Source organism: Oncorhynchus nerka, linkage group LG6 (assembly GCF_034236695.1).
Source record: "Oncorhynchus nerka isolate Pitt River linkage group LG6, Oner_Uvic_2.0, whole genome shotgun sequence".
Taxonomy (NCBI): Eukaryota; Metazoa; Chordata; class Actinopteri; order Salmoniformes; family Salmonidae; genus Oncorhynchus; species Oncorhynchus nerka.
The window spans coordinates 73913429-74044901 of NC_088401.1; the positions used below are offsets into that span (position 1 = coordinate 73913429).

General features: G+C 47.2%; 2 protein-coding genes and 1 long non-coding RNA gene across 4 annotated transcripts; all 3 read left to right on the forward strand.

Moving 5' to 3' along the window:
* Nucleotides 1–25965: 25965 nt before the first annotated feature.
* On the forward strand, nt 25966–27653 carry LOC115126293 (uncharacterized). The gene is made up of 3 exons (XR_010464026.1): nt 25966–26046; nt 26271–26416; nt 26908–27653. It is a non-coding gene; the product is annotated as an uncharacterized LOC115126293 (long non-coding RNA).
* Nucleotides 27654–31044: 3391 nt separating this feature from the next.
* On the forward strand, nt 31045–85174 carry LOC115130961 (cytoplasmic FMR1-interacting protein 2). Its single transcript, XM_065019864.1, has 30 exons — nt 31045–31213; nt 45948–46097; nt 46207–46296; nt 46988–47065; nt 53713–53814; nt 53979–54160; nt 54599–54695; nt 55000–55128; nt 68503–68607; nt 68807–68895; nt 69332–69569; nt 69733–69885; nt 71134–71273; nt 71615–71762; nt 71948–72101; nt 74597–74753; nt 74930–75026; nt 75136–75212; nt 75304–75412; nt 76587–76706; nt 77104–77303; nt 77482–77569; nt 77675–77818; nt 77956–78046; nt 78779–78909; nt 82374–82446; nt 82589–82683; nt 82941–83179; nt 83394–83541; nt 83980–85174. Exons 2-30 carry the CDS (start codon nt 45981–45983, stop codon nt 84145–84147), a joined length of 3759 nt encoding a protein of 1252 aa, XP_064875936.1. The 5' UTR covers nt 31045–31213; nt 45948–45980; the 3' UTR covers nt 84148–85174.
* A 1249-nt stretch (nt 85175–86423) lies between these two features.
* On the forward strand, nt 86424–101388 carry LOC115130960 (hyaluronan mediated motility receptor-like). Of its 2 annotated transcripts, none has more exons than XM_029662562.2 (19): nt 86424–86539; nt 86971–87075; nt 87223–87308; nt 91415–91492; nt 91806–91994; nt 92387–92473; nt 92784–92895; nt 93054–93119; nt 93212–93285; nt 94900–94973; nt 95175–95542; nt 95727–95863; nt 95987–96222; nt 97596–97712; nt 97917–98114; nt 98280–99446; nt 99868–99934; nt 100118–100294; nt 100524–101388. In XM_029662562.2, the coding sequence occupies exons 1-19, from the start codon at nt 86494–86496 to the stop codon at nt 100680–100682; spliced, it is 3543 nt and encodes a 1180-aa protein (XP_029518422.1). In that variant the 5' UTR covers nt 86424–86493; the 3' UTR covers nt 100683–101388. The 2 variants fall into 2 exon arrangements, with proteins under 2 accessions (XP_029518422.1, XP_029518424.1); XM_029662564.2 differs by having other exon boundaries at nt 100452–100616.
* Nucleotides 101389–131473: the final 30085 nt, after the last annotated feature.

Genomic DNA, 131473 nt, shown 5'->3' on the forward strand with positions numbered 1-131473 from the left:
GGGAGGGTTGTGTAGTGTGACAGTGGGAGGGAGGGTTGTGTAGTATGACGGTGGGAGGGAGGGTTGTGTAGTATGACGGTGGGAGGGAGGGTTGTGTAGTGTGACGGTGGGAGGGAGGGTTGTGTAGTGTGACAGTGGGAGGAGGGTTGTGTAGTGTGACAGTGGGAGGGAGGGTTGTGTAGTGTGACAGTGGGAGGGAGGGTTGTGTAGTGTGACAGTGGGAGGGAGGGTTGTGTAGTGTGACAGTGGGAGGGAGGGTTGTGTAGTGTGACAGTGGGAGGGAGGGTTGTGTAGTGTGACGGTGGGAGGGAGGGTTGTGTAGTGTGACGGTGGGAGGGAGGGTTGTGTAGTGTGACAGTGGGAGGGAGGGTTGTGTAGTGTGACAGTGGGAGGGAGGGTTGTGTAGTGTGACAGTGGGAGGGAGGGTTGTGTAGTGTGACAGTAGGAGGAGGGGTTTGTGTAGTGTGACAGTTTGAGGGTTGTGTAGTGTGACAGTGGGTGGGGAGGGTTGTGTAGTGTGACAGTGGGAGGGAGGGTTGTGTAGTATGACGGTGGGAGGGAGGGTTGTGTAGTGTGACAGTTTGAGGGAGGGTTGTGTAGTGTGACAGTGGGAGGGAGGGTTGTGTAGTGTGACGGTGGGAGGGAGGGTTGTGTAGTGTGACGGTGGGAGGGAGGTTGTGTAGTGTGACAGTGGGAGGGAGGGTTGTGTAGTGTGACAGTTTGAGGGTTGTGTAGTGTGACAGTTTGAGGGAGGGTTGTGTAGTATGACAGTGGGAGGGAGGGTTGTGTAGTGTGACAGTGGAAGGGTTGTATAGTGTGACAGTGGGAGGGAGGGTTGTGTAGTGTGACAGTGGGAGGGAGGGTTGTGTAGTGTGACAGTGGGAGGGGAGGGTTGTGTAGTGTGACAGTGGGAGGGGAGGTTGTGTAGTGTGACAGTTTGAGGGTTGTGTAGTGTGACAGTGGAAGGGTTGTATAGTGTGACAGTGGGAGGGAGGTTGTGTAGTGTGACAGTGGGAGGGAGGGTTGTGTAGTATGACGGTGGGAGGGAGGGTTGTGTAGTGTGACGGTGGGAGGGAGGGTTGTGTAGTGTGACAGTGGGAGGGAGGGTTGTGTAGTGTGACAGTGGGAGGGGAGGGTTGTGTAGTGTGACAGTGGGAGGGAGGGTTGTGTAGTGTGACAGTGGGAGGGAGGGTTGTGTAGTGTGACAGTGGGAGGGAGGGTTGTGTAGTGTGACGGTGGGAGGGAGAGGTTGTGTAGTGTGACGGTGGGAGGGAGGGTTGTGTAGTATGACGGTGGGAGGGAGGGTTGTGTAGTGTGACGGTGGGAGGGAGGGTTGTGTAGTGTGACGGTGGGAGGGAGGGTTGTGTAGTGTGACAGTGGGAGGGAGGGTTGTGTAGTGTGACAGTGGGAGGGAGGGTTGTGTAGTGTGACGGTGGGAGGGAGGGTTGTGTAGTGTGACGGTGGGAGGGAGGGTTGGGAGGTGGGAGGGAGTTGTGACGGTGGGAGTGTGTGTGACGGTGGGAGGGAGGGTTGTGTAGTGTGACGGTGGGAGGGAGGGTTGTGTAGTGTGACGGTGGGAGGGAGGGTTGTGTAGTGTGACGGTGGGAGGGAGGGTTGTGTAGTGTGACGGTGGGAGGGAGGGTTGTGTAGTATGACGGTGGGAGGGAGGGTTGTGTAGTGTGACGGTGGGAGGGAGGGTTGTGTAGTGTGACAGTGGGAGGGAGGGTTGTGTAGTGTGACGGTGGGAGGGAGGGTTGTGTAGTGTGACGGTGGGAGGGAGGGTTGTGTAGTGTGACAGTGGGAGGGAGGGTTGTGTAGTGTGACAGTGGGAGGGAGGGTTGTGTAGTGTGACAGTGGGAGGGAGGGTTGTGTAGTGTGAGAGTGGGAGGGAGGGTTGTGTAGTGTGACAGTGGGAGGGAGGGTTGTGTAGTATGACGGTGGGAGGGAGGGTTGTGTAGTGTGACAGTGGGAGGGGAGGGTTGTGTAGTGTGACAGTGGGAGGGAGGGTTGTGTAGTGTGACAGTGGGTGGGGAGGGTTGTGTAGTGTGACGGTGGGAGGGAGGGTTGTGTAGTATGACGGTGGGAGGGAGGGTTGTGTAGTGTGACAGTGGGAGGGGAGGGTTGTTGTGTAGTGTGACAGTGGGAGGGGGAGGGTTGTGTAGTGTGACAGTTTGAGGGAGGGTTGTGTAGTGTGACAGTTTGAGGGAGGGTTGTGTAGTGTGACAGTGGGAGGGAGGGTTGTGTAGTGTGACGGTGGGAGGGAGGGTTGTGTAGTGTGACGGTGGGAGGGAGGGTTGTGTAGTGTGACAGTGGGAGGGAGGGTTGTGTAGTGTGACAGTTTGAGGGTTGTGTAGTGTGACAGTTTGAGGGAGGTTGTGTAGTATGACAGTGGGAGGGAGGGTTGTGTAGTGTGACAGTGGGAGGAGGGTTGTGTAGTGTGACAGTGGGAGGGAGGATTGTGTAGTGTGACAGTGGGAGGGAGGGTTGTGTAGTGTGACAGTGGGTGGGAGGGTTGTGTAGTGTGACGGTGGGAGGGAGGGTTGTGTAGTATGACGGTGGGAGGGAGGGTTGTGTAGTGTGACAGTGGGAGGGAGGGTTGTGTAGTGTGACAGTGGGAGGGGAGGGTTGTGTGTGACAGTTTGAGGGAGGGTTGTGTAGTGGGACAGTTTGAGGGAGGGTTGTGTAGTGTGACAGTGGGAGGGAGGGTTGTGTAGTGTGACGGTGGGAGGGAGGGGTTGTGTAGTGTGACGGTGGGAATGAGGGTTGTGTAGTGTGACAGTGGAGGGAGGGTTGTGGTGACAGTTTGAGGGTTGTGTAGTGTGACAGTTTGAGGGAGGGTTGTGTAGTATGACAGTGGGAGGGAGGGTTGTGTAGTGTGACAGTGGGAGGGGAGGGTTGTGTAGTGTGACAGTGGGAGGGAGGGGTTGTGTAGTGTGACAGTGGGAGGGAGGGTTGTGTAGTGTGACAGTGGGAGGGAGGGTTGTGTAGTGTGACAGTTTGAGGTTGTGTAGTGTGACAGTGGAAGGGTTGTATAGTGTGACAGTGGGAGGGAGGGTTGTGTAGTGTGACAGTGGGAGGGAGGGTTGTGTAGTGTGACAGTGGGAGGGAGGGTTGTGTAGTGTGACAGTGGGAGGGAGGGTTGTGTAGTGTGACAGTGGGAGGGAGGGTTGTGTAGTGTGACGGTGGGAGGGGGAGGGTTGTGTAGTGTGACAGTGGGAGGGAGGGTTGTGTAGTGTGACGGTGGGAGGGAGGGTTGTGTAGTGTGACAGTGGGAGGGAGGGTTGTGTAGTGTGACAGTGGGAGGGAGGGTTGTGTAGTGTGACGGTGGGAGGGGAGGGTTGTGTAGTGTGACAGTGGGACGGGAGGGTTGTGTAGTGTGACGAAAGTGTGGGAGGGAGGGTTGTGTAGTGTGACAGTGGGAGGGAGGGTTGTGTAGTGTGACAGTGGGAGGGGTGGGAGGGAGGGTTGTGTAGTGTGACAGTGGGAGGGAGGGTTGTGTAGTGTGACAGTGGGAGGGAGGGTTGTGTAGTGTGACAGTGGGAGGGAGGGGTTGTGTAGTGTGACAGTGGGAGGGAGGTTGTGTAGTGTGACAGTGGAGGAGGTTGTGTAGTGTGACGGTGGGAGGGAGGGTTGTGTAGTGTGACGGTGGGAGGGGAGGGTTGTGTAGTGTGACAGTGGGAGGGAGGGTTGTGTGTGACAGTAGTGTGACAGTTTGGAGGAGGGTTGTGTAGTGTGACAGTGGGAGGGAGGGTTGTGTAGTGTGACAGTGGGAGGGGGTTGTGTAGTGTGACAGTGGGAGGGAGGGTTGTGTAGTGTGACAGTGGGAGGGAGGGAGGGTGTAGTGTTTGAGGGCCAGTGTTGTGTAGTGTGACAGTGAGGGAGGGTTGTGTAGTGTGACAGTGGAGGGAGGGTTGTGTAGTGTGACAGTGGGAGGGTTGTGTAGTGTGACAGTGGGAGGGAGGGTGTGGTGTGACAGTGGGAGGGAGGGTTGTGTGTAGTGTGACAGTGGGAGGGAGGGTTGTGTAGTGTGACAGTGGGAGGGAGGGGGTTGTGTAGTGTGACAGTGGGAGGAGGGTTGTGTAGTGTGACAGTGGAGGAGGGTTGTGTAGTGTGACAGTGGGAGGGAGGGTTGTGTAGTGTGACAGTGGGAGGGAGGGTTGTGTAGTGTGACGGTGGGAGGGAGGGTTGTGTAGTGTGACAGTGGGAGGGAGGGTTGTGTAGTGTGACAGTGGGAGGGAGGGTTGTGTAGTGTGACAGTGGGAGGGAGGGTTGTGTAGTGTGACAGTTTGGGAGGGAGGGTTGTGTAGTGTGACAGTGGGAGGGAGGGTTGTGTAGTGTGACAGTGGGAGGGAGGGTTGTGTAGTGTGACAGTGGGAGGGAGGGTTGTGTAGTGTGACAGGTGGGAGGGAGGGTTGTGTAGTGTGACAGTGGGAGGGAGGGTTGTGTAGTGTGACAGTGGGAGGGAGGGTTGTGTAGTGTGACGGTGGGAGGGAGGGTTGTGTAGTGTGACAGTGGGAGGGAGGGTTGTGTAGTGTGACAGTTTGGAGGTTGTGTAGTGTGACAGGGAGGGAGGGTTGTGTAGTGTGACGTGGGAGGGAGGGTTGTGTAGTGTGACAGTGGGAGGGAGGGTTGTGTAGTGTGACAGTGGGAGGGAGGGTTGTGTAGTGTGACAGTGGGAGGGAGGGTTGTGTAGTGAGGGTGACAGTGGGAGGGAGGGTTGTGTAGTGACAGTGGGGAGGGAGGGTTGTGTAGTGTGACAGTGGGAGGAGGGTTGTGTAGTGTGACAGTGGGAGGGAGGGTTGTGTAGTGTGAGTGGGAGGGAGGGGTGACGTGGGAGGGAGGGTTGTGTAGTGTGACAGTGGGAGGGAGGGTTGTGTAGTGTGACAGTGGAGAGGAGGGTTGTGTAGTGTGACAGTGGGAGGGAGGGTTGTGTAGTGTGACGGTGGGAGGGAGGGTTGTGTAGTGACAGTGGGAGGGAGGGTTGTGTAGTGTGACAGTGGGACAGTGGGAGGGTTGGTTGTGTAGTGTGACAGTGGGAGGGAGGGTTGTGTAGTGTGACAGTGGGAGGGAGGGTTGTGTAGTGTGACAGTGGGAGGGAGGGTTGTGTAGTGTGACAGTGGGTGGGAGGAGGGTTGTGTAGTGTGACAGTGGGAGGGAGGGTTGTGTAGTGTGACAGTGGGAGGGGAGGGTTGTGTGTGACAGTGGGAGGGAGGGTTGTGTAGTGGGAGGTGGGAGGGAGGGTTGTGTAGTGTGACAGTGGGAGGGAGGGTTGTGTAGTGTGTGTGACAGTGGGAGGGAGGGTTGTGTAGTGTGACAGTTTGAGGGAGGGTTGTGTAGTGTGACAGTTTGGGAGGGAGGGTTGTGTAGTGTGACAGTGGGAGGGAGGGTTGTGTAGTGTGACGGTGGGAGGGAGGGTTGTGTAGTGTGACGGTGGGAGGGAGGGTTGTGTAGTGTGACAGTGGGAGGGAGGGTTGTGTAGTGTGACAGTTTGAGGGTTGTGTAGTGTGACAGTTTGAGGGAGGGTTGTGTAGTATGACAGTGGGAGGGAGGGTTGTGTAGTGTGACAGTGGGAGGGGAGGGTTGTGTAGTGTGACAGTGGGAGGGAGGGTTGTGTAGTGTGACAGTGGGAGGGAGGGTTGTGTAGTGTGACAGTGGGTGGGGAGGGTTGTGTAGTGTGACGGTGGGAGGGAGGGTTGTGTAGTATGACGGTGGGAGGGAGGGTTGTGTAGTGTGACAGTGGGAGGGGAGGGTTGTGTAGTGTGACAGTGGGGGGAGGTTGTGTAGTGTGACAGTTTGAGGGAGGGTTGTGTAGTGTGACAGTTTGAGGGAGGGCTGTGTAGTGTGACAGTGGGAGGGAGGGTTGTGTAGTGTGACGGTGGGAGGGAGGGTTGTGTAGTGTGACGGTGGGAATGAGGGTTGTGTAGTGTGACAGTGGGAGGGAGGGTTGTGTAGTGTGACAGTTTGAGGGTTGTGTAGTGTGACAGTTTGAGGGAGGGTTGTGTAGTATGACAGTGGGAGGGAGGTTGTGTAGTGTGACAGTGGAAGGGTTGTATAGTGTGACAGTGGGAGGGGAGGGTTGTGTAGTGTGACAGTGGGAGGGAGGGTTGTGTAGTGTGACAGTGGGAGGGAGGGTTGTGTAGTGTGACAGTGGGAGGGAGGGTTGTGTAGTGTGACAGTTTGGGGAGGGCTGTGTAGTGTGACAGTGGAAGGTTGTATAGTGTGACAGTGGGAGGGAGGGGTTGTGTAGTGTGACAGTGGGAGGGAGGGTTGTGTAGTGTGACAGGTGGGAGGGAGGGTTGTGTAGTGTGACAGTGGGAGGGAGGGTGACAGTGGGAGGGAGGGTTGTGTAGTGTGACAGTGGGAGGGAGGGTTGTGTAGTGTGGACAGTGGAGGGAGGGTTGTGTAGTGTGACGGTGGGAGGGAGGGTTGTGTAGTGTGACGGTGGGAGGGAGGGTTGTGTAGTGTGACGGTGGGAGGGAGGGTTGTGTAGTGTGACAGTGGGAGGGAGGGTTGTGTAGTGTGACAGTGGGAGGAGGTTGTGTAGTAGACAGTGGGAGGAGGGTTGTGTAGTGTGACAGTTTGAGGGGGTTGGAGGGAGTGGGAGGGAGGGTGTGTAGTGTGACGGTGGGAGGGAGGGTTGTGTAGTGTGACAGTGGAGGGAGGGTTGTGTAGTGTGACAGTGGGAGGGAGGGTTGTGTAGTGTGACAGTGGGAGGAGGGTTGTGTAGTGGTTGTGTAGTATGACGGTGGGAGGGAGGGTTGTGTAGTGTGACGGTGGGAGGGAGGGTTGTGTAGTGTGACAGTGGGAGGGAGGGTTGTGTAGTGTGACAGTGGGAGGGAGGGTTGTGTAGTGTGACGGTGGGAGGGAGGGTTGTGTAGTGTGACGGTGGGGGAGGGGTTGTGGTGTGACGGTGGGAGGGAGGGTTGTGTAGTATGACGGTGGGAGGGAGGGTTGTGTAGTGTGACAGTTGGAGGGAGGGTTGTGTAGTGTGACAGTGGGAGGGAGGGTTGTGTAGTGTGACAGTGGGAGGGAGGGTTGTGTAGTGTGACGGTGGGAGGGAGGGTTGTGTAGTGTGACGGTGGGAGGGAGGGTTGTGTAGACGGTGGGAGGGAGGGTTGTGTAGTGTGACGGTGGAGGGAGGGTTGTGTAGTGTGACAGTGGGAGGGAGGGTGTAGTGTGACGGTGGGAGGGAGGGTTGTGTGTGACGGTGGGAGGGAGGGTTGTGTAGTGTGACAGTGGGAGGGAGGGTTGTGTAGTGTGACGGTGGGAGGGAGGGTTGTGTAGTGTGACGTGGGAGGGAGGGTTGTGTAGTGTGACAGTGGGAGGGAGGGACAGTTTGTGTAGTGTGACAGTGGGAGGGAGGGGTTGTGTAGTGTGACAGTGGGAGGGAGGTTGTGTAGTGGGAGGGGAGGGAGGGCTGTGTAGTGTGACGGTGGGAGGGAGGGTGGTGTAGTGTGACAGTGGAGGAGGGTTGTGTAGTGTGACAGTGGGAGGGAGGGTTGTGTAGTGTGACAGTGGGTGGGGAGGGTTGTGTAGTGTGACGGTGGGAGGGAGGGTTGTGTAGTATGACGGTGGGAGGGAGGGGTTGTGTAGGACAGTGGGAGGGGAGGGTTGTGTAGTGTGACAGTGGGAGGGAGGGTTGTGTAGTGTGACAGTTTGAGGGAGGGTTGTGTAGTGTGACAGTTTGAGGGAGGGTTGTGTAGTGTGACAGTGGGAGGGAGGGTTGTGTAGTGTGACAGGTGGGAGGGAGGGTTGTGTAGTGTGACGGTGGGAGGGAGGGTTGTGTAGTGTGACAGTGGGAGGGAGGGTTGTGTAGGACAGTTTGAGGGTTGTGTAGTGTGACAGTTTGAGGGAGGGTTGTGTAGTATGACAGTGGGAGGGAGGGTTGTGTAGTGTGACAGTGGGAGGGGAGGGTTGTGTAGTGTGACAGTGGGAGGGAGGATTGTGTAGTGTGACAGTGGGAGGGAGGGTTGTGTAGTGTGACAGTGGGAGGGAGGGTTGTGTAGTGTGACGGTGGGAGGGAGGTTGTGTAGTATGACGGTGGGAGGGAGGGTTGTGTAGTGTGACAGTGGGAGGGGAGGGTTGTGTAGTGTGACAGTGGGAGGGGAGGGTTGTGTAGTGTGACAGTTTGAGGGAGGGTTGTGTAGTGTGACAGTTTGAGGGAGGGTTGTGTAGTGTGACAGTGGGAGGGAGGGTTGTGTAGTGTGACGGTGGGAGGGAGGGTTGTGTAGTGTGACAGGAATGAGGGGAGACAGTGGGAGGGAGGGTTGTGTAGTGTGTTTGAGGGTTGTGTAGTGTGACAGTTTGAGGAGGTTGTGTAGTATGACAGTGGGAGGGAGGGTTGTGTAGTGTGACAGTGGAAGGGTTGTATAGTGTGACAGTGGGAGGGAGGGTTGTGTAGTGTGACAGTGGGAGGAGGGTTGTGTAGTGTGACAGTGGGGGAGGGTTGTGTAGTGTGACAGTGGGAGGGGAGGGTTGTGTAGTGTGACAGTTTGGGAGGGTTGTGTAGTGTGACAGTGGAAGGGTTGTATAGTGTGACAGTGGGAGGAGGGTTGTGTAGTGTGACAGTGGGAGGGAGGGTTGTGTAGTATGACGGTGGGAGGAGGGTTGTGTAGTGTGACAGTGGGAGGGAGGGGAGGGTTGTGTAGTGTGACGGTGGGAGGGAGGGTTGTGTAGTGTGACGGTGGGAGGGAGGGTTGTGTAGTGTGACGGTGGGAGGGAGGGTTGTGTAGTGTGACGGTGGGAGGGAGGGTTGTGTAGTGTGACGGTGGGAGGGAGGGTTGTGTAGTATGACGGTGGGAGGGAGGGTTGTGTAGTGTGACAGTGGGAGGGAGGGTTGTGTAGTGTGACAGTGGGAGGGAGGGGTTGTGTAGTGTGAAAGTGGGAGGGGAGGGTTGTGTAGTGTGACAGTGGGAGGGAGGGTTGTGTAGTGTGACAGTGGGAGGGAGGGTTGTGTAGTGTGACAGTGGGAGGGAGGGTTGTGTAGTGATGACGGTGGGAGGGAGGGTTGTGTAGTGTGACAGTTGGAGGGAGGGTTGTGTAGTGTGACAGTGGGAGGGAGGGTTGTGTAGTGTGACAGTGGGAGGGTTGTGGATGACGGTGGGAGGGAGGGTTGTGTAGTGTGACGGTGGGAGGGAGGGTTGTGTAGTGTGACGGTGGGAGGGAGGGTTGTGTAGTGTGACAGTGGGAGGGAGGGTTGTGTAGTGGGTGGGAGGGAGGGTTGTGTAGTGTGACGGTGGGAGGGAGGGTTGTGTAGTGTGACGGTGGGAGGGAGGGTTGTGTAGTGTGACGGTGGGAGGGAGGGTTGTGTAGTATGACGGTGGGAGGGAGGGTTGTGTAGTGTGACAGTTGGAGGGAGGGTTGTGTAGTGTGACAGTGGGAGGGAGGGTTGTGTAGTGTGACAGTGGGAGGGTTGTGTAGTGTGACGGTGGGAGGGAGGTTGTGTAGTGTGACAGTGGGAGGGAGGGTTGTGTAGTGTGACGGTGGGAGGGAGGGTTGTGTAGTGTGACGGTGGGAGGGAGGGTTGTGTAGTGTGACGGTGGGAGGGAGGGTTGTGTAGTGTGACGGTGGGAGGGAGGGTTGTGTAGTGTGACGGTGGGAGGGAGGGTTGTGTAGTGTGACGGTGGGAGGGAGGGTTGTGTAGTGTGACAGTGGGAGGGAGGTGTTGTGTGGAGGGAGGGTTGTGTAGTGTGACGGTGGGAGGGAGGGTTGTGTAGTGTGACGGTGGGAGGGAGGGTTGTGTAGTGTGACAGTGGGAGGGAGGGTTGTGTAGTGTGACAGTGGGAGGGAGGGTTGTGTAGTGTGACAGTGGGAGGGAGGGTTGTGTAGTGCTGACGGTGGGAGGGAGGGTTGTGTAGTGTGACAGTGGGAGGGGAGGGTTGTGTAGTGTGACAGTGGGGGAGGGTTGTGTAGTGTGACAGTGGGTGGGGAGGGTTGTGTAGTGTGACGGTGGGAGGGAGGGTTGTGTAGTATGACGGTGGGAGGGAGGGTTGTGTAGTGTGACAGTGGGAGGGAGGGGTTGTGTAGTGTGACAGTGGGAGGAGGGTTGTGTAATGTGACAGTTTGAGGGAGGGTTGTGTAGTGTGACAGTTTGAGGAGGGTTGTGTAGTGTGACAGTGGGAGGGAGGGTTGTGTAGTGTGACGGTGGGAGGGAGGGTTGTGTAGTGTGACGGTGGGAGGGAGGGTTGTGTAGTGTGACAGTGGGAGGGAGGTTGTGTAGTGTGACAGTTTGAGGGTTGTGTAGTGTGACAGTTTGAGGGAGGGTTGTGTAGTATGACAGTGGGAGGGAGGGTTGTGTAGTGTGACAGTGGAAGGGTTGTATAGTGTGACAGTGGGAGGGAGGGTTGTGTAGTGTGACAGTGGGAGGGAGGGTTGTGTAGTGTGACAGTGGGAGGGAGGGTTGTGTAGTGTGACAGTGGGAGGAGGGTTGTGTAGTGTGACAGTTTGAGGGGGTTGTGTAGTGTGACAGTGGAAGGGTTGTATAGTGTGACAGTGGGAGGAAGGGTTGTGTAGTATGACGGTGGGAGGGAGGGTTGTGTAGTGTGACAGTGGAGGGAGGGTTGTGTAGTGTGACAGTGGGAGGGAGGGTTGTGTAGTGTGACAGTGGGAGGGAGGGTTGTGTAGTGTGACGGTGGGAGGGAGGGTTGTGTAGTGGGAGGGAGGGTGACAGTGGGAGGGAGGGTTGTGTAGTGTGACGGTGGGAGAGGAGGGTTGTGTAGTGTGACGGTGGGAGGGAGGGTTAGTGTGACGGTGGGAGGGAGGTGTGGAGTGTGACGGTGGGAGGGAGGGTTGTGTAGTGTGACGGTGGGAGGGAGGGTTGTGTAGTGTGACAGTGGGAGGGAGGGTTGTGTAGTGTGACGGTGGGAGGGAGGGTTGTGTAGTGTGGCAGTGGGAGGGAGGGTTGTGTAGTATGACGGTGGGAGGGAGGGTTGTGTAGTGTGACAGTGGGAGGGAGGGTTGTGTAGTGTGACAGTGGGAGGGAGGGCTGTGTAGTGTGACAGTGGGAGGGTTGTGTAGTGTGACAGTTGGGAGGGAGGGTTGTGTAGTGTGACAGTGGGAGGGAGGGTTGTGTAGTGTGACAGTGGGAGGGAGGGCTGTGTAGTGTGACGGTGGGAGGGAGGGTTGTGTAGTGTGACAGTGGGAGGAGGGTTGTGTAGTATGACAGTGGGAGGGAGGGCTGTGTAGTGTGACAGTGGGAGGGAGGGTTGTGTAGTATGACAGGTGGGAGGGAGGGTTGTGTAGTGTGACAGGGAGGGAGGGTTGTGTAGTATGACGGTGGGAGGGGAGGGTTGGGTAGTGTGACAGTGGAGGGAGGGTTGTGTAGTATGACGGTGGGAGGGAGGGTTGTGTAGTGTGACGGTGGGAGGGAGGGTTGTGTAGTGTGACGGTGGGAGGGAGGGTTGTGTAGTGTGACAGTGGGAGGGAGGGTTGTGTAGTGTGACGGGGGAGGGAGGGTTGTGTAGTGTGACGGTGGGAGGGAGGGTTGTGTAGTGTGACGGTGGGAGGGAGGGGTTGTGTAGTGTGACGGTGGGAGGGAGGGTTGTGTAGTATGACAGTGGGAGGGAGGGTTGTGTAGTGTGACAGTGGGAGGGAGGGTTGTGTAGTGTGACAGTGGAGGGAGGGTTGTGTAGTGTGACAGTGGGAGGGTTGTGTAGTATGACGGTGGGAGGGAGGGTTGTGTAGTGTGACGGTGGGAGGGAGGGTTGTGTAGTGTGACGGTGGGAGGGAGGGTTGTGTAGTGTGACAGTGGGAGGGAGGGTTGTGTAGTGTGACGGTGGGAGGGAGGGTTGTGTAGTGTGACAATGGGAGGGAGGGTTGTGTAGTGTGACGGTGGGAGGGAGGGTTGTGTAGTGTGACGGTGGGAGGGGAGGGTTGTGTAGTGTGACAGTGGGAGGGAGGGTTGTGTAGTGTGACGGTGGGAGGGAGGGTTGTGTAGTGTGACGGTGGGAGGGAGGGTTGTGTAGTGTGACGGTGGGAGGGAGGGTTGTGTAGTGTGACAGTGGGAGGGAGGGTTGTGTAGTGTGACAGTGGGAGGAGGGTTGTGTAGTGTGACAGTGGGAGGGAGGGTTGTGTAGTGTGACGGTGGGAGGGAGGGTTGTGTAGTGTGGGACAGTTGGAGGGAGGGTTGTGTAGTGTGACAGTGGGAGGGAGGGTTGTGTAGTGTGACAGTGGGAGGGAGGGTTGTGTAGTGTGACAGTGGAGGAGGGTTGTGTAGTGTGACGGTGGGAGGAGGGTTGTGTAGTGTGACGGTGGGAGGGAGGGTTGTGTAGTGTAACAGTGGGAGGGAGGGTTGTGTAGTATGACAGTGGAGGGAGGGTTATGTAAGTGTGACAGTGGGAGGGAGGGTTGTGTAGTGTGACAGTGGGAGGGAGGGTTGTGTAGTGTGACAGGGGAGGGAGGGTTGTGTAGTGTGACAGTGGGAGGGAGGGTGGGAGGGAGGGTGTGTAGTGTGACGGTGGGAGGGAGGGTTGTGTAGTGTGACAGTGGGAGGGAGGGTTGTGACAGTAGGAGAGGAGGTTGTGACAGTGGGAGGGAGGGTTGTGTAGTGTGACAGTGGGAGGGAGGGTTGTGTAGTATGACGGTGGGAGGGAGGGTTGTGTAGTGTGACAGTGGGAGGAGGGGGTTGTGTAGTGTGACAGTGGGAGGGAGGGTTGTGTAGTGTGACAGTGGAGGGAGGGTTGTGTAGTGTGACGGTGGGAGGGAGGGTTGTGTAGTATGACGGTGGGAGGGAGGGTTGTGTAGTGTGACAGTGGGAGGGGAGGGTTGTGTAGTGTGACAGTGGGAGGGGAGGGTTGTGTAATGTGACAGTTTGAGGGAGGGTTGTGTAGTGTGACAGTTTGAGGGAGGGTTGTGTAGTGTGACAGTGGGAGGGAGGGTTGTGTAGTGTGACGGTGGGAGGGAGGGTTGTGTAGTATGACGGTGGGAGGGAGGGTTGTGTAGTGTGACAGTTGGAGGAGGGCTGTGTAGTGTGACAGTGGGAGGGAGGGTTGTGTAGTGTGACAGTGGGAGGGTTGTGTAGTATGACGGTGGGAGGGAGGGTTGTGTAGTGTGACAGTGGGAGGGAGGGTTGTGTAGTGTGACAGTGGGAGGGAGGGTTGTGTAGTGTGACAGTGGGAGGAGGGTTGTGTAGTGTGACAGTGGGAGGGAGGGTTGTGTAGTATGACAGTGGGAGGAGGGTTGTGTAGTGTGACAGTGGGAGGAGGGTTGTGTAGTATGAACGGTGGGAGGGAGGGTTGTGTAGTGTGACAGTGGGAGGGAGGGTTGTGTAGTGTGACAGTGGGAGGGAGGGTTGTGTAGTGTGACAGTGGGAGGGAGGGTTGTGTAGTATGACGGTGGGAGGGAGGGTTGTGTAGTGTGACAGTGGGAGGAGGGTTGTGTAGTGTGACAGTGGGAGGGAGGGTTGTGTGTGTGACAGTGGGAGGGAGGGTTGTGTAGTGTGACGGTGGGAGGGAGGGTTGTGTAGTGTGACGGTGGGAGGAGGGTTGTGTAGTGTGACAGTGGGAGGGAGGTTGTGTAGTGTGACGGTGGGAGGGAGGGTTGTGTAAATATGACGGTGGGAGGGAGGGCTGTGTAGTGTGACAGTGGGAGGGAGGGTTGTGTAGTGTGACAGTGGGAGGGAGGGTTGTGTAGTGACAGTGGAGGGTTGGTAAATGACGGTGGGGGAGGGTTGTGTAGTGTGGACAATGGGAGGGAGGGTTGTGTAGTGTGACAGTGGGAGGGAGGGTTGTGTAGTGTGACAGTGGAGGGAGGGTTGTGTAGTGTGACAGTGGGAGGGAGGGTTGTGTAGTGTGACGGTGGGAGGGAGGGTTGTGTAGTGTGGGAGGGGGTTGTGTAGGAGTGGGAGGGGGTTGTGTAGTGTGACAGTGGGAGGGAGGGTTGTGTAGTATGACGGTGGGAGGAGGGTTGTGTAGTGTGACGGTGGGAGGGAGGGTTGTGTAGTGTGACGGTGGGAGGGAGGGTTGTGTAGTGTGACAGTGGGAGGGAGGGTTGTGTAGTGTGACAGTGGGAGGGAGGGTTGTGTAGTGTGACAGTGGGGAGGGAGGGTTGTGTAGTGTGACAGTGGGAGGGAGGGTTGTGTAGTATGACAGGTGGGAGGGAGGGTTGTGTAGTGTGACAGTGGGAGGGGAGGGTTGTGTAGTGTGACAGTGGGAGGAGGGTTGTGTAGTGTGACAGTGGGTGGGGGAGGGTTGTGAAGTGTGACGGTGGGAGGGAGGGTTGTGTAGTATGACGGTGGGAGGGAGGGTTGTGTAGTGTGACAGTGGGAGGGAGGGTTGTGTAGTGTGACAGTGGGAGGGGAGGGTTGTGTAATGTGACAGTTTGAGGGAGGGTTGTGTAGTGTGACAGTTTGAGGGAGGGTTGTGTAGTGTGACAGTGGGAGGGAGGGTTGTGTAGTGTGACGGTGGGAGGAGGGGTTGTGTAGTGTGACGGTGGGAGGGAGGGTTGTGTAGTGTGACAGTGGGAGGGAGGGTTGTGTAGTGTGACAGTTTGAGGGTTGTGTAGTGTGACAGTTTGAGGGAGGGTTGTGTAGTATGACAGTGGGAGGGAGGGTTGTGTAGTGTGACAGTGGAAGGGTTGTATAGTGTGACAGTGGGAGGGAGGTTGTGTAGTGTGACAGTGGGAGGGAGGGTTGTGTAGTGTGACAGTGGGAGGGAGGGTTGTGTAGTGTGACAGTGGGAGGGAGGGTTGTGTAGTGTGACAGTTTGAGGGTTGTGTAGTGTGACAGTGGAAGGTTGTATAGTGTGACAGTGGGAGGGAGGGTTGTGTAGTGTGACAGTGGGAGGGAGGGTTGTGTAGTATGACGGTGGGAGGGAGGGTTGTGTAGTGTGACAGTGGGAGGGAGGGTTGTGTAGTGTGACAGTGGGAGAGGAGGGTTGTGTGTGTGACGGTGGGAGGGAGGGTTGTGTAGTGTGACGGTGGGAGGGAGGGTTGTGTAGTGTGACGGTGGGAGGGAGGGTTGTGTAGTGTGACGGTGGGAGGGAGGTTGTGTAGTGTGACGGTGGGAGGGAGGGTTGTGTAGTATGACGGTGGGAGGGAGGGTTGTGTAGTATGACGGTGGGAGGGAGGGTTGTGTAGTGTGACGGTGGGAGGGAGGGTTGTGTAGTGTGACGGTGGGAGGGAGGGTTGTGTAAATGTGACAGTGGGAGGGAGGGTTGTGTAGTGTGACAGTGGGAGGGAGGGTTGTGTAGTGTGACGGTGGGAGGGAGGGTTGTGTAGTGTGACGGTGGGAGGGAGGGTTGTGTAGTGTGACAGTGGGAGGGAGGGTTGTGTAGTGTGACAGTGGGAGGAGGGTTGTGTAGTATGACGGTGGGAGGGAGGGTTGTGTAGTGTGACAGTGGGAGGAGGGTTGTGTAGTGTGACAGTGGGAGGGAGGGTTGTGTAGTGTGACAGTGGGTGGGGAGGGTTGTGAAGTGTGACGGTGGGAGGGAGGGTTGTGTAGTATGACGGTGGGAGGGAGGGTTGTGTAGTGTGACAGTGGGAGGGGAGGGTTGTGTAGTGTGACAGTGGGAGGGGAGGGTGTAATGTGACAGTTTGAGGGAGGGTTGTGTAGTGTGACAGTTTGAGGGAGGGTTGTGTAGTGTGACAGTGGGAGGGAGGGTTGTGTAGTGTGACGGTGGGAGGGAGGGTTGTGTAGTAGTATGACGGTGGGAGGGAGGGTTGTGTAGTGTGACAGTTGGAGGGAGGGTTGTGTAGTGTGACAGTGGGAGGGTTGTGTAGTGTGACAGTGGGGAGGGTTGTGTAGTATGACAGTGGGAGGGAGGGTTGTGTAGTGTGACAGTGGGAGGGAGGGTTGTGTAGTGTGACAGTGGGAGGGAGGGTTGTGTAGTGTGACAGTGGGAGGGAGGGTTGTGTAGTGTGACAGTGGGAGGGAGGGTTGTGTAGTGTGACAGTGGGAGGAGGGTTGTGTAGTGTGACAGTGGGAGGGAGGGTTGTGTAGTATGACGGTGGGAGGGAGGGTTGTGTAGTGTGACAGTGGGAGGAGGTTGTGTAGTAACAATGGGAGGAGGGTTGGGTAGTGTGACAGTGGGAGGGAGGGTTGTGTAGTATGACGGTGGGAGGGAGGGTTGTGTAGTGTGACGGTGGGAGGGAGGGTTGTGTAGTGTGACGGTGGGAGGGAGGGTTGTGTAGTGTGACAGTGGGAGGGGAGGGTTGTGTAGTGTGACGGTGGGAGGGAGGGTTGTGTAGTGTGACGGTGGGAGGGAGGGTTGTGTAGTGTGACGGTGGGAGGGAGGGTTGTGTAGTGTGACGGTGGGAGGGAGGGTTGTGTAGTATGACGGTGGGAGGGAGGGTTGTGTAGTGTGACAGTTGGAGGGAGGGTTGTGTAGTGTGACAGTGGGAGGGAGGGTTGTGTAGTGTGACAGTGGGAGGGTGTAGTATGACGGTGGGAGGGAGGGTGTGTAGTGTGACAGTGGGAGGGAGGGTTGTGTAGTGTGACAGTGGGAGGGAGGGTTGTGTAGTGTGACAGTGGGAGGAGGGTTGTGTAGTGTGACGGTGGGAGGGAGGGTTGTGTAGTGTGACGGTGGGAGGGAGGGTTGTGTAGTGTGACGGTGGGAGGGAGGGTTGTGTAGTGTGACGGTGGGAGGAGGGTTGTGTAGTGTGACAGTGGGAGGGAGGGTTGTGTAGTATGACAGTGGGAGGGAGGGTTGTGTAGTGTGACAGTGGAGGGAGGGTTGTGTAGTGTGACAGTGGGAGGGGAGGGTTGTGTAGTGTGACAGTGGGAGGGAGGGTTGTGTAGTGTGACAGTGGGAGGGAGGGTTGTGTAGTGTGACAGTGGGAGGGAGGGTTGTGTAGTGTGACAGTGGGAGGGAGGGTTGTGTAGTATGACGGTGGGAGGGAGGGTTGTGTAGTGTGACAGTGGGAGGGAGGGTTGTGTAGTGTGACAGTGGGAGGGAGGGTTGTGTAGTGTGACAGTGGGTGGGAGGGTTGTGAAGTGTGACAGTGGGAGGGAGGGTTGTGTAGTATGACAGTGGGAGGGAGGGTTGTGTAGTGTGACAGTGGGAGGGAGGGTTGTGTAGTGTGACAGTGGGAGGGAGGGTTGTGTAATGTGACAGGTTGAGGGTTGTAGTGTGACAGTTTGAGGGAGGGTTGTGTAGTGTGACAGTGGGAGGGAGGGTTGTGTAGTGTGACAGTGGGAGGGAGGGCTGTAGTGTGACAGTGGGAGGGAGGGTTGTGTAGTGTGACAGTGGGAGGAGGTTGTGTAGTGTGACAGTTGTTGTAGTGTGACAGTTTGAGGGAGGTTGTGTAGTATGACAGTGGGAGGGAGGGTTGTGTAGTGTGACAGTGGAAGGGTTGTATAGTGTGACAGTGGGAGGGAGGGTTGTGTAGTGTGACAGTGGGAGGGAGGGTTGTGTAGTGTGACAGTGGGAGGAGGGTTGTGTAGTGTGACAGTGGGAGGGAGGGTTGTGTAGTGTGACAGTTTGAGGGTTGTGTAGTGTGACAGTGGAAGGGTTGTATAGTGTGACAGTGGGAGGGAGGGTTGTGTAGTGTGACAGTGGGAGGGAGGGTTGTGTAGTATGACGGTGGGAGGGAGGGTTGTGTAGTGTGACAGTGGGAGGGAGGGTTGTGTAGTGTGACAGTGGGAGGGAGGGTTGTGTAGTGTGGTGGGAGGGAGGGTTGTGTAGTGTGACGGTGGGAGGGAGGGTTGTGTAGTGTGACGGTGGGAGGGAGGGTTGTGTAGTGTGACGGTGGGAGGGAGGGTTGTGTAGTGTGACGGTGGGAGGGAGGGTTGTGTAGTGTGACGGTGGGAGGAGGGTTGTGTGTATGACGTGTGGGAGGGGGGAGGTTGAGGGGAGGGGGTTGTGTAGTGTGACAGTGGGAGGGAGGGTTGTGTAGTGTGACAGTGGGAGGGAGGGTTGTGTAGTGTGACAGTGGGAGGGAGGGTTGTGTAGTGTGACGGTGGGGAGGGAGGGTTGTGTAGTGTGACAATGGGAGGGAGGGTTGTGTAGTGTGACAGTGGGAGGGAGGGTTGTGTAGTGTGACAGTTGGAGGGAGGGTTGTGTAGTGTGACAGTGGGAGGGAGGGTTGTGTAGTGTGACAGTGGGAGGGTTGTGTAGTATGACGGTGGGAGGGAGGGTTGTGTAGTGTGACAGTGGGAGGGAGGGTTGTGTAGTGTGACAGTGGGAGGGAGGGTTGTGTAGTGTGACAGTGGGAGGGAGGGTTGTGTAGTGTGACAGTGGGAGGGAGGGTTGTGTAGTATGACGGTGGGAGGGAGGGTTGTGTAGTGTGACAGTGGGAGGGAGGGTTGTGTAGTGACGGTGGGGAGGGAGGGTTGTGTAGTGTGACAGTGGGAGGGAGGGGTTGTGTAGTATGACGGTGGGAGGGAGGGTTGTGTAGTGTGACAGTGGGAGGGAGGGTTGTGTAGTGTGACAGTGGGAGGGAGGGTTGTGTAGTATGACGGTGGGAGGGAGGGTTGTGTAGTGTGACAGTGGGAGGGAGGGTTGTGTAGTGTGACAGTGGGAGGGAGGGTTGTGTAGTGTGACAGTGGGAGGGAGGGTTGTGTAGTGTGACAGTGGGAGGGAGGGTTGTGTAGTATGACGGTGGAGGGAGGGTTGTGTAGTGTGACAGTGGGAGGGAGGGTTGTGTAGTGTGACAGTGGGAGGGAGGGTTGTGTAGTGTGACAGTGGGTGGGGAGGGTTGTGTAGTGTGACGGTGGGAGGGAGGGTTGTGTAGTATGACGGTGGGAGGGAGGGTTGTGTAGTGTGACAGTGGGAGGGGAGGGTTGTGTAGTGTGACAGTGGGAGGGAGGGTTGTGTAATGTGACAGTTTGAGGGAGGGTTGTGTAGTGTGACAGTTTGAGGGAGGTTGTGTAGTGTGACAGTGGGAGGGAGGGTTGTGTAGTGTGACGGTGGGAGGGAGGGTTGTGTAGTGTGACGGTGGGAGGGAGGGTTGTGTAGTGTGACAGTGGGAGGGAGGGTTGTGTAGTGTGACAGTTTGAGGGTTGTGTAGTGTGACAGTTTGAGGGAGGGTTGTGTAGTATGACAGTGGGAGGGAGGGTTGTGTAGTGTGACAGTGGAAGGGTTGTATAGTGTGACAGTGGGAGGGAGGGTTGTGTAGTGTGACAGTGGAGGGAGGGTTGTGTAGTGTGACAGTGGGAGGGAGGGTTGTGTAGTGTGACAGTGGGAGGGAGGGTTGTGTAGTGTGACAGTTTGAGGGTTGTGTAGTGTGACAGTGGAAGGGTTGTATAGTGTGACAGTGGGAGGGAGGGTTGTGTAGTGTGACAGTGGGAGGGAGGGTTGTGTAGTATGACGGTGGGAGGGAGGGTTGTGTAGTGTGACAGTGGGAGGGAGGGTTGTGTAGTGTGACAGTGGGAGGGGAGGGTTGTGTAGTGTGACGGTGGGAGGGAGGGTTGTGTAGTGTGACGGTGGGAGGGAGGGTTGTGTAGTGTGACGGTGGGAGGGAGGGTTGTGTAGTGTGACGGTGGGAGGGAGGGTTGTGTAGTATGACGGTGGGAGGGAGGGTTGTGTAGTGTGACGGTGGGAGGGAGGGTTGTGTAGTGTGACGGTGGGAGGGAGGGTTGTGTAGTGTGACAGTGGGAGGGAGGGTTGTGTAGTGTGACAGTGGGAGGGAGGGTTGTGTAGTGTGACAGTGGGAGGGAGGGTTGTGTAGTGTGACGGTGGGAGGGAGGGTTGTGTAGTGTGACAGTGGGAGGGAGGGTTGTGTAGTATGACGGTGGGAGGGAGGGTTGTGTAGTGTGACGGTGGGAGGGAGGGTTGTGTAGTGTGACGGTGGGAGGGGAGGGTTGTGTAGTGTGACAGTGGGAGGGAGGGTTGTGTAGTGTGACAGTGGGAGGGAGGGTTGTGTAGTGTGACAGTGGGAGGGAGGGTTGTGTAGTGTGACAGTGGGAGGGAGGGTTGTGTAGTATGACGGTGGGAGGGAGGGTTGTGTAGTGTGACAGTGGGAGGAGGGTTGTGTAGTGTGACAGTGGGAGGGAGGGTTGTGTAGTGTGACAGTGGGTGGGGAGGGTTGTGTAGTGTGACGGTGGGAGGGAGGGTTGTGTAGTATGACGGTGGGAGGGAGGGTTGTGTAGTGTGACAGTGGGAGGGGAGGGTTGTGTAGTGTGACAGTGGGAGGGGAGGGTTGTGTAATGTGACAGTTTGAGGGAGGGTTGTGTAGTGTGACAGTTTGAGGGAGGGTTGTGTAGTGTGACAGTGGGAGGGAGGGTTGTGTAGTGTGACGGTGGGAGGGAGGGTTGTGTAGTGTGACGGTGGGAGGGAGGGTTGTGTAGTGTGACAGTGGGAGGGAGGGTTGTGTAGTGTGACAGTTTGAGGGTTGTGTAGTGTGACAGTTTGAGGGAGGGTTGTGTAGTATGACAGTGGGAGGGAGGGTTGTGTAGTGTGACAGTGGAAGGGTTGTATAGTGTGACAGTGGGAGGGAGGGTTGTGTAGTGTGACAGTGGGAGGGAGGGTTGTGTAGTGTGACAGTGGGAGGGGAGGGTTGTGTAGTGTGACAGTGGGAGGGAGGGGTTGTGTAGTGTGACAGTTTGAGGGTTGTGTAGTGTGACAGTGGAAGGGTTGTATAGTGTGACAGTGGGAGGGAGGGTTGTGTAGTGTGACAGTGGGAGGGAGGGTTGTGTAGTATGACGGTGGGAGGGAGGGTTGTGTAGTGTGACAGTGGGAGGGAGGGTTGTGTAGTGTGACAGTGGGAGTTGTGGTGTGACGGTGGGAGGGTTGTGTAGTGTGACGGTGGGAGGGAGGGTTGTGTAGTGTGACGGTGGGAGGGAGGGTTGTGTAGTGTGACGGTGGGAGGGAGGGTTGTGTAGTGTGACGGTGGGAGGGAGGGTTGTGTAGTGTGACGGTGGGAGGGAGGGTTGTGTAGTGTGACGGTGGGAGGGAGGGTTGTGTAGTGTGACAGTGGGAGGGAGGGTTGTGTAGTGTGACAGTGGGAGGGAGGGTTGTGTAATGTGACAGTTTGAGGGAGGGTTGTGTAGTGTGACAGTTTGAGGGAGGGTTGTGTAGTGTGACAGTGGGAGGGAGGGTTGTGTAGTGTGACGGTGGGAGGGAGGGTTGTGTAGTGTGACGGTGGGAGGGAGGGTTGTGTAGTATGACGGTGGGAGGGAGGGTTGTGTAGTGTGACAGTTGGAGGGAGGGTTGTGTAGTGTGACAGTGGGAGGGAGGGTTGTGTAGTGTGACAGTGGGAGGGTTGTGTAGTATGACGGTGGGAGGGGGTTGTGTAGTGTGACAGTGGGAGGGAGGGTTGTGTAGTGTGACAGTGGGAGGGAGGGTTGTGTAGTGTGACAGTGGGAGGGAGGGTTGTGTAGTGTGACAGTGGGAGGGGAGGGTTGTGTAGTATGACGGTGGGAGGGAGGGTTGTGTAGTGTGACAGTGGGAGGGAGGGTTGTGTAGTGTGACGGTGGGAGGGAGGGAGTGTGACAGTGGGAGGGAGGGTTGTGTAGTATGACGGTGGGAGGGAGGGTTGGGTAGTGTGACAGTGGGAGGGAGGGTTGTGTAGTGTGACAGTGGGAGGGTTGTGTAGTATGACGGTGGGAGGGAGGGTTGTGTAGTGTGACGGTGGGAGGGAGGGTTGTGTAGTGTGACGGTGGGAGGGAGGGTTGTGTAGTGTGACAGTGGGAGGGAGGGTTGTGTAGTGTGACGGTGGGAGGGAGGGTTGTGTAGTGTGACGGTGGGAGGGAGGGTTGTGTAGTGTGACGGTGGGAGGGAGGGTTGTGTAGTGTGACGGTGGGAGGGAGGGTTGTGTAGTGTGACGGTGGGAGGGAGGGTTGTGTAGTGTGACAGTTTGAGGGTTGTGTAGTGTGACAGTTTGAGGGAGGGTTGTGTAGTATGACAGTGGGAGGGAGGGTTGTGTAGTGTGACAGTGGAAGGGTTGTATAGTGTGACAGTGGGAGGGAGGGTTGTGTAGTGTGACAGTGGGAGGGAGGGTTGTGTAGTGTGACAGTGGGAGGGAGGGTTGTGTAGTGTGACAGTGGGAGGAGGGTTGTGTAGTGTGACAGTTTGAGGGTTGTGTAGTGTGACAGTGGAAGGGTTGTATAGTGTGACAGTGGGAGGGAGGGTTGTGTAGTGTGACAGTGGGAGGGAGGGTTGTGTAGTATGACGGTGGGAGGGAGGGTTGTGTAGTGTGACAGTGGGAGGGAGGGTTGTGTAGTGTGACAGTGGGAGGGAGGGTTGTGTAGTGTGACGGTGGGAGGGAGGGTTGTGTAGTGTGACGGTGGGAGGGAGGGTTGTGTAGTGTGACGGTGGGAGGGAGGGTTGTGTAGTGTGACGGTGGGAGGGAGGGTTGTGTAGTGTGACGGTGGGAGGGAGGGTTGTGTAGTGTGACGGTGGGAGGGAGGGTTGTGTAGTGTGACGGTGGGAGGGAGGGTTGTGTAGTATGACGGTGGGAGGGAGGGTTGTGTAGTGTGACGGTGGGAGGGAGGGGTTGTGTAGTGTGACGGTGGGAGGGAGGGTTGTGTAGTGTGACAGTGGGAGGGAGGGTTGTGTAGTGTGACAGTGGGAGGGAGGGTTGTGTAGTGTGACGGTGGGAGGGAGGGTTGTGTAGTGTGACGGTGGGAGGGAGGGTTGTGTAGTATGACGGTGGGAGGGAGGGTTGTGTAGTGTGACAGTTGGAGGGAGGGTTGTGTAGTGTGACAGTGGGAGGGAGGGTTGTGTAGTGTGACAGTGGGAGGGTTGTGTAGTATGACGGTGGGAGGGAGGGTTGTGTAGTGTGACAGTGGGAGGGAGGGTTGTGTAGTGTGACAGTGGGAGGGAGGGTTGTGTAGTGTGACGGTGGGAGGGAGGGTTGTGTAGTGTGACAGTGGGAGGGGAGGGGTTGTGTAGTATGACGGTGGGAGGGGAGGGTTGTGTAGTGTGACAGTGGGAGGGAGGGTTGTGTAGTATGACGGTGGGAGGAGGGTTGTGTAGTGTGACAGTGGGAGGGAGGGTTGTGTAGTATGACGGTGGGAGGGAGGGTTGGGTAGTGTGACAGTGGGAGGGAGGGTTGTGTAGTGTGACAGTGGGAGGGTTGTGTAGTATGACGGTGGGAGGGAGGGTTGTGTAGTGTGACGGTGGGAGGGAGGGTTGTGTAGTGTGACGGTGGGAGGGAGGGTTGTGTAGTGTGACAGTGGGAGGGAGGGTTGTGTAGTGTGACGGTGGGAGGGAGGGTTGTGTAGTGTGACGGTGGGAGGGAGGGTTGTGTAGTGTGACGGTGGGAGGGAGGGTTGTGTAGTGTGACGGTGGGAGGGAGGGTTGTGTAGTGTGACGGTGGGAGGGAGGGTTGTGTAGTGTGACAGTTGGAGGGAGGGTTGTGTAGTGTGACAGTGGGAGGGAGGGGGTTGTGTAGTGTGACAGTGGGAGGGTTGTGTAGTATGACGGTGGGAGGGAGGGTTGTGTAGTGTGACGGTGGGAGGGAGGGTTGTGTAGTGTGACGGTGGGAGGGAGGGTTGTGTAGTGTGACAGTGGGAGGGAGGGTTGTGTAGTGTGACGGTGGGAGAGGAGGGTTGTGTAGTGTGACGGTGGGAGGGAGGGTTGTGTAGTGTGACGGTGGGAGGGAGGGTTGTGTAGTGTGACGGTGGGAGGGAGGGTTGTGTAGTGTGACGGTGGGAGGGGAGGGTTGTGTAGTATGACGGTGGGAGGGAGGGTTGTGTAGTGTGACGGTGGGAGGGAGGGTTGTGTAGTGTGACGGTGGGAGGGAGGGTTGTGTAGTGTGACGGTGGGAGGGAGGGTTGTGTAGTGTGACAGTGGGAGGGAGGGTTGTGTAGTGTGACAGTGGGAGGGAGGGTTGTGTAGTGTGACAGTGGGAGGGAGGGTTGTGTAGTATGACGGTGGGAGGGAGGGTTGTGTAGTGTGACAGTGGGAGGGGAGGGTTGTGTAGTGTGACAGTGGGAGGGAGGGTTGTGTAGTGTGACAGTGGGTGGGGAGGGTTGTGTAGTGTGACGGTGGGAGGGAGGGTTGTGTAGTATGACGGTGGGAGGGAGGGTTGTGTAGTGTGACAGTGGGAGGGGAGGGTTGTGTAGTGTGACAGTGGGAGGGAGGGTTGTGTAATGTGACAGTTTGAGGGAGGGTTGTGTAGTGTGACAGTTTGAGGGAGGGTTGTGTAGTGTGACAGTGGGAGGGAGGGTTGTGTAGTGTGACGGTGGGAGGGAGGGTTGTGTAGTGTGACGGTGGGAGGGAGGGTTGTGTAGTGTGACAGTGGGAGGGAGGGTTGTGTAGTGTGACAGTTTGAGGGTTGTGTAGTGTGACAGTTTGAGGGAGGGTTGTGTAGTATGACAGTGGGAGGGAGGGTTGTGTAGTGTGACAGTGGAAGGGTTGTATAGTGTGACAGTGGGAGGGAGGGTTGTGTAGTGTGACAGTGGGAGGGAGGGTTGTGTAGTGTGACAGTGGGAGGGGAGGGTTGTGTAGTGTGACAGTGGGAGGGGAGGGTTGTGTAGTGTGACAGTTTGAGGGTTGTGTAGTGTGACAGTGGAAGGGTTGTATAGTGTGACAGTGGGAGGGAGGGTTGTGTAGTGTGACAGTGGGAGGGAGGGTTGTGTAGTATGACGGTGGGAGGGAGGGTTGTGTAGTGTGACAGTGGGAGGGAGGGTTGTGTAGTGTGACAGTGGGAGGGAGGGTTGTGTAGTGTGACGGTGGGAGGGAGGGTTGTGTAGTGTGACGGTGGGAGGGAGGGTTGTGTAGTGTGACGGTGGGAGGGAGGGTTGTGTAGTGTGACGGTGGGAGGGAGGGTTGTGTAGTGTGACGGTGGGAGGGAGGGTTGTGTAGTGTGACGGTGGGAGGGAGGGTTGTGTAGTGTGACGGTGGGAGGGAGGGTTGTGTAGTATGACGGTGGGAGGGAGGGTTGTGTAGTGTGACGGTGGGAGGGAGGGTTGTGTAGTGTGACAGTGGGAGGGAGGGTTGTGTAGTGTGACAGTGGGAGGAGGGTTGTGTAGTGTGACAGTGGGAGGGAGGGTTGTGTAGTGTGACGGTGGGAGGGAGGGTTGTGTAGTGTGACGGTGGGAGGGAGGGTTGTGTAGTATGACGGTGGGAGGGAGGTTGTGTAGTGTGACAGTTGGAGGGAGGGTTGTGTAGTGTGACAGTGGGAGGGAGGGTTGTGTAGTGTGACAGTGGGAGGGTTGTGTAGTATGACGGTGGGAGGGAGGGTTGTGTAGTGTGACAGTGGGAGGGAGGGTTGTGTAGTGTGACAGTGGGAGGGAGGGGTTGTGTAGTGTGACGGTGGGAGGGAGGGTTGTGTAGTGTGACAGTGGGAGGGAGGGTTGTGTAGTATGACGGTGGGAGGGAGGGTTGTGTAGTGTGACAGTGGGAGGGAGGGTTGTGTAGTATGACGGTGGGAGGGAGGGTTGTGTAGTGTGACAGTGGGAGGGAGGGTTGTGTAGTATGACGGTGGGAGGGGAGGGTTGTGTAGTGTGACAGTGGGAGGGAGGGTTGTGTAGTATGACGGTGGGAGGGAGGGTTGTGTAGTGTGACAGTGGGAGGGAGGGTTGTGTAGTATGACAGTGGGAGGGAGGGTTGTGTAGTGTGACAGTGGGAGGGAGGGTTGTGTAGTGTGACAGTGGGAGGGAGGGTTGTGTAGTGTGACAGTGGGAGGGAGGGTTGTGTAGTGTGACAGTGGGAGGGTTGTGTAGTGTGACAGTGGGAGGGAGGGTTGTGTAGTATGACGGTGGGAGGGAGGGTTGTGTAGTATGACGGTGGGAGGGAGGGTTGTGTAGTATGACGGTGGGAGGGAGGGTTGTGTAGTATGACGGTGGGAGGGAGGGTTGTGTAGTATGACAGTGGGAGGGAGGGTTGTGTAGTGTGACAGTGGGAGGGAGGGTTGTGTAGTATGACGGTGGGAGGGTAGAGTGGGTGTTGTCTATTACAAGCTCTTCTCCTTTGGGGAGTTTCACTGTGTTATCATGTCAAGCCTTATTCCCATAAATTGAGATTGTAAAGGCAATTTCCACATCACTCAAGTATGGTATGACATACAACAAATTCAACCTAATGGACTCAACAGACACAATTATGATTCATCCTACTGAAATAAAATGTTGTGTTTGTTTGTGCAGGGTAAGGAAGGAGCTTTTGTGGTGCGAGACTCCAGGCATGCAGGCGTCTACACTGTGTCTGTCTTCACTAAAGCCCCAGGGTAACTACTGCCTGTTTCAGCCATGGCACTCAGCTTCAATGACAGTCAGTTAAAGGGGCAATCAGTGATTGGTATTGGGACATCCCTAGCTCTGTCTATGAATTTGAAAGTGGTTACATGTCTCCAGCCCCATCCCTCAGCTTTTTACCAAAACAGTGGTGGGTTGTCTGTTTGTTTGAACTGCATATATATGGCATAGTTACATGATGATGAATCATGTTCAGATCCAACGGGCAGAAGAACCCGCGGGTGAAGCGCTACCAGATCAGACAGTCAGAGGCAGAGGAGACGTCCACGTTTTACCTGGCAGAGAAATACCTGTTCAGCACCATTCCTGAGCTCATCCAGTACCACCAACACAACGCTGCAGGTATTTACGTTATCAGTGGCTCACCTGAGCTACGTAATACATCTGTTTACAGCCAGGCCAGTGTGACCTATTTGGACATGCACCACAAAACTGTGTTTGTTAGTCCGTTGAGATATAGGCATCTTCAGGGGTCATGTAAGGTTTCACCAGCACACGTGGATCTCCCACAGTAGAGAGGGAGATGGGAGAGGAGCGTTAATGTAATTTGAAATGGTTCTATACGTTCTATGGTCCCGATGTTCTTCCCTTAGTATAGCGTGGAATCGTTTCCTTGCATCAACATTCTACAGAGGAAACTGCCTGTAAAACAATAGTTCATGAGTTCTATTGTTGAGGCAGAATAGCCTAATCCTTCTACATTATCTAACTCCCAGTATATGCAAATATAGTTTCATCTTGACATTCAACCTGTGTGTGTGTGTGTGTGTGTGTGTGTGTGTGTGTGTGTGTGTGTGTGTGTGTGTGTGTGTGCATATGTGTATTCTCTGCAGGTCTGATCACACGACTGAGGCATCCTTTCTCTCAGGGTAGAGAGAGCTCTCAGAGCCCTGCGGAACTCTCAGAAGGTCAGAGGTTGACCTGCTGCTTCTGTCTCCAGGCAGCCAGCAGCAATTTTGTTTGGTTATTGATTATGGAAGGTATCATAGAGATAGTTAGAGGACTCATTTTTGCATCTGTGCCATTATAGTGTCTGTTACAGCATGGGCAGATGAGTCCTCTAACAATCTCTATGGAAGTTTCCTAATCCTGAATTACATGACAATTCTAAAGATCAAACACAAAGCAGATAACACACCAGACGCTTATATGTTATAGATAAGTTACTGTGTAATAAAGATATGCTTAAACAACGCATATGCATGATCGTGAGAATTGGCATGTGTTTTGCTATTCTAAAAGCATTAGGACTGTGATGACATAAGTGGTGATGTAAGGTAGACTTGTGTGATGAGGTACCCAGGTGTAGCAGCCCCAGCTGTTACCAATAGGCAGGCAGCTCCACCACACCCTGAAAACGTCCAGGCAGGAGGGACTACCTGGAGGAGAATGTGGCAGGCAACCACAGTGTACCATGTTGTGTTCAGCCTTGATGTATTTTCCAATAATTGCATTAGTATGTCATTATTACCTCTGCACTCTCTCTCCCCCTTCCCCTCTTTCCTTCCTCCCTCTCCCCCTCCCTCTCTCTCCCCCTCGCCCCTCCCTCCTTCTCCCCCTCCCTCTCTCTTCCCCTAAACCCTCCCTCCCTCCCTCTCCCATCTCCCCCTCTCTCCCTCCTCCCTCTCCCCCTCCCTCTCCCCCCTCTCTCTCTGGTCTTCTCCTGAGGTCATCAAGTACTGCAAGTTCAGCAGCAAGTCTGACGTCTGGTCCTTTGGTAGGTTTATTCATCCTCTCTGAGACCGTCTGGTCCTTTGGTAGGTTTATTCATCCTCTCTGAGACCGTCTGGTCCTTTGGTAGGTTTATTCATCCTCTCTGAGAGAGTCTGGTCCTTTGGTAGGTTTATTCATCCTCTCTGAGACCGTCTGGTCCTTTGGTAGGTTTATTCATCCTCTCTGAGACCGTCTGGTCCTTTGGTAGGTTTATTCATCCTCTCTGAGACCGTCTGGTCCTTTGGTAGGTTTATTCATCCTCTCTGAGACCGTCTGGTCCTTTGGTAGGTTTATTAATCTTCTCTGAGAGAGTCTGGTCCTTTGGTAGGTTTATTTGTTTCTCTGTGAGACTGTTGTCAGACACTGAGCTTCTTCAAATTCTAAACCGTTATCATATTAGAGGTATGATGAATGAATGTTGAATCTCCTCTCCTCCCCTTCTCCCCACTCCTTTTCTCCTGCCCTCCCCTTCTCCCCACTCCTCTCTCCTCCCCTCCTCCTCCCCTCTACTCCCCTTCTCGCCTCTCCTCTCCTCCAGGTGTGTTTATGTGGGAGGTGTATACTGAGGGGCGTCTGCCCTAATGAGAACCGGTCTAATCTTGAGGTGGTGGAGGCCCTGAATGCAGGTCTGAGGCTGCTAAAACCCAGACAGGCCCCAGAGGCTGTGCACCTCCTCATGGAGTGGTGCTGGAAGGAGGGGGGTGGGAAGGACCTACCTGTTTCACACCTGTAGCTTACTGACTCACCTGTACTGTTAGTGTAGTGCGGGTGGGTGTAGTGTAGGTGGGTGTAGTTGGGTGGGTGTGTGTGGGTTGGTGTAGTGTGGGTGGGTGTGGTTGTAGTGTGGGTGGGTGGGTGGTTGTAGTGTGGGTGTGTGTAGTGTGGGTGTAGTTGGGTGGGCTTAGTTGGGTGAGTGTGGGTGTAGTTGGGAGGGTGAGTGTAGTTGAGTGTAGGTGTAGTTGGGGGTGTGTAGTTGGGGGGGTTTGTACCCCTTGGGGTCCGCAGGACCGAGTTTGGGAAATATTGCAGTAGACAGACTCACCTTTAACTTAGTGATTCAGCTTGGTAGGTTGGTTCACCTGTACCTTACTGATTCAGCTTGGTAGGTTGGTTCACCTGTACCTTACTGATTCAGCTTGGTAGGTTGGTTCACCTGTACCTTACTGATTCAGCTTGGTAGGTTGGTTCACCTGTACCTTACTGATTCAGCTTGGTAGGTTGGTTCACCTGTACCTTACTGATTCAGCTTGGTAGGTTGGTTCACCTGTACCTTACTGATTCAGCTTGGTAGGTTGGTTCACCTGTACCTTACTGATTCAGCTTGGTAGGTTGGTTCACCTGTACCTTACTGATTCAGCTTGGTAGGTTGGTTCACCTGTACCTTACTGATTCAGCTTGGTAAGTTGGCTCACCTGCACCTTACTGATTCAGCTTGGTAGGTTGGTTCACCTGTACCTTACTGATTCAGCTTGGTAGGTTGGTTCACCTGTACCTTACTGATTCAGCTTGGTAGGTTGGTTCACCTGCACCTTACTAATTCAGCTTGGTAGGTTGGTTCACCTGTACCTTACTGATTCAGCTTGGTAGGTTGGTTCACCTGTACCTTACTGATTCAGCTTGGTAGGTTGATTCACCTGTACCTTACTGATGCAGCTTGGTAGGTTGGTTCACCTGCACCTTACTGATTCAGCTTGGTAGGTTGGTTCACCTGTACCTTACTGATTCAGCTTGGTAGGTTGGTTCACCTGCACCTTACTGATTCAGCTTGGTAGGTTGGTTCACCTGTACCTCACTGATTCAGCTTGGTAAGTTGGCTCACCTGCACCTTACATAATGTCTTGTGATTGATCTGTCTTTTCCTGTGTAGAAACCAGACGACCGTCCTTCCTTTGCTCTCCTGCTGCACGAGCTGGCCTTGCTCTCAGACCTCTGAGCCTGAACAAACAAGCTTTTCAGCCGAACCTGGTGTGCAAACCAGCTATCCGCGGTGAATCATGCCAGAATAATTTTGCTCAACCAAACTGAAGATACTGTATGAAATATACTTAGCTAGCTGTGTTTATGTTATTGATTAATTTCCTTCAAGTTTCTATTTATTTTGTAGCAAATCAAATTTTTATAAAATGTAGAAATCTACCTCTCTTGTGTCTTGATACATTTTTTCTGTCTATTGTGTTAATTAGTTGTTTCATAAGCTTACTTTAGTTAGATTTTACTGTCTGTCGCTCAAAGTCTGACCATCAGAGGGCACCCACAACCCATTTACCCATGATGTCATAATGCAGGCTATTCCCATCATCTACAGACTTTCTTATGTACTAGGATCTCTGTATAGCAGGCTACTGCAGTCCTAATGCCAAATAACCACAATGCATAATACTCATTACAGTTCACTTGTCTATACAGTAACTGTAGTAGTCTAACTGTATGTGGTTTTAACGTATCCAGTGTTCTCACGCAGACACACAAACACACTGCCCTGATAAAGTATGAACTGAGTCTGGGGGTTCCAGACAGCCCTACAAGCCTGCTCTTGTTGCTGTGACAACGAGGTCTGACTGGGTACAAGAACTGGCATAGTAATACCCTGTCAGGCAGAAAGTATACATAGAATTACAAGTATGATCTCTGTGGGAGTATGGATGTATCTAGATGAATATAATAGATAAATAGAGATATATCGACATATACAGGAGTAGATAGATATAGATAACTCCATACAGTAGGGTACCTATGCAGTTTTAGGGCTATTCCATTAAATTTCTATACAATCCATTGTAAGGTGGCTGAATGAAATACTAAAAATATTTAGTTTTCTTCTAAAAACACCTGTGCCTCTATGGCATACTAGGCCTATACAGTTATGTCAAGGACTGGACGCTGTATCCTGTGTAGTTGATGTGATCAAAGTTCAGTTTGACACCATCTGTCCTGGAAACCGGGTCATTGACTTGCCTGTGCTGTGCATGGTAAGTAAGTCATATCCTGCAATATCCAATCAAATTGAAATGGGGAAGAATGTGAAGCACGTTTCAATGTTGTCCTAATGGCTATGATATCATTTCACGGGGAATAGTTTGTAGAGAATAGCGATAGATAGGTGACATTGCAAATACATTGTTTCATTTTGACGATACAATAGCCTCATCGCAAGGTAGAGTGTTGGTCTGTGCAACAACATTGGCCATATTCAGCACCACAGTTCCATCCTCCTGCCTGTGTGTGAGTTACTGTCTCTTTAAGGAAATGCACTTGCAGCCATTTTCTGCTCTTTGTGTGGGGTGGATTATAACGGATAGGCGCTGAGAGAATCGAGATCATCAGTCGGAGAAAAGGCCAGAAAAAACGTCAGTAAAACACTGGATTTTCGTCGCGGAGTTAGACATTGTCCGCCCAAATTTTCCTGGACGGACATGCAAGTTGCAGGTAAGTGCAAAATGTAACGGAATATGCTGCCAGCACACGGCAAATATGTGCGGGTAGCCTGCGCTCGCTTCTCGACGGGAGGCTGCGATGGATGTTGAGAACCTGCGGTGTGTTTCCCCTCTCTTGCATGGTGCACCATCATTTTACCATTGGAAGCTATTAATGTCTTTTTATTTTTTACATTGAAAACAAACGCATCGGATTCGATCATTCATTTTGGCGACCGTTTGCCTCTTCACTTATTCCGTGATGTGAATGAACCCCCCCGTTATTTCAGGCAGTGTATTGATAGCGTCATACTACGAGAGATGGGTGGGGTGGCAGAGGCTATAAGAAAAAATGAGTTTTCTTAATTTTTACATGAAAATACTACGGGAGATATGAATATCACACACTACATTTGATTGTCTTAATAAAACATACAACATGTATACAATTGTTATTTTATAGGTAAATGTTCCAATAGATATATTGGCTACAGCTAGTGGAGGTTAGCTATTTAACGTGTGCTCTACCCGTAGACTAAATTCCTTATAGTTTAGATTTTTTTTAATCATACACTGAACAAAACTGTCAACGCAATATGTAAAGTGCTGGTCCCATGAGCTGAAATAAAAGATCCCAGAAATGTACCATATACACAAAAAGCTTATTTCTCTCAGATTTTGTGCACACATTTTTTACATCTCTGTTAGTGATCATTTTATCCTTTGTCAATATAATCCATCCACCTGACAGGTGTGGCACATCAAGAAGCTGATTAAACAGCATGATCATTACACAGGTGCACCTTGTGCTGGGGACAAATAAAGGCCACTAAAATGTAATGTTTTGTCACACAACGCAATGCCACAGATGTCTCAAGTTTTGAGGGAGCATGCAATTGGCTGCTGCAGGAATGTCCACCAGAGCTGTTGCCAGAGAATGTAATGATAATTTGTCTATCATAAACCACCTCCAACATCGTTTTAAAGAGGGGGGTAATAAAGCCCTTTTGTGGGGAAAACCTCATTCTGATTGGCTGGGCCTGGCTCCCAAGTGGGTTGCCTACACCCTCCCAGGCCCACCCATGGCTGTGCCCCTGCCCAGTCATGTGAAATGTATTTCTATTGACTGACTTCCTTATGTGAACTGTAACTCAGCATAGTATTTGAAATTGTTGCACGTTGCGTTTTTACATTTTTGTTCAGTATATTTTCTAATAGGACTTTTAAGTGGGCTATCAGCAATTTGTTACAATGTTTTCATTAAGCATCACCTCATTGACAAAAGGCAGGTTTACAATGTAGACAAATGTTCATTGTACGACGCGTCCTTCCAACCCAGGCCCATGATGCTGTTCTAGCCAAATGCACGGATGGCAGGTTCACCGTCTTCCATTATGTAGCCTATCGATTCTCTAACCTCAAATTAATGTTTTTTCCCCCACCTCTCAAGTAATTAATAACCATTTTACTAGTACAGTTGATTTTCTTGTGTCAAACATGCAGAACATATTTTTTATGTAACATACATACCTCTCCCCATCTTCTTCACAACAACTTTGTCATTATGACTTGACCATGGTAAATGACCATCCAATGTTATACCTAGAAGTTTAGCTCAACTTTATCAATGGTCACACCCTTTATGTACAATTCCAGTTTAGGTCTTAGAGAATGTTTAGAACCAAATACAATGCATTTAGTTTTAAATGTATTTAATACCAGTTTATTATTAATCACCTTTGAATACTGACTGTAACTCCTTATTTACAATTTCAGTGAGCTCACTGGCTTTGGGTGCTGACATGTAGAATATGGGTTGATCCATGTACATAGCCATTCTACCTTTGTGTAAGACCAGTAGCAAATCAAATAGCTAAGAGTAACGGCCCAAGGCAACTGCCCTGAGGGACACCGCACTGTACATATGTGACACATTTCAGGAAACTAGGCATATGTTGTGGGTCACTACTTCACAGGAGAACCGTTCACATAAACTTTTTAAAATCAAAATGTGTTTTTTGGCAGAAATGCCTTCTCGAACATGTGAACTTTCATGTGCCTTAATACCAAACTTGTATGCCATCTGTAAATACAAATTGCGAGCCTAGTTGGTTTAGCCACATAAAAGTTAGCAACCTTCCCGCTAGCCATGATTGGCTGAGATAATGAGTGGGCTGGACATGCCGAGAGATGAGTTTGGATTGGTCTGCCATATAGCATGGTTCTGTCTATTTGAGCTGGTCAGTATGTTTAGGTAATCCTGTCTAACGTGGCTTTTAAAATGTTTGTTTTTTATGTATATCTTTTTTTACACGTATCGCATAGTAAAACTGCCTAAGTGTTTCTCTCCACTTTCTGGAGGACCGAATATTGAAGTCAGTGGAATTTGAGTATGGTAGCTAAGGAGATGGATGGTCTCCGGATTACATCTTCGAACTTAGGACAACCATGGCATCCAACAGGAGACACATCCATCCATGAATGATAGTCTCGCTAGCTACATTTTCAGATAATACATGTTTCAAAATTTGACAGAAAGTGGTTTCATTTCCAGTTAGTGTACTATTAGCTAGCTAACATTAGCTTTCTGGCTCGCTAGCTGACTCTATGTGTATTATCTTATTATTCGTATCTCAGAGCCATTTGCTTTGCTAGCTATAGACTGTTAGCTAGCTAACATTGAATCCAGTTGGTTAGCTACCTGCAGATTCATGCAGGCTAGTAACTCCATGAGTTGGGATTATGGTTCATTGTTAACCATTTTGTATGCGTTTTTAAATTCAGTCTGGTCATCTACTCTGATTTCACTCTCCGCTGAGTGTGAGTGTGCCAGAGCGCAGAATAACTGATGAATATGGCCGGTGTCAGTAAACGTCGGCAAAAAAGCATCATTAAATTGTTGCCAGCAGCACATTTACAGTCAACAACGCTCTGGATAACATCAAAATAGCCTAACCAGCTCTGCTAGGGTGAGTAAAATGGTCAGAGTGAGGTGTTCTCTCATTTGTCTGGAAGTAGCTAACAACCTAGCCAACGTTACCTTGGTGCTTGACTGCCGTTGAGAGGTCAGAACGTTCGGATCAACCCTACTCATCGGCCAAAGCGCACTGAACACTCCGAGAGCGAAACGCTCTGAATTTACAAACGGACAATCTGACAGCACAGTTGCAGTTACCAACACTCTGGATAACATAACAGCCTAACCAGCTCTGATAGGGCGAGTAATGTTCCATGAGCAGTTCTCTCATTTGTCTGGAAGTAGCTAGTTAGCTTGGGTGCTTGACTGCTGTTGTTACTACAGAACACTCGAATCAAACCTTCAAGAGATGGGTGGGGCTAAAGCTTAAGAGTGTGTGAACGATGCTGAATGGGTGCAGACAAGGAAGGGCTCTCCAGTAGTGGTACCAAAACATTCAACGGCCATTTTCTCAAAAGTGAGTTTACAAGTTTATCAACTTTCCTAGCAGAATTATTTTCCCATTGTTCCTTAATTGTAGTGTATGATATACCATTTTGTAGCTTTGAGTCTCTACTTTTATCTAATGTAAAAAACACTATTTAAAATGTTGCTATTGGATAAATAACATTCCAACCATGTGATAACAATGTATGATCAATAACATCAAAGACTGCACTGAAATCTGACAATACAGCTCCAACTGTCATCTTATTATCTATTTCTTTTAACCAATCATCTGTCATCTGAGTCAGTACAGTACAAGTTGAGTGCCCTTCTCTATATTATGTGCATGCTGAAAGTCTGCAGTTCATTTGTACTCTGAAAAATAGCATTGTATTTGGTCAAACACAATCCTCTCCATCAGTTTACTAAGAACAAGCAGCAAACTGATTGGGAGGCTGTTAGAGCAAGCAACGTGTGCTTTACTATTTTTAGGCAGTGGAATTACTTTAGCTTCCTTCTACGCCTGTGGGGGGGACACACTTATTTTGTATCACATTAGGCCCAACCTTTGGCACTTTGGGTTTCCTTGTTATTGCCAAAATGCTGTCATCTTTGCATTTTAGATTGTAAATAGTGTTCACACATTCAGTTACATGATCATTTTCTGTCCTTCATTAAAAAATTCCTTATTGCTGGGAGCCAAATTCTTCACCCACAGTCACTCTAGTAATCCTCAAATACTTTAAGTACTTGATAGTTAAATGCTTTGTCCGGCACACTGAGAAGATCCTACATTCGTCCTAATTTCTCTTAACTGTTTGGCTAGAAATTAGACTGGGTTTGGTTGAATGCGGAAGACACATTTCAGTTTAACGCGTGACAAGGTATCCCTTTCCCCTTATGGTCACTACAGCCAATGGAAACTGATATTGCTTTGGATTAAAGCAATGCAGCTTTAGTGAAGATATGATCAATGCAAGTAGATGTGACAAATCCAACACTATTGGTAAAAAATATACCTTTCTGTTATCACACACATTATCAAGCATTGCACACTTATTATCTAAATACTGACTGTTTGCACTGACTGCTGTTAGCACATAGAAGCACTGTTAGCACTTAGAAGCTCTGTTAGCACATAGAAGCACTGTTAGCACTTAGAAGCTCTGTTAGCACATAGAAGCACTGTTAGCACTTAGAAGCTCTGTTAGCACATAGAAGCACTGTTAGCACTTAGAAGCTCTGTTAGCACTTAGAAGCTCTGTTAGCACATAGAAGCACTGTTAGCACATAGAAGCACTGTTAGCACATAGAAGCACTGTTAGCACATAGAAGCACTGTTAGCACTTAGAATCTCTGTTAGCACATAGAATCTCTGTTAGCACATAGAAGCACTGTTAGCGCTTAGAAGCACTGTTAGCACTTAGAAGCTCTGTTAGCACTTAGAAGCTCTGTTAGCACATAGAAGCACTGTTAGCACATAGAAGCACTGTTAGCACTTAGAAGCACTGTTAGCACATACTAGCACATAGAATCACTGTTAGCACATAGAAGCACTGTTAGCACATAGAATCACTGTTAGCACATAGAAGCACTGTTAGCACATAGAAGCACTGTTAGCACTTGTTGGCCTATAGCAGCACCCCAAAGAGGAGGTTTAGACGAGTCAGGTGAACTTGCAACCACAACACTTCAAAACATTGTTTTACGTTACAGCCTAATTCTAAAACTGATAAATAAAAAACATCAGCAATCTACACAAAAGACCCCATAATGACAAAGCGAAAACAGTTTTTGTATTAATTTTAGCAAATTTATTTAAAATAAAAACAGATACATTATTTACATTGGTGTTCAGATCCTTTGCTATGAGACTCAAAATTGAGCTCAGGTGCATTTTGTTTCCATTTATCATCTTTGAGATGTTTCAACAACTTGATTGGAGTCCACCTGTGGTAAATTAAATTGATTTGGAAATTATTTGGAAAGGCACATGCCTGTAAGGTCCCACAGTTGACAGTGCATGTAAGAACAAAAACCAAGCCATGAGGTTGAAGGAATTGATCGTAGAGATCCGAGACAGGATTGTGTCGAGGTAGAGACCTGGGGAAGGGAACCTAAACATTTCTGCAGCATTGAAGGTCCCCAAGAAAATTGGAACCACCAGGACTCTTCCTTGAGCTGACCTCCCGGCCAAACTGAGAAATTGGGGGAGAAGGATCTCTCTGTACTTTGCTCCGTTCATCTTTCCTTCAATCATGACTAGTCTCTCAGTCCCTACCGCTAAAAAACATCACCACAGCATGATGCTGCTACCACCATGCTTCACCATAGGGATGGTGCCAGGTTTCCTCCAGACGTGACGCTTGACATTCATGCCAAAGAGTTCAATCTTAGTTTTATCAGACCAGAGAATCTTGTTTCTCATCGTCTGAGAGTCTTTAGGTGCCTTTTGATCAACTCCAAACGGACTGTCATGTGCCTTTTACTGAGGAGTGGCTTCCATCTGGCCACTCTACCATATAGGCCTGATTGGTGGAGTGCTGCAGAGATGGTTGTCCTTCTGGAAGGTTCTCCCATCCCCGCCGAGGAACTCTGGAGCTCTGTCAGAGTGACCATCACCTCCGTGACCAAGGCCTTCTCCCCCGATTGCTCAGTTTGGCTTGGCGGCCAGCTCTAGGAAGATTCTGGGTGTTTCCAAACTTCTTCCATTTAAGAATGATGGAGGCCACTGTGTTCTCGGGGACCTTCAATGCCGCAGACATGTTTTGGTACCCTTCCCCAGATCTGTCCTTCGACAGAATCCTGTCTCTGAGCTCTACGGACAATTTATTTGACCTCATAATGCTTGTTTTTTTGCTCTGACATACTGTCAACTGTGGGACCTTATATAGACCGGTGTGTGCCTTTCTAAATCATGTCTAATCCATTGAATTTACCACAGTTGGACACCAACCAAGTTGTAGAAACATCTCAAGGATGATTGATGGAAACAGGATGCACCTGAGCTCAATTTCTAGTCTCATAGCAAAGAGTCTGAATACTTATGTAAATAAGCTATTTCTGATCTTTATTTTTAATACATTTGCAAACATTTCTAAAAACCTGTTTTCGTTTTCTCATTATGAGGTATTGTGTGTAGATTGATAAGGACATTTTTTTCATTTAATCCATTTTAGAATAAGGCTGTAACGTAACAAAATGTGGAAAAACGGAAGGGGTCTGAATACTTTCAGAATGCGCTGTATATTAATATGGGCTAGCCCTTTCCTTGGTAGCTAATTGGAGATGGACAGAATGTGTGTGTGTGTGTGTGTGTGTGTGTGTGATGTTGGGCTGAAGCTACTGAAAGATGAAGGAATGTGTTCGTATTTCATTAACCAATTGTGTGGGTAGCCATTACACTGGCTGACATCATCATTGTGTTAATATAGATGCTATCTGACCCCCTGTTTCCAGTCCTATTGGTTTATTCCCTCTCAATTCTTGAACGATTAAGTGATAAACTGAGCACCGATTCATTGGTGATTGCATGGCCAGTTATCAATAACCACAACCTTGAATCCCAACCACAGATGGTAGTCTACACACTACACTACCACTACCTTGAGTTTATTGAAGCCCGAGGAAAGGGACCTACTAGGCAACATTCCTTGGCCCTCTCTTTTCTCTGAATCTGTCACTAGGTTGGGTCATGTGACCTCCCAAATTATTTTGCTCAGGAATATTTGTGAGGTGTGTATTGTTATTAGTTGGTTGGAATGTAGATTTGTGACATCATGAGGGAGTTACTGTTGTAGTGCGAGGATGGTTGTGTGCCCCCCACACACACACAGTCCAAACCATCATCTCTCCCTGAATATGAATTCCTTTGTCTGTGTTCCACTATGTCACTCATAAACTGTGTGTGTGTGTGTGTGTGCGCGTGTGCCTCGTGCGCTCAGTATGAGGCGAGGATGGTAGAAAATTCTGAGAATGCCCCGAGGGAAACCCATTGAGTTGTGTGACCTGGACGTGACACACTTTCTCTCTCTCTCCTTTCTTTCTTGCTATCACACTTCCTTTTTGCCTCTCAAATGTGCTTTATTTGCATGATATCTAAACTTGACTCTCAACCGCAGTCATAAATGCATATCACAAAGGAATACAAATAAATGAATGCCCACATCTCTCTACTCTCACTGCTCTCCTTGACCAGGGGTGTCAAACTCATTCCATGAATGAGCTAGTGTCTGCAGGTTTTTCGTTATTCCTTTCAATTAAGACCTAGACCTAAACCAGGTGAGGGGAGTTCTTTACTATTTAGTAACCTTAATTCATCAATTAATGTCAAGTGAGGAGCGAAAACTCGCAGACAGTCCACCCTCTGTGGAATGAGTTTGACACGTGCCTTAGACTAGCTTCTCATCCTGTATAGGGTTGGAGATGATGATAAGGAATTGCTTGGATAGAGATATCTATCTCACTCCTCCTCCTACACTCAGCCCCCTCCTCCCCCATCCTCTATCTACAGTCACTCCTCTTCCTACACTCAGCCCCCTCCTCCCCCATCCTCCATCTACAGTCACTCCTCCTCCTACACTCAGCCCCCTCCTTCCCCATCCTCCATCTAGTCACTCCTCCTCCTATACTCAGCCCCCTCCTCCCCCATCCTCTGTCTACAGTCACTCCTCCTATACTCAGCCCCTCCTCCCCCATCCTCTGTCTACCCAGCCCCTCTCCTCCTCTGTCTACAGTCACTCCTCCTACACCCAGCCCCTCTCCTCCTCCGTCTAGTCACTCCTCATCCTACACTCAGTCCCCCTCCTCCTCCATCTACAGTCACCATTCCTCCATCTACAGTCACTCCTCCTCCGTCTACAGTCACTCCTCCTACACTCAGTCCCCCTCCTCCGTCTAGTCACTCCTCCTCCTATACTCAGCCCCTCTCCTCCCCTCCTCCTCCGTCTACAGTCACTCCTACTCCTACACTCAGTCCCCCTCCTCCTCCGTCTAGTCACTCCTCCTACACTCCCCCTCCTCCCGTCTACAGTCACACCTGCTCCTACACTCAGTCCCCTTCCTCCCTTCCCACTCCCCTCCTCCTCTGTCTAGTCACTCCTCCTCCTACACTCAGTCACCCTCCTCCCCCACCTACTCTTATTTTTCCCCCACTCCCACTACATGACACAGATTGCCAATCTGTGAGTAATTGAGATTTCCACATAATCTATCAATTAGGACTGACCTCAATTATTCGACTTGTCGTTAGGCTGTTGGTCGACCAAGATTTTTTTAGTTGAGCAGTAGCATATATACAGTACCAGTCAAAATTTGGACATACCTACTCATTCAAGGGTTTTTCTTTATTTTTACTATTTTCTACATGTAGAATAATAGTGAAGATCATCAAAAACATTAAATAACAACATATGGAATCATGTAGTAACCATAAAATTGTTAAACAAATCAAAATATATTTTATATTTGAGATTCTTCAAAGTAACCACCCTTTGCCTTGATGACAGCTTTGCACACTCTTGGCATTCTCTCAACCAGCTTTTTGAGGTAGTCACCTGGAATGCATTTCATTTAACAGGTGCGCCTTGTTAAAGTTAATTTGTGGAATTTCTTTCCTTAATACGTTTGAGCCAATCAGTTGTGTTGTGACAAGATAGTAGAGGTCGACCGATTTAATCGGAATGGCCGATTTAATTAGGGCCGATTTCAAGTTTTCATAACAATCGGAAATCGGTATTTTTGGACACAGATTATTTTAATTACATGTTTTATTATTATTTATTTTTTAACACCTTAACTGCTTTGTTCAGGGGCAGAATGACAGATTTTTACCTTGTCAGCTCGGGGATTCGTTTTTGCAACCTGGTTACTATTCCAACGCTCTAACCGTCTACCTTACATTGTACTCCACGAGGAGCCTGCGTGGCAGGCTGACTACCTGTTACGCGACGGCAGCAAGAAGCCAAGGTAAGTTGCTAGTTCGCATTAAACGTATCTTATAAAAAACAATCAATCTTAACGTAATCACTAGTTAACTACACATGGTTGATGATATTACTAGTTTATCTAGCGTGTCCTGCGTTGCATATAATCGATGCAGTGCCTGTCAATTTCTCATCGAATCACAGCCTACTTCGCTAAACGGGTTGATTTAAAACGGGTGATGATTTAGTACTGTCGTTGCACCAAACCTAACCATAAACATCAATACCTTTTTTTAAAAATCAATACACAAGTGTGTGTATATATATATATATTTTTTTTTTTACCCCCTTTTTCTCCCCAATTTCGTGGTATCCAATTGTTGGTAGCTACTATCTTGTCTCATCGCTACAACTCCTATACGGGCTCGGGAGAGACGAAGGTCGAAGGTCATGCGTCCTCCGATACACAACCCAAGCCGCACTGCTTCTTAACACAGCGGGCATCCAACCTGGAAGCCAGCCGCACCAATATGTCGGAGGAAACACCGTGCACCTGGTGACCTTGGTTAGCGTGCACTGCGCCCGGCCCGCCACAGGAGTCGCTGGTGCGCGATGAGACAAGGATATCCCTACCGGCCAAACCCTCCCTAACCCGGACGACGCTAGGCCAATTGTGCGTCGCTCCACGGACCTCCCGGTTGCGACAGAGCCTGGGCGCAGAGTCTCTGGTGGCACAGATAGCGCTGCGATGCAGTGCCCTTAGCCACTGCGCCACCCGGGAGGCCCCAGTATATATTTAGTTAATATTGCCTGCTAACATGAATTTCTTATAATTAGGGAAATTGTGTCACTTCTCTTGCGTTCCGTGCAAGCAGTCAGGGTATATGCAGCAGTTTGGGCCACCTGGCTCGTTGCGAACTGTGTGAAGTCCATTTATTCCTAACAAAGACCGTAATTAATTTGCCAGAATTGCACATAATTATGACATAACATTGAAGGTTGTACAATGTAACAGCAATATTGAGACTTACGGATGCCATCCGTTAGATAAAATACGGAACGGTTCCGTATTTCACTGAAAGAATAAACTTTTTGATGTCGAAATGATAGTTTCCGGATTCGACCATATTAATGACCAAAGGCTCATATTTCTGTGTGTTATTATGTTATAATTAAGTCTATGATTTGATAAAGCAGTCTGACTGAGAGGTGGTAGGCAGCAGCAGGCTCGTAAGCATTCATTCAAACAGCACTTTCATGCGTTTGCCAGCAGCTCTTCGCTGTGCTTCAAGCATTGAGCTGTTTATCACTTCAAGCCTATCAACTGCCAAGATTAGGCTGGTGTAACCAATGTCAAATGGCTAGCTAGTTACCGGGGTGCGCGCTAATAGCGTTTCAATCGGTGACGTCACTCACTCGGAGACTTGGAGTAGTTGTTCCCCTTGCTCTGCATGGGTAACGCTGCTTCAAGTGTGGCTGTTGTCGTTGTGTGGCTGGTTCGAGCCCAGGTAGGGGCGAGGAGAGGCACGGAAGCTATACAGTTACACTGGCAATACTAAAGTGCCTATAAGAACATCCAATAGTCAAAGGTATTTGAAATATAAATGGTATAGAGAGAAATAGTCCTATAATTCCTATAATAACTACAACCTAAAACTTCTTACCTGGGAATATTGAGGAATCATGTTAAAAGGAACCACCAACTTTCATATGTTCTCATGTTCTGAGCAAGGAACTTAAACGTTAGCTTTCTTACATAGCACATATTGCACTTTTACTTTCTTCTCCAACACTTTGTTTTTGCATTATTTAGACCAAATTGAACATGTTTCATTATTTATTTGAGGCTAAATTGATTTTGATGTATTCTATTAAGTTAAAATAGGTGTTCATTCAGAATTGTTGTAATTGTCATTATTATTATTTTTATAATAACAAAAATAAAAAAAATTGGCCGATTTATTCGGTATCGGCTTTTTTGGTCCTCCAATAATCGGTATCGGTATCAGCATTGAAAAATCATAATCGGTCGACCTCTACAAGATAGGTGTGGTTTACGGAAGATAGCCCTATTTGGTAATAGACCAAGTCCATATTATGGCATGAACAACTCAAATAAGCAAAGAGAAACATCAGTCCATCATTACTTTAAGACATGAAGGTCAGTCAATCCGGATAATTTCGATAACTTTGAAAGTTTCTTCAAGTGCAGTCTCAAAAACCATCAAGCACTATGATGAAACTGGCTCTCATGAGGACCGCCACAGGAAAGGAAGACCCAGAGTTACCTCTGCAGAGGATTAAGTCATTAGAGTTACCAGCCTCAGAAATTGCAGCCCAAATAAATGCTTCACAGAGTTCAAGTAACACACATCTCAAAATCAACTGTTCAGAAGAGAATCGCTGCAAAGAAAGCAATACTAAAGGACACCAATAAGAAGAAGAGAGTAATGGACTCTAGACGGGTGGAAATCTGTCTTTTGGTCTGATGAGTACAAATGTGATATTTTTGGTTCCAACCACCGTGTCTTTGTGAGATGCAGAGTAGGTGAACGGATGATCTCCTTATGTGTGGTTCCCACCGTGAAGCATGGAGGATGAGGTGTGATGGTATAGAGGTGCTTTGCTGGTGACACTGTCGATGATTTATTTAGAATTCAAGGCACACTTAACCAGCATGGTTTGCGCTTAGTGGGACTATCATTTGTTTTTCAACAGGACAATGACCCAACACACCTCCAGGCTGTGTAAGGGCTATTTGACCAAAAAAAGAGAGTGATGGAGTGCTGCATCAGATGACCTGACCTACACAATTACCTGACCTCAACCCAATTGAGATGGTTTGGGAGGAGTTGAGTCAAGGAAAAGCAACCAAAAAGTGCTCAGCATATGTGGGAACTCCTCCAAGACTGTTGGAAAATAATTATAGGCGAAGCTGGTTGAGAATGCCAAGAGTATTCAAATATGTTAAGGCAAAGGGTGACTACTTTGAAGAATCTCAAATATATTTGATTTGTTTAACACTTTTTTGTTTTCTACATAATTCCTTAAGTTTTTTAAAATTTTAGTTTTGATGTCTTCACTATTATTCTACAATGTAGAAAATAGTAAAAATAAAGAAAAACCCTTGAATGAGTAGGTGTGTCCAAACTTTTGACTGGTACTTTATATATATATATATATATATATATATATATATATATATTTATATATAGTTTTATGGCACACGAGGCACCAATGTGTTGGAGGATACAGCGTTCAACTGGGGACCGGGGTCAGCCCTTAGGCACCCAGCCAAACCCTCCCCTAACCTGGATAATGATGTGCCAATTGTGCGCCGTCCTATGGGACTCCGGGAATGAACCCGGATCTGTAGTAATGCCTCTAGCACTGCGATGCAGTGCCTTAGACTGCTGCGCCACTCGGGAGGCTCTATGGAATATTTTTATAACCCTCAGAAAACTGGACACATTAATGTTATTGTAACGTCCCATGAAACGTATCTAGAACATTTTAATATTGTATTTTCTGATAACATGGCAACTATGGTTTGGTGGAACGTTGATGTAATATTCTCCCTCAGAAGATTCTGAGAACATTGTAACCACGTTCTAGAGAAGTTCGGCATGACACTAACTTTAACACAAACATGCTAAAAAATGTTCTCAGAAGGTTTTTGCTAACATAGAACGTTCTCTTCACTAACAGAAAACGTGACACTCAAACATTACGGGTAACATTACAAAAACGTTCTCTCCCTAGAATTGTTAGCTGGGCTCTTCCCTCCTCAACCCCCTTTGTCTCCCTTACTGCTCCTTCTTCTGGCTGGAGGAAATTAAGACGATTTTTATCAGGCTTGTCAATCAGGTCAGACTTAAACACACTCCTGAGAGGCACATGATGTAGAGGCTAAGCCCCGGGCCAGACACAGTGTGTCGTCCAAAATGGCACCCTATTTCCTATATAGTGCACTAATGTAGGGAATAGGGTGGCATTTGGGACATAGACACACTGTTCCTGCTCAGACCCAGACTGGCTGTAAGGATCTATGGTCTTCTTGACAATCTAGGTATACAAGGCTTCTGTGTGCAAGAGCGCAATAGTGTAGTCGATTGATTGATGTGCCTTTCAGCAGTGCTGTTTGGTAAGCTATAGGTGGGCCTTTCAGTAGTGCTGTTTGGTAAGCTATAGGTGGGCCTTTCAGTAGTGCTGTTTGGTAAGCTATAGGTGGGCCTTTCAGTAGTGCTGTTTGGTAAGCTATAGGTGGGCCTTTCAGTAGTGCTGTTTGGTAAGCTATAGGTGGGCCTTTCAGTAGTGCTGTTTGGTAAGCTATAGGTGGGCCTTTCAGTAGTGCTGTTTGGTAAGCTATAGGTGGGCCTTTCAGTAGTGCTGTTTGGTAAGCTATAGGTGGGCCTTTCAGTAGTGCTGTTTGGTAAGCTATAGGTGGGCCTTTCAGCAGTGCTGTTTGGTAAGCTATAGGTGGGCCTTTCAGCAGTGCTGTTTGGTAAGCTATAGGTGGGCCTTTCAGCAGTGCTGTTTGGTAAGCTATAGGTGGGCCTTTCAGCAGTGCTGTTTGGTAAGCTATAGGTGGGCCTTTCAGCAGTGCTGTTTGGTAAGCTATAGGTGGGCCTTTCAGCAGTGCTGTTTGGTAAGCTATAGGTGGGCCTTTCAGCAGTGCTGTTTGGTAAGCTATAGGTGGGCCTTTCAGCAGTGCTGTTTGGTAAGCTATAGGTGGGCCTTTCAGCAGTGCTGTTTGGTAAGCTATAGGTGGGCCTTTCAGCACCATTTTTGTCAATCTTCAATCAAGTGTTAATGACCTACCTGTCTGCATGTGAATTAGCCTACTCAGCAGTTTGATTTCAGTGCAGAGCAGACAGAACATGTATACCATCATGTATACCAGTGTGCTACGTAACATTCAGCAGTATCATGTCTGAACGACAATTAAACACAGGCAATTTACTGCTCCTCCTCGCTCTCTCTCGCTCTCTCGCGCTCTCGCTCTCTCGCTCTCTCGCTCTCAAGAATGACAGCGTTGTCTAGCATTACAACATGTCTTGTTCTCACTATTGTCTTTTCATGGTGTCACAAAGGCTGTTTGTCTGATGACATTTATCTGCCAGTTGTAAAAGGGAAACATGCCATGCCCAGTGCCCACACTGTGTGGAGAGACAGGGAAGCACACACACAGACGTACAGATTGTAGACAGACAGATAGACAGACAGGTGCACAGACAGACATATGTGCTGTAGCAAGTGGTTCCTAAAGAGGAAATGAGAGTGAATACCAGCCAATGTATGACAGTTCTCCTGGTGGAAGGAATCTATATTGGTTTAGATTGGGATTTGTCCTCTTTTTTTTCCTTTTCTTTTACTGAGAGTTTGTGGTTTGCTTCTCTCTCTGTCTCGCTCTCTGTCAGACTGGCCGGTTGTGTGAGTGACCTCTTGTAGCCATGACGACCCACGTGACCCTGGAGGATGCTCTGTCTAATGTGGATCTGTTGGAGGAGCTGCCCCTCCCTGACCAGCAGCCCTGCATCGAACCTCCACCTTCATCCATCATGTACCAGGTACACACACACACACACACACACACACACACACACACACACACACACACCTGAGATTTCTAATTAATTGCAAGAGTATTAAACTCTCTCTCTTTCTTGTTCTCTCTAGGCTAACTTCGACACAAACTTTGAGGACAGGAATGCGTTTGTGACGGGGATAGCTCGCTATATCGAGCAGGCTACTGTCCACTCTAGCATGGTGAGGAAGCAACCTGGAGGGATTGGTTTGGAACGGGTATTGGAGTTGGGCCTCTGTGCTTTGTGGATACTTTAGTTTTTCAATGGGAACAGTTAGGGAATGGTTCTCAGATCCTTTTCATCATTATTCTCAACTCTTGGCTAACACACACAAATTCACACATTCACACACCCACCACAAAAGAGCCTTGTGTTTGGGTGTTTTATTGTCATTTCTGCACTAAGGGTTTGGCCTTGTTAGCGGTTTCTGTTGACACGCACACACACTCACACACACACACACATACATACACACTGAGGGATGAATCAGGCAGTCACTAGGCTAGACCTCTTCCTGAATGTAATGAATAGGGAGTGTGATTTGACTGACAGAAGAGGAAACTGTCTCTTAAATAAACTTTTAAATCAGGAAGTTCCATTCAGATAAATGATCTATTTTCCAACAGAGACCTGAGGTTACTCATTTGTCTAGAGAAGTGTATTTCACACTAGAGAATATTCACCGTAGTGAATATGCAAATGTGAGGAGATATTAAACAGAAAGCATTTTATAACAGACTATTTTAATAACAATTTTATGTTTGAAACATACTTGTGAAGATTAATCAAGAAAATCTGCATCCGTTTTGGTGCATCCATCATAGGATGGTCTGTGTATGTCTAATGCGTATAACCCTGTTCTCTCTCGCCAGAATGAGATGCTGGAGGAGGGCCATGAGTACGCTGTCATGCTCTACACCTGGAGAAGCTGCTCAAGAGCTATACCACAGGTAACGTTCTCTCTCGCTCTTTCTCTCTCTGCTCACTTTCACACAATCACAAGATAGTGAAAGCATAAACAAATAAAAGGTACTCTGCAATAGGTATCCCAAAGAGAATGCTAACGAGCCAACGTTTTATAGTCTCTGACATAAACTATTTGCAGATCAGATATCCCAGCTCATAAAAGTATACTAGTAACTAAAAAATGCTACTCAGTTTGCTGAACACACAAATCAAATATAAGACAGCAAGGCCCTTGATCCAGAAGGGGATTCTCTGCTGTTAGCAAGCGATGCTTGATTTTGGAAGAAGCTAACCTCTTAGCTACTAAATTAGCAAACTAAATGCACAACTACAGAGTATTTAGCATATTTTAGGCTGTTAACTTAATAGTTATAAGATTTCTAGCTGGCAAACATTTAGTTGTGAATTCCATACTATAGCTAGATTACCATGGCGTGTGCTGCACAACATTGAGTGACTCAAAAGGCTCTGGTCTCTCATGGTTGTGTGCTTGTAAACTAACACCACGTGACTGGGGACTACCGGTAAGCTTCATCATGAAAAATGATGTGACAGGTGAAATGAAGAACACAACATATTGCACAAGTTGACTGCAGGTATTTACATAAAAAGTACTTACAACTATTCAAATGTATTAACAAACTAAAAAGGTATTGCAAAACCATCCCGTGGCTATTTCCAAGTACTCCGGTATATTTTATACCGCCCAAGCCTACTCTGCAATGAGAAGGGTAGAAAGGTGTTCTTTCAATAACGCTCGACTTCACCACACGTTCCTCAGCTGTCTTTTTCTCATTAGAACAGTTCAACCCTAAACATGCAAATTAGTCTATTTTTACCACGTCACTCACCACTCTACAACCACAGTCTACTTTACAGTTAACTGCCAAAATAAAGGAAACACTTAAAAATGCTAGGCATGTCATTATTTTGGACATGATTTTGGCTACCATAACTATGGGATGACAATGCCCCCATCCACAGGGCAGGAGTGGTCACTGAATGATTTGATGAGCATGAAAATGATGTAAACCATACACCATGGCTATCTCAGTCACCAGATCTCAACCCAACTTAACACTTATGGGAAATTCTGGAGCCACGCCTGAGTCAGCATTTTCCACCACCATCAACAAAACACTAAATTATGGAATTTCTGGTGGAAGAATGGTGTCACATCCCCCCAGTAGAGTTCCAGACACTTGTAGAATCTACGTCAAGGTTGAAACTGTTCTGGCTCATGGTGCCCAACGCCCTATTAAGTCACTTCATGTTGGTGTTTCCTTTATTTTGGCAGTTACCTGTATATCAGCCAGAAAGGGAAGCTGTTAATAGTATTGTAATGTATTAGAGCTGAATTTGTAGCCTCAGGGACACATAATTTGTTTTCTTCCCAAATAGCACCCTGTTCATTATGTAGTGCACTACTCTTGACCAGGGTCCATAGAGGCCATTTGTGACACACAGGGTCCATTTGTCATCCCCATAAATGTTAAGGTTAGGGGTAGAGCTGGGCGATATGGACAAAACTCCATATCGTGATAAATTGCCTGAATTGATGCGATAATGATAAATGGAATGAAAAGTTTAACATTAATGTGCACCAGTTGTAGCCATCAATTGTCCCATTGGGGCGGCAGAGTAGCCTAGTGGTTAGAACATTGGACTAGTAACCGGAAGGTTGCAAGTTCAAATCCCCAAGCTGACAAGGTACAAATCTGTCGTTCTGCCCCTGAACAGGCAGTTAACCCACTGTTCCTAGGCCGTCATTGAAAATAAGAATTTGTTCTTAACTGACTTGCCTAGTTAAATAAAGGAAAAATTTACAATTACCCATATTAGCAAATGTATTACATTAAAAAATAAAAAATAAACTGTCTTTATTTTAACAGGGTAGGCATATTGAGACCTACGTCTATTTTACAAATATGCCCAACATAAATATACACATACAGTGAGGGAAAAAATGATTTGATCCCCTGCTGATTTTGTACGTTTGCCCACTGACAAAGAAATGATCCATCTGCAATTTTAATGGTAGGTTTATTTGAACTTTGAGAGACAGAATAACAACCAAAAACAGGTTTTCAGAAATGTTTGCTAATTTATAAAAAATAAAAAATAAACGGAAATCATTTACATAAGTATTCAGACCCTTTACTCTGTTGAAGCACCTTTGGCAGTGATTATAGCCTTGAGTCTTCTTGGGTATGACGCTGCAACTTGGAACACCTGGATTTGGGGAGTTTCTCCCATTCTTCTCTGCAGATCTTCTCAAGCTCTGTCAGGTTCGATGGGGAGAGTTGCTGCACAGCTATTTTCAGGTCTCTCCAGAGATGTCCGATGGGGTTCAAGTCCAGGCTCTGGCTGGGCCAATCAAGGACATTCAGGAACTTGTCCCGAAGCCACTCCTGCGTTGTCTTGGCTCTGTGCTTAGGGTTGTTGTACTGTTGGAAGGTGAACCTTCACCCCAGTCTGAGGTCCTGAGCGCTCTGGAGCAGGTTTTCATCAAGGATCTCGCTATACTTTTCTCCGTTCATCTTTCCCTTGATCCTGACTAGTCTCCCAGTTCCTGAAAAACATCCTCACAGCATGATGCTGCGGTACATTATATACTGTACCACAGCTGTATGTTGGTACCCTTCCCCTGATCTGTGCCTCAACACAATCCTGTCTCTGAGCTTTACAGACATTTCCTTCAAACTTATGGCTTGGTTTTTGCTCTGACATGCACTGTCAACTGTGGGACCTTATGTAGACAGGTGTGTGCCTTTCCAAATCATCTCCAATCAATTTAATTTACCACTGTCAGAGTCTACCTAGAAGATAGCGAAGGAGTCAGGCGCAGGACACAGGTAAGAGCAAAAAACACTGTATTTCCTCAATCCAAGAACGGAACAAAAATCCTATTACAAAACAGGACTCGAATTCCAACACACAAAAGACAATCACGCACAAAACAGAAAAGGAAACCAGAGGGTTAAATAAGGAACATAATCATGAGATGGGAACCAAGTGTGTAAACAGACAAAACAAAAGGAAAAATGAAACATGGATCGGTGGCAGCTAGAAAGCCGGTGACGCCGACGGCCGAACGCCGCCCGAACAAGGAGAGGGAACAACTTCGGTGGAAGTCGTGACAACCACAGGGGGACTCCAATCATGTCTCATAGCAAAGAGTCTGAATACTTATGTAAATAAGGTATATCTTTTTTTTTTTTATTATAGATTTTTTTTTTTTTTTATCTTAAAAACCTGTTTTCGCATTGTCATTATCTGGTATTGTGTGTAGATGTAATATTTTTTTATTTAATCCATTTTAGAATAAGGCTGTAATGTAACAAAATGTGGAAAAAGTCAAGGGGTCTGAATACTTTCCTGAAGGCACTGTACATACAGTCTTGAGAATTACAAGTTTTGAGAATTACATTAATATTAATTTCCACAAAGTTTGCTGCTTCAGTGTCTTTAGATATTTTTGTCAGATGTTATTATGGAATACTGAAGTATAATTACAAGCATTTCATAAGTGTCAAAGGCTTTTATTGACAATTACATGAAGTTGATGCAAAGAGTCAATATTTGCAGTGTTGACCCTTTTTCAAGACCTCTTCAATCCGTCCTGGCATGCTGTCAATTAACTTCTGGGCCACATCCTGACATGGCAGCCCATTCGTGCATAATTAATGAGTTTGTCAGAATGTTTTTTTTTTTTTTGTCCACCCGCCTCTTGAGGATTGACCTCAAGTTCTCAATGGGATTAAGGTCTGGGGAGTTTCCTGGCCATGGACCCAAAATATCTATGTTTTGCTCCCCGAGCCACTTCGTTATCACTTTTGCCTTATGGCAAGGTGCTCCATCATGCTGGAAAAGGCATTGTTCGTCACCAAACTGTTCCTGGATGGTTGGGAGAAGTTGCTCTCGGAGGATGTGTTGGTACCATTCTTTATTCATGGCTGTGTTCTTAGGCAAAATTGTGAGTGAGCCCACTCCCTTGGCTGAGATGCAACCCCACACATGAATGGTCTCAGGATGCTTTACTGTTGGCATGACACAGGACTGATGGTAGACTGATGGATGCCCCAAACAATCGGAAATGGGATTCATCAGAGAAAATGACTTTACCCCAGTCCTCAGCAGTCCAATCCCTGTACCTTTTGCAGAATATCAGTCTGTCCCTGATGTTTTTCCTGGAGAGAAGTGCCTTCTTTGCTGCTCTTCTTCACACCAGGCCATCCTCCAAAGGTCTTTGCCTCACTGTGCGTACAGATGCACTCACACCTGCCTGCTGCCATTCCTGAACAAGCTCTGTACTGGTGGTGCCTCGCTGAATCAACTTTAGGAGACAGACCTGGCGCTTGCTGGACATTCTTGGGCGCCCTTCACAACAATTGAACCGCTCTCCTTGAAGTTCTTGATGATCTGATAAATGGTTGATTTAGGTGTAATCTTACTGGCAGCAATATACACTGCTCAAAAAAATAAAGGGAACACTTAAACAACACAATGTAACTCCAAGTCAATCACACTTCTGTGAAATCAAACTGTCCACTTAGGAAGCAACACTGACAATAAATGTCACACGCTGTTGTGCAAATGGAATAGACAACAGGTGGAAATGATAGGCAATTAGCAAGACACCCCCAATAAAGGAGTGGTTCTGCAGGTGGTGACCACAGACCACTTCTCAGTTCCTATGCTTCCTGGCTGATGTTTTGGTCACTTTTGAATGCTGGCGGTGCTTTCACTCTAGTGGGTCTACAACCCACACAAGTGGCTCAGGTAGTGCAGCTCATCCAGGATGGAACATCAATGCGAGCTGTGGCAAGAAGGTTTGCTGTGTCTGTCAGCGTAGTGTCCAGAGTAGGAGGCGCTACCAGGAGACAGGCCAGTACATTAGGAGACGTGGAGGAGGCCGTAGGAGGGCAACAACCCAGCAGCAGGACCGCTACCTCCGCCTTTGTGCAAGGAGGAGCAGGAGGAGCACTGCCAGAGCCCTGCAAAATGACCTCCAGCAGGCCAAAAATGTGCATGTGTCTGCTCAAACAGTCAGAAACAGACTCCATGAGGGTGGTATGAGGGCCCGATGTCCACAGGTGGGGGTTGTGCTTACAGCCCAACACCGTGCAGGACGTTTTTCATTTGCCAGAGAACACCAAATTTGCCACTGGCGCCCTGTGCTCTTCACAGATGAAAGCAGGTTCACACTGAGCACGTGACAGAGTCTGGAGACGGTGTGGAGAACGTTCTGCTGCCTGCAACATCCTCCAGCATGACCGGTTTGGTGGTGGGTCAGTCATGGTGTGGGGTGGCATTTCTTTGGGGGGCCGCACAGCCCTCCATGTGCTCGTCAGAGGTAGCCTGACTACCATTAGGTACCGAGATGAGATCCTCAGACCCCCTGTGAGACCATATGCTGGGTTCCTCCTAATGCAAGACAATGCTAGACCTCATGTGTGTCAGCAGTTCCTGCAAGAGGAAGGCATTGATGCTATGGACTGGCCCGCCCGTTCCCCAGACCTGAATCCAATTGAGCACATCTGGGACATCATGTCTCGCTCCATTCACCAATGCCACGTTGCACCACAGACTGTCCAGGAGTTGGTGGATGATTTTGTCCAGGTCTGGGAGGAGATCCCTCAGGAGACCATCCGCCACCTCATCAGGAGCATGCCCAGGCATTGTAGGGAGGTCATACAGGCACGTGGAGGCCACACACACTACTGAGCCTAATTTGACTTGTTTTAAGGACATTACATCAAAGTTGGATCAGCCTGTAGTGTGGTTTTCCACTTTAATTTTGAGTGTGACTCCAAATCCAGACCTCCATGGGTTGATAAATTTGATTTCCATTGATCATTTTTGTGTGATTTTGTTGTCAGCACATTCAACTATGTAAAGAAAAAAATATTTAATAAGAATATTTCATTCATTCAGATCTAGGATGTGTTATTTTAGTGTTCCCTTTATTTTTTTGAGCAGTGTACTTGCCGGCAGCAATATCCTTGCCTGTGAAGCCCTTTTTGTGCAAAGCAATGATGACGGCACGTGTTTCCTTGCAGGTAACCATGTTTGACAGAGGAAGAACAATGATTCCAAGCACCTTTTGAAGCTTCCAGTCTGTTATTCAAACTCAATTAGCATGACAGAGTGATGTCCAGCCTTGTCCTTGTCAACACTCACACCTGTGTTAACGAGAGAATCACTGACATGATGTCAGCTGGTCCTTTTGTGGCAGGGTTAAAATGCAGTGGAAATGTTTTTGGGGATTCAGTTCATTTCCATGGCAAAGGGGGACTTTGCAATTAATTGCAATTCATCTGATCACTCTTCATAACATTCTGGAGTATATGCAAATTGCCATCATACAAGCTGAGGCAGCAGACTTTGAAAATTAATATTTGTCATTCTCAACTTTTGGCCACGACTGTATAACACAATCATGGGAAACACAAATAAAACATCACAAATGACCCAGAAAAACAGTTACATTTCACATTTCTCTATTATAGGCTGCTTATTGTAATGAACGATAAGAAAAATGTCTGATAAGTGATCGCTGTGGTCTGTGGTGATAATTTTTGGTTTATCATCTGAGTGAGCAGGCTGTGTTCCCCTCTGTGTTCTCCAGGTGAAGTGTAACGAGCAGCCCAACAGGGTGGAGATCTATGAGAAGACTGTGGAGGTGCTGGAACCAGAGGTCACCAAGCTCATGAAGTTCATGTACTTCCAGGTGAGAGACCAGTGATGGATGGATTCATTAATAAAATGAATGAACAACCCATTAAATGTATCATATTTGAATTAGAACTCTGTCAGTCAATCATATCAGTCCTAAATATATCTGAGAACCTCTCTTCTCTCTATCGTCTCCTTTTCCCCTGTCCTCCCCTGCAGCGTAAGGCCATAGAGCGTTTCTGCGGGGAGGTGAAGCGTCTCTGCCACGCTGAGCGGAGGAAAGACTTCGTCTCTGAAGCCTACCTCCTCACCCTGGGCAAGTTCATCAACATGTTCGCTGTGCTCGACGAACTCAAGAACATGAAGTGCAGCGTCAAGAACGACCACTCTGCCTATAAAAGGTACGGAGGGAAGTCAGACACAATGAGGAGGTGCATCTCAATAGCCTGCAGTGGCTTCCTCTCCCTATCACCTCTCCTATACCTGCACTGATCCTGAAAACACAGGATAGGGGAAAGCAGTGTAGTAGAGGCTAAGGGGGATTTGCTTTTACCTGTCTAGGTTCCTTCAAATGAAGGAAAGTGACGGAGTGACAGGGCCAATTTACCCCACTATTGAGATGCACCCAATTGACTCATGTTAAACAGAAGCTGTGAGGTGCTGTTACAGAATTAGATCTGTGGTATTATTTGTCTTCAGGGCAGCTCAGTAAAACAGAAGCTGTGAGGTGCTGTTACAGAATTAGATCTGTGGTATTATTTGTCTTCAGGGCGGCTCAGTAAAACAGAAGCTGTGAGGTGCTGCTACAGAATTAGATCTGTGGTATTATTTGTCTTCAGGGCAGCTCAGTTCCTGAGGAAGATGGCTGACCCTCAGTCCATCCAGGAGTCACAGAACCTCTCCATGTTCCTAGCCAATCACAACAGGATCACTCAGGTGTGTGTGTGTGTGTGTGGTGCAGTAGCAGTACTAGTGTGTGTATTTCTCTGTAGTGTCTGCAGCAGCAGTAATAGTGTGTATATTTCTCTGTAGTGTCTGCAGTAGCAGTAATAGTGTGTATATTTCTCTGTAGTGTCTGCAGCAGCAGTAATAGTGTGTATATTTCTCTCTGTAGTGTCTGCTGCAGTAGTAATAGTGTGTATATTTCTCTCTGTAGTGTCTGCTGCAGTAGTAATAGTGTGTATATTTCTCTCTGTAGTGTCTGCTGCAGTAGTAATAGTGTGTATATTTCTCTCTGTAGTGTCTGCAGCAGCAGTTGGAGGTGATTCCTGGCTATGAGGAGTTGTTAGCAGACATTGTCAACATCAGTGTTGATTACTATGAGAACAAGATGTACCTGACGCCCAGCGAGAAACACATGCTGCTCAAGGTAAGAGCCTCATCTAACTCTCTGTCTTACCTGCCTTTCTCTAGATACCTGTCTCTGTCTGGATCTTAACTACCTGCCTTTCTCTAGATACCTGTCTCTGTCTGGATCTTAACTACCTGCCTTTCTCTAGATACCTGTCTCTGTCTTACCTGCCTTTCTCTAGATACCTGTCTCTGTCTTACCTGCCTTTCTCTAGATACCTGTCTCTGTCTGGATCTTAACTACCTGCCTTTCTCTAGATACCTGTCTCTGTCTTACCTGCATTTCTCTAGATACCTGTCTCTGTCTGGATCTTAACTACCTGCCTTTCTCTAGATACCTGTCTCTGTCTTACCTGCCTTTCTCTAGATACCTGTCTCTGTCTGGATCTTAACTACCTGCCTTTCTCTAGATACCTGTCTCTGTCTGGATCTTAACTACCTGCCTTTCTCTAGATACCTGTCTCTGTCTGGATCTTAACTACCTGCCTTTCTCTAGATACCTGTCTCTGTCTGGATCTTAACTACCTGCCTTTCTCTAGATACCTGTCTCTGTCTGGATCTTAACTACCTGCCTTTCTCTAGATACCTGTCTCTGTCTGGATCTTAACTACCTGCCTTTCTCTAGATACCTGTCTCTGTCTGGATCTTAACTACCTGCCTTTCTCTAGATACCTGTCTCTGTCTGGATCTTAACTGTCTCTGTCTGGATCTTACCTGCCTTTCTCTAGATACCTGTCTCTGTCTGGATCTTAATACCTGTCTCTGTCTGGATCTTAACTTTCTCTAGATACCTGTCTCTGTCTGGATCTTAACTACCTGCCTTTCTCTAGATACCTGTCTCTGTCTTACCTGCCTTTCTCTAGATACCTGTCTCTGTCTTACCTGCCTTTCTCTAGATACCTGTCTCTGTCTTACCTGCCTTTCTCTAGATACCTGTCTCTGTCTTACCTGCATTTCTCTAGATACCTGTCTCTGTCTGGATCTTAACTACCTGCCTTTCTCTAGATACCTGTCTCTGTCTACTTAATACCTGTCTCTGTCTGGATCTTAACTACCTGCCTTTCTCTAGATACCTGTCTCTGTCTGGATCTTAACTACCTGCCTTTCTCTAGATACCTGTCTCTGTCTTACCTGCCTTTCTCTAGATACCTGTCTCTGTCTTACCTGCCTTTCTCTAGATACCTGTCTCTGTCTGGATCTTAACCTGTCTCTGTCACCTGCCTTTCTCTAGATACCTGTCTCTGTCTTACCTGCCTTTCTCTAGATACCTGTCTCTGTCTTACCTGCATTTCTCTAGATACCTGTCTCTGTCTGGATCTTAACTACCTGCCTTTCTCTAGATACCTGTCTCTGTCTGGATCTTAACTACCTGCCTTTCTCTAGATACCTGTCTCTGTCTGGATCTTAACTACCTGCCTTTCTCTAGATACCTGTCTCTGTCTTACCTGCCTTTCTCTAGATACCTGTCTCTGTCTTACCTGCCTTTCTCTAGATACCTGTCTCTGTCTTACCTGCATTTCTCTAGATACCTGTCTCTGTCTTACCTGCATTTCTCTAGATACCTGTCTCTGTCTTACCTGCATTTCTCTAGATACCTGTCTCTGTCTGGTCTCTGTCTGGATCTTATCTTAACTACCTGCCTTTCTCTAGATACCTGTCTCTGTCTGGATCTTAACTACCTGCCTTTCTCTAGATACCTGTCTCTGTCTTACCTGCCTTTCTCTAGATACCTGTCTCTGTCTTACCTGCCTTTCTCTAGATACCTGTCTCTGTCTTACCTGCATTTCTCTAGATACCTGTCTCTGTCTGGATCTTAACTACCTGCCTTTCTCTAGATACCTGTCTCTGTCTTACCTGCATTTCTCTAGATACCTGTCTCTGTCTGGATCTTAACTACCTGCCTTTCTCTAGATACCTGTCTCTGTCTGGATCTTAACTACCTGCCTTTCTCTAGATACCTGTCTCTGTCTGGCCTCTTAACTACCTGCCTTTCTCTAGATACCTGTCTCTGTCTTACCTGCCTTTCTCTAGATACCTGTCTCTGTCTTACCTGCCTTTCTCTAGATACCTGTCTCTGTCTGTCTTAACTGCCTTTCTCTAGATACCTGTCTCTGTCTGGATCTTAACTACCTGCCTTTCTCTAGATACCTGTCTCTGTCTTACCTGCATTTCTCTAGATACCTGTCTCTGTCTGGATCTTAACTACCTGCCTTTCTCTAGATACCTGTCTCTGTCTGGATCTTAACTACCTGCCTTTCTCTAGATACCTGTCTCTGTCTGGATCTTAACTACCTGCCTTTCTCTAGATACCTGTCTCTGTCTTACCTGCCTTTCTCTAGATACCTGTCTCTAGATACCTGCCTTTCTCTAGATACCTGTCTCTGTCTTACCTGCATTTCTCTAGATACCTGTCTCTGTCTTACCTGCATTTCTCTAGATACCTGTCTCTGTCTTACCTGCATTTCTCTAGATACCTGTCTCTGTCTGGATCTTAACTACCTGCCTTTCTCTAGATACCTGTCTCTGTCTGGATCTTAACTACCTGCCTTTCTCTAGATACCTGTCTCTGTCTTACCTGCCTTTCTCTAGATACCTGTCTCTGTCTTACCTGCCTTTCTCTAGATACCTGTCTCTGTCTTACCTGCATTTCTCTAGATACCTGTCTCTGTCTGGATCTTAACTACCTGCCTTTCTCTAGATACCTGTCTCTGTCTTACCTGCATTTCTCTAGATACCTGTCTCTGTCTGGATCTGAACTACCTGCCTTTCTCTAGATACCTGTCTCTGTCTGGATCTTAACTACCTGCCTTTCTCTAGATACCTGTCTCTGTCTTACTGCCTTTCTCTAGATACCTGTCTCTGCCTTCTCTAGATACCTGTCTCTGTCTTACCTGCCTTTCTCTAGATACCTGTCTCTGTCTGGATCTTAACTACCTGCCTTTCTCTAGATACCTGTCTCTGTCTGGATCTGATACCTGTCTCTGTCTGGATCTTAACTACCTGCCTTTCTCTAGATACCTGTCTCTGTCTGGATCTTAACTACCTGCCTTTCTCTAGATACCTGTCTCTGTCTGGATCTTAACTACCTGCCTTTCTCTAGATACCTGTCTCTGTCTGGATCTTAACTACCTGCCTTTCTCTAGATACCTGTCTCTGTCTGGATCTTAACTACCTGCCATTCTCTAGATACCTGTCTCTGTCTGGATCTTAACTACCTGCCTTTCTCTAGATACCTGTCTCTGTCTGGATCTTAACTACCTGCCTTTCTCTAGATACCTGTCTCTGTTTGGATCTTAACTACCTGCCTTTCTCTAGATACCTGTCTCTGTCTTACCTGCCTTTCTCTAGATACCTGTCTCTGTCTTACCTGCCTTTCTCTAGATACCTGTCTCTGTCTTACCTGCCTTTCTCTAGATACCTGTCTCTGTCTTACCTGCCATTCTCTAGATACCTGTCTCTGTCTGGATCTTAACTACCTGCCTTTCTCTAGATACCTGTCTCTGTCTGGATCTTAACTACCTGCCTTTCTCTAGATACCTGTCTCTGTCTTACCTGCCATTCTCTAGATACCTGTCTCTGTCTGGATCTTAACTACCTGCCTTTCTCTAGATACCTGTCTCTGTCTGGATCTTAACTACCTGCCTTTCTCTAGATACCTGTCTGTCTGGATCTTAACTACCTGCCTTTCTCTAGATACCTGTCTCTGTCTTACCTGCCTTTCTCTAGATACCTGTCTCTGTCTTACCTGCCTTTCTCTAGATACCTGTCTCTGTCTGGATCTTAACTACCTGCCTTTCTCTAGATACCTGTCTCTGTCTTACCTGCATTTCTCTAGATACCTGTCTCTGTCTGGATCTTAACTACCTGCCTTTCTCTAGATACCTGTCTCTGTCTTACCTGCCTTTCTCTAGATACCTGTCTCTGTCTTACCTGCATTTCTCTAGATACCTGTCTCTGTCTGGATCTTAACTACCTTCCTTTCTCTAGATACCTGTCTCTGTCTGGATCTTAACTACCTGCCTTTCTCTAGATACCTGTCTCTGTCTGGATCTTAACTACCTGCCATTCTCTAGATACCTGTCTCTGTCTGGATCTTAACTACCTGCCTTTCTCTAGATACCTGTCTCTGTCTGGATCTTAACTACCTGCCTTTCTCTAGATACCTGTCTCTGTCTGGATCTTAACTACCTGCCATTCTCTAGATACCTGTCTCTGTCTGGATCTTAACTACCTGCCTTTCTCTAGATACCTGTCTCTGTCTGGATCTTAACTACCTGCCTTTCTCTAGATACCTGTCTCTGTCTGGATCTTAACTACCTGCCTTTCTCTAGATACCTGTCTCTGTCTGGATCTTAACTACCTGCCTTTCTCTAGATACCTGTCTCTGTCTGGATCTTAACTACCTGCCTTTCTCTAGATACCTGTCTCTGTCTGGATCTTAACTACCTGCCTTTCTCTAGATACCTGTCTCTGTCTGGATCTTAACTACCTGCCTTTCTCTAGATACCTGTCTCTGTCTGGATCTTAACTACCTGCCATTCTCTAGATACCTGTCTCTGTCTGGATCTTAACTACCTGCCTTTCTCTAGATACCTGTCTCTGTCTGGATCTTAACTACCTGCCTTTCTCTAGATACCTGTCTCTGTCTGGATCTTAACTACCTGCCTTTCTCTAGATACCTGTCTCTGTCTTACCTGCCTTTCTCTAGATACCTGTCTCTGTCTTACCTGCCTTTCTCTAGATACCTGTCTCTGTCTGGATCTTAACTACCTGCCTTTCTCTAGATACCTGTCTCTGTCTTACCTGCCTTTCTCTAGATACCTGTCTCTGTCTTACCTGCCTTTCTCTAGATACCTGTCTCTGTCTTACCTGCCTTTCTCTAGATACCTGTCTCTGTCTTACCTGCCTTTCTCTAGATACCTGTCTCTGTCTTACCTGCCTTTCTCTAGATACCTGTCTCTGTCTTACCTGCCTTTCTCTAGATACCTGTCTCTGTCTTACCTGCCTTTCTCTAGATACCTGTCTCTGTCTTACCTGCCTTTCTCTAGATACCTGTCTCTGTCTTACCTGCCTTTCTCTAGATACCTGTCTCTGTCTTACCTGCCTTTCTCTAGATACCTGTCTCTGTCTGGATCTTAACTACCTGCCTTTCTCTAGATACCTGTCTCTGTCTTACCTGCCTTTCTCTAGATACCTGTCTCTGTCTTACCTGCCTTTCTCTAGATACCTGTCTCTGTCTGGATCTTAACTACCTGCCTTTCTCTAGATACCTGTCTCTGTCTTACCTGCCTTTCTCTAGATACCTGTCTCTGTCTGGATCTTAACTACCTGCCTTTCTCTAGATACCTGTCTCTGTCTTACCTGCCTTTCTCTAGATACCTGTCTCTGTCTGGATCTTAACTACCTGCCTTTCTCTAGATACCTGTCTCTGTCTGGATCTTAACTACCTGCCTTTCTCTAGATACCTGTCTCTGTCTGGATCTTAACTACCTGCCTTTCTCTAGATACCTGTCTCTGTCTGGATCTTAACTACCTGCCTTTCTCTAGATACCTGTCTCTGTCTGGATCTTACCTGCCTTTCTCTAGATACCTGTCTCTGTCTGGATCTTAACTACCTGCCTTTCTCTAGATACCTGTCTCTGTCTGGATCTTAACTACCTGCCTTTCTCTAGATACCTGTCTCTGTCTGGATCTTAACTACCTGCCATTCTCTAGATACCTGTCTCTGTCTGGATCTTAACTACCTGCCTTTCTCTAGATACCTGTCTCTGTCTGGATCTTAACTACCTGCCTTTCTCTAGATACCTGTCTCTGTCTGGATCTTAACTACCTGCCTTTCTCTAGATACCTGTCTCTGTCTGGATCTTAACTACCTGCCTTTCTCTAGATACCTGTCTCTGTCTGATCTTAACTACCTGCCTTTCTAGATACCTGTCTCTGTCTGGATCTTAACTACCTGCCTTTCTCTAGATACCTGTCTCTGTCTGGATCTTAACTACCTGCCTTTCTCTAGATACCTGTCTCTGTCTGGATCTTAACTACCTGCCTTTCTCTAGATACCTGTCTCTGTCTGGATCTTAACCTGCCTTTCTCTGATACCTTTCTCTTTCTCTAGATACCTGTCTCTGTCTGGATCTTAACTACCTGCCTTTCTCTAGATACCTGTCTCTGTCTGGATCTTAACCTGCCTTTCTCTAGATACCTGTCTCTGTCTGGATCTTAACTACCTGCCTTTCTCTAGATACCTGTCTCTGTCTGCCTTTCTCTAGATCTTAACTACCTGCCTTTCTCTAGATACCTGTCTCTGTCTGGATCTTAACTACCTGCCTTCTCTAGATACCTGTCTCTGTCTGGATCTTAACCTGCCTTTCTCTAGATACCTGTCTCTGTCTGGATCTTAACTACCTGCCTTTCTCTAGATACCTGTCTCTGTCTGGATCTTAACTACCTGCCTTTCTCTAGATACCTGTCTCTGTCTGGATCTTAACTACCTGCCTTTCTCTAGATACCTGTCTCTGTCTGGATCTTAACTACCTGCCTTTCTCTAGATACCTGTCTCTGTCTGATCTTAACTACCTGCCTTTCTCTAGATACCTGTCTCTGTCTGGATCTTAACTACCTGCCTTTCTCTAGATACCTGTCTCTGTCTGGATCTTAACTACCTGCCTTTCTCTAGATACCTGTCTCTGTCTGGATCTTAACTACCTGCCTTCTCTAGATACCTGTCTCTGTCTGGATCTTAACTACCTGCCTTTCTCTAGATACCTGTCTCTGTCTGGATCTTAACTACCTGCCTTTCTCTAGATACCTGTCTCTGTCTGATCTTAACTACCTGCCTTTCTCTAGATACCTGTCTCTGTCTGGATCTTAACTACCTGCCTTTCTCTAGATACCTGTCTCTGTCTGGATCTTAACTACCTGCCTTCTCTAGATACCTGTCTCTGTCTGGATCTTAACTACCTGCCTTTCTCTAGATACCTGTCTCTGTCTGGATCTTAACTACCTGCCTTTCTCTAGATACCTGTCTCTGTCTGGATCTTAACTACCTGCCTTTCTCTAGATACCTGTCTCTGTCTGGATCTTAACTACCTGCCTTTCTCTAGATACCTGTCTCTGTCTGGATCTTAACTACCTGCCTTTCTCTAGATACCTGTCTCTGTCTGGATCTTAACTACCTGCCTTCTCTAGATACCTGTCTCTGTCTGGATCTTAACTACCTGCCTTTCTCTAGATACCTGTCTCTGTCTGGATCTTAACTACCTGCCTTTCTCTAGATACCTGTCTCTGTCTGGATCTTAACTACCTGCCTTTCTCTAGATACCTGTCTCTGTCTGGATCTTAACTACCTGCCTTTCTCTAGATACCTGTCTCTGTCTGGATCTTAACTACCTGCCTTTCTCTAGATACCTGTCTCTGTCTTACCTGCCTTTCTCTAGATACCTGTCTCTGTCTTACCTGCCTTTCTCTAGATACCTGTCTCTGTCTGGATCTTAACTACCTGCCTTTCTCTAGATACCTGTCTCTGTCTTACCTGCCTTTCTCTAGATACCTGTCTCTGTCTGGATCTTAACTACCTGCCTTTCTCTAGATACCTGTCTCTGTCTGATCTTAACTACCTGCCTTTCTTTCTCTAGATACCTGTCTCTGTCTGGATCTTAACTACCTGCCTTTCTCTAGATACCTGTCTCTGTCTGGATCTTAACTACCTGCCTTCTCTAGATACCTGTCTCTGTCTGGATCTTAACTACCTGCCTTTCTCTAGATACCTGTCTCTGTCTGGATCTTAACTACCTGCCTTTCTCTAGATACCTGTCTCTGTCTGGATCTTAACTACCTGCCTTTCTCTAGATACCTGTCTCTGTCTGGATCTTAACTACCTGCCATTCTCTAGATACCTGTCTCTGTCTGGATCTTAACCTGTCCTGCCTTTCTCTAGATACCTGTCTCTGTCTGGATCTTAACTACCTGCCATTCTCTAGATACCTGTCTCTGTCTGGATCTTAACTACCTGCCTTTCTCTAGATACCTGTCTCTGTCTGGATCTTAACTACCTGCCTTTCTCTAGATACCTGTCTCTGTCTGGATCTTAACTACCTGCCTTTCTCTAGATACCTGTCTCTGTCTGGATCTTAACTACCTGCCTTCTCTAGATACCTGTCTCTGTCTGGATCTTAACTACCTGCCTTTCTCTAGATACCTGTCTCTGTCTGGATCTTAACTACCTGCCTTTCTCTAGATACCTGTCTCTGTCTGGATCTTAACTACCTGCCATTCTCTAGATACCTGTCTCTGTCTGGATCTTAACTACCTGCCTTTCTCTAGATACCTGTCTCTGTCTGGATCTTAACTACCTGCCTTTCTCTAGATACCTGTCTCTGTCTGGATCTTAACTACCTGCCTTTCTCTAGATACCTGTCTCTGTCTTAACCTGCCTTTCTCTAGATACCTGTCTCTGTCTTACCTGCCTTTCTCTAGATACTAGATACCCTGTCTCTGTCTTACCTGCCTTTCTCTAGATACCTGTCTCTGTCTTACCTGCCTTTCTCTAGATACCTGTCTCTGTCTTACCCTGCCTTTCTCTAGATACCTGTCTCTGTCTGGATCTTAACTACCTGCCTTTCTCTAGATACCTGTCTCTGTCTTACCTGCCTTTCTCTAGATACCTGTCTCTGTCTTACCTGCCTTTCTCTAGATACCTGTCTCTGTCTGGATCTTAACTACCTGCCTTTCTCTAGATACCTGTCTCTGTCTTACCTGCCTTTCTCTAGATACCTGTCTCTGTCTGGATCTTAACTACCTGCCTTTCTCTAGATACCTGTCTCTGTCTGGATCTTAACTACCTGCCTTTCTCTAGATACCTGTCTCTGTCTTACCTGCCTTTCTCTAGATACCTGTCTCTGTCTGGATCTTAACTACCTGCCTTTCTCTAGATACCTGTCTCTGTCTGGATCTTAACTACCTTCCTTTCTTACCTGTCCTTCTCTCCTAGATACCTGTCTCTGTCTGGATACCTGTCTTAACTACCTGCCTTTCTCTAGATACCTGTCTCTGTCTGGATCTTAACTACCTGCCTTTCTCTAGATACCTGTCTCTGTCTGGATCTTAACTACCTGCCTTTCTCTAGATACCTGTCTCTGTCTGGATCTTAACAACCTGCCATTCTCTAGATACCTGTCTCTGTCTGGATCTTAACTACCTGCCTTTCTCTAGATACCTGTCTCTGTCTGGATCTTAACTACCTGCCTTTCTCTAGATACCTGTCTCTGTCTGGATCTTAACTACCTGCCTTTCTCTAGATACCTGTCTCTGTCTGGATCTTAACTACCTGCCTTTCTCTAGATACCTGTCTCTGTCTGGATCTTAACTACCTGCCTTTCTCTAGATACCTGTCTCTGTCTGGATCTTAACTACCTGCCTTTCTCTAGATACCTGTCTCTGTCTGGATCTTAACTACCTGCCTTTCTCTAGATACCTGTCTCTGTCTGGATCTTAACTACCTGCCATTCTCTAGATACCTGTCTCTGTCTGGATCTTAACAACCTGCCATTCTCTAGATACCTGTCTCTGTCTGGATCTTAACTACCTGCCTTCTCTAGATACCTGTCTCTGTCTGGATCTTAACTACCTGCCTTTCTCTAGATACCTGTCTCTGTCTGGATCTTAACTACCTGCCTTTCTCTAGATACCTGTCTCTGTCTGGATCTTAACTACCTGCCTTTCTCTAGATACCTGTCTCTGTCTGGCCTCTCTACCTGTCTCTGTCTGGACTACCTGCCTTTCTCTAGATACCTGTCTCTGTCTGGATCTTAACTACCTGCCTTTCTCTAGATACCTGTCTCTGTCTGGATCTTAACTACCTGCCTTTCTCTAGATACCTGTCTCTGTCTGGATCTTAACTACCTGCCTTTCTCTAGATACCTGTCTCTGTCTGGATCTTAACTACCTGCCTTTCTCTAGATACCTGTCTCTGTCTGGATCTTAACTACCTGCCTTTCTCTAGATACCTGTCTCTGTCTGGATCTTAACAACCTGCCATTCTCTAGATACCTGTCTCTGTCTGGATCTTAACTACCTGCCATTCTCTAGATACCTGTCTCTGTCTGGATCTTAACTACCTGCCTTTCTCTAGATACCTTTCTCTGTCTGGATCTTAACTACCTGCCTTTCTCTAGATACCTGTCTCAGTCTTACCTGCCGTTCTCTAGATACCTGTCTCTGTCTGGATCTTAACTACCTGCCTTTTTCTAGATACCTGTCTCTGTCTGGATCTTAACTACCTGCCTTTCTCTAGATACCTGTCTCTGTCTGGATCTTAACTACCTGCCTTTCTCTAGATACCTGTCTCTGTCTGGATCTTAACTACCTGCCATTCTCTAGATACCTGTCTCTGTCTGGATCTTAACTACCTGCCTTTCTCTAGATACCTGTCTCTGTCTGGATCTTAACTACCTGCCTTTCTCTAGATACCTGTCTCTGTCTGGATCTTAACTACCTGCCTTTCTCTAGATACCTGTCTCTGTCTGGATCTTAACTACCTGCCATTCTCTAGATACCTGTCTCTGTCTGGATCTTAACTACCTGCCTTTCTCTAGATACCTGTCTCTGTCTGGATCTTAACTACCTGATACCTGTCTCTGTCCTTTCTCTAGATACCTGTCTCTGTCTGGATCTTAACTACCTGCCTTTCTCTAGATACCTGTCTCTGTCTGGATCTTAACTACCTGCCTTTCTCTAGATACCTGTCTCTGTCTTACCTGCCTTTCTCTAGATACCTGTCTCTGTCTTACCTGCCTTTCTCTAGATACCTGTCTCTGTCTTACCTGCCTTTCTCTAGATACCTGTCTCTGTCTTACCTGCCTTTCTCTAGATACCTGTCTCTGTCTTACCTGCCTTTCTCTAGATACCTGTCTCTGTCTTACCTGCCTTTCTCTAGATACCTGTCTCTGTCTTACCTGCCTTTCTCTAGATACCTGTCTCTGTCTGGATCTTAACTACCTGCCTTTCTCTAGATACCTGTCTCTGTCTTACCTGCCTTTCTCTAGATACCTGTCTCTGTCTGGATCTTAACTACCTGCCTTTCTCTAGATACCTGTCTCTGTCTTACCTGCCTTTCTCTAGATACCTGTCTCTGTCTGGATCTTAACTACCTGCCTTTCTCTAGATACCTGTCTCTGTCTGGATCTTAACTACCTGCCTTTCTCTAGATACCTGTCTCTGTCTGGATCTTAACTACCTGCCTTTCTCTAGATACCTGTCTCTGTCTGGATCTTAACAACCTGCCATTCTCTAGATACCTGTCTCTGTCTGGATCTTAACTACCTGCCTTTCTCTAGATACCTGTCTCTGTCTGGATCTTAACTACCTGCCTTTCTCTAGATACCTGTCTCTGTCTGGATCTTAACTACCTGCCTTTCTCTAGATACCTGTCTCTGTCTGGATCTTAACTACCTGCCTTTCTCTAGATACCTGTCTCTGTCTGGATCTTAACTACCTGCCTTTCTCTAGATACCTGTCTCTGTCTGGATCTTAACTACCTGCCTTTCTCTAGATACCTGTCTCTGTCTGGATCTTAACTACCTGCCTTTCTCTAGATACCTGTCTCTGTCTGGATCTTAACTACCTGCCTTTCTCTAGATACCTGTCTCTGTCTGGATCTTAACTACCTGCCTTTCTCTAGATACCTGTCTCTGTCTGGATCTTAACTACCTGCCATTCTCTAGATACCTGTCTCTGTCTGGATCTTAACTACCTGCCATTCTCTAGATACCTGTCTCTGTCTGGATCTTAACTACCTGCCTTTCTCTAGATACCTGTCTCTGTCTGGATCTTAACTACCTGCCTTTCTCTAGATACCTGTCTCAGTCTTACCTGCCGTTCTCTAGATACCTGTCTCTGTCTGGATCTTAACTACCTGCCTTTTTCTAGATACCTGTCTCTGTCTGGATCTTAACTACCTGCCTTTCTCTAGATACCTGTCTCTGTCTGTCTTAACCTGCCTTTCTCTAGATACCTGTCTCTGTCTGGATCTTAACTACCTGCCTTTCTCTAGATACCTGTCTCTGTCTTACCTGCCTTTCTCTAGATACCTGTCTCTGTCTGGATCTTAACTACCTGCCTTTCTCTAGATACCTGTCTCTGTCTGGATCTTAACTACCTGCCTTTCTCTAGATACCTGTCTCTGTCTGGATCTTAACTACCTGCCTTTCTCTAGATACCTGTCTCTGTCTGGATCTTAACTACCTGCCTTTCTCTAGATACCTGTCTCTGTCTGCCTTTCTCTAGATACCTCTTAAACTACCTGCCTTTCTCTAGATACCTGTCTCTGTCTGGATCTTAACTACCTGCCTTTCTCTAGATACCTGTCTCTGTCTGGATCTTAACTACCTGCCTTTCTCTAGATACCTGTCTCTGTCTGGATCTTAACTACCTGCCTTTCTCTAGATACCTGTCTCTGTCTGGATCTTAACAACCTGCCATTCTCTAGATACCTGTCTCTGTCTGGATCTTAACTACCTGCCTTTCTCTAGATACCTTTCTCTGTCTGGATCTTAACTACCTGCCTTTCTCTAGATACCTGTCTCAGTCTTACCTGCCGTTCTCTAGATACCTGTCTCTGTCTGGATCTTAACTACCTGCCTTTTTCTAGATACCTGTCTCTGTCTGGATCTTAACTACCTGCCTTTCTCTAGATACCTGTCTCTGTCTTACCTGCCTTTCTCTAGATACCTGTCTCTGTCTGGATCTTAACTACCTGCCTTTCTCTAGATACCTGTCTCTGTCTGGATCTTAACTACCTGCCTTTCTCTAGATACCTGTCTCTGTCTGGATCTTAACTACCTGCCTTTCTCTAGATACCTGTCTCTGTCTGGATCTTAACTACCTGCCTTTCTCTAGATACCTGTCTCTGTCTGGATCTTAACTACCTGCCTTTCTCTAGATACCTGTCTCTGTCTGGATCTTAACTACCTGCCTTTCTCTAGATACCTGTCTCTGTCTGGATCTTAACTACCTGCCTTTCTCTAGATACCTGTCTCTGTCTTACCTGCCTTTCTCTAGATACCTGTCTCTGTCTTACCTGCCTTTCTCTAGATACCTGTCTCTGTCTTACCTGCCTTTCTCTAGATACCTGTCTCTGTCTGGATCTTAACTACCTGCCTTTCTCTAGATACCTGTCTCTGTCTGGATCGTAACTACCTGCCTTTCTCTAGATACCTTTCTCTGTCTGGATCTTAAAATGCTAATAGCCTCCTTACTCTTGCTTAGCGGTCCTCAACTGTAGCTTCCAGTAGTGTTCAGAATATGTAGAGTTATATCTGAATGTCCGTCAAATATCATTGATCCAGCTTTGTATAATATCACTGTGTGTATGTGTGTGTGTGTCTGTGTGTGTCAGGTGATGGGTTTTGGTCTCTATCTGATGGACGGTAACGTCAGTAACATCTACAAACTAGACGCCAAGAAGAGGATCAACCTGGGAAAGATCGACAAATTCTTCAAGGTCAGTGTGTGTGTGTGTGTGTGTGTGCTCCACACCAAAACTGCCATATAACTTTTCATTGTGGCTCTGTCTGTACTTTCACATCGTGATATTCTTTGATCACCCTCCTCCGGACTGAAACCCCTTTTCTGTGTGTGTCTTGTTTGATTCCTTCCTGACTGAAGCCCTCTCTCTGTCTGTGTCTTGTTTGATGCCTCAGCTGCAGGTGGTGCCTCTGTTTGGAGACATGCAGATAGAACTATCACGTTACATAGAGACCAGCGCCCACTACGAGGAGAACAAGTCCAAGTAAGAACATCAGCCATCTTTAAACTCATAAATTCAGACCTCTAACAAGTCCCGAACCCCAGCTCCTAACCCACAGGTGTCAAACTCATTCCACGGAGGGCCGAGTGTCTGCAGGTTTTCACTCCTCCCTTGTACTTGACTGATGAAATAAGGTCACTGATTAGTAAGAAATTCGCTTACCCGGTTGTTTAGGTCTTAATTGGACACAAATTTAAAGGAAAAAAAAAAACAGCATACACTCGGCCCTCCATGGAATGAGTTTGACCCCCCCCAACCCCTGACTCTCTCTCTGTACCCAGAGCTTCACCTCCACCAGTACAACCTGGGTGTGAACCCTGACCTCTAACCTCTCTCCTACAGGTGGACGTGTACCCAGAGCTCCATCTCTCCCCAGTACAACCTGTGTGAACCCTGACCTCTAACCTCCCTCCTACAGGTGGACGTGTACCCAGAGCTCCATCTCTCCCCAGTACAACCTGTGTGAGCAGATGGTTCAGATTCGTGATGACCACATCCGGTTCATCTCTGAGCTGGCTCGCTACAGTAACAGTGAGGTAGTGACCGGGTCAGGCCTGGACAGTCAGAAATCAGATGAGGAGTACAGGGAACTGTTTGACCTGGCACTCAGAGGGTTACAGCTGCTGTCCAAGTGGAGCACACACGTCATGGAAGTGGTGAGTAGGTGTGTGTGTGTGTGTGTGTGTGTGCCAAAGAAGGGGCAGTGTGTAGTCCGTTCTTGGTCCCATAAAAATATAATTATTTAAATGAATAAGTCATTGTATTTTTACCAGGTCCTGTGATTTTCAGTTTACTCTGACACCATATTCTCTCTCTCAGTACTCGTGGAAGTTGGTCCACCCGACAGATAAGTTCTGTAACAAGGACTGTCCTGGCACAGCAGAGGAGTATGAGAGAGCTACACGTTACAACTACACCTCAGAGGAGAAGTTTGCCCTGGTCGAGGTCATTGCCATGATCAAGGGACTGCAGGTCAGAAACACACACTGTACCTACAAGAGAGCTTTGTCATGACATCGTTGGGACACTTACAGAATAGTAACATAGCAGCATTTCACCACCGTGCATCTTGGTTGAAATGTGGTTACATTGGTGGTGGTGATGATGATGGTGCTGATAATGATGGAGGTCATGGAGGTGGTGGTGGGGGTGATGATGGTGAATGAGATGGTGATGGTGGTGATGATTATGGAGGTGGTGGTGATAATGGTGGTGGAGGTGGTGATGATGATGATGGTGGAGGTGGTGGAGGTGATGGTGAATGAGGTGGTGGTGATGATGGTGGTGGTGATGATGGTGGTGATTATGATGGTGGTGATTATGATGGAGGTGATGGTGAATGAGGTGGTGGTGGTGGTGATGATGGGGGTGGTGGTGATGATGGAGATGATGGTGAATGAGGTGGTGGTGGTGGTGGTGATGATGGGGGTGGTGGTGAATGAGGTGGTGGTGGTGATGGTGAATGAGGTGGTGGTGGTGGTGGTGATGATGTGGAGGTAATGGAGGTGGTGGTGTTGATGGTGGAGGTGGTGGTGGTGGTGATGGTGATGATGATGATGGTGGAGGTAATGGAGGTGGTGGTGATGATGGTGGAGGTAATGGAGGTGGTGGTGGTGATGATGATGGAGGTGGTGGTGATGATGGAGGTGGTAGTGATGATGATGGAGGTGGTGGTGATGATGATGATGATGGAGGTGGTGGTGGTGATGATGATGATGATGGAGGTGGTGGTGGTGATGATGATGATGATGGAGGTGGTGGTGGTGATGATGATGGAGGTGGTAGTGATGATGATGATGGTGGTGGTGGTGATGATGATGATGATGATGGAGGTGGTGGTGGTAGTGATGATGATTGAGGTATTTGGTATTTTGTGGTGGTGGTGATGATGGTGGTGGTTGTGATGGTGGTGGGGTTGTGATGGTGGTAGTGGTTGTGATGGAGGGGTGATGGATGTGGAGGAACTGGGTGTGGTTGTGGAGGGGGTGGTGGTGATGGTGCTATTTGGTATTTTTGGGGATATTATGGAAGTGGTGGTGGAGGGGTGGTTGTGGTGGTGGTGGAGGGGGTGGTTGAGGAGGTGGAGGGGTGGGGTTGGTGGAGGGGGTGGTGGTGGAGGGGGTGATGGTGGAGGGGGTGATGGAGGTGGTGGTGGTGATATTTGTATTTGTTTTGTATATTATTATGGACGTGGTGATAATGAGGGTATCTGTGTTGTAGGTGTTGATGGGTCGTATGGAGAGCGTATTCAACCAGGCCATAAGGAACACCATCTATGCAGCCCTGCAGGACTTTGCCCAGATGACCCTCAGAGAGCCTCTACGTCAGGCCGTACGCAAGAAGAAGAACGTTCTCATCAGGTACCATACTGGCTGCACTCATTCCTGTTCAACTAGTAACACATTTCAGGCAAGATAAAAAGATGTTCTGTAACATCTTGTTTTCTAGGTGGTCTTGATAAATTAAAAAAACACCTTGAAAAAAAGGTTCAAGTCCCCTCAAAGGCTCATGTGTGCATATGGCACAATTCTCACTGTTTGCTGAGACAGAATAACCATGGACCTTCTGTAGTTAGCTAGTCTGTCCTAAATGGCACCCTAACCCCATGGGCACTACATAGGGAATAGTGTTCCATTTGGGTTACGTCAGATGGTCATTTCCTTTAATGCTGATTCTCTGATAACCCTTGGTCTCTCTCTAGTGTCCTGCAGGCAATCCGTAAGACCATCTGTGACTGGGAGGGGGCTCGGGAGCCTCCCAATGACCCCTGTCTCAGGGGGGAGAAGGACCCCAAGGGAGGGTTCGACATCAAGGTGCCCCGCAGAGCTGTGGGACCCTCGAGCACACAGGTACACCAGGGGGAGAGAGAGAAGGATAACAGAGGGCTAGGGGATTTAGGAACAGGGGATGGAAGAGACAGATGTTGGTTAGGGATAGAGGCAGGTTGTAGGGGCAGGATCAAGTACAGGGACTTTGAAGGGAAATGGTAAGAATAGTATTATTTAGTTTTTTCTCTCTCTCCCTGCCTCGCTAGCTGTACATGGTTCGTACCATGCTGGAGTCATTGATAGCTGATAAGAGTGGTTCTAAGAAGACTCTACGCAGCAGTCTGGATGGACCCATAGTACTGGCTATAGAAGACTTCCACAAACACTCCTTCTTCTTCACACACCTGCTCAACTTCAGCGGTATGTACACACACACACACACACACACATGCTTTCCTATCAGGCCTCAGGATAAGACCCATATGCAGACAGTAAGAATAACATGTTTATTATAAAAGGCGGGTCAAGGGCAGGCAGAACCAGGGCCGTAAAGGTTAGGTCAAGGGCAGGCAGAGGTCAGTAATCCAGGCTCAGAGTCAGGGCAGGCAGAGGTCAGTAATCCAGGGCCGTGTCAAAGGTTACATAACGACAGGCTCGGGGTCAGGGCAGGCAGAGGTCAGTAATCCAGGGCCGTGTCAAAGGTTACATAACGACAGGCTCGGGGTCAGGGCAGGCAGAGGTCAGTAATCCAGGGCCGTGTCAAAGGTTACATAACGACAGGCTCGGGGTCAGGGCAGGCAGGCAGAATCCAGGGCCGTGTCAAAGGTTAATCCAGGCTCGCAGGGCAGGCAGAGGTCAGTAATCCAGGGCCGTGTCAAAGGTTACATAACGACAGGCTCGGGTCAGGGCAGGCAGAGGTCAGTAATCCAGGGCCGTGTCAAAGGTTACATAACGACAGGCTCGGGGTCAGGGCTGGCAGAGGTCAGTAATCCAGGGCCGTGTCAAAGTGTACAGAACGAATGATCAAAACCGGGATAACTAGAAAACATGTGCTCAAGAAAACAGGAGTAGGACAAACACGCTGGTATGCTTGACGAGTCAAACTGGCAACAGACAAACAGAACACCGGTATAAATGCACAGCGGATAATGGGGAAGATAATGGGGAAGAACACCGGTATAAATGCACAGCGGATAATGGGGAGGATAATGGGGAAGATAATGGGGTAGATAATGGGGTAGATAATGGGGAAGATAATGGGGTAGATAATGGGGTAGATAATGGGGAAGATGGGCAACACCTGGAGGGGGGTGGAGACAATCACAAGAACAGGTGAAACAGATCAGGATGTGACACTTTATTACACTACCACCCTCAAGGTCATGATCAATCCTCATCTTGTACTTTTTTCTTTCCTCCCCTCCTGTAATAATATCATGTTATTCACCACCCCTCCTGTAATAATATCATGTTATTCACCACCCCTCCTGTAATAATATCATGTTATTCACCACCCCTCCTGTAATAATATCATGTTATTCATGTTATTCACACCCCTCCTGTAATAATATCATGTTATTCACCACCCTCCTGTAATAATATCATGTTATTCACCCCTCCTGTAATAATATCATGTTATTCACCTCTCCTGTAATAATATCATGTTATTCACCTCTCCTCCTGTAATAATATCATGTTATTCACCACCCCTCCTGTAATAATATCATGTTATTCACCAATAATATCATGTTATTCACCTCCTGTAATAATATCATGTTATTCACCACCCCTCCTGTAATAATATCATGTTATTCACCACCCCTCCTGTAATAATATTCACCACCCCTCCTGTAATAATATCATGTTATTTATTCACCACCCCTCCTGTAATAATATCATGTTATTCACCACCCTCCTGTAATAATATCATGTTATTCACCACACTCCTGTAATAATATCATGTTATTCACCACCCCTCCTGTAATAATATCATGTTATTCACCCCCTCCTGTAATAATATCATGTTATTCACCACCCCTCCTGTAATAATATCATGTTATTCACCACCCCTCCTGTAATAATATCATGTTATTCACCACCCTCCTGTAATAATATCATGTTATTCACCACCCCTCCTGTAATAATATCATGTTATTCACCACCCCTCCTGTAATAATATCATGTTATTCACCACCCCTCCTGTAATAATATCATGTTATTCACCACCCTCCTGTAATAATATCATGTTATTCACCTCCTCCTGTAATAATATCATGTTATTCACCACCCCTCCTGTAATAATATCATGTTATTCACCACCCCACCTGTAATAATATCATGTTATTCACCACCCTCCTGTAATAATATCATGTTATTCACCACTCCTCCTGTAATAATATCATGTTATTCACCACCCTCCTGTAATAATATCATGTTATTCACCACCCCTCCTGTAATAATATCATGTTATTCACCACCCCTCCTGTAATAATATCATGTTATTCACCACCCCTCCTGTAATAATATCATGTTATTCACCACCCCTCCTGTAATAATATCATGTTATTCACCTCTCCTCCTGTAATAATATCATGTTATTCACCACCCCTCCTGTAATAATATCATGTTATTCACCACCCCTCCTGTAATAATATCATGTTATTCACAACTCCTCCTGTAATAATATCATGTTATTCACCTCACCTCCTGTAGAGGTGGTGCAGCACTGCTGTTACTACATAAGGTCGATGCCCACGCTGAAATCTAATTGGGGGGGATTTCCACAATGCTGGAAGGGGGACCCCGAGTGAAAAGGGACACTGCAGCACTGTTGTTTCCTGTCTCAAATGTGGTTCAGAAAGTGTTTCCTCTAATAATGTATAATAATGTCATGTTATTCCCTTCCCATCCTCCAGAGGCGCTGCAGCACTGCTGTGACCTGTCTCAGCTATGGTTCAGAGAGTTCTTCCTGGAGTTGACCATGGGTCGCAGGATCCAGTTCCCCATCGAGATGTCCATGCCCTGGATTCTCACAGATCACATTCTGGAGACCAAGGAGCCATCCATGATGGAGTAAGACCCTGTTTAGACCACTCTGTGTGTGTGTATGTGTGTGTGTGCAGGTGAGAAAGAGGAAGTGATGGAAAGTGACAGAAAGATGGTGTTTGTTGTCTCTCTGTTGTCATTGTGTCCATGCTGAGTCTGTGTGTGTTTGTGCCTGCTGATGCCATCCTGACTGTTTCTCCCAGGTATGTGTTGTACCCTCTGGACCTCTACAATGACAGTGGCTACTACGCTCTGACCAAGTTCAAGAAACAGTTCCTCTACGATGAGATAGAGGCTGAGGTAAACTAGCACGAAACAAAGATGGCCGCCTCAGAAATCAAATAATGACAAGTAATTCATCTCCAATCCCCACAAGAGTAGTGAGTTACGGATGCTGTTTTTCCTACAGGTGAACCTGTGCTTCGATCAGTTTGTCTACAAGCTGGCTGACCAGATATTTGCCTACTACAAAGCCATGTCTGGAAGGTAAGAGACGGCTGGAAACTGAATCATGTTGATATGGGGGCGGGGGTTAAATCAAGCAGTGAAGGATGTTGTTGTGTGTTTTGCTCCACAGTGTCCTCCTGGACAAGCGTTTCAGGGCAGAGTGTAAAAACTATGGTGTGATCATCCCCTACCCCCCCTCCAACCGTTATGAGACGCTGCTCAAACAGAGACACGTACAGGTAGGTCTGTCTTACATCGCCCTGGAATACACCCTGGCAAGGAGACCATAGTCCCGCCTTTTAGCCCTTTGTTACTTACAAAAAGCATGTGTCTAATGGAGAGCTACAAAGGAAGGAAATAGCCGATTTAGACCGACAGATATCAGGTCATTTCGTAAAACTTGAGGCTCTCTATGCTTATTAGTTGTGCTTCAATTAGCTTGCTAGCTATTTCGGTGCAGCGGGAGGGAGATTTATTTTGTGTGTGTGTGGGGGGGGGATTATTAATGTGTTGGCTACACTGTCCCGCGAATGTCCCGAAAAATCACCCCGCTGTCCTGGATTTGGGTATTTAAACTTGGTCACCCTAGCCCTGTCATACGCCGCCCTGTCATACGCCGCCCTGTCATACGCCGCCCTGTCATACGCCGCCCTGTCATACGCCGCCCTGTCATACGCCGCCCTGTCATACGCCTCCCTGTCATACGCCTCCCTGTCATACGCCTCCCTGTCATACGCCTCCCTGTCATACACCGCCCTGTCATACGCCGCCCTGTCATACGCCTCCCTGTCATACGCCTCCCTGTCATACGCCTCCCTGTCATACGCCTCCCTGTCATACGCCGCCCTGTCATACGCCGCCCTGTCATACGCCTCCCTGTCATACCTCCTGTCATCGCCTCCCTGTCATACGCCTCCCTGTCATACGCCTCCCTGTCATACGCCTCCCTGTCATACGCCTCCCTGTCATGTCCCTGTCATACGCCGCCCTGTCTGTCCCTGTCATACGCCTCCCTGTCATACGCCTCCCTGTCATACGCCTCCCTGTCATACGCCGCCCTGTCATACGCCTCCCTGTCATACGCCTCCCTGTCATACGCCGCCCTGTCATACGCCGCCCTGTCATACGCCTCCCTGTCATACGCCTCCCTGTCATACGCCTCCCTGTCATACGCCGCCCTGTCATACGCCGCCCTGTCATACCTGTCATTGCGGTACACTTTCAGAGATCTTTGTGAGACTGACTACATGGTCAGTTTTTAACATTAAATCACACAACACCTCTCTCTCCTCTCCTCTCTCTAATTTCCTACTCTCTTCCCCCTCTCTCTCATCCTCTCCCCCCTCTCTCGCTCTCCTCCCTCCCTCCCTCCCTCCCTCCCTCTCTCTCATCCTGTCCTCTCTCTCTCTCCAGCTCCTGGGTCGCTCCATCGATCTGAACCGTCTGATCACCCAGAGGATCTCAGCAGCCATGTACAAGTCTCTGGACCAGGCCATCAGTCGCTTTGAGAGTGAAGACCTCACCTCTATTGTGGTGAGAACACCAGGGCAGGGGCATACTGTATACTGTGGTCTCAACCTTCACACACACACACACACACACACAACCAACCCTCCTTCACACTCCCAGTCCTGGGTCATATGTACTCTCTCAGATAGCATACTGTCAGTCCTTGGTAACATATCACACACTAGGCTCATTCTCATAGGCCCTTTCCTGTCCTCTGGGGCCCATGACCTACTGGCCACATTATATTACCAGCTTTTATTCTCTGTCTCACCATTCCACCCATCAGCAGTTGATGTTGTTTATGATGTTGATTTTTCTCTCCCATGACTCAATCACTCACTACCCCACCCCCCTCTCTCTTTTTCCCTCTCTCTTACTCACTACCCCACCTTTCTCTCTCACACACCACTCCACCCATCAGGAGTTGGAGTGGCTGATGGACATCAACAGACTGACTCATCGTCTGCTCTCGAAGCACATGACCCTGGACAGCTTCGACGCCATGTTCCGCGAGGCCAACCACAATGTGTCTGCCCCCTACGGACGCATCACGCTCCATGTCTTCTGGGAACTCAACTTTGACTTCCTCCCCAACTACTGCTACAACGGCTCCACCAACCGGTCAGTGGGGAGGGGGGGGGTCCTTATTGATAGTCCTGGACATGTTCCCTAGCTTACAGTTCTTTGCAAGTCTACCAATACATCGCTCAGGTTCAGCAGTTGGTTATCTATATTCCATTTAGTCATTACCTAAGTGGACTCCTGCTCATGACCCCTTATGACCCCTTACCTTCCTCAGCTTTGTGCGGACTGCCATCCCCTTTACCCAGGAACCTCAGCGAGACAAGCCGGCCAACGTGCAGCCGTACTACCTGTATGGGTCTAAGGTATGTACTGTATACGGTCTCCTATTTGAGTACAATTCTAGAAATGAGAAACATTTGGACCTATTTTGAGAGCATGCTTCTGATGTTTTTTTCACCCTCCCCCAGCCTCTGAACATTGCCTACTCCCACATCTATAGCTCCTACAGGAACTTCGTAGGCCCGCCCCACTTCAAAACCATCTGCCGTCTCCTTGGTTACCAGGGCATCGCCGTGGTGATGGAGGAACTGCTCAAGATAGTCAAGAGCCTGGTATTATGGGCTATTTGTGTATTTTACTATTGTCTGAATGTACTCCTACATACCAGCGCTCTGTTAAAAACACTATATCCAACTAATCTCATCTTTTTACCCTCCTTCTTCATCTTCCTCTTCTCTTTCCTCTCTAGTTGCAGGGCACTATCCTGCAGTATGTGAAGACTCTGATCGAGGTAATGCCCAAGATCTGTCGCCTGCCGCGCCACGAGTACGGATCCCCAGGTCGGTTGATGTACTGTAGTTCAGTGAATGCCTAGGCTTTATCTCAGAGGGCTAACACAGCCATGACTCATACAGACAACCCAGGTTTGAAACCCAGTTGGTCCCAGAAAATAAAACTTCCTGTTGTTGCCCAATCATATTACAGTCATCTGACAGATCAAATGAGATCTGCTTGTTTACCATGTCTCTCTATGACCAGGGATTATAGGATAGGTAGATTAGGGGTGTTCTGTACCGTAACAGGCTGTACTGAACATTTAATGGACTTCCTGTATGCCTGATCTCGGTCATAGAGAGCACAGTGACGGAATATACATCGTCATAGTCAACATAATCCTACCATACCTGGATGTTCCATAATGATACTGATGTGTGTTTATCAGTCAAGGACAGTCCCTTTCATAGTATAACTCCATGTGATCGGTTCTGTTGTTTTAACATTTAACTCTTTTCACTTTGAAGATGTAACTTTTAACTGTGTTCAGGCCTTAATGGCCACATGTACTTGTATAATCTCCACCCAGCACAGCCAGAAGAGGACTGGCCACACCTCAGAGCCTGGTTCCTCTCTAGGTTTCTTCCTAGGTTCCTGCCTTTCTAGAGAGTTTCTTAGCCCCTGTGCTTCTACATCTGCATTGCTTGCTCTTTGGGGTTTTAGGCTGGGTATCTGTAACAGTGCTGATGTAAAAAGGGCTTTCTAAAATACATTGATTGATTGTCCTTCCCTGCCAGGTATCCTGGAGTTCTTCCACCACCAGCTGAAGGACATTATAGAGTACGCAGAGCTGAAGACTGATGTCTTCCAGAGTCTCAGAGAGGTGGGGAACGCCATCCTCTTCTGTCTGCTCATCGAACAAGCTCTGGTGAGTCCCTCCTCCTCTTCTCCTCTTTCACTTCTATCCCTTCCTCTCCTCTGTTCTGTCCTTCCCTCCTTTTCCCACCTTTTTCTGCTTCGCCTGTATACCTTTGTTTCTCTTTCTCCTTTACTCTTCCCCTCTCATACTCTCATCACCTCTCCCCTCATACTCTCATCACCTCTCCCCTCATACTCTCATCACCTCTCCCCTCATACTCTCATCACCTCTCCCCTCATATACTCTCATCACCTCTCCCCTCTCATACTCTCATCACCTCTCCCCTCTCATACTCTCATCACCTCTCCCCTCTCATACTCTCATCACCTCTCCCCTCTCATACTCTCATCACCTCTCATACTCTCATCACCTCTCATACTCTCATCACCTCTCATACTCTCATCACCTCTCATACTCTCACCACCTCTCATACTCTCACCACCTCTCATACTCTCATCACCTCTCATACTCTCATCACCTCTCCCCTCTCATACTCTCATCACTCCTCTCCATCGTCATCACCCCTCTCCTCTCCATCGTCATCACCCCTCTCCTCTCCATCGTCATCACCCCTCTCCTCTCCATCGTCATCACCCCTCTCCATCGTCATCACCCCTCTCTCTCTCTCTCTCTCTCTCTCTCACATACTCAGAAAGAGGGACTGATACATGTCAGGCTATTTCTCCTCCTTCTGTCTGGTTGAATATATCTGTTTCTATCTTCGTCTCAATAAAGTTTCACCCTCCAGAAATGTTGATATTGGCTGTATCTGAATTGCAACTCTATTCTTTATTACACGCTGGCAAACTACTACAGGTGGTAAGAATCTAGGTCTTGTCTTTGGTATAAAAAAACACACACCCTGACTGATCTCCATCTCTCTCTCTGTTGGCTTGGGCTGCCACATACCCTGACTGATCTCCATCTCTCTCTCTGTTGGCTTGGGCTGCCACACACCCTGACTGATCTCCATCTCTCTCTCTGTTGGCTTGGGCTGCCACACACCCTGACTGATCTCCATCTCTCTCTCTGTTGGCTTGGGCTGCCACACACCCTGACTGATCTCCATCTCTCTCTCTGTTGGCTTGGGCTGCCACACACCCTGACTGATATCCATCTCTCTCTCTGTTGGCTTGGGCTGCCATGTTTCTCTGTTTTTATATTCACCATCTTACTTTGACACACAAAGTTTTACCTCCGGAGGACCATGAAAGCCAAAGATTGAGATTTTAAAATTATTGTAAGAAATAAAGAACAATCCAAGATTGCAATCATTATTGGAAATAAATTGATAATAAAAAATTATTATCTTAAAGTATCTCTCCATGTCCTTGGCTCCCATGATAGAGGTGACCTGTGTGTTTCTGGGTGGCTGTCTGTAAAGTAAACTCGGCAACAAAAGAAACGTCCTCTGACTCTCAACTGTGTTTATTTTCAGCAAACTTAACATGTGTAAATATTTAACAAGATTCAACAACTGAGACATAAACGGAACAAGTTCCACAGACAGCTGACTAACAGAAATGGAATGATGTGTCCCTGAACAAAGGAGGGGTCAAAATCAAAACTAACAGTCAGTATCTGGTGTGGCCACCAGCTGCATTATGTACTGCAGTGCATCTCCTCCTCATGGACTGCACCAGATTTGCCAGTTCTTGCTGTGAGATGTTACCACACTCTTCCACCAAGGGACCTGCAAGTTCCCAGACCTTTCTGGGGGGAATAGCCCTAGCCCTCACCCTCCGATCCAACAGATCCCAGACGTGCTCAATTGGATTGAGATCCTGGCTCTTCGCTGGCCATGGCAGAACACTGACATTCCTGTTTTGCAGGAAATCACACACAGAACGAGCAGTATGGCTGGTGGCATTGTCATGCTGGAGGGTCATGTCAGGATGAGCCTGCAGGAAGGGTACCACATGAGGAAGGAGGATGTATTCCCTGTTACGCACAGCATTGATATTGCCTGCAATGACAACAAGCTCAGTCCGATGATGTTGTTACACACTGCCCCAGACCATGATGGACCCTCCACCTCCAAATCGATCCCGCTCCAGAGTACAGGCCTCGGTGTAACGCTCATTCCTTCGACGATAAATGCGAATCCGACCACCAGGGGTGGTGAGACAGAACTGCGACTCGTCAGAGAAGAGCACTTTTTGCCAGTCCTGTCTGGTCCAGCAACGTTGAGTTTGTGCCCATAGGTGACGTTGTTGCTGGTGATGTCTGGTGAGGACCTGCCTTACAACAGGCCTACAAGCCCTCAGCCCAGCCTCTCTCAGCCTTTTGCGGACAGTCTGATCACTGATGGAGGGATTGTGTATTCCTGGTGTAACTCGGGCAGTTGTTGTTGCCATCCTGTACCTGTCCCGCAGGTGTCATGTACCAATCCTGTGCAGGTGTTGTTACACGTGGTCTGCCACTGCGAGTACGATCAGCTGTCTGTCCTGTCTCCCTGTAGAGCAGTCTTAGGCGTCTCATAGTACGGACATTGCAATTTATTGCCCTGGCCACATCTGCAGTCCTCATGCCTCCTTGCAGCATGCCTAAGGCACGTTCACGCAGATGAGCAGGGACCCTGGGCATCTTTCATTTGGTGTTTTCCAGAGTCAATAGAAATACCTCTTTTAGTGTCCTATGTTTTCACAAGTGTGACCTTAATTGCCAACAGTCTATAAGCTGTTAGTGTCTTAACGACCGTTCCACGGGTGCATGTTCATTAATTGTTTATGGTTCATTGAACAAGCATGGGAAACTGTGTTTAAACCCTTTACAATGAAGATCTGTGAAGTTATTTGGATTTTTACGAAATATCTTTGAAAGACAGGGTCCTGAAAAGGGGATGTTTCTTTTTTTGCTGAGTTTATGTGCTCAACTTCACTTCTACCTCCATACTCTCTGTCAACACTGACTTCTCTCTCAACGTCTGACTGTCACTCTTTACACCCTCATACCCTCTGGTCTGTCTGTCTGTCTGTTTCTCCCTCTGACTGCCTCGGGGTGTGTGGGTGGATTTGGTGGGTGGGTGTTTGTACTGGTGGATCACAGCATGCAGATCATCCCGTCTTCCATAGTGTTTTAGTGGATCTTTCCTGATCTGGATCTCTTGTCGTTTGCTGATTCCATATTCCAGTCATTCCTATTGATTAGCAAGACCTGTGTGACAGTAGCCTGTAGTGCGACTAAAGGGGGGGTGACCAGACCAATGACAGTGTAATGTACTGTACTTAGTGCACGAGTCATAAACATGCCTAGGGTTATCTCATCATAACTGTACTAGCCTACTACTTTCTCACTTAAACACACGTTATCACAGCTTATGTACCTCTGACTCCACTCCTTACTAATGAGTATAACACCTCCCTCCCATCACCACTAACTACCCCATGTAGTGTACATGTGTCCAGGAAAGATGTTGGCTGGTGTTCAATGTCACCTCTCTCTGCCTCTGTCTGTGTGTGTGTTAACCACAGTCCCAGGAGGAGGTGTGTGACCTGCTTCATGCAGCTCCCTTCCAGAACATCCTCCCCAGGGTCTACATCAAAGGTATGTGATACAGGTCCAGGCGTGTGGATCCAGATTGAGAACAAGGTGGATGGGTGGGATAAGGACTTCAATATTGTTATGCATATCTGTCTGATGTGATTGGTGTAGTAACGTGTGTGTGTGTGTGTGTGTGTGTGTGTAGAGGGGGAGCGTCTGGAAGTCAGGATGAAGAGGCTGGAGGCTAAGTATGCTCCACTCCATCTGGTGCCCCTCATTGAGAGGCTGGGGACCCCTCAGGTGAGCTCTACCTTCTTGTCATCACCATCATACCTCATCACCTAGCTCTCTGTCCTGGCCCACAGCCATTAGACAGTTTCAGCAATCTTGGTTTGAAATGTAGAATTTGAAAGGGCAGCCATATTGGCACCAAAGTTCCAAGGCAATTACTTTCCCTATTTGATCTGCTCCTCCTTACTCCCTGTTCTCCTTCCTTCCTTCCTCTCCTAATGTATCCTTTCCTCCTCCCTTCCTGTCCGAATGTTTCCTTTCCTCAGCAAATAGCTATAGCCCGTGAGGGGGATCTGTTGACCAAGGAGCGTCTTTGCTGTGGCCTGTCCATGTTCGAGGTGATCCTTACGAGGATCCGTAGTTTCCTGCAGGATGCCGTGTGGCGAGGCCCGCCCCCCACCAATGGCGTGATGCACGTGGACGAGTGTATGGAGTTCCACCGCCTCTGGAGCGCCATGCAGTTTGTTTACTGCATCCCCGTCGGCACTCACGAGTTCACCGCAGAGTGAGTTACTGTAGGGGGCAAGGCAGTGTACACACACTCACACACAGTAACAATTTAGTTCCTGTAGTCCTCTCAGGGCACCAAAGACTTTACTGCAGATTTACAGTAGTAGATAAACCCATCAATCAAGCTTGATTTGTAAAGTGTTTTCTACAAATGCAAAGTACTTACTAAGTTAGTGACAGCAAGCCGTCCCTGTGCGTGTCCTCTGCAGGCAGTGTTTTGGTGACGGGCTGAACTGGGCAGGCTGCTCCATCATCGTGCTGTTGGGTCAGCAGCGCCGCTTCGACCTTTTTGACTTCTGCTACCACCTGCTCAAGGTGCAGAGGCAGGACGGCAAGGATGAGATCATCAAGAACGTGGTGGGTACACACTGACACTACGCACGCATCTACACACTTTTAACCAGCATGCTAGCACAGAAATAAGAAGCGATTTAGGGCACAGGTGGTGGCACCTTAACTGGGGAGGACAGGCTCGTAATGGCTGGAGCGCGGAATCAGTAGAATGGTATCAAACACATCATACTTTCCATGTGTTAGATGACTTTCCATTCGCTCAATTCCAGCCATTATTATGAGCTGTCCTCCCCTCAGCAGCCTCCACTGATTTAGGGATATGTCAACTGCTGGTAATTTTTATTTATTTTTTATGAGAAAGATTGACATGAGGAGAGGAAGCTCATCTTTGTGGCAAGATCTTGGCTACTACAATCCTGGTCTGTGGTCTGTGGTTTTAATTCTATCATACGATTCAAAACCTCCCTCTCTCTCGCTATCCCTCCCCCTCTCTCTCCACAGCCGCTGAAGAAGATGGCTGACCGCATCAGGAAGTACCAGATCCTGAACAATGAGATCTTTGCCATCCTCAACAAGTACATGAAGGCTGTGGAGACCGATAGTTCCACTGTGGAGCATGTCCGCTGCTTCCAGCCACCTATACACCAGTCCCTGGCCACAACGTGCTGAGAGGAACACACACGCTACATACACACACACACCAACCCAAATCATCACCACACGCTCTGCCTTTCTTTGGTCTTTTACTCAGACGCTCAGAGCCTTAGGATTCCAGAGTTCTGTATGTCTGTACACCATTTTGGCACCAAATATTCCATACCAATGACATTCCAATTTGCATTCTAAAATGCAACCGTCTTGGAACTTTTGGTGGGAACATAGCGTCCATTAAAAAGTCTAAATCTCAAACTGAGTTTTCTGAACTGTGAATATGTTTGGCCCAAAACCACAGTCTAGTTTTCGAGATGTTTTTCTGTTCTCAACCCATGTGACTCTCACACCCAGCATGCCTTCTCCTGTCCCAAGAGATATATGTCACATGGATGGCCTCAGTAACACACAACTGCCAATCCTGAGTGGTTACAGATCTGCAGTACCACTCTGCTTCCCCTCTAGTCACAATCAACAGTCTATCAGATACCTCTGAGAAACCATTTAGTGAGCATCAACAATCAACCTACATAAAAGATGATAGATATGCTGGAATAATCTCCAAAACCTCAATGCATACAAATAATCTGATTCTGAAATGACCTATAACCTGAGATTATTATTTCGTAGATTACATACGAAAGCAAACCTAACGGCTATTATTGAATTGCTTATTGAAGTCCACACCGGTGCTTCAAGTATTACGATGATACTTAATAACACCAATGTCATCAGTGTAATTTTCCCCCCATAACATCCATGATATGATCATCGCACAAGTCAACGAAATAATGAATGAATCCCAGAAGCTAACACAGGAGTGCCCCAAATGGCACCCTATTCCCTATAAAGTGCACTACTTTTGACCAGCGCTGGGCTCTGGTCAAAGGTAATGCACTATATAGAGAATAGGGTTCCATTTGGATGCAGCCCAAATCTCCCTGGACATACCCAAGCATAGTAAACCAGTGTCATAGGAGTAGTTAGCCACACCTCACCTCTTCTCTCCTCACACAACCCTACTGTTTCACAACAACTGCATAACAAGCATAACAAGGACACTTGACTGCTTTTCTGAGTTGCTTTTATTTATTTTTACCCATATTTTTGGGGTTTTAGCCTCTTGAGTATATTTTTATTCTGTTCCATTGTAAATTTCACTGTTGAACTAAAAAGAGAAGTTGAGTGTTGTAATTGTTATTGTTTTTAATTAATTATTGATAATTACATTTTTCATCCTTGGTATAACTTGCCTCTTCTGATGAGAAACCTCACCTACTGTCTTGTCAGTTTATTGAAACGTTTTTATATTCTGTATGTGCGCTTAATAGTGTTATTGTTTATCATTTGACTAATTATTGACATCATCTGCGCTCATGTGTTTTATTTGAGTTTTTTTCTGTAATAAAACATTAGAAATACTTCTTGATTGTAACATTTTAAAAAAGAGGCCAGGATGATGTTACTGTATTAGATTTGTTCAGAGAGTGAATGGGACCAAGCGAACTCCTGTAGAGTTCATTCCCTCCTATAGAAGAAGAAATAAAGGAATCAAGTAGTTGCCTATTTCCAGTTTAGGTACGAACTACACACCAGAAATGGAGAAAGGGACCTTTCCTAAATGTATTCACTATTGTTTGACTTTTTTCCCCTTTAGTTTAAGCATTGTTATCAAAATATTTTGTCCCAGTTTTTTATTCTTATGAAGGAAAATGATCGTTACATCAATGAAGGAGCAACCACATTTTCAGTTTCCCCTTTGTTTAATTTTTTGTTATTGTTCCAATGGTCCTTTTTGTTTTATTTATTCACACAACTACACTTTTATTGTTCATTCAATGGGTGAATATGTTAAGTAAAAGTTATCAATGCATCATTTTCGAACCTTTTGCATGAAAAGAAAAGCGATATATTGTCATTACGGATACATTTGTGACCTTAGGTTTTTGTGATGATATTAATGATATTGTTGTACAAGTGATCATGTTTTGAAATACAAAAATTAGAAAATAAGAATATAAAGATGTACAACGAATGGTCCTGCAAAAGGAAATTAAATTGTTGTATTTCCATTAAATAAATGTCTAACTAACATTTTATTATGAATCATGTATGACCGTGTACATTGTAATTAAAAAAATACTAAATATATTTGAATATAGCCACAGCGATCATGAGGAGAAGGAGGGGCTGGTGGGCGCTGGCGGAAGTCTAATTTCCTCTGCCCTGATTGGTTAAGTATGTGTCGTCTCTTTTTTGATTGGTTATGACGTGGTTTTGAAATTTCACGCTGCTTTGGCACTTATCCGTGACCAGCTATAAACTGTAACTACCGATTTTCTAGTGAACTATTTCTTCCAAACCATGTCTTTTTCAAGAGCTCCAGTGAAGCGATTTAATGAAAATATCGGTAAATTAAAGCATTGATAATGATTTAATTGAGCGAACCTAGCCAACTAACTTAACGTGTTGCTTTTGCCAAACAGTTAATATAACGTTATCGCTGATCTAGCTGTACAACAATATTTTGTATAACATTGTTTACTAGCTGGCTAACGTATTGTTGGTTTGGTAACTAGCTAGGAATGCCAAACCTTACTCCGTTTCAAGCACGGGGCAAAATATCCATGTCGGTTACGTTAGCTACATGCCATGACATGTTAGATGGCTAATTAGATAGCCAGCCCACAGCGTTTACACAGGCAGCCCAATTCTACGATTTTTCTCACTAATTTTGTCGTTTGACCAATCCGTTATTTTTTAACAATAATTTAGCAAAATATGGGAATTGGACTACCTGTGTAAACGCAGGCTGTCTTGTTTTCAACACGTTTTGTTCAGGCTGCGCCCCAGCACCGGGCACCTACGAGCTGAAACCAGGAGAGGTGAAGGGACCTGCCTCTTTCCTCCGGTCAGAGCGCTTCAAACTGCTCAAGGCCAGTGTTGGTAAGTTTAACTGTCAAACAACTGAAGTTTTAGTCAAAAAAAATAACTCATACTATTGACAATAGATCTATGATTAGACTGTCATTAAACCTAGATGTGTTTTTACTTTCTACACCATTCTAATTTCCAAATTCCCTCCCAACTCAGCTCCCAGCATCCTACCACCATATCCTTCTAAAGATGTGCCCACGTCACCCGTGGCTGTGCGTAGGACCATGTCTGTGGATGGACTGGTAAGTTGGTGTTCACACAATAATCACATTGTCCCTGGTTGGCACAGCCACATCATCAAGATAACCTTGAAGTACTGGGGTCTATTCATTAGTCGGATTCTTGCAACGGAAAACCTTTACATTTTTTTTTTTTCACCTTTATTTAACCAGGTAGGCCAGTTGAGAACAAGTTCTCATTTACAACTGCGACCTGGCCAAGATAAAGTAAAGCAGTGTGACACAAACAACAACACAGAGTTACACATGGAATAAACAAACATACAGTCAATAACACAATAGAAAAGTCTATATACAGTGTGTGCAAACGAGTTAAGATTAGGGAGGTAAGGCAATAAATAGGCCGTAGTGGCGAAGTAATTACAATTTAGCAATTAAACACTGGAGTGATAGATGTGCAGAAGATGAATGTCCAAGTAGAGACACTGGGGTGCAAAGGAGCAACAAAACAACATGGGGATGAGGTAGTTGGATGGGCTATTTACAGGTGGGCTATGTACAGGTGCAATGACCTGTAAACTGCTCTGACAGCTGATGCTTAAAGTTAGTGAGGGAGATATGTGTCTCCGGCTTCATTGAGTTTTGCAATTTGTTCCAGTCATTGGCAGCAGAGAACTGGAAGGAAAGGTGGCCAAAGGAGGAATTGGCTTTGGGGATGACCAGTGAAATATAACTGCTGGCGCGTGTGCTATGGGTGGATGCTGCTATGGTGACCAGTGAGCTGAGATAAGGCGGGGCTTTACCTAGCAAAGACTTATAGATTACCTGGAGCCAGTGGGTTTGGCGACGAATATGAAGCGAGGGCCAGCCAACGAGAGCATACAGGTCTCAGTGGTGGGTAGTATATGGGGCTTTGGTGACAAAATGGATGGCACTGTGATAGACTGCATCCAATTTGTTGAGTAGAGTGTTAGAGGTTATTTTGTAAATGACATCGCCAAAGTCAAGGATCGGTAGGATAGTCTGTTTTACAAGGGTATGTTTGGTAGCATGAGTGAAGGAAGCTTTGTTGCGAAATAGGAAGCCGATTCTAGATTTAATTTTGGATTGGAGATGCTTAATGTGAGTCTGGAAGGAGAGTTTACAGTCTAACCAGACACCTAGGTATTTGTAGTTGTCCACATATTCTAAATCAGAACCGTCCAGACTAGTGATGCTAGACGGGCAGGCAGGTGCCAGCAGCGATCGGTTGAAGAGCATGCATTTAGTTTTACTTGCATTTAAGAGCAGTTGGAGGTCACGGAAGGAGAGTTGTATGGCATTGAAGCTCGTCTGGAGGTTAGTTAACACAGTGTCCAAAGAAGGGCCAGAAGTATACAGAATGGTGTCGTCTGCGTAGAGGTGGATCAGTGAATCACCAGCAGCAAGAGCGACATCATTGATGTATACAGAGAAATGGGTCGGCCTGAGAATTGAATCCTGTGGCACCTCCATAGACTACCAGAGGTCCGGACAACAGGCCCTCTGATTTGACACACCGAACTCTGTCTGAGAAGTATTTGGTGAAACAGGCGAGGCAGTCATTTGAGAAACCAAGGCTGTTGAGTCTGCCGATAAGAATGCGGTGATGGACAGAGTCGAGAACCTTGGCCAGGTTGATGAATACTGCTGCACAGTATTGTCTTTTATCGATGGTGGTTATGATATCCTTTAGGACCTTGAGCGTGGCTGAGGTGCACCCATGACTAGCTTGGAAACCAGATTGCAATGAGGAGAAGGACGGTGGGATTCGAAATGGTCAGTAATCTGTTTAACTTGACTTTCAAAGACCTTAGAAAGGCAGGGTAGGATAGATATAGGTCTGTAACAGTTTGGGTCTAGAGTGTCATCTCAGACAATACGAAAGAGGTTGAACAGGCTAGTAATAGGGGTGGCAACAATTGCAGCGGATAATTTTAGAAAGAGGGTTCAGATTGTCTAGCCCAGCTGATTTGTAGGGGTCCAGATTTTGCAACTCTTTCAGAACATCAACTATCTGGATTTGGGTGAAGGAGAAATGGGGAGGCTTGGGCAAGTTGCTGTGGGGGGTGCAGGGCAGTTGACCGGTGTAGGGGTGGATTTATTAGTGGTGACAGTGTTTGTTTCCTAGCCTTAGTGCAGTGGGCAGCTGGGAGGAGGTGCTCTTATTTTCCATGGACTTTATAGTGTCCCAGAACTTTTTGGAGTTTGTGCTACAGGATGCACATTTCTGTTTGAAAAAGCTAGCCTTTGCTTTCCGAACTGCCTGTGTATATTGGTTCCTAACTTCCCTGAAAAGTTTCATATCTTGGGGGCTATTCGATGCTAATGCAGTACGCCACAGGTTGTTTTTGTGCTGGTCAAGGGCAGTCCGGTCTGGAGTGAACCAAGGGCTATATCCGCTCTTGGTTCTACATTTTATTTGAATGGTGCCTGCTTATATAAGATAGTGAGGAAAGCACTTTTTAAGAATTACCAGGCATCCTCTACTGACGGAATGAGGTCCATATCCTTCCAGGATACATGGGCCAAGTCGATTAGAAAGACCTGCTCGCTGAAGTGTTTTAGGGAGCGTTTGACATTGATGAGGGTTGGTCGTTTGACTGCAGACCTATTACGGACACAGGCAATGAGGCAGTGATCGCTGAGATCTTGGTTGAAGACAGTAGAGGTGTATTTAGAGGGCAGGTTGGTCAGGATGATATCTATGAGGGTGCCCATGTTTACGGATTTGGGGTTGTACCTGGTAGGTTCATTAATAATTTTTGTTCGATTGAGTGCATCTAGCTTAGATTGTAGGACGGCCGGGGTGTTAAGCATGTCCCAGTTTAGGTAACTTGACAGTATGAGTTCTGAAGAGCGATCGGGAGGCAATCAATTCACATTTGGTGTCCAGGGCACAGTTGGGGTCTGAAGGTGGTCTATAACAAGCGGCAACGGTGAGAGACTTGTTTCTGGAAAGGTGAATTTTTAAAAGTAGAAGCTCAAATTGTTTGTGCACAGACCTGGATAGTAAGACATAACTCTGTAGCCTATCTCTGCAGTAGATTGCAACTCCACCCCCTTTGGCAGTTCTATCTTGTTGGAAAATGTTATAGTTAAGGATGGACATTTCGGGATTTTGGTGGCCTTCCTAAGCCAGGATTCAGACACTGCTAGGACATCCGGGTTGGCAGAGTGCTAAAGCAGTGAATAAAACAAACTTAGGGAGGAGGCTTCTAATGTTAACATGCATGAAACCAAGGCTTTTGCGGTTACAGAAGTCATCAAATGAGAGCACCTGGGAATGGGAATGATGCTGGGGGCTGCAGGGCCTGGATTAACCTCTATATCACCAGAGGAGGAGTAGGATAAGAGTACGGCTAAAGGCTATAAGAACTGGTAATCTAGTGCGTTCGGAACAGAGAGTTAAGGGAGCAGGTTTCTGGGCGTGGAAGAATAAATTCAAGGCATAATGTACAGACAAAGGTATGGTAGGATGTGAATACAGAGGAGGTAAACCTAGTCATTGAGTGACGATGAGAGAGGTTTTGTCTCTAGAGACACTATTTAAACCAGGTGAGATCACCGCATGTGTGGGAGGGGGAACAAAAGGGCATATTGAGCAGGGCTGGAGGCTCTACAGTGACATAAGACAATTTACTCGAGGAAGCAAACATAATGAAGGAGGGACCTACCTGAATTTGTACTTGATCAACTCTAGTTTTCCTTGCAAAACGATTTTCATTTGGTGTAAACACTTTGTGTTGCAAAAATGTTTTGCAGTGGAATCCGACTAATGAATACACCCTGGTGCTTTAAAGGGATAGTTTGAGATTTTGGCAATGAAGCCCTTTATCGACTTCCCCAGTCAGAAACTCATGAATACCATTTTTATGTCTGTGTCCGGTATGTATAAAGGAAGCCAATGCTTACTAGTGTTAGCACAATGACTGAAAGTCTAGCATGCTAGCTGTTCCCATAGACTTCCAGTAATTGTGCTAATGCTGGTTAGCAATAACACTAGTTGGCATCTTCCTTCAAATTCAATGCAAAGACATAAAAATGGTATCCATGGGTTCATCTGATGGATAAAAAGCTTAATGGCCAAAATCCTGAACTATCCTTTAGCTTTCCTTTGCGATTAATTGGTCCATTCCTCCTTCACCCAGGTTGACGGGTCCATGTCAAAGAAAGACAAGAGTGGCCAATCGATGCAGATGAAACGGCAGAAACTCCTGGAGAAAGAGGTTGTATAGTTATACAGACTGGTTTGAGGAGCAAATATGTCTTGTCTGTCGCAAACCGTTACCCGTTGAAGAACAAAAAAAATGTGACAAGATTTATCATTGATGTGGCTAAGTTTTAGTTTTCACAGCAGCTGTGACCTACCTTACTGCATGCCTTCGTTCTTCAATCTAACACTAACCACTGCTGCTGCACCAGGGAGCAGATCTAACCCTAAAAGCCTTGGTTTCATGCATGTCAACATTAGAAGCCTCTTCCCTAAGTTTGTTTGATTCACTGCTTTAGCACACACTAACCGTCTCCTCCCTCCTGTAGATCCGCTCCCTGGTGCAGCAGCGCGGGGAGCAGGACAGGCGCCTGGTAACCCTGGAGGAGGAGCTGAGGAAGGTGGAGGCCAAGCTGTTGTCTGTGGTCAGGGAGAAGACTGGTCTGGCAGCGAACGTCACCACCCTGGAGAGACAGCTGGCTGAGCTCAAGAAGACTAACGACTTCCTCAAGAACAAGGTAATGTGGTGTTTGATGGTACAATCAAGAGTTGGCATGCTCATCTCAATGGGCTGCTTTTCCACTGATTTGGCCTAATCCTGGAGTTAAAAGCTATTTCAATGGAGAATCTCCTTTTAGAATTATTTTTAGTCTTGGACTAGGCTTAATCTGTGTCTGGGCAACTGGCCCAATGGTCTTAAAGCAAAAGTCTTTAGCTACAGGGTTAAAAAGGTATAAACTGGTTGTTATGGTTATAGGTTATGTGTCAGTCATCTGGGTCTAGTTGACAAAACAATACTTCCACCCTGCTATCGGCTACTACCCTAGCTTGTCCAATAACAAATGTTCACATTTTCTGTTTGTACCTTGTTTTGTAAATGTCTGACTGTGTTGTCGTTGTGTTCCCCTAGGTTTCTGCAGACACAACTAAGAAGCGATTCCAGTCTATGTCTGTGGAGCTGATGGAGGCAAGAAACAAACTGGATGTCAAGGACAAGGTACGACACCTGGGACACGTCAGTAGTCCGCAGCGTTTCTTATATTCACATTAAAATACGCTATGTAGAGTAAGTTACACGTCGGCTCTATTCATCGCATTTCTATCTGCAATGTTTGGTTACTCAAAGTGTCCTTGTTCACACACCATTCACTATCCTGTCTGTATATCGGTGTTTGCCTTGCGTACATCTCGCTCTAAATCAAATTGTGTGCTGATATTGTGTTTTTTGTTCAGGAGCTGTGTTTCCTGCATGTGTAGTGTCTCTGAGCAGTGTGGTTGGTTGAGTGACATTTGTGTTGTCCTATAAGGAGCTGAGTTTCCTGCAGATCAGTACAGGGGGCCAGGTGATGTTGCTGGAGACAGACCTGGAGGCGGCCAGAGCTACACTCACCACCCTGAAGGAGAGGAACGAGGACCTGGGTGAGACCACCTGACCTCACTGACACAGCATCGTTAGCCTGCGTAGTTATTATCAATCAATTAAACGTTATAAACAGCACATCTATTTAAAAGATGTTTAGCTCGAAGTGCTGTGCCTCTGAGAAATGTTTTTGAAATGTAAAGTTTCGTTTTCACAGCGGACCTCCACCACGACACCAAAGTCCACAACGAGGAGCTGGAGAATGAGATGGGTACACTGCAAGGTAAGTCGTTTGTCTCTGTGTGTCCATTCTCCCATCCTTTTCTGTATAATTAGAAAGCATCATTCTAACAATGTTCTGTATCCCTGTCTCAGCTGTGATCCAGGAGCTGAGAGAGGAGGTCAATGTTCTACAGGGTTACCTGGACACAGCCAACGACCACATCCAGGTATAAACATATACTGGTCACTGAGGGAAGAAACATGTATCTAGTGTATATATCCTATCTACAGTTGAAGTCAGAAGTTTACATACACTTAGGTTGGAGTCATTAAAACTAGTTTTTCAACCACTCCACAAATTTCTTCTTAACAAACTATAGTTTTGGCAAGTCTGCTTGGACATCTACTTTGTGCATGACACAAGTCATTTTTCCAACAATTGTTTACAGACAGATTATTTCATTTCTAATTCACTATCACAAATTCAGTGGGTCAGAAGTTTACATACACTAAGTTGACTGTGCCTTTAAACAGCTTGGAAAATTCCAGAAAATTATGCCATGGCTTTAGAAGCTTCTTATAGGCTAATTTACATAATTTGAGTCAATTGGAGGTGTACCTGTGGATGTATTTTAAGTCCTACCTTCAAACTTTGCTTGACATCATGGGAAAATCACAAGAAATCAGCCAAGACCTCAGAAAAAAAATTGTAGACCTCCACAAGTCTGGTTCATCTTTGGGAGCAATTTCCAAATGCCTGAAGGTACACGTTCATCTTACAAACAATAGTATGCAAGTATAAACACCATGGGTACACGCAGCCATCATACCACTCAGGAAGGAGATGCGTTCTGTCTCCTAGAGATGAACGTACTTTGGTGCGAAAAGTGCCAATCAATCCCAGAACAACAGCAAAGGACCTTGTGAAGATGCTGGAGGAAACGGGTACAAAAGTATCTATATCCACAGTAAAACGAGTCCTATATCGACAACTCGAAAGGCTACTCAGCAAGGAAGAAGCCACTGCTCCAAAATCGCCATAGAAAAGCCAGACTACAGTTTGCAACTGCACATGGGGACAAAGATTGTACTTCTTGGAGAAATGTCCTCTGGTCTGATGAAACAAAATAGAACTGTTTGGCCATAATGACCATTGTTTTTTTGGGAGGAAAAAAGGGGAGGCTTGCAAGCCGAGGAACACCATCCCAACCGTGAAGCACGGGGGTGGCAGCATTATGTTGTGGGGGTGCTTTGCTGCAGGAGGGACTGGTGCACTTCACAAAATAGATGGCATCATGAGGTAGGAAAAGCATACTTCCAAAGTTGTAGCAAAATAGCTTAAGGACAACAAAGTCAAGCTATTGGAGTGGCCATCACAAAGCCCTGACCTCAATCCTATAGACATTTTTTGGGCAAAACTGAAAAAGTGTGTGTGAGCAAGGAGGCCTACAAACCTGACTCAGTTACACCAACTCTGTTAGGAAGAATGGGCCAAAATGCATCAACTTATTGTGGGAAGGTTGTGGAAGGCTACCCAAAATGTTTGATCAAAGTTAAACAATTTAAAGGCAATGCTACCAAATAGTAATGGAGTGTATTGAATCTGCAGACCCACTGGGAATGTGAGGAATCTGTGAAGCTGAGTTTAAATGTATTTGGCTAAGGTGTATGTAAACTTCCAACTTCAACGTATCTATCCTAACACAATACTGTTTACTGAAGGAAGAAATGTGTATGGAGAAACTACCTGAATCGCCCATGATCGTGCTTACATCGGAGTGTGGAAATGATAATTTAGAGGTAGTTCTAAACTGTTATAGCATACTGTTATGTCTCCTTAGGACCTGCGTATGAAGCTTCGTGAGAAGACCGAGATGGAGAACAGCATGTCTGAGTCTCAGCACGAGAAACTGGGGTGAGCAAATGCACATCTCTTCCCTGAACAACTGCTTTCAGAATAATTTAAATGAATGGCTTTATTTGTGAAGAATGCTGTCCTCTCGACCTCTTCTTATATGTCTCTCTGTGTTGAAATGGATGACATCAGTTTCCTAATGGTCTTGGTTGACATGCAAAACAAAAGCATTTGACCTCATGCCATGTTCTTTTCTCTCAGTCATCTTGAACAGAAGCTGGAGCAGTGCACCGCGGAGCTCTGGATCTCTCAGAACATTCTCCGTCAGAAGGAGGAGGAGTCAGAGAAAGGTCAACAGGACCTGCAGGCTTCCCGGGCTGCATTGCAGGAGACTGAGAAGCTTCTGGAGTGGCGAGAGGCGGAGCTGACGTCCTCCCAGAAGGCATTGGGAGATATGGAAACACAGATGCAGCGGGCCAACCAGGAAATGTGTGACTCCCGGAGTGCAGTGCAGCAACAGGATGCGGAGGTAGTGCGTCTGAGGGAGGTGCTGAGGAGGACAGTGAAGGAGCTGGATGAGAGAATAGCTCATCTGGGAGAGAAGTGCAAAATCCTGGAGGAGGAGAGAAGTAAACATACATACAGCCCTACTCCCTAATTATAATACTGACATACCCTAAACTAATGGGAAAAATGGGTCTAATGGGAACTTATCTTAAGCAGATTTATCAGGAAGAGTTTTGGGGAAATGTCTCCAGGTTGCTGTTATCAGTGTTGGCTCTATACCAAGTGTCTGTGTGTATCTGTCTTTAGATAGGGGCCAGGGGAGAGTGGAGGAGCTGACTGCAGAGCTGAGCCTCCTGCAGGAGAACTGGAGGAGTGAGAAGGAGGTGCAGGAGCAGCTGGCGCAGGCACACACCTCCCTGTCTGAGGAGCTGAAGAAGGAAAAGGTTAGTGGCGTTGGGGGTGACTTGGCTCCAATATGTCCCCCATTTAAAATCCCACACCTGACTCTGCAGAGTAGAATACTCACCTCCACTACTTACTGGTTCTGTGTGTCTCTTTCTCCCCAGGAGCGTGCAGCCTCCCTGGCCTCGGGGCTGGAGAGAGTTAGGGAGGAGACCGAGGACGAGAGGAAACAGTTGGAGGATGAGTTGGAGGAGGCTCTAGTGGAGCTGTCAGTTCTGGAGTTGCAGGAAGAGAGGAGGGAGGAGGAGGAGAAGAGGAGAGAGGAGGCCTTACAGAGTTACCAGCAGGAGAAGACTGAGATGGAGAGGGAACTGACTGAGACCAGAGCACTGCTAGACAGGTGAGGAGTGTGTGGGGAGGGGTTGGAAGCGAGGGGAGTAGAACTAAACTGAGAGAATGAATGAATAAAACAGGCTCTGTCGGGTTTGAAATAGTGTTTAATTTTTTTAAAAGTATCTTGACTGGAGTTGCTGTGGAGTTTAGCTGCAGTCAGACTGGACTCCATCAATGCTCTTGTATCCCAAACAGTTACTCATTATATGCAGGGCTTTTTTAGCCACCAAATAAAATGCATTATTATCATTATTATTGCAACCATAGAGAATCAGACATAAATGTAGACTTCACTCTGCCTATTGGCTTCTTTGCATATTCAAGTCTGTCTCAAAATACAGCACTGCCCCTTTAAGGCTCTTCTGGAGGATGGTTGGCCACCCTTCATAGCCTATAAAATACTGCAACATTACAACCAAATGCTTTTTGTCTTCATAAAATAATTGCCTCGTTCAATTAATCAGGGATCAAATTGCAGTGGTAGGCTACTTCTAAGCAAGACGACTAATTAAGACATGCGTATCTATAACCTTGTAAGGCTAAAATATTCTATAATCTATGGTAATGATTATCACTGAATGATGAAAATATTGGAATAAAGTAGGCTAATGTAGTTGAAGGCATCTCACATTCGCGGGGAGCATCGGGCCGCGGGGAGCGTCGGGCCGCGGGGTACCCGTCTTCACTAAATCAAACAATGTCAGGTTGTGGTTGTCATTGAATCTCCGTTTTGGATATTTGATTACAATTCGGTTGAGAAAATGTTCGCTGAGGTTGAATGCTCATTATGGTCTTTAGTCTAGTTTGCTCATCTCAGCGAGTCTATTATTTTCCTCTTCAGTAGCCTGCTCCCGACCAAACACCCATGACTTGTGTGATAGATTCATCAAGCAATGGGATTTTGTTTCACCGAATCGCCGTAATTCTCTGGCTGGGCTAATAAGTGGAGGGGGTACAGCCCATCTGTTTGTTGGTTCATCTATCACTGATCAGAAACCTTCAACACCCTACACCTGCTCCCTACTAGGCTTAGAATGTATGCCTGGGCGTAGCTCCTAGCAACCGGCCCTGGTGATTTCAATCAGATACAATACAATTGTACTCTAAAGCGGTCTGCAGTTACTAAAACATCCAGAGGACGATCTGATCCTATTTCTGATCTGCGGAAAAGTTTCATACTGGGATTTTTATTTTATTTTTCTACTTTTCCATTCAGACAACTTAAATCTATATTCTACTTTTGCCCGACAATTTTGATTTACTTGTCCCGGGCAAGCAGACAAGTGTTAATGTCGAGCCCTGTTATCAAGATTAGGGATAATGCACCTCACCTTTGCTCAAAGTGCTCCTTTCAACGGTGTGCGTTGCATCTCCTTCCAGGATAAGCAGTGCCGTGGAGGCGTTGGAGAAGGTACACGGTGCTGAAACGAGGAGGCTGCAGGAGGAACACACCACCTCCCTCAGCAAGATAGGACACATGGCCACTGAACTGGAGAGGTAACCTACTGTCAATCAATCCTGCGGCGCTATACAGAGCCCTCAGCATTGTTACAATGCCGTACGGTATCGCCGTACAGAGCTTGATTTGGCCTCCTGAGCCTCCACAATTGTCACAGCCTCCATACAGAGCCTCCGCACTGCATTTCCGGATCGAGCCTAAATCGTCTTTAAGACATAAAAATTTGTATTTTGTTCCACCAGCACCAGACAGGCCCTGAAGGGAGCAGAGGATAGGAGTAGAGCGCTGGAGGACGAGGTAGAGAGGGTGACTAAGCAGATGGAGAGAGTGAATCAACAGGAGGAGGAGGTGAAAAAGCTGAGGGAGGAGATGGAGGAGGAACAGGAGAAACATCTAGCTAACCAGCGGGGTCAGGAGAAAGCCAGAAAGGAGTATGAGAGGTGAGCTCATCATAGGGCTTCAATCTGGTGATTGAATGTGCATGTTGATGGGATTTTGACTGACTCTCTCTCCCCCCTCTGACTCTTTCACCCTCCATTCTCTTTCTTCCCCCCCTGTCCATTCTCTCTCCCTCTCCATTCTCTCTCTCTCTCCCCCATCTCTAGAATTCTGTTGGAGGTACAGACACGTCTAGCTCAGCGAGATGATGAAATGAAGAGGGCTGAGGAGGAGGTGCAGAGACAGCTGCAGGAGGAGAGGATGGAGAAAGGGGAGGTGCAAAGGCTACTCCAGCAAGCTAGAGAGGAGAAAGAGGAGCTTCAAATGCTATTTAAGCAAACTAAAGAGGGAGTGCAGAGGCTACTGGAGCAGGAGAAAGGAGAGGGGGAAGTGCAAGGGATGTCAGAGGAGGTGGGGGGGCGAGAGAGACTGGTGGAGGTGGTAGAGGAGGAGAAGCTAACTCTTCAGTTTTTGGTAGGGGAGGTAGAGAAGGAGAAACTGAGTCTTCAAAACCAGTTGGAGAAGGTGGAGGACCAGGTAAAGAAATATCTGCCATCTCTAGAGAACCACATGAATGAGGTAGAGAAAGAGAGGGATGATCTGAAAACAGCAGCGACGTTTGAAATAGACAAAAAGGGCCTTCAGAACCAGGTAGAACTGATGGAAGAGAAGGTTTCTCTCCAGAGCCAGGTGGATGTGGAGGTCCAGGAGGTTTCTCTCCAGAGCCAGGTGGATGTGGAGGTCCAGGAGGTTTCTCTCCAGAGCCAGGTGGATGTGGAGGTCCAGGAGGTTTCTCTCCAGAGCCAGGTGGATGTGGAGGTCCAGGAGGTTTCTCTCCAGAGCCAGGTGGATGTGGAGGTCCAGGAGGTTTCTCTCCAGAGCCAGGTGGATGTGGAGGTCCAGGAGGTTTCTCTCCAGAGCCAGGTGGATGTGGAGGTCCAGGAGGTTTCTCTCCAGAGCCAGGTGGATGTGGAGGTCCAGGAGGTTTCTCTCCAGAGCCAGGTGGATGTGGAGGTCCAGGAGGTTTCTCTCCAGAGCCAGGTGGATGTGGAGGTCCAGGAGGTTTCTCTCCAGAGCCAGGTGGATGTGGAGGTCCAGGAGGTTTCTCTCCAGAGCCAGGTGGATGTGGAGGTCCAGGAGGTTTCTCTCCAGAGCCAGGTGGATGTGGAGGTCCAGGAGGTTTCTCTCCAGAGCCAGGTGGATGTGGAGGTCCAGGAGGTTCCTCTCCAGAGCCAGGTGGATGTGGAGGTCCAGGAGAAGGTGACTCTCTATTGGGAGATGGAGGAACAGAGAAGAGACTTCCAGAGAATGCTGCTGGAGACTCAAGACAAGAGGTGAGGAAGACCACTGACTGACCGACCGACTGAACTGTCTTAAGGTTGTTTCCCCTTTTTAGATTCATTAATAAATACAATTGCATGGACAGGCGGGGAACTGATCCTGGATCAGCACCCTACTCGGGGTGGCAGGGTAGCCTAGTGGTTAGAGCGTTGGACTAGTAACCGGAAGGTTGCAAGTTCAAACCCCCGAGCTGACAAGGTACAAATCTGTTGTTCTGCCCCTGAACAGGCAGTTAACCCGCTGTTCCTAGGCCGTCATTGAAAATAAGAATTTGTTCTTAACTGACTTGACTTGGTAAAATAAAAAAATAAATAAAAATACTCTGAGACTATGAATATGGACCCAGATCATCAAGTGGAAGACAATGGTATTATAAGACAATAGGCTTTAAATGCACTGTTATAACTCTCTCAGTGATGCAGAGACGGAACACTGGAGGAGACGGTACGAGGAGCTCTACGCCAAGGTCAAGCCCTTCCAGGTCAGTCCACTGCTGCGTTGTGGGAAATGTACTTCATCTGAGTGTTTTCTTATGTGTTGTCAATGTTGAATTATATTCCCCCATAGAAGTAGTATGAGTAGAAGTGGTCATTGACTTAAAGACAGGCCCAAATAAAAATTCTATGTTCCCCCATCTCTGCTTCCGGTTGGTTTGGCCCTGCAGGAGCAGCTGAATGGGTTTGCTGCGGAGCGGGAATCGCTACTGAACGAGAACGGGGCGAACCAGGAGGAGCTAACACGGCTAGCGGACGCCTACGCTCGTCTGCTGGGCCACCAGAACCAGAAACAGAAGATCAGACACGTGGTGAAGCTCAAAGATGAGAACATTTCCCTCAAACAGGTCAGTTTGCTCATTTAAATATAAGCATGGGCTATATTGTTTAAAGTAAACAAAATATAATTATAGTAACAATTACACTTTAGTTGCCACCAAATTGTGCAGTAGGAGTTTCACCATGTATTGTTTTCATATATCCACTTCTTTTAAATCCACGAAGGGACTGGGTGTTGCCAAAAGCTTTTTGGGTGTACTACAGTCACACATGATTGTAAAGCATGTGTGTGTGTAGGAGCTGTCTAAGCTGCGTGCCCAGGTGTCCCGTCAGAAGAAGGGAGGCCAGCCCCAACGCAGGGTTGACCCCAGCAAAGCCTTCAACAACCAGGACAGCAAGGAGAACCTGCTGCCACACCTCTCAGACACACCAGCATTTCCTTTAGCGGGTAATTGACAGCTTTTGGACATTTTTTAAATTGATGTATTATTCTCTTTTTTAAGACCTAACAACCGGCACACAAACATTGTTGGACACATTGTTTGACAGAGAATATCCAATCACATCGGCTGCATTGTGGTTTGTTCAAGTTGTCTATCAATGGCATCACCTCTACTCTGCCTTGAGTTCGTCCTCCCATAGTGGACTTGCAACAACAACATGGTCTGACCTGTGATACACAGCTGTTTTTTTTGTGCAGGGGAGAAGTCTTCATGCATTTTATGAATGCTTTTTCTAGTTGAACCTCCCAAGAACTGACAGAAATGTTCACTAATGCCTATTTAACATTGTAAGTCAGGTTAGCTAGCTACAGATATAGGGTCTTCATTTGAGCCAGTTTGCTACAGCAGGCAAATAATCCTGCAGCAACAGGAAATGTTCATTATTATGTGGATCATGATTATTGGACCTTCTTTTGGGGTTGATACATTTTTCTGGAGGGAAAAAGTCTGAAATTTCAAAGTTGAAATTGCAAACTTCAGAAGACATTTTTAAATTTAAAATATACTACCACCACCTGCCAGCCCCCCCCCCCCCCATCGGAGGACAAAATATACTACCACCACCTGCCAGGGCCCCCCCTCTCATCGGAGGACAAAGTATACTACCACCACCTGCCCCCCCCTCATCGGAGGACAAAGTATACTACCACCACCTGCCAGCCCCCTCATCGGAGGACAAAGTATACTACCACCACCTGCCAGCCCCCTCATCGGAGGACAAAGTATACTACCACCACCTGCCAGCCCCCCTCATCGGAGGACAAAGTATACTACCACCACCTGCCAGCCCCCCTCATCGGAGGACAAAATATACTACCACCACCTGCCAGCTCCCCCTCATCGGAGGACAAAATATACTACCACCACCTGCCAGCTCCCCCTCATCGGAGGACAAAATATACTACCACCACCTGCCAGCCCCACCCCTCATCGGAGGACAAAATATACTACCACCACCTGCCAGCTCCCCCTCATCGGAGGACAAAATATACTACCACCACCTGCCAGCCCCCCCTCATCGGAGGACAAAATATACTACCACCACCTGCCAGCCCCCCCCCATCATCGGAGGACAAAATATACTACCACCACCTGCCAGCCCCACCCCCTCATCGGAGGACGAAGTATATATATATTTTACATTATTTATATTTTACGGACATGGTGCCTTTTTTACATGAGTTAACTATTACCAATGTTTCCAACACTTTGGGGGCGATGATCGGAAACTTAAACGTTGTGGGAATTATGTGTAACTTCCTGTATGGTTTAGTGGTGAGGCTGTAGCCTTGCAAATCTAGACAGTAGCCAATAGATTATTGGAGCATTATGTAGGCCTTCCAACAAAACCAATGGAGCAAATCCCATAACATTTTCACATGGAAATAGCTTTTGATTTCTATGATATAGCCTACATGTGGTGTTCAATGCAGGCCTACATTGCATGAGACTTACATTATGAAGGGCTTGACATTAATAAATTATTTTGTACCTGGTCTGTAACACCATGGGCCAAATAGGTGACTGTAAATTGTATTGTGTTGTATGATGCAAGAAACCACTTTACAAAATATATAATGAATTATTATTACTATACAGAGCATTAGAAAATGTAGACTAGCCCTCTGCATATGGGCTTATTTGCATATTCAAGTCTGTCTCAAAATAACACACTGCCACTTTTTATTAAGACACAAGCTTTTTACCTGACTGGCTTTTCAAAGACAGCTTGAAATGTAGCCTCCACGTTCTGTGGAAGCAGTAGCTCCAGAGATAATTTTTCTGGGACTTTTTCATGTTATCTCTTTATTTTTTCTTCTTTGAATCTACACACAATACCCCATAATGACAAAGTAAAAACAGCTTTTAAAAATTAAAAATACTCACATTTTACATAAGTTTTCAGACCCTTTACTCAGTACTTTCTTGAATCACCTTGGGCAGCAATTACAGCCACAAGTATTCTTGGGTATGAGACTACAAGCTTGGCACACCTGTATTTGGGGAGTTTATCCCATTCTTCTCTGCAGATCCTCTCAAGCTCTGTCAGGTGGAGGGTCGGAGCCCAGCTATTCTCATGTCTCTCCAGAGATGTCCGATGGGGTTCAAGTCAAGGACATTCAGAGACTTGTCCCGAAGCCACTCCTGCGTTGTCTTGGCTGTGTGCTTAGGGTCGTTGTCCCGTTGGAAGGTGAACATTTGCCCCAGTCTGAGGTCCTGAGCATTTTGGAGCAGGTTTTCATCAAGAATCTCTCTATACTTTGCTCTACTTTGCATCTTTCCCTCGATTCTGACTAGTCTCCCAGTCCCTGCTGCTTAAAAACATCCCCACAGTGTGACGCTGTCACCGCCGTGATTCACCGTAGGGATGGTGCCAGGTTTCCTCCAGACGTGGTGCTTGGCATTCAGGCCAAAGAGTTCGATCTTGGTTTCATCAGACCAGAGAATCTTGTTTCTCATGGTCAGAGTCCTTTAGGTGCCTTTTGGCAAACTCCAAGCAGGCTGTCATGTGACCTTTACTGAGGAGTGGCTTCCGAGTGGCCACTCTACCTTAAAGGCCTGATTGGTGGAGTGCTGCAGAGATGGTTGTCCTTCTGGAAGGTTCTCCCATCTTCACAGAGGAACGCTGGAGCTCTGTCAGAGTGACCATCGGGTTCTTGGTCACCTCCCGGACCAAGGCCCTTCTCCCCCGATTGCTCAGAGTCTTGGTGGTTCTGAACTTCTTCCATGTAAGAATGACGGAGGCCACTGTGTTCTTGGGGATCTTAGAAAAGTGTTGGTACCCTTCTCCAGATCTGTGCCTCGACACAATCCTGTCTCGGAGCTCTACAGACAATTCCTTTGACCTCCTGTCTTGGTTTTTGCTATGACATTCAGTCAACTGTGGGACCTTGTATAGACAGGGGTGTGTGTGTGCCTTTCCAGATCATGTCCAATCAATAGAATTTACCACAGGTAGACTAATCAAGTTGTAGAAACATCTCATGGATGATCAATGGAAACAGGCTGTACTTGAGCTCAATTTAGAGTCTCATAGCAAAGGGTCTGAATACATATGTAAATAAGGTATTTCAGTTTTATTTTGAATAAATGAGCAAAACATGTTTTGCCTGTTTTCTTTTTGTAATGATGGTATATTGTGTGTAGATTGAGTAAAAACATGAATTTAATCCGTTTTAGAATAAGGCTGTCACGTAACAATGTGGAACAGGGGAAGGGTTCTGAACACTTTCTGAAGGTCCTGTACGTTTCAGCTAGAATTATTTTAGCACGACTCTTTTTGTGTAATCAACATTTTTGGTTATTTTCTTTCCAGAGGCGGAAACCTCTCTTTTTGACTTTACAATTATACTTTTTGACTTTCTTCCAAAATACTGCCTTTTTTTTCTAAATAAAACTCCATGTTTGCCCTTCTCCTTCACTCTGAGAGAAGCGGGAGGATTGTTTTCAATGTATTGATGTACCGAGTGTGTTGTATTCGATAAGGGATCCCGGTGGGATCATCCCACACAAAGCCTGTTGAAATGACTTTGTTATACCTTACCCTTGTCTGCCAGGGACCTGTTTGATTGTTTAAAAAGTGTTAGAAATAAAGAAATTAAATGTATTAAACATCCAAGGCTTCTAGACTCCTATACTAGTTTGATTTGACACTACTGTGAATCAGCGTACATGCTAGTAAGAGCATATGCACTAATGTATAAACATTAGGAACACCTTCGCAATATTGACTTGCATCCATGTTTGCCCTCAGAACACCTTCAATTCTTCGGGACAGACTCCCAGGTGTCAGAAGCGTTCCACAGGGATGCTGGCCCAGGTTGACTCCAGTGCTTCCCACAGTTGTGAAGTTATCTGGATGTCCTTTGGGTGGTGGACCATGCTTGATGCACACAGGAAACTGTTGTGTGAAAAACCAGCAGCGTTGACTTTCTTGACTTACTCGAACTGGTGCGCCTGGCACCGACTACCATACCCCATTCAAAGGCACTTAAATATTTTGTCTTCCCCATTCACCCTCTGAATGGCACAGATACACAATCCATGTCTCATTTATTTTTTATTTTATTTAACTAGGCAAGTCAGTTAAACACGTTCTTATTTACAATGACGTCCTACCCCGGCCAAACCCTAACGACGCCGCCCTGTTGGACTCCCAATCACGGCCAGTTGTGATATTGCCTCAAGGCTTAAATCTCCTTTAACCTGTGTCCTCCCCTTCATCTACACTGATATGAAGTGGCATCAATAAGAGGATCCTAGCTTTCACCTGGTCAGTCTGTCATGGAAAGAGTACCTAATGTTTTGTACAGTCAGTGAATTTTGAATATTGTTCTAAATCTAGACATTATTTATAACCCCATGTTTTAATGGGGTACGTTGGTAAATTCACACTGGCTCAAACCTCAATGTCCCAGTTCTTTAAATACATTGCTCTGCTGCTTCTCTCCTGATGTTAACAGCTATATCCCTCTGTAGCCAGTAGAGGGCACTCTATGACTGCAATCCCATCACACTCTGCAGACATTGTCTTGCCTCAAGAATCTGGGGGTAAAAAACCTTTATCTCCTTCCTTTTCCTTCCTAACTTACCACACTGGAACTAAGACCTGCTGTCGACATTCCAACTCAAAGGTTACTGGTCATGCAAATGTTTCATTTTTCTACCCCCCCAATTGTCTATACTAGATTTACATGATCCTTCCACCAGTAGCACTTGAGGTTAGTCTGAACTCTTGTCAATAGTGTAGGATATGATTTGCAGTAGCTCTGCAGGTGGCTGAAGCTACTTCGCGTACGACAGCACTGTTCCACAATGCCTCTCTTCACCTTCTGATCTTCATGGTCCTTTCACGGAAGTTCCTGCTTCACCCTCCAACCCTGTCTGCTCCTCTTAGACAGGGACTCTTTGAAGTAGAGGGAGAGGGGAAAGTAGAAAGACAGATGGATGGAGAGAGAGTGCTTGTAGAAAAAGGGAGGGGTATGTAGAGAGAGAGTTCCCAAAAGCTGTGAAGTAAAGCATATCAGCAAACCTCCACTCCTTCAAAATACTATTTAGACTGTTGGCTGTTTAACAGAGACTTAATGGGCGTGTAATCAGATCTTCACAATCCGTTTAGTCTTGTTTAATAAGGCTCTCCACATCCTTCAGAGAAGAGGTCTGACAGGTGTCACAACTTCCTACCTCTAAAGTAAAGTTAACTTCAGACACGTCAAAGGGATTTTAACTGAGGTGTCAGATCCACTTAGATTGTGTTCTAGGAGAGAATATAATGAGGGATCTGGATAGATCCACTTAGATCATGTTCTAGGAGAGAATATAATGAGGGATCTGGATAGATCCACTTAGATCATGTTCTAGGAGAGAATATAATGAGGGTTCTGGATAGATCCACTTAGATCATGTTCTAGGAGAGAATATAATGAGGGTTCTGGATAGATCCACTTAGATCATGTTCTAGGAGAGAATATAATGAGGGTTCTGGATAGATCCACTTAGATCATGTTCTAGGAGAGAATATAATGAGGGTTCTGGATAGATCCACTTAGATCGTGTTCTAGGAGAGAATATAATGAGGGTTCTGGATAGATCCACTTAGATCGTGTTCTAGGAGAGAATATAATCTGGAGAATTCACACGATTCTTATTGTGATTTCTCACACGAACGTGGTAGTTAGGAGTGGTTCCAAAAGATCAATATGAAAATCTATGAGAGTGTATGGAGAGGGGAGTGTGGGCAGGAGGGGGGGGCTACAGACTTATTAAAGGTTACAGGTAAGCATGCTAGCAGATACCCATAGACTTCCAGTCATTTAACATTAGTTAGCATTGGCTCGCAAAACTAACTTCCTTCCTTCCTACTGGACACAGAGACATAAATGGTATCCACTAGTTCATATGACAATGGGGCAGTAGATACAGGGCCTCTGCCAACATCCTGAAGTATCCCTTTGTCTTATAATAAGAGCAACATGTATTGAACATAGTGGCACCCTCCAAATCAACCCCTGGTCTCAGTCTCACAGATGAGGAGTTGCAGGTGTAGGTCTCTGGGGGTTCTGTTGGGGTTCTAGAGGATCCCTTGTTCCCCACAGACCAGGGCATCTACCAGGTGAGAGACAGGTGCTGAGCAGACCCCCGTGGATGACAGGATCAGCAGTAACAAAACAGACAGGGCCCATAGTTCAACAAACATATCTGATCTGGAGAGAGAGAGAGACAATAGTACCACAGAAATATCTGATCTGGAGAGAGAGAGAGAGACAATAGTACCACAGAAATATCTGATCTGGAGAGAGAGAGAGAGAGAGAGAGAGAGAGACCATAGTACCACAGAAATATACGATCTGGAGAGAGAGAGAGAGACCATACTTCAACAGACATATACAATCTGGAGAGAGACCATAGTACCACAGACATATACAATAGAAAAAGAGCTGGGTGAGAGAACATAGAGAGCAGTATAGATAAGAACCAGTATACAACAGAGAGATAGAGTGAGTATGTCTCTGCCCATTTCACAGGGACAGGTAGGGTGTGCATGGTTTTGTTCCAGCCAAAGCACCAACACACCTGATTCAACTAATCAACTCATTATTAATCCAGGATTGACATTATAAATACTCTGAGACAGATGGACAGACAGAGAAATGTAAAGAGGTTATGAACCCGGGTTTAGGTCAATTCCATTTGAATTTCCAATTCTCTTCCCCTAAATTAAATTCCAAATTATTATTTTTTAATTGAAAAGCATGGAAGAGAATTGGGATTTCAGTGTAGTTCCTGAATTGACTGTAATTGAATTGCAATTGAGCCCAACCCTGTTATGAACACATTTATCTGTGGTGGAGCTAGGCCAGTACAGAGAAACAGCCAGCCAGTCAGGCGAGGTGAGAAGAGCAGGCAGGTAACAGCATGACTGTCCACCCCTCCCTCTCTTCCTCTCTCTTCCTCTCAGCCAGGCCTTTGTTTGACAGCATAAGCTGAAAAAGCTATGTTCCTGACTGTCATTAAACCCTTTGAGCTTTGATGAGCTGCCTGTTGAGCTGCTATAAGAGATACTGGGAGATCTATCTGGCCTTATATGGGCTTTTTCCGTAGCAGCACCCGAGTGTCTCCAGTTATTTTAATGTAAGCTCTCGTGTTATTTATATGGAAGTGTGACACTAAACACCTGTGAAGAGCAGAATCGACATCCTCTGCATCTTCAACAGTTGCTTTGCGAGGTGTTAACCGTGGATGGTGTTGACCCATGTTCACAGTTACTTATTGTTATGGAAAGGCTGTCCGAAAAGTCCCCAGCGTCCTCGTCTGGCCAAAAGACAGCAGGTCCGCAGAGGCCATGGCCCAGTGAGTCACGAACCGGGCCGTGGATGTGGAAACATCTTAGCCTTTTTGGTAAAACACCGGGGTAAAACACTAGCGTAAAACACCTGATTCACCTAGTCAAGGGCCTGAACCAGTTCACCTGATTCACCTAGTCAAGGGCCTGAACCTGTTCACCTGATTCACCTAGTCAAGGGCCTGATGATTGGTTGACAGGATGAATAAGGTGTGTTAGCGCTGGAGTTGATCAAATACATGGAATGGCTGGTCCAGGAGCCCCTGTGCTGCTAGTGCTGAGGTAAATGGCTTTGACTGCAGTCTGTATTTATGACAGCAGAGGCCTATTACATGGAGTGTTGTTACTGACCACTAGTGGTTGATGAGAGGTACTGCTGACCACTAGTGGACGATGAGAGGTACTGTTGACCACTAGTGGACGATGAGAGGTACTTCTGACCACTAGTGGACGATGAGAGGTACTACTGACCACTAGTGAACGATGAGAGGTACTGCTGACCACTAGTGGACGATGAGAGGTACTTCTGACCACTAGTGGACGATGAGAGGTACTACTGACCACTAGTGGACGATGAGAGGTACTACTGACCACTAGTGGACGATGAGAGGTACTGCTGACCACTAGTGGACGATGAGAGGTACTGCTGACCACTAGTGGACGATGAGATGTACTACTGACCACTAGTGGACGATGAGAGGTACTGCTGACCACTAGTGGACGATGAGAGGTATTACTGACCACTAGTGGACGATGAGAGGTACTGCTGACCACTAGTGGACGATGAGAGGTACTGCTGACCACTAGTGGACGATGAGAGGTACTACTGACCACTAGTGGACGATGAGAGGTACTACTGACCACTAGTGGACGATGAGAGGTACTGCATGGATATAGATTGTGTCTATGGAAGGACTAGCTATGAGCACGTCCGTGGCTGACACGCTTTATTCTAACAAAGCACTGAGGTCACAATATTCAAGAAGGAAGGATTCTTCTGAGGCGGACAGATGTCCGGGACTGAGGACCTCCGGGTCTGCTAAAAAACAGAGTAATGAAAGATAAGCCTTTTTAAGAGAGGGATGAAAGAGGAGGAGGAGAAGAAAGTGACAGAGCACCTTGGCAGAGTGAGAGGGAGAGAGTTAAATGTGGAACCAAGGAGAGGTTTGACGCTGGCTAGTGTTGAAAGAGGCTCCTCAGGGGAACGGGAGCAAAGCAGCTGGAGAGATGGAGATGTAACGGAACAACACACACAATCACGCACAGGCACACACACCCTCACTCTGAATTCAAACACACCACAACAACACCACACACACACACACACACACTCCACACATCAAATATAGAACGACACCTAGACTAAGAGATGGAGACATTCAGACAGAAGTTGGGAGAAAAGTCGGTCAGGCCCCTAAGGTGGGGGTTGCGCAACACCTGTCTCTCTTTCCTTCTCCTCTGTCTGAGCAGATAACAGGGGAACATGGAGTTCAGTCTCTTTCCTTCTCCCCTGTCTGAGCAGATAACAGGGGAACATGGAGTTCAGTCTCTTTCCTTCTCCCCCGTCTGAGCAGATAACAGGGGAACATGGAGTTCAGTCTCTTTTCTTCTCCTCCGTCTGAGCAGATAACAGGGGAACATGGAGTTCAGTCTCTTTTCTTCTCCTCCGTCTGAGCAGATAACAGGGGAACATGGAGTTCAGTCTCTTTTCTTCTCCTCCGTCTGAGCAGATAACAGGGGAACATGGAGTTCAGTCTCTTTTCTTCTCCTCCGTCTGAGCAGATAACAGGGGGAACATGGAGTTCAGTCTCTTTTCTTCTCCTCTGTCTGAGCAGATAACAGGGGGAACATGGAGTTCAGTCTCTTTTCTTCTCCTCCGTCTGAGCAGATAACAGGGGAACATGGAGTTCAGTCTCTTTTCTTCTCCTCCGTCTGAGCAGATAACAGGGGAACATGGAGTTCAGTCTCTTTTCTTCTCCTCCGTCTGAGCAGATAACAGGGGAACATGGAGTTCAGTCTCTTTTCTTCTCCCCCATCTGAGCAGATAACAGGGGGACATGGAGTTCAGTCTCTTTTCTTCTCCTCCGTCTGAGCAGATAACAGGGGAACATGGAGTTCAGGCTCTTTTCTTCTCCTCCATCTGAGCAGATGGATTTCAGTCAGCTGGGAAGCCCACAAAGTGCCCAGCTTTTCTTTTTTTAATAATCTCACATTCTTGTAATGAAAACTACTTCGTCGGCCTTTGTGATTTGAGCTGTTTTTCTTCAAAGAGACAGGAAGAGATGCTGTGTGTTCAAAGAGACAGGAAGAGATGATGTGTGTTCAAAGAGACAGGAAGAGATGATGTGTGTTCAAAGAGTCAGGAAGAGATGATGTGTTTTCAAAGAGACAGGAAGAGATGATATGTGTTCAAAGAGACAGGAAGAGATGATGTGTGTTCAAAGAGACAGGAAGAGATGCTGTGTGTTCAAAGAGACAGGAAGAGATGATGTGTGTTCAAAGAGACAGGAAGAGATGATGTGTGTTCAAAGAGACAGGAAGAGATGATGTGTGTTGAAAGAGACAGGAAGAGATGATGTGTGTTGAAAGAGACAGGAAGAGATGATGTGTGTTCAAAGAGACAGGAAGAGATGCTGTGTGTTTCAAGAGACATGAAGAGATGATGTATGTCAGAAAGTGAAAGACCAGGTCCGCTTTCCTCAAAGGCAAGGAGCCTGCCCTATTTCTGACTGACACACTGTCTGTCTGTCTGTCTCTCTCTCTCTCTCTCTCTCTCTCTCTCTCTCTCTTTCTTTCAATTCATTTCAATTTATTTCAATTCAAGGGGCTTTATAAACAATATGTTTCCCATGCCAATATGTTAACATTGCCACAGCAAGTGAAGTAGAAAAAAGAGAGAGAAATAAACAATAAAAATGAACAGTAAACATTACACTTACAGAAATTCCAAAAGAATAAAGACATTTCAAATGTCATATTATGTATATATACAGTGTTGTAACGATGTGTAAATGGTTAAAGTACAAAAGGGAAAATAAATAAATATAAATATGTTTTTTTTTTACAATGGTGTTTGTTCTTCACTGGCTGCCCTTTTCCTGTGACAACAGGTCACACATCTTGCTGCTGTGATGGCACACTGTGGTATTTCACCCAGTAGATATGGGAGTTCATCAAAATCGAGTTTGTTTTCGAATTCTTTGTGGATCTGTGTAATCTGAGGAAAATATGTGTCTCTAATATGGTCATACATTGGACAGGAGGTTAGGAAGTGCAGCTCAGTTTCTACCTCATTTTGTGCCTGTCTTCTCTTGAGAGCCATGTCTGCCTACGGCGGCCTTTCTCAATAGCAAGGCTATGCTCACTGAGTCTGTACATAGTCAAAGCTTTCCAATTTGTCAAGTAATTATGTTTTTGTTTTCTCATGATTTGGTTGGGTCTAATTGTGTTGCTGTCCTGGCGCTCTGTGGGGTGTGTTTGTGTTTGTGAACAGAGCCCCAGGACCAGCTTGCTTAGGGGACTCTTCTCCAGGTTCATCTCTCTGTAGGTTATGGCTTTGTTATGGGAGGTTTGGCAATCGCTTCCTTTTAGGTGGTTGTAGAATTTAACGGCTCTTTTCTGGATTTTGATCATTAGCAGGTATCGGCCTAATTCTGCTCTGCATGTGTTTTTTTGTGTTTTACGTTGTACACGGAGGATATCTTTACAGAATTCTACATGCAGAGTCTCAATTTGGTGTTTGTCACATTTTCTGAATTCCTTGTTGGTGAGCGGACCCCAGACCTCACAACCATAAAGGGCAATTATTTTACTGAAATTTACTGTCAGGACCCAGGTCTGACAGAATCTGCGCAGAAGATCTAGGTTCTGCTGTAGGCCCTCCTTGGATGGAGACAGAAGCATCAGATCATCAGCAAACAGTAGATGCTTGACTTCAGATTCTAGTAGGGTGAGGCCAGGTGCTGCAGACTGTTCTAGTGCCATCGCCAATTTATTGATATATATGTTGAAGAGGGTGGGGCTTAAGCTGCATCCATGTCTCACCCCACAGCCCTGTGGAAAGAAATGTGTGTTTTTTGCCAATTTTAACCACAGACTTGTTGTTTGTGTACATGGATTTTATAATGTCGTATGTTTTTCCCTCAACACCATTTTCCATCAGTTTGTATTGCAGATCCTCATGCCAAGGCTTTTTTTTAAATCAACAAAGCATGACAAGACTTTGCCTTTGTTTTGGTTTGTTTGGTTGTCAAATAGGGTGTGCAGGGTGAATACATGGTCTGTTGTACGGTAATTTGGTAAAAAGCCAATTTGACATTTGCTCAGTTCATTGTTTTCATTGAGGAAATGTACGAGTCTGCTGTTAATGATAATGCAGAGGATTTTCCCAAGGTTCCTGTTGACGCATAGTTATTGGGGGTCAAATTTGTCACCGCTTTGTGGTTTGGGGTGATCAGTCCTAAGGATGGTGTTAAAAAGTTTAAGTAGAGCCAATTGGAATATGTTATCTGTATCTCTCTCTCACTCACTCACTCACTCACTCACTCACTCACTCACTCACTCACTCACTCACTCACTCACTCACTCACTCACTCACTCACTCACATTCACACACATATTTTGTTGAAGTTTGGTACAAAGCTAAAATCGAACATTATAAAGGTGGACAACACAGGGTGATAATGACATAAAGCTCTTGTAGAAAAAAAAAATGCCATAGTGGGTCAATTTAGGGCTTATGGATTTTAGGAAGCTACAGGCACAAATGTATCTTCCTTCCTAGGCTTTTTCTGTCTCAACGTGATGAGAAAACAATTAAACTCCACAATTCACCCTATTACAGTTGAATTACATAGAACCCTGACCGGAAGCCTCCAAAGTCATATAGACAAACATTGAGAATGTCCTATTTGAACCAGGCTGTTGTGAGGTTTTGTAAACACACACACACGCACGCACGCACGCACGCACGCACACACACACACACACACACACACACACACACACACACACACACTGTGTCACAGATCAAAGCCAACAGGGTGTGACTCACACGGAGGGTACTGCCTGAAGCGGAGGGAAGTGTCCATTTCTGTCAGAGTCAGTATGGCCGAGCATGTGTGTGTGTGACAGGGTGCCCTGCTGTCTGCTCTCTTCTGTCCAGCCAGTGACAGTTACTAATGCAGCACTAACCTCTGTCACGACCTGCTTTGTGCCATGACACCCCTCTCCAGACCAGTAGAACACACACACGCTCTCGCTCTCTTTCCAAACACACTTGTCCCCGAAGATAAAGTTTGAAGTGAGAATAGTTTAATGATCACTTTTCTTCTGGAGATTAAAAAAAATCCACTTTCCCTCAATCGAAACTAAAGAGCAGGATGCAAAAAGTAATATTCATTTTAATACTGTCTGCTCTTTGCAAGCTCTTGCAAGCACACACGCCTTCTCTAAAATTTATCTTTGGCCGATTACAATGAAAAATTGGAGTATTCTGCTCAGTGGTAGAGGAGGGTGTGACTATGACAATCGATTGAGAAAATGAGAAAATGACTCCATGTTATGAATGTGACAACACCCTGGAGAGATGAGACGACAAGCTCGTTTGATTTCTCACCATAGAAATAGATCTATTTAAACTCTCATGATTGCCCTCTTGGACCTGTACTTAGTGAGATGGATGGAGAGAAAACAACATTTAGAAGAGCGGGTTGTCTTCGCTACTGTGTGTGTGTGTGTGTGTGTGTGCGTGTGTGTGGCTGTGTGTGGGTGGGTGTGTGTGTGGGTGTGTGTGTGTGGGTGGGTGTGCGTGCGTGTGTGTGTGTGCGCACATGTACGTGTGCGCGTGTGCGTGCATGGGTGCGTGTGTGTGGGTGGGTGGGTGTGTGTGTGTGTGTGTGGGTGGGTGTGTGTGTGTGTGTGTGTGTGGTGTGTGTGTGTGTGTGTGTGTGTGTGTGTGTGTGTGTGTGTGTGTGTGTGTGTGTGTGTGTGTGTGTGTGTGTGTGTGTGTGTGTGTGGGGGTGGGTGGGTGGGTGCGGGTGGGTGTGGGTGGGTGGGTGGGTGGGTGGGTGGGTGTAGGTGGGTGTGGGTGCGTGTGCGTGTGCGTGTGTGTGTGTGTGGTAGTTTGATGGATTGATATGAGTGCTCTTTTCTATCAACGTTATGTTTCTTATCTGAGTGTCATTTCTCTCGGGAGTCACTTCATACAGTAACCTCAACAAATGTCCATTATTACACCTTAAGGTTGTGGAATACAGGCAGATCGCTCAAGAGTGACTTCGTAATTGGATGTCTTTCCATGTCCTGAGGATGTCAGGAAATGCCTTCAAATCCGGCCACTACGGCTCTGGATCAGGTTTTGTGTTTGATCCCAGTGGTGGACAGCAGTTTTTTGGTTTGTTTTTGATTTAACCCTACTCCAAACATGAACCTTTACCTTAATAACCATTTGGAATGAGTGCCTAAAAGCAACGTTGAAACCTTATCACAAATCTTAATCTTTAATTAACCTTCTAAATTTGACGTTTGGAGAAATGTGGATAAACGTCTAATTCTGCCATGAGACTATGAGAGCTTGTTTCAGGAATAAGGTGTTGCCTGTTAAAATATGCTCCTTGTGTTGTGTTCCCCACAGACCAAAGGTTGTTTCTCTGTTGATGAGTATGAAGTGCATCAGTCTGATTGTTGACAGAAGTGGGAATTCAACTTGACTGTAGCCTGAAACAGGATGGATAGATTGGTGTGTGTGTGTGTGATGTCATATGTGTACTTAGCCTATGATATGTGTGGGGGCAGAGGGAGCAGCAAGAGATAGAGAGGAGAGGGAGGAATCCAGAGGTTAAGTTTAGGCGGAGGAGTGGAGGATTAGCAGAGAACAACAATGGAGGAGAGCGTAATGAGGTGGGAGGACAGGAGCGAGGGAGGAGGGTGGGTGGGGTTAATCAATGATCTTTAATGGGAATGCGCGTGCCAAAGTTTGTGTGCGTGTGCGGCTAATCGATATCTTTGTATCACTCCCCTGGGTCCAACTCCCACGCTGCAGGAGATAAACCTGTCTCTGCTCTACTTGTGTGTGTGTGTGTGTGTGTGTGTGTGTGTGTGTGTGTGTGTGTGTGTGTGTGTGTGTGTGTGTGTGTGTGTGTGTGTGTGTGTGTGTGTGTGTGTGTGTGTGAGAGAGAGAGGACTTGGATTTGCAGCTACCATAAAAAGTTATTTAGAGAGAGAGGGAGCGAGCAATAGAGGTAGAGGGAGATTTGAGGGATTTCAGCATTGTATTAGATTGTGGAGAATGAGAAATGCTTTTGCTGCAGTAGCTGTCAAACCTAAGGTCAGAACCAATCAATTCACCAGAGCAGGCTGGATCAATGTTGATACATTCAATGCTTAGGAGTGGTGATGCTGTGAAGTTGAGCTTTGATATGATATGCTGATCAGCAGAGCATTGTTTCTCTTGTCTGTCACGTATTCTGTTTGGCCAATACCTGTGTCCCAAACAGCACCCAACACATTTACAATGAAAACTAACTGACCTCTTTGTCTCAATGTAGAAATGATATGTGACATTTCACTTTCTAACTGATTTCACCCTAAAGTACATTTTCTTTTTCTGTAGTTTTGAATGAAAGGACATTTAAATGCTTGAAAACAAGAGGATCAGAGAAACGGCAAAGAAAAACAGCAATCAGATTTTTGTTGAGGAAGCATCTTCAGAATACACAATCGGTTCACGTAACCTCCACTTACTCCATACCAGTTGGGCCAACTGCTATTAAAAAAAAAATCACTCCCTCCTTTCTTTTCCCCCTTCATTTTTACTGCAAAAAATGTTCAGTTTCAGTGTCCTTAGTTTGGACTGTTCAGCACTAAACCGGGGGTGAGAGACCTCCTATAAACCAAGCAGGCTAGATGAATGTCTCTGGCTAACCTGTCCTCGCCCAACCAATCCCTCTAAAAGTACCTGTCTGATTTATCCCTTCTCTCCTCAATAGAGGCTGTAATGGGCTGTATTCATATCTTTTTATTTTATGAAAGGGGATGAGAGGGGTCGAGACAGACATTACCCAGATTGATGATGTGTGTTGGGTAAAGAAGATGCCATAAAGCCTTTAAAAGTTAATGCTGGTGTGTGTGTGTGTGTGTGTGTGTGTTTGTGTGTGTGTGTGTGTGTGTGTATGTGTGTGTGTGTGTGTGTGTGTGTGTGTGTGTGTGTGTGTGTGTGTGTGTGTGTGTATGTGTGAGTGTGAGTGTGAGTGTGAGTGTGTGTGTGTGTGTGTGTGTGTGTGTTCTCCCTAGTGAAACCATGATGTGGAGGTAAGGAGGTGCATATGGACAGTAGTTAACAAGCCGTAACTCAGAACAGGTAATGCTGAATGACTGGGATACAAGATGAATGACGCCTGACAATGTTATGGAGACTCTTTTGGAGCCCAGACACATTTACACCCATTATTTATGACCCATAATGAAGAACATGATGGAAAGTGGACGCAACTATAAATATGAGCAGGGAGTGGAACATAGAGTGGCGGGGGGTGATCATTGATGCAATTAACATGTTGCACAAACGGACACACACTGAGAGAGAGCCACCTCTTCTACTCTCCTTCTCTCCTCCTCTTCTGCTCTACTCTCCTTCTCTCCTCCTCTTCTGCTCTACTCTCCTCCTCTTCTGCTCTACTCTCCTCCTCTTCTGCTCTACTCTCCTCCTCTTCTGCTCTACTCTCCTCCTCTTCTGCTCTACTCTCCTCCTCTTCTGCTCTACTCTCCTCCTCTTCTGCTCTACTCTCCTCCTCTTCTGCTCTACTCTCCTCCTCTTCTGCTCTACTCTCCTCCTCTTCTGCTCTACTCTCCTCCTCCTGCTCGAGGTGTATTTTATCCTGGAACATCACATTTAGTCATATGCTAAATGACTTAAATGTAATATTGACTTAAATGTAATATTGACTTAAATGTAATATTGGTTAGCTGGTGTAAATCCACTAGTTCTACTAGTTCTATACGGTACTGGTTTGGTATTTCAAATATGTTACATCTGCAGACATAAAGCATTTTTTATAGACTTCTTTTCTGTATTTCTTTGTAGTCTGGTGTGTTGAACATTCATCATATTAAACTGCTTGTGTCTAATTCCACTACTGCTGATTCTATAGCACGCAATGACGACATCAAGCTTGTAACTCTACGAACTTGTTGGATACATTTGTTGTTTGTTTTGGTTGTGTTTCAGATTATTTTGTGCCCAATAGAAATGAATGGTACATAATGTGGTGTCATTTTGGAGTCACTTTCATTGTAAATAACGATAGAACATGTTTCTAAACACTAAATTAATGTGGCTGCTAACATGATTATGGATAATCATGAATGAATCGTGAATAATGATGAGTGAGAAAGTTACAGACACATAAATATCATACCCCCAAGACATGCTAACTTCCCCTGTTATTGTAATGGGGAGAGGTTAGCATCTCTTAGGGGTATGATACTTATGCATCTGTAACTTTCTCACTCATCATTATTCATGAAAGACAGCTGTTATTCTCATTGAGACACAGGTAAGTACACCACAGACAGGAAGAAGGCCTAGCGCAGGTACAGAGATTCAGAGTGACATGTGACCTATCTGAGGAAGACAGAGATAGGAGGAGAAGAGAGAAGAGAACAAAGGACAGCGCGATATAAAGGAGGAGAGTAAAGGACATCTACACACCACCGCCAGGTTCATTCCTGTAATAGCCATCTATTTCCTCCTCCACTAGAAGCCAGTCCGGCGAACGGTGTGACACCAGGATGACTTCGTCTCGTCTCCTCGCCTGAGAGAGTGTTGTCTCGTTTCTGATTGGCAGTGTGGCAGGCGTACAAATGGAGAATGGTGAGATGGAGCAGAGGCACTTCTGCATCCTGAATGCTACCCTATTCTCTATATGGTGCACTACTTTTGACCAGGGCCCATTGGGGCATGGTACACAGTAGTGCACTATGTAGGTAATAGGGTGCTATTTGGGAGGCACCCACTGATTTGCGCTCCGGGGATCAGATTAAATTGCCCCCCTTCTGCCGTCGTCTGCCCCCCACTCCACCCACCACCCCCTCCCACACTCAGACCCTGCTAACGTGTTTGTGTGTGTGTACCACATGTCGCCCTGACTCCGGGACTAACCCTGTCATTTTGCGCCTGTCACATTCTGTTAAGTGTGGTTAACACTCCTCTTCTCCTCCCTCCATCTCATCCCTCCATCTCCAACTACATCCATCACATCAGGCGAGACCCCCGCCGGTAAACACCATCTCCCATTCTGGTGTCTGATTCATTACCTCCCTTAAACCTCCTCCTGAAAGAACGCCTTGGTGGCCCAGTCTCCAATCATTAGCTCCAGCCCTCAATCCATTCCTTCGCTCTCTCTATTTCTATTTCTCTCTCTCTCTCTCTCTCTCTCTCTCTCTCTCTCTCTCTCTTCTCTCTCTCTCTCTCTCTCAATCCAATTCAAATTTTAAAAAAAGCTTCATGTTCATGGAAGGATAAAACCAGTGCTGCCAAATCAATACACACAACAGATAGTAAATATACATCCTATGAATTTCTCCATGATACTTCAGATTTCAGGCATCCATAACATTTAAAGGTTCCATTAAGATGGATGTGAAGAAGAGCAGGGAGCAACTGCATTCACATTCATTTGTTTCATTCCACATCAAAATAGGTGTTTAATGTGTGATATACTTTGATTTGTTCTTTTGGATGCTTCTTATATTGGGATTCCTACCACACTTGTGCACTGGATCAAGAAAATATTGAGCACAGTCAGTAACAATACATTGGTTTTGGTTGTTGGGGTGAGGTTTTGGAAGAATGTGGTTATATGAGTGAGGAGAGCTTTTCATTTTTGGGAAAGAACTGATTTGATTGAATACATTACATACTGTGAGTGCTGAATCACCTAGTTTGTATCCACTAACCACTGGGCACAAACTGGTTTAATCAACGTTGTTTCAACATAATTTGTAAATGTATTGTGACTTGGAATCTACGTGGAAAATACATTGGATTTGAAAAAGTCATCAACGTAAACTGTTGTTTTGAGGGTAACATTTCTACCACAGGATTGTCATCATGGAAGGGGAGGCAGGTAGCCTAGTGGTTAGAGGGGGGAGGCAGGTAGCCTAGTGGTTAGAGGGGGAGGGGGCCTAGTGGTTAGGCAGGTAGCCTAGTGGTTAGAGGGGGAGGCAGGTAGCCTAGTGGTTAGAGGGGGAGGCAGGTAGCCTAGTGGTTAGAGGGGGCAGGCAGGGTAGCCTAGTGGTTAGAGGGGGCGGCAGGTAGCCTAGTGGTTAGAGGGGGAGGCAGGTAGCCTAGTGGTTAGAGGGGGCCTAGTGGTTAGGCAGGTAGCCTAGTGGTTAGAGGGGGAGGCAGGTAGCCTAGTGGTTAGAGGGGGAGGCAGGTAGCCTAGTGGTTAGAGGGGGAGGCAGGTAGCCTAGTGGTTAGAGGGGGAGGCAGGTAGCCTAGTGGTTAGTGGTTAGTGGTTAGGGGGGAGGCAGGTAGCCTAGTGGTTAGAGGGGGAGGCAGGTAGCCTAGTGGTTAGAGGGGGAGGCAGGTAGCCTAGTGGTTAGAGGGGGAGGCAGGTAGCCTAGTGGTTAGAGGGGGAGGCAGGTAGCCTAGTGGTTAGAGGGGGAGGCAGGTAGCCTAGTGGTTAGAGGGGGAGGCAGGTAGCCTAGTGGTTAGAGGGGGAGGCAGGTAGCCTAGTGGTTAGAGGGGGAGGCAGGTAGCCTAGTGGTTAGAGGGGAGGCAGGTAGCCTAGTGGTTAGAGGGGGAGGCAGGTAGCCTAGTGGTTAGAGGGGGAGGCAGGTAGCCTAGTGGTTAGAGGGGGAGGCAGGTAGCCTAGTGGTTAGAGGGGGAGGCAGGTAGCCTAGTGGTTAGAGGGGGGAGGCAGGTAGCCTAGTGGTTAGAGGGGAGGCAGGTAGCCTAGTGGTTAGAGGGGGAGGCAGGTAGCCTAGTGGTTAGAGGGGGCAGGCAGGTAGCCTAGTGGTTAGAGGGGGAGGCAGGTAGCCTAGTGGTTAGAGGGGGGGCAGGTAGCCTAGTGGTTAGAGGGGGAGGCAGGTAGCCTAGTGGTTAGAGGGGGAGGCAGGTAGCCTAGTGGTTAGAGGGGGAGGCAGGTAGCCTAGTGGTTAGAGGGGGAGGCAGGTAGCCTAGTGGTTAGAGGGGGAGGCAGGTAGCCTAGTGGTTAGAGGGGGGCAGGCAGGTAGCCTAGTGGTTAGAGGGGGAGGCAGGTAGCCTAGTGGTTAGAGGGGGAGGCAGGTAGCCTAGTGGTTAGAGGGGGAGGCAGGTAGCCTAGTGGTTAGAGGGGGAGGCAGGTAGCCTAGTGGTTAGAGGGGGAGGCAGGTAGCCTAGTGGTTAGAGGGGGAGGCAGGTAGCCTAGTGGTTAGAGGGGAGGGGGAGGCAGGTAGCCTAGTGGTTAGAGGGGAGGCAGGTAGCCTAGTGGTTAGAGGGGGAGGCAGGTAGCCTAGTGGTTAGAGGGGGGAGGCAGGTAGCCTAGTGGTTAGAGGGGGAGGCAGGTAGCCTAGTGGTTAGAGGGGGAGGCAGGTAGCCTAGTGGTTAGAGGGGGAGGCAGGTAGCCCTAGTGGTTAGAGGGGGAGGCAGGTAGCCTAGTGGTTAGAGGGGGAGGCAGGTAGCCTAGTGGTTAGAGGGGGAGGCAGGTAGCCTAGTGGTTAGAGGGGAGGCAGGTAGCCTAGTGGTTAGAGGGGGGCAGGCAGGGTTAGCCCTAGTGGTTAGAGGGGGAGGCAGGTAGCCTAGTGGTTAGAGGGGGAGGCAGGTAGCCTAGTGGTTAGAGGGGAGGCAGGTAGCCTAGTGGTTAGAGGGGAGGCAGGTAGCCTAGTGGTTAGAGGGGAGGCAGGTAGCCTAGTGGTTAGAGGGGGAGGCAGGTAGCCTAGTGGTTAGAGGCAGGTAGCCTAGTGGTTAGGGGGGAGGCAGGTAGCCTAGTGGTTAGAGGGGGAGGCAGGTAGCCTAGTGGTTAGAGGGGGAGGCAGGTAGCCTAGTGGTTAGAGGGGGAGGCAGGTAGCCTAGTGGTTAGAGGTGGTTAGGGGGGAGGCAGGTAGCCTAGTGGTTAGAGGGGAGGCAGGTAGCCTAGTGGTTAGAGGGGAGGCAGGTAGCCTAGTGGTTAGAGGGGGAGGCAGGTAGCCTAGTGGTTAGAGGGGAGGCAGGTAGCCTAGTGGTTAGAGGGGGGCAGGCAGGTAGCCTAGTGGTTAGAGGGGGAGGCAGGTAGCCTAGTGGTTAGAGGGGGAGGCAGGTAGCCTAGTGGTTAGAGGGGGAGGCAGGTAGCCTAGTGGTTAGAGGGGGGTTAGAGGCAGGTAGCCTAGTGGTTAGAGGGGGAGGGGGGTTAGAGGCAGGTAGCCTAGTGGTTAGAGGGGAGGCAGGTAGCCTAGTGGTTAGAGGGGGAGGCAGGTAGCCTAGTGGTTAGAGGGGGAGGCAGGTAGCCTAGTGGTTAGAGGGGGAGGCAGGTAGCCTAGTGGTTAGAGGGGGAGGCAGGTAGCCTAGTGGTTAGAGGGAGGGGCCTAGTGGTTAGAGGGGGGAGGCAGGTAGCCTAGTGGTTAGAGGGGGAGGCAGGTAGCCTAGTGGTTAGAGGGGGAGGCAGGTAGCCTAGTGGTTAGAGGGGGGAGGCAGGTAGCCTAGTGGTTAGAGGGGGAGGCAGGTAGCCTAGTGGTTAGAGGGGGTTAGAGGGGGCAGGTAGCCTAGTGGTTAGAGGGGAGGCAGGTAGCCTAGTGGTTAGAGGGGAGGCAGGTAGCCTAGTGGTTAGAGGGGGAGGCAGGTAGCCTAGTGGTTAGAGGGGGAGGCAGGTAGCCTAGTGGTTAGAGGGGGAGGCAGGTAGCCTAGTGGTTAGAGGGGAGGCAGGTAGCCTAGTGGTTAGAGGGGGAGGCAGGTAGCCTAGTGGTTAGAGGGGGAGGCAGGTAGCCTAGTGGTTAGAGGGGGAGGCAGGTAGCCTAGTGGTTAGAGGGGGAGGCAGGTAGCCTAGTGGTTAGAGGGGGGAGGCAGGTAGCCTAGTGGTTAGAGGGGGCAGGCAGGTAGCCTAGTGGTTAGAGGGGGAGGCAGGTAGCCTAGTGGTTAGAGGGGGAGGCAGGTAGCCTAGTGGTTAGAGGGGGAGGCAGGTAGCCTAGTGGTTAGAGGGGGGGAGGCAGGTAGCCTAGTGGTTAGAGGGGGAGGCAGGTAGCCTAGTGGTTAGAGGGGGAGGCAGGTAGCCTAGTGGTTAGAGGGGGAGGCAGGTAGCCTAGTGGTTAGAGGGGGAGGCAGGTAGCCTAGTGGTTAGAGGGGGCGGCAGGTAGCCTAGTGGTTAGAGGGGGAGGCAGGTAGCCTAGTGGTTAGAGGGGAGGCAGGTAGCCTAGTGGTTAGAGGGGGGAGGCAGGTAGCCTAGTGGTTAGAGGGGGAGGCAGGTAGCCTAGTGGTTAGAGGGGAGGCAGGTAGCCTAGTGGTTAGAGGGGGAGGCAGGTAGCCTAGTGGTTAGAGGGGAGGCAGGTAGCCTAGTGGTTAGAGGGGGCGGCAGGTAGCCTAGTGGTTAGAGGGGGAGGCAGGTAGCCTAGTGGTTAGAGGGGGGGCAGGTAGCCTAGTGGTTAGAGGGGGAGGCAGGTAGCCTAGTGGTTAGAGGGGGAGGCAGGTAGCCTAGTGGTTAGAGGGGGAGGCAGGTAGCCTAGTGGTTAGAGGGGGAGGCAGGTAGCCTAGTGGTTAGAGGGGAGGCAGGTAGCCTAGTGGTTAGAGGGGAGGCAGGTAGCCTAGTGGTTAGAGGGGAGGCAGGTAGCCTAGTGGTTAGAGGGGGAGGCAGGTAGCCTGTGGTTAGAGGGGAGGCAGGTAGCCTAGTGGTTAGAAAGGTTGCTGAATCGAAAGGTTGCTGAATCGAATCCCCGAGCTGACAAGGTAAAAATCTGTCATTGTAAATAAGAATTTGCTCTTAAAACTGACTTGCATAGATAAATAAATGTTACATTTAAAAGTTCTGGAAACCAAATTTCAACATTGACAAACTTGTATAAAATATGTTAAATTTGTACCTTTAAAATAATGTCAGACCTTCAACATATGCCCACTAACAGAAGAAAATAACAATAAGCTGGACAGCATCTCCTACTGGAGAATTGTGTGTTTTAACCAAGCCCAGTCCTGCTTAACTATGATGTCAATGACTATTACCAATGTGCTATCGTGAGAATGATTGTTGACAGATCTCCTCTTTCAAAGTCATTCCAAAGGGTAGGTTTAACGGAGCAAATGTGACCTTACTTTATCACTCATACATCACAAATGATGCTATTTAGGCCTAGCAAAGTCATTAACAGCTATTGTTTCAATTCAACCCAGGATTCAAAGAAGAAATGGACAGTAGACAGGCCTAGGGTTTCAAGCTCTGGTTGATTTCAAATGTAATGAAATTGAGTGATGTTGAATTATGTTTGGTTGTCAACGCAACCAGATATCAACATTTGAAGGAAATGTACTGTATCTTCAGCTTAGATATTTCCATCTGGGCCACAGACTTAGTCTGGCTTTAATTCCATTTTGTTTTCAAATTAATAATTGATATGTTGGATTCACGTTCATCAAAGATCTAAGTTAAAGAATAGGACTAAATCAAATTAAACTTTATTTAAAGGTAATTTAAAGTTTGATTTGACTAGTCCTACTTAGATTTCTGGTTGCGATGGAGACGTGAATCCAACACAACAATTATTCATTTGGTGACAAAATGGAATTAAAGCCAGACAGTGGCACAGATGGAACTATGAAAGCAGAAGCTTAATTTCCTTCAAATGTTGATATTTGACTGTGTTGACAACCAAACACAATTCAGTATCACTTTTGAAATACAATAAATAGCCTATTAACTTGGGGCGGCAGGGTAGGCTAGTGGTTAGAGCGTTGGACTAGTAACCGAAAGGTAAAAAACAACAACAAATGATATGTTGAATTCACGTTTCCATGTCAACCAAAGATAAAAGTGAATAAAAAAAATGGGAATAAGCCAGTGTCTCAGATGGAACTGTATTCGGTTGTGTTGTCAACAAAACACAATTCAATATTACTTATGTAATACAGTAAATAGTCTAAAGTTAAAGGTCCAATGCAGCTGTTTTCATCTCAATATCAAATCCTTTTTGAAGTTCCTTACTGGGATTGTTTTCTATGAAAAGGGTCAAAAGAAACAAAAATAGCTTTTTAACAAAGATACATTTCTCAAGCAATAATTTAGCTAGGAATGTCTGGGAGTGGTCTGAGTGGGGAGGGGAAAACTGGAAACTAGATGTTATTGGCAGAGAGGTTTGGAACTCTCTTTCTTATTGGTCTATTAATGAATTTACAGCCTGGTGATGTCACAAGGCAGGCCAGAACTCCACCCCACCAAAACAGGCTGAAATTTCAGGTGCTCTTTTCAAACAGCTCTTACACTAAAAGGGCGTCATCATTTTCACAGTTTCACAGGATTCTTCCAACCTCATGGTATAAAATATAAAACATAGGAAAATCACGTTTTTGACTGCACTGGGCTATCTTACAAACAAATGTAACATTTCACCTTAAAATGAGTAACACATTAGTGTAGGTTACTGTAACTATAAATGTTTTCTTATGTAATCATGTAAAGCTAGAATGTTCAAGATAGCATGCATATGTCGTTGCAGGTCTGTGGAGTTCTTCTCAATTGATGTAATAATCTGCACAGAATGTCAAACGGCATTGATCAATTGTACCATGTACTTTTAATGTAATCTCAATTGCTATCCAGGTCATTTGGTTCTGCTGTTAGATGAAGGACAGTGATCAGAAACACAGTCGGTTGTATAAATAAACACAATATCTGACATTGTGTTCCGATTTGAACTTTGATGTGCTTTTAAATAGTTGAAAGGGCAGTGATAGACATTTGGGTGACAACTAAACCAAAAATCAGACATTATTTTTTCATTGGAATTTGGTGGTGCTTTTAGATGGTAGAAAGCCTAACATGATAATACCCCTTTTGTCTTTCCCATTCACGCTCTGAATGACACACACACACACCATCCATGTCTCAATTGTCTCCAGGCTTAAAAATCCTTCTTTAACATGTCTCCTCCCCTACACTGATTGAAGTGGATTTAACAAGTCACACTCACCTGGATTCACCTGGTCAGTCTTTGTCATGGAAAGAGCATAATGTTTTGTACATTCAGTGTAGGTTGTTATCTCATTGATCAATGTCTCAATCGAATATGACCCAATTATCCACGTTGAAATGACGTGGTGGGTTATCCTATCCTAGGTATTCCTTAAAGGGTGGGGTTTCAGTTTCCGGAATGGTGATTGACAGACCTATAGAGCAGCGAACTGGGCATCCCATTCTTAACCACTTTCTTAGTCATTTTTCTATAACAATTCTACATGGAATCATTTATTAATTGATGTTTAATGGCACAGGCAGGGACCCAATTTCAGTTAATCAGAGTTACAATATGCTCATCCCATTCTGTTTCTTAGTCATTTTTCTATAACAAACATTTATTAATTGATGTGCTCAGTCACGGTCTCTTTTACCACAGGAGTTGGCTAAAACAACCCCTGCCTCCCCATTCCAAACAGCATCTAGGCCCGAGCCATAACCCATTCATATTGTCAGTCCAAAGATTGAAGCACCAATAGGTGGCAGTAGTGATCTTTAACAGAGAACCTGGTCTCCCCCAGTCGTCTCTCCTCTCAAAGGTAGCCTATAACGTTGATGTATTTGTTTATAAAATGTTGAGTAGGCTTTAATGTATTGGCCTGCTGTCTACCTTGGCTCACCAAAGCTTGGCTGCAGACAGATGAACAGATAAATGGATCTGTGTGCACAGGATTCAGATGTGAGATACCGACCTCACCAATCAATGTCCAGTAAAGGTCTCTGGAAAGAGTCAAGGAGCAAGGAGCTCTCTTTCTCCCTTTATTTCTTATTCTCTGTCTTTTCCTTTCCTTCTCTATCTCTCTCTCTCTTTCTGCCTCTTTCTCCTCTCTCACGTAAGTACCAGACTGTACTGTATATGAGTGTAAGCTTGTTTCCCAGTTGGTCATTGCAGTATCACTATGTGGCCTATAATGTCAAAGTCCTAGTTGGCTTGTGTTTAATTGTCCAGTCTTCTTACATGTTGTGCATTAACATTCCCACCACTAACAGAGATGCTTCCATCCAGAGAGACTTACATCAAATACATGTTTATTTGTCACATGCTTCGTAAACAACAGGTGTAAACTAACAGTGAAATGCTTACTTAGAGCTCTTCCCAACAATGCAGACAAATTATAGAAAAGAATAATAATGGAAGGAATAAATATACAATGACTAACAATAACAAGCTAAATACACTACCATTCAAAAGTTTGGGGTCACTTAGAAATGTCCTTGTTTTTGAAAGAAAAGTACATTTCTTGTCCATTAAAATAACATCAAATTGATGTAACTGGAAACGGCTGATTTTTTATGGAACATCTACATAGGTGTACAGAGGCCCATTATCAACAATCATCACTCCTGTGTTCCAGTGGCACATTGTGCTAGTTAATACAAGTTTATCATTTTAAAAGGCTGATTAATCATTAGAAACCCTTTTGCAATTATGTTAGAAAAGCTGAAAACTGTTCTTCTGATTAAAGAAGCAAAAAAAATGCCTTCTTTAGACTAGTTGAGTATCAGGAGCATCAGCATTTGTGGGTTCGATTACAGGCTGATACTCATCAGTCTATTCTTGTTCTGAGAAATGAAGGCTATTCAATGCAAAAAATTGCAAAGAAACTGAAGATCTCGTACAACGCTGTGTACTAGCCCTTCACAGAACAGCTAAAAAGGTCTCTAACCAGAATAGAAAGAGGAGTGGAGGCACCGGTGCACAACTGAACAAGAGGACAAGTACATTAGAGTGTCTAGTTTGAGAAACAGATGTCTCACTAGTCCTCAACTGGCAGCTTCATTAAATAGTAGCCACAAAACACCAGTCTCAACATCAACAGTGAAGAGGCGACTCCTGAGTTCCTCTGTCCAGTGTCTGTGTTCTTTTTCTCATCTTAATCTTTTATTTTTATAGGCCAGTCTGAGATATGGCTTTTTCTTTGCAACTCTGCCTTTATTTTAAGAATTTGAAATGTCAGAATAATAGTAGAGAATTATTTATTTTAGCTTCTATTTCTTTCATCACATTCCCAGTGGGTCAGAAGCTTACATACACTCAATTATTATTTGGTAGCATTGCCTTTAAATTGTTTAACTTAGATCAAACGTTTCGGGTAGCCTTCCAGAAGTTTCTACACTAAGTTGGGTGAATTTTGGCCCATTCCTCCTGACAGAGCTGGTGTGACTGAGTCAGGTTTGTAGGCCTTGCTCACACCCGCTTTTTCAGTTCTGCCCACAAATTTTCCATAGGATTAAGGTCAGGGCTTTGTGATGGCCAGTCCAATACCTTGACTTTGTTGTCCTTAAGCCATTTTGCCACAACTTTGGAAATATGCTTGGGATCATTGTCCATTTGGAAGACCCATTTGCGACCAAGCTTTCACTGAAGACTGATGTCTTGAGATGTTGCTTCAAAATATCCACATCATTTTCCCTACCTCATGATACCATCTATTTTGTGAAGTGCACCAGTCCCTCCTGCAGCAAAGCACCCCCACAACATGATGCTGCCACCCCCGTGCTTCACAGTTGGGATGGTGTTCTTCGGCTTGCAATCCTCCCCCCTTTTCCTCCAAACATAACGATGGTCATTATGGCCAAACAGTTCTATTTTTGTTTCATCAGACCAGAGGACATTTCTCCAAAAAGTACAATCTTTGTCCCCATGTGCAGATGCAAACCATTGTCTGGCTTTTTTTTATGGCGGTTTTGGAGGAGCGGCTTCTTCCTTGCTGAGCGGCCTTTCAGGATATTTTGATATAGAACTTGTTTTACTGTGGATATAGATACGTTTGTACCTGTTTCCTCCAGCATCTTCACAAGGTCCTTTGCTGTTGTTCTGGGATTGATTTGCACTTTTTGCACCAAAGTATGTTCATCTCTAGGAGACAGAACGCATCTCCTTCCTGAGTGGTATGATGGCTGTGTGGTCCCATGGTGTTTCTACTTGCATACTATTGTTTGTACAGATGAATGTGGTACCATCAGGTGTTTGGTAAGGATGAACGAGACTTGTGGAGGTCTATAATTTTGTTCTGAGGTCTTGACTGATTTATTTGGATTTTCCCATGATGTCAAGCAAAGAGGCATTGAGTTTGAAGGTAGTACTTGAAATACATCCACAGATACACCTTCAGTTGACTCCAATGATGTCAATTAGCTTCAGAAGCTTCTAAATCCATGATATCATTTTCTGGAATTTTCCAAGCTGTTTAAAGGCACAGTCAACTTAGTGTATGTAAACTTCTGACCCACTGGAATTGTAATAAAGTGAATTATAAGTGAAATAATCTGTCTGTAAACAATTGTTGGAAAAATGACTTGTGTCATGCACACAGTAGATGTCCTAACTGACTTGCCAAAACTATAGTTTGTTAACAAGAAATGTGTGGAGTAGTTGAAAAATGAGTTTTAATGACTCCAACCTAAGTGTATGTAAATTTCCGACTTCAACTGTAGTTCAATAGTTAACAAATAGCTACCCGGGCTAACTATTTAGCAGTCTGATGACTTGGGGGTAGAAGCTGTTCAGGGTCCTGTTGGTTCCAGACTTGATGGACCAGTCCCACTTGCAGTGCGGTAGCAGAGAGAAGTCTATGACTTGGGTGGCTGGGGTCTGAATATTTTTCGGGCCTTCCTCTGGCACCACCTGGCATAAAGGTCCCTGATGGCAGGGACCTCATCCCCAATGATGGCCTTACTACTACTACTACTTACTACACTACCCTCTGTAGCGCCTTGCGGTCGAATGCCAAGCAGTTGCCACACCAAGTGGTGATGCAGCCAGTCAAGATGCTCTAAATGGTGCAGCTGTAGAACATGTCGACTCTTTTCAGTCTTCTGAGGGGGAAGAGGCATTGTCGTGCCCTCTTCACGGCTGTGTTGGTCTGCGTGGACCATGACAATTCCTTAGTGATGTGGACACCGAGGAACTTGAAGTTCTCAAACTTCTCCACTACAGCCCCATTGATGTAGATTGGGGCGTGCTTGGCCCTCTGTTTCATGTAGTCTGCGATCAGCTCCTTTGTCTTGCTGGGGATGAAGGAGAGGTTGTTGTCTTGGCACCACACTGCCAGGTATATGACCTCCTCCCTGTAGGATGTCTTATCATTGTCGGTGATCAGGCCAACCCTGGTCGTGTCGTCGGCAAACTTGATGATGGTGTTGGGTAGTGCGTGGCCACCCAGTCGTGGGTGAACACAGTGTACAGGAGCAGACTAAGCACACACCCCTGTGGCCCCCGTGTTAAGGGTCAGTCTGGCAGATGTGTTGATGCCTACTCTCACGACCTGGAGGCAGCCCAGTCAGGAAGTCCAGGATCCAGTTGCAGCGGGAGGCGATTACTCCCAGGATCCTTAGCTTAGTGATGAGCTTTAAGGGCACTGTGGTTTTGAACGCTGAGCTGTAGTCAATGAACAGCATTCTCACGTAGGTAGTGTAGTGTGGAGTGCAATACTGATTGCATCGTCTGTGGGTCTGTTGGGACGGTATGCGAATTGGAGTGTGTCCTGGGTGTCTGGGATGATGGTGTTGATGTGAGCCATGTCCAGCCTTTCAAAGCATTTCATAGCTACAGATGTAAGTGCTACATGGCGAATGTCATTTAGACAGGTTACCTTGGCATTCTTGTGCACAGGGACTATGGTGGTCTGCTTGAAACATGTAGGTGATACAGACTGGGTTAGGGAGAGGTTGAAAGTGTCAGTGAAGACACTTGCCAGCTGGTCAGCGCATGCTCTGAGTACACAGCCTGGTAATCTGTCTGGCCCCGGGGCCTTGTGAATGCTAACCTGGTTAAAGGTCTTACTCACATCGGCTACGGAGAGCGTGTTCACACAGTCATCCGGAACAGCTGGTGCTCTCATGCATGTTTCAGTGTTGCTTGCCTCGAAGCGGGCATCGAAGTTATTTGGCTCATCTGGTAGGATTGCGTCACTGGACAGCTCATGGCTGAGTTTCCCATTATAATCTGCGATAGTTTGCAAGCCTTGCCACATCCGACATGTGTCAGAGCCAGTGTAGTAAGATTCGATCTCGGTCCTGTATTGATGCTTTACCTGTTTGAAGGCAAAGCAGTAGTTTTTATAAGCGTTCTGATTATTGTCCCGCTCTTTGAATGCGGCAGCTCTAGACTTTAGCTCAGTGTGGCTGTTGCCTGTAATCCATGGTTTCTGGTTGGGATATGTACATAAAGTCACTGTGGGGATGATGTTGTCGATGCACTTATTAATGAAGCGTTGATTGATGTGGTAAACTCCTAGTGCCATCGGATAAATCCCGGAACATATTCCAGTCTTTACTAGTGAAACAGTCCTGTAGCTTAGCATCCACTTCATCTGACCACTTCCATATTGAGTCTGTTACTGGTACTCCCTGTTTGAGTTTTTGCAGGAATCAGGGGGATAGTGTTATGGTTAGATTTGCCAAAGGAAGAGCGAGGAGAGACTTGTATGCACCTCTGTGTGTGGAGTGAAGGTGATCTAGAGCTAGAATTTCAGTTTTCCTGCATGAAAGTCACCAGCCACTAGGAGCGCCACCTCTGGGTGATCATTTTCTTGTTTACTAATGGCCCTATACAGCTTGTTGAGTGCCGGCTTAGTGCCAGCATTGGTTTGTGGTGGTAAATAAACTACGAAAAATATTAATGAAAACTTTCTTGTTTAATAGTATGGTTTACAGCTTATCATGAGGTATTCTTACTCAGGAGAGCAGAACCTAGATACTATCTTAATATTAGAGATTGCGCCCCAGCTGTCGTTAACACAGAGTCACACATCACTCCCCTGAGCTTTCCCGATGCCACCGTTCTGCCGATGTATAGAAAAAACAGTTCGATTTACATTAACCATGTCCTTGTTTAGCCACGACTCTGAGAAACATAGGATATTACTGTTCTTCAGATCACGTTGATAGGATAATCTTGAATGGAGCTCATCCAGTTTATTCTCCAGTGATTACACGTTTGCCAATAGAACGGAGGGTAGTGGTGGTTTATCCACTCTCCTAGGTACTCTCGTCAGGTATCCCACACTCTGGCCTCTATAGCGCTGTCTCCTCCTTCGAGTCATGGGTGATTTAAGCCTGGTCCCGAATAATCAATATGTCTTTTGCCATCGACTCATTGAAGTAGATTCCTTGTCCAAATGAAGGTTAATGATATAGCTGTTCTGATGTCCAGAAGCTCTTTTTGGTCATAGGAAATTATTGGCGGAAACATTATAAAAAAAAATGTAAGATCGGTGCAAAAAAATA

What these genes read in the sequence shown, in the direction of transcription:
- LOC115130961 (XM_065019864.1), top strand. Translation starts at nt 45,981, where the DNA reads ATGACGACCCACGTGACCCTGGAGGATGCTCTGTCTAATGTGGATCTG. An exon ending in TGAAGTTCATGTACTTCCAG is followed by an intron (nt 53,815 to 53,978) that starts GTGAGAGACCAG and finishes CCTCCCCTGCAG; the next exon opens with CGTAAGGCCATAGAGCGTTT. An exon ending in ACGATGAGATAGAGGCTGAG is followed by an intron (nt 75,027 to 75,135) that starts GTAAACTAGCAC and finishes TTTTTCCTACAG; the next exon opens with GTGAACCTGTGCTTCGATCA.
- LOC115130960 (XM_029662562.2), top strand. Translation starts at nt 86,494, where the DNA reads ATGTCTTTTTCAAGAGCTCCAGTGAAGCGATTTAATGAAAATATCG. An exon ending in AGGAGCTGAAGAAGGAAAAG is followed by an intron (nt 95,864 to 95,986) that starts GTTAGTGGCGTT and finishes CTTTCTCCCCAG; the next exon opens with GAGCGTGCAGCCTCCCTGGC. An exon ending in CTGGAGACTCAAGACAAGAG is followed by an intron (nt 99,447 to 99,867) that starts GTGAGGAAGACC and finishes TAACTCTCTCAG; the next exon opens with TGATGCAGAGACGGAACACT.